Source organism: Glycine max, chromosome 6, assembly GCF_000004515.6.
Source record: "Glycine max cultivar Williams 82 chromosome 6, Glycine_max_v4.0, whole genome shotgun sequence".
Lineage (NCBI taxonomy): Eukaryota > Viridiplantae > Streptophyta > Magnoliopsida > Fabales > Fabaceae > Glycine > Glycine max.
The window spans coordinates 16060887-16162323 of NC_038242.2; the positions used below are offsets into that span (position 1 = coordinate 16060887).

Genomic DNA, 101437 nt, shown 5'->3' on the forward strand with positions numbered 1-101437 from the left:
TGCTCAAAACGATAAAGGAAGTGGAAGAAAATTCACGTGACAGGTTCTACAGGAGGGTCTCTGATTGAAAACAATAGCAAGCATTTGGAGTATGTCTCAAGAGTCTCATAACTTGATCAAGACTAAGGCTTGTCATGCATAATACCCACATTAGAGAGAGTGATCAGAGGAGAACAAAACCAATTAATAACAGAAAAAAATGCCCTCATTGGATTTAGGTAAGTGAAGTTACCGTGTACAAAGCAAAAAAGATTTTTATATTATTGATTTTGAGTCTATTAAAGGGATTGTCCAAGCAAGCATTCACCTTACTGTCTTAGCCAGAAGGAAACCCGAAGACCCTTGGCAAATGTGCAGTACAGTTGGACAACAAAGCCCGAGCGAGCCAACAAGTCCAGAGCACACTGTAGGGCTAGGCATTGATTGGGTTGTGGTAGAGCTAGGTAATTGATGTTTGAAAATTGGACTCTCCTTGGCACCATTCTTGACTTTTTGTTATCAAAGAAATCAACCATTCCATAGATATCAATAACTTACACATTTTGCCATTTCAAACAACTAAATTAGACTTCCTTTTGTCATTCTTCACTTCAAAAGTTTAGAATTAGGTTCTTCCATATAATGTGGTCTTATACAACAACTTTGATTATTATTTAATGAAACGCAAAGGAACCAGCTCATAGATAGAAACTCACTTGCCAGAGACAAGAATCCTAATTGCTAGGTATAAACTCAAGATAAAATGAAATTGGTCAAATTCTTTTTCACACACATTTCTCAGGAGCTTACTGAGAAGGCAGGAGAAGAAAATTGCATCAGGAAAAGTGATGCTATTTTTTTTTATAAAAAATGTAAATTATATTAAACCCAAAATGATACAATAATAAACGAGACATACCTCGCAGTTAAAGAAAATTAAAAGTTTTCCTAATACAAAAAGACCTATATCAAGATACTAAAACAAATGCAACAGACATGCTTGTCTATACAAAAGAAACTTAATCTTGCTAATAACATCTATTACAAAAAATTGATAATCTTCAAAAATCAATTTGTTTCTAGACAGTCAGATGCAGTAATTGTTATAACCAGGCAACGAAATTTTCCTTGAACACCTGACGTGGATTTATCCCTAATTAAAAAGTGATACTACTTTTGCATGTATATATTGTAGCATTTGAATTTCCAAATGAGAAGTTAAGATCATACTAATGAGTGAGTGACATGTGCATAATATTGGCCCCTCGTATAGTTTATATACGAGGTGACATCCACCTTTACATATAAAAAAACCAATCCACAATTCACTCTGCAGATCTCTGTCTTCTGTGCACCAAAATAGTAAACACTACACAGTAAGTATAAATTATGTACACATTACCATACAATCGAAAATTCACCTAAACCCTGATTACATACAGACTACAATATAACACCCATCAACAAAAGCAAAAATTTTAAAAAATAAAAAAATAAAAAAACAGGTTGAGAATCATTTACACCAGCAAAACACCATGTAATCTAGTTTATTTTCCTATTCATTCTTTTTTCCTACTGGACACATTTCATCATCAACAAATTTAACCCTTCTCCTAATATTTTAAACTGTCGAAAAATTAGAGAAACAGAGACCTAAAACGTGGTCGTGTTGACGAGGTTGTCGCTATTCCTGGCAGCACCAGCTCGGTACCGATTCCGAGTCAACCCGGCCGAGTCGTAAAACTCGTCAATCTCATCACCATCTCCATCTCCCACAGTTCTCAACATGTGCAACACCTTTCTCGCCTTCTCCCTCGCCCTCTCCGTACCCGTTTCCTCAATCTCCTTCAAAACCTCCGCCACTCTCGCTTCCTTAGCCAAACCCTTGAACCTCAAGCTTCTATGACTCAGCGCGTAAAGCGCCGCCACGCAATTCTCCCGAGTCGCCTCCGAGTCCAACTCGTTCCCTCTCAACAGTGATACTAAAATCTCCACCGCGTTGGCGTCCAGCATCGCCGTGCGCCCCTCCGTGCACACGGCGAGGTTGCAGAGAATCAGCAGCACCCGGCTCGCCAGATTCCCCGCCACCACCATCGAGAGAAGTGTGGGGACCACGCCGAGCTTCACCAGTTTCATTCTATTGCTCTGTACAAGTGACAAATGATACAGTGCGAGCGCCGAGTCGTGCCGGGTCCGCTCGGACTCGGCACGAAGCGCGTGCATCAACGGATGCAACGCGCCGAGAACGCCGATCGCCATTTTGTTGTCATCGTCCAAAGCCAAGCTAAAAAGCGCGCCCGCAGCGTGCTCCTGCGACTCACCCAGTCCCCCCTTCAAAACATCGATCAAGAACGGAACAAACCCTGACCTAACAATCTTCACCTTGTTCTGCTTCTCTAGCGAAAGGTTGACCAGAGACGCCACCGCGTTGACCTGGACAACGCCGTATCGCGAGGCGATCAAACCACGCAGCGCTAGTAACACCCGCGGCGTGCAGAGCGAAACCCTAGCATCCTCTTTGTTCCTCGTGATCTTTCTCAGCGCGATTACGCCTTCTTCTTGCTCAAACACCTCGTTACTCTTCAATTTCTTTAATAGTCCTTCTTCTTCCTCCGACGCCGGGGTGTTAGAGTTTTCGATTTCGATCTCGCAGGAGGAGGAGGAGGAAGAGGAGAAGCACGTCGGGCGAATAGTTAACGGTAACGGAGTTCCCGGACTCGAGGGGATGATGACGGATTCCTGCTCGGAGGAGGATCCCGAGTTGAAGTGGTTGACTCGGGGGCCTAACTCGGTGGCGGCGTGGGAGAAGATGACGGGAGGGAGGTCGGCGACGGCGTTGAGAAGCTCCATTTCGGAAACCCTAACGCGGTCATTTTCTTTTTGTTCTAAGACGAGGCGCTGGAGGGAGGCGTAATCGGGAGGGCGCGGGTGTTGGGTGCGGGCGTTGTCGCACCAGTGGAGGATTGTCGTTTTGATGGCGAGGTTGGGGATTAGGGTTGAGAAGTCGGGTCGGGTGCCGTCGTCTAGCTTGGGGGAGAAGTTGAGGTCTTTGCAGAGTTGAACGGCGAGTCGTTCGAAGGTTTGGCCCGAAGCTACGACGACAGGGTCGGACATTAGTGAGCCGGAAATGGGGCAGGTGAATTCCTTGGGAGGATGGGTGGAGGAACGGTGGAAGCTGAATTTCCACCTGTGTTTGCCGTTGCCACCCATGATTTTGTAGCGGTTTCGGAATGAACAAGGGATTCTGTCAAGGATCTCTTATGACTTATCTCTCCAACCGATTCATTCAGAGTCTCTGACTCAGTCTTCCAAATCGCTTCGTTCCTGAAGCCGTTGCGGTCTCCAAAGATAGTTTCACGGATTCACGGTAGTAGATAAGTTTTTTTTCGGAACATAAATACATGAATTGAGAAAAATCTATAAATTTTATTTATGATTTATGATTTATGATTTATGATTTTTTGTTACTTTTTTTAAAGTTAGTAATTATTTTGTCTACCAGAACTCTGAAAAGTCACTGCCTAATCAAGTGTTTAACCAGAGCAATTAATTACTGAGTTCTTAACTGTGGCGTGAGTGTCATTTTCCCCTCTTTTTTAATTGAAATATATATATATATATATATATATATATATATATATATATATATTTTTTTTTTTTTTTTTTTTCTTTTTGTGGGGCGAGGAAATTGTCCCCTCTGTCTTTGACATCTAACTCAAGACTTTGATTAGTCAACTCATGCGAATGACGAATGCTGCGCCGTATTGTAAATTATTATTTTCTCGATAAGATTTGGAATATTATTTATTTATTACTCTCAGGTCTCACCTTCAAAAATCAAACTATATGTTATGATGTTATGTACGTGCATGATGCATTTCAAGTTTTTGTTTCCGGCTTGATGCGAAATCAGTGAGGAAAATAAACCGCACGTACGTTATTGCATTTCTTTTTAAAATTCAAGATATCCTCTGGTTGAGATAAAAAAAGAAAAATCTTTCAAGATACTAAAAATCACTTGAAGATTAATTTCTCTAATACACAGATAGGAACTTATAAATTGAAACCTTAACTAAATAATAAGAGGTGTGATTATCTGTGAATGATAACGCATGTACTTACTGCACAATCCACAACCCACTTGAAGAGCAAAATGTCTGTCTATAAAGGTGAACTTTCTTCGCTTGTGCCAGAAAAAGAACAGTAAACAAGTTTATTTAAAAATACTAAACAATAGGATGAAGATATGACAAAGAGACTATTTAATTTTTGGTTAAGGCATAGTTCTCGGCACAAATAATAATCCCTTGTGCTCCATGTTTGATGAACGATGAGTGACTGTTTTATGTATTATGTTTTACCCCTTCAAAATAAACTCACAACCAAAATATTTCATTATTACTTTTTCTTCTTCATGGTACTCCATTATTACTTATACCATAGATTAATAATATTCATGACACTTTATAATTAGAAAAATAAAAAGTCTTCGCTCATGCGTGTGATAATATCTCACATAAATTGTTAACAAAATTATTGGTCCAAGCACTGGCTGTCTCTCTAGAATCTTGATTTTTAAGGCTTCAAGAGATCAAGTGAAAAAGTTGGTCAGTATAGAAGAAAAGGAAGATTCAAAGAGAGAAATGGATTTTCTTTTCAAATATATTATTAATTTAGAATCAAGGTATTCTCATTTTTTTGGTACAAAAGATATTCTCATGTTAGCAAAAGATATGATAATATATGATGAGAAAAAATGAGCAAATAAAATTAATGGGTCTTATATAAGTAATTATTATTATTATGAAAGAATATAATTTTGTATTTTCATGTCTCCCTTTTTTTATGGTAAAATATCATAGCTCTTTTTTTTTTCAAGAAAAAAACTTTGATTTACTTAAGGGTGCATTTGGGGTAAAAGCTCTATAATTAAAATACTTATTTAATAAGGTTTTAGATAAAGGTTTCATTCATTGTTTTAAAAAAATAAAATATAGATTTCATTATGAGTTTTTGTTTTTGGATGGGACAATGCGTTCCACCGAAGATCAATTAAAACCCACTAGGAAAAATAGTAGCATCTACATCGACCATAACAGTGGCATGATTAGTTTATCTGCGACTTGGTTCGTTTCTCTCATAACATTAGCCCACTCCAATCATCCTCCCGCTTGAATGAAGGAGAGAATACTCTGCACCAGGCTAAACAAGTGTGATAAGATGCACATCCGTGTCTCAGCAAGTTAATTGCAAGCTGAGAATCAGACTCTACTAAAAGAATTCTTGTGGCCTCGGTTCCAAGCAATGCCAATCCCAATATATATTGCCCATAACTCTCCATGTAGCACAGAACCGAACCCAATGCAGCAAAGGCAAAAATAACAGCTCCAAAGTGGTTTCCAATGACACCACTGGCTGCAGTTTTCCTCTCATCCAAGCTAACTGAGTGCATGTTTGGATTAAAGTTTGCAAACTTAAGTTTGATTTAATTAAGTTTGCAAACTGAGTTTACAAAATATTCTCAAGTATTCCTTCTCCAAAACTTAGTTTCTAGACAAAATTTTACCATCAAACATACTTTTAAAGGGTAGCCAAACATAACCCAAACTGATTTTACTCTAAAATATACTTTTGAAACCATTCCAACAGAAATCCAAACATGCCCTGAGGCATCACAATTCAGCTTAAATTGGCATGCACGAGGGGCTACCCAACAAATCACGACCTGAGCCCTCCCATTACTCCCAGTATAATTTAAATTAGCAAACAAACTGCTGCAAGCTATCATCAATTACCTCCACCTTAGACAAAATGTGCTTGACAATGTCAGCAGGTTGAGATGTGAGACCTTGAAATATGAAGTTGCTTCTGTTTTGCCAAATGATATCTAAAGCAACAACGAAAATGAGGAGCCAACTTCTACCATTAACCATTGCGGTATCCCTAAAATTCAGAAGCATCCACGTCTTAGTATCTTGATTGAAAAAATCCTGGTGCTTAGACGCAGGCAAGAGAAGGTACCACACAACTCTTGTAATTGGGCATAACCGAAATATATGATCAATATTTTCAGTCAACCCCCACACACCGCAAACAAGAACGGTCATTAGCCAAGTGCCTGACATGCCTAACTTCATTAGTTAAAAGAGTATTGGTAGCCAATTTCCCAAGGAATGTGCGAATCCTCTCAGGGCCTTTCCATCTCCAAATTTCTACAAACAAAGGATCATTTCGAAAATCAGAAACTTTTTCAAAGAGATTTCATGAGGAACAGCACCTTCGGCTACATCAATCAGCTTCCCATCACCCAAGCATTCATTCCCCCAAAATCTGACCGTCTCACCATCTCCAATATTCCATGAGAGCAATTGCTAAACTTGATCCCAACTCTTACATATTGTCCGGATTTCCTATTCTGCAATGGCTACGACCGAGACCTTCATTTGAACAAAGAGAATAGACGTACATTCTGTGTAACGAATTTAATATGCGTATTCACAACAACAAAGTATTATCCCACTAAATGAGATAAGTTACAGATCACATCTTGCCATTCGGAACAGTACATATCCATGTCAAATTATCAATAATCATCAAAACCCGGAGACATAAAACCTATCAATCCAATGCTGTTTTACATTTATATGCATTTTTCCAAATCCAATGAATTTATTTTACAGTATACATAAAGATGTTGGCAGCTAAAACCAGGTCAGTGGTCAGGACTCAGTAAAGAAGAATACATGAGCTTCACGATATCGTTCCAAGACAACATTAAAGAGGGGATGGATTGGTTCTAAGAGATTAGAGTAGGGGCCCAATACTAGGTTAGGCAGCGGTGGAGAATCTGGGTGCTTTGACCAGCTATACTGGCACAATGAGAGTCCACTTAAACAGTAACATGTGTGATAGTGATCTCTACGTTTACCCGGTTTGTCTCTCAGTCCACCCGCTTGCTCCTGCATCAAGCCAAACAATAATGCAATTTTCAACAAATTGAAGCTAGCAATGTAAGTACAAAGATAGAATTGGTTAAAAGAAATTAATTACTAAAAGGTTAAACTTTGTTTTTAATTTGTCTGAAAATGAAGTCAACAACTGATTCAACGCCTTTTTGTTTTGGCAAGGAGTCAAATGATTCAACTAACATTTTGATTATGTCAAAGTTCATACAGAAATTTAAAATTTCTAACTTATCATCCATCTGTATGTTTACAAAACATAATGTCAGATGGATCAAAATTTCGAATGTTCAAATTATTGGACAAGATGCAATCATATTAATAAAGCTAAACTTTCAATTCAAAATTTCCAAAAAATCAACAAGGCACCTAAAGAGAGAAATTAGAAATATGAGGATCATGAAATGGAACTAGTAGATAAAATGCAGACCTGTGCACATAAGAGAATATATTGCTGTAAAGCAATGCTGTGAAAAAGTGGTTCTTGTGCTCTCCACTCATTAATAAAGTTATAACCGATACTTTTATAATCAGCTGAACAGGACTGACTAGTGCCTGCAAGAATTAAAATTTTACAAAGTATTAATAGCATGAAAAATAAAATTAGATAGAAATATAGATCATTAAGGGGAAAACTTATCATATAAAGTTTTCAAGCATGTACTTCAAAGTCAACCTACCTTCATGCTTACCATGGCATGTTGCATGACTAGAGGTCCCATCCAAACTTTCTTTTGCTTCAGATACATCAGATATCGTAAAAGTCTGTGATGCCTCTTCCATTTGTTTATTGATAATGGAAGATAATCTTTGCAATAGAGCAACGGCACCTCCCTGATTACATTCAAGTTTCAATCGAACTATATCACAAAGAAGATTGATGAAGAAAAAGTAAAATTTCAATCACCTGCCAAAAGGAATAGCATCCATCCACCAATTTATTTGTTCTCCCCTGGAATCCACATTCCTTACCTTGCCGGAATACCGCCCATTCCTAATGCAATGCCTCAGATAATTAAATCGTTCATATAACTTAAGTGTCAGAAACTTAAAAGTTCTTATGAACTGTAAGCCAGTAGAAAAGGAACAATTCTCTTACAACTAGTCGAGGCAGATCCAAGCGATTAACCTCACCAATCAGAATCATTGTAGCTAATCCACAAAAGGTGTACCTGATAAACAAATAGTCAAGAATAAGAATGTGCCTTGTACCTCCTTTTGTTTTTAATCACACCTTTCTTGGTGAAGTGGTATAATAAGAGGGAGGGAGAGTGTATGATGACACATACCCACCATGAGCCTCAGAACCAGGTTCACCTGCAATGCCACCCTCATATGTTTGACAGCTGCAAAGAAGCACAGACACCAAATAATAAAACATGTATTGCATAACTACACAAGAAGAATTAATTATGTAAAATGTAAGCAAATGCCCTTAAGATTGAAGTTAAAGAATCAAAAGTAAAAATTTTGTGTATAGGTGTTATCATTGTACTCCTACTGTGATTTCAAATGCAACCCAACATGATTTTGAATAAATATATATATATATATATATATATATATATATATATATATATATATATATATATATATTATTTTTTTTTTTAATTTTTTAACAGTACCCTCAAGGCACTCATTAGCAGAACCTATTAATTATTTCATTTATAGTTGACTATTGGACTGACATTAAAACCAAGAAATCCTAAGTTCTGCAGTGCAAAGCCATCAAATAGCTGGAACAATAATTAGCCATCTAAACCATGTCTAATTCTAACATAAAAACTGCCAAAGGCACTTTGCAGCACCAAAAACTGGAGAGAATTCACTTTCAAATTTCAAATAATACAAGTCCCAATCCCATTTAAGGTAAATTAACGAAAGGATCATAAAATAGTTTTCCTTAATGCCAAAAACCATTTAGAGCACCAAGAAAATGAACATAAAAAAAAATGGAGAAAAATCTGTATTAACATTGTGCAGCTTCCAATTATTACCAGTGGCTGTACTTAAAGGTCACTTGTGAGGCCACACATGGTTACTGAAGAAATAATAAAAGAGTTTGCTTGATGCAGGCATATTTTGATGCTTGCCAATTGAGCTTATTAAGGAAAATCAATCAACAATCTAAGCAACAGAAACAAAAAATAATGAGTTTAAGTTGTATGAAGTTTCTCTTCTACATTGCCTCCAAGCTGGAAACAAACAGTAAGATTTAGTGCCAAAATTAAAGTTATTGCTTCTTGAAACTAACCTTAAAATGTAGTCTCCAACATTCTTGATCAGCTCATCATCCAAAATGTTCAAAACACTTGCAACCTGGTTCCAATAAGAATCTCTATGTTAAGCAATAGACACTGTTTTATACCATTAAAAAAAACCCTCTGATATGAAAGATAATAGAAGTCATGATGACAGCAAAACTGTCTCATTTAGCCAAGAGTTTTTTTTTTAAACACCCTGTAATTCTTAATTAGTAATATGCTATCTTAGCCATTAGCCATGTTAACTAAAATGAAATAACCATGTAAATAAGAATTATGCATGGAGCTGATACATAAAGTAAAAATGTCTGATCATTCGCATACACACATAAGCATGTGCGAAATAAAGACAGATACCAACTTACAGAAATGGCAGTGTAGCAAGCTCGAACATCAATTTCTCCTTCATCATGCATCCTGAATAAAGTATTTGATGATGGAAAAGGAAAGAATGGGTTAAGAAAAATGGTTTCTCAAATCAATTCTGCATGTGTCAACAACAATGAGAATACTTTGCTTTTAGAAATGATTTTAACACAGCACTTGAAGTCACACCCTTCAGATTTGTGTATGATGGTGGATTAATGTCTGCCCAACTGGCTCCACAAAACACAAGCAAATCAAAATCTGTCACAGGGTGTGAATGATGCAAGTGCAAGCAGTGTGTAAATATATGGACTTGTAAGCAATATCACAACATGGTTATCTTTTATTTATACAAATTTAGTGCATATTTATCAAATACAAGTATAAATGGATACAGGATATAAGTATAACTTAATGTTAATTGAAGTCGCAGAGATGTATAGGATATCAAACCTGAATCCCCCATTTGATTGCTTCATCCGCCGCAGAAACCCATACAGTTTATCTCTGAGAATAATATGTTCAAAGTACTAAACCAATCAATTCCACACAAATGAAGACTAACTCTACCAAATAAATAATGCAACATAATATCTTATAAACTTGCTTTGGGTGCATAAACTGACCACCTATTAATTGATGCCAGGGATTTCTGACCACCCAAAGTAATAAGTGTATTAACTGCAGCATATGTTGTGGCAATGTGAGGCATCTGTAGAGAAAATTTCAATGACATTAATCATTAATTCAGGCTTCTCAAACACTGAAAGACATGCAACTTATATTTTGAGAAGTTTTATACTCTTCCAAGACTACAGTTACTGAAATAAGAAAGTAACCCTAAAAAATATAAAGCATATAAGTCTCACAAGCATGCACATGCCACACACATAAAAGATTAAAACTATTAGACAAAAAAACAATCAACAACATAAATAAAATAAAAACTGAATAAAAATACAGCCTAAACTTATTCAACTGAATTTGTTCCAACTAAAACAGTACGACATAACCTCCCTTTGACATATTTTCTTTAGTGTTTGTAAAAGCAGCAGTTATATAATATACATAATTATAGAAGCATGTTTTACTTCATAACTAACCACAATATTAGTCAGTTTTTTTATCCATATACATTAGAGTTGGTAGCAAGAGATAAAAAATGAAGTTTTAGATTTGGAGAAGGAGAAGGTAGGAATCAAATTGAATAAAACCATAGCTCAGTAATCAAGTAGAAATTGGCAAAAGATTAGAATAGTTGCTTGCCTGGCCTGGTCCCCCAGCATATCCACCATTCGGATCCTGTTGTATACAAAGAAGAAGAAATTTAAGAAGGGATAGAAATGGGACGAGAAAAATGTGGCTAGCCAAGAAATCTAGTCTTAAATCAAAAGATTATAAAACATGAAAACTAAAGGATCAGCTAGGCAATGTTTGGCAGACACAATCAGAAAAACTCAATACATAGTGCATACATAATTGTGCCTTTTAATCTATCCTTTTTTATCTCTAGATTGAATTGCCATATTTTTTTTAAAGAAATTGTCAATAATTAAAAATATTCTTATATCAGAATTTAAAATGTTAAATTCAGATTTTTAACTTACGCGTAAGCTATTAGAGCTAATTTTAGTTTATGGAGAGGCTTATTTTATTTCCTTCTCATATAAGTGCTTTTCAGAAATTATCCAAACAGGCCTGTTTTAAAGCTAAATTATTAGTTTGCAATCAATGGAAGCGAGAAAAAAAAGCAAGCAATGCAAGGGGAATTAGAATTAGAATTAGAATTAGAAACCTGGCAACGGTTAAGAAAATCGATAGTGTTATCTTCGAGTTCGTCGTCGACGGATTCTCCCAGCAAAGCAATGGAATGGAAGATCCAGTAACAGAGCCAGGGTCGACTGTGTTTAACCACAAAGTTTAAATTCAATCCAAAAACAATAACCGAAATTGCGACAGATTCAAACCACACAAACACAGTGTGTGTGTGAGAGAGAGAGACTCACTTAGCGTCCAAGACAGAAAACGCGGAACTGAGATGGCGTAGGCCTTTGGAGAGATACTGCATGTGATTATCGCGTTGCAGCTCTAACCTTCGAGGAGGAAAAAAAAAACGTTAAGAAAACGAAATAATACAAAACGGAGAATGAAGAGAAGTGATGTTTGTTGCAGTTACTGTGATAGATACATGAGGTTTTGGGCGCTGCCAGGAATGGTGGCAAAGAGTTGGTAAATCTGAAACACCTGCGACTCTACCATCCACTGGTCCCGTTGACTCACCGTCGGACACGGTGGCGCCGCCGCCGGATTCGTATCTCTCTCGCTCTCTTCACTCATGGTTTCGCCAGAAACTGCGAGAGTTTAAGAGTCAAGCTTGTTTTGTTAGCACTTACTACACTATCTTCACTAATCTTTTAACTTAGTTTAGTTTTTTTTTTTTACTAAAACACTAGCTTTTATATAATATTTTAGTTTAGTTAGTTTTGTTAGCACTTACTACACTATCTTCACTAATTTTTTTTATTTTTTTTTATCTTTTATATTTAAGATAAAAATTTATTATTTTTTATCTTTAATGTAATTTTGTATTTTTAATTATCTCAATAGAGAATATTACCACACACTTATAATGCAATGAAATAATTTTTTATTTATCAGCTTTTAACTCAACTAGTTTTATGGAACACATCCCTCTAGGAGGAAAAAGGAATTTCATCCTTACTCCAAAATTAAGAACATAGAAAAAACAAAAGTCCCAAAGAGAAAATATAGGATAATTAGGAATGGACTTGAACATTTAAACGGGCCCACTAAGCTGACCCAAGAAGGTTGGGCTTGGATGGACTTTGCGTGACATCCATTCCACCCCACTGAGCTTCGATTCCTATCAGTTTTACTCATCTCCGTTCTTTACCTTCCTGAACGACACCGAGACCAGACACGGTTTGGGGCACAGTTAAGGTATTTCAAGCAATGTCCTTTTTCTTTTATTTATTTAGAAAATCCATGTTATATGTTACGAAATTGTTGCCTGTTATCGTATTTTCCTACTTAGATTCGAATAAATATGCCTTCTATTATCCGAATTGATAGTCTAGGACATGGTAATAAGTATAGCTACTATAGCGATTCTCGTATCAATTCGCGAGAGTCGCTGGAATCGTGATTTCTGTTTGAATCGCAGGATTCTGGAACATGTTGGGTCAAATAGCGATCTTCGCCGTCACTGGACAAGGCCTTGCGACCTTCGCCGTCGCCGGTGACAGCTTCTGCGGCCTCCATCTTGCCGTCGCTGACCTTTCACTCATCCATAGGGATAGGGACGGTGCAAGCTAACAGTATTGTTTATGGGTCGGGTCTTAGGGTTTCATATTTGAGTCCAATACCTTTCTTTTTCTTATGTAAAACATTATTGAGTGTAATCAACTAAAGAATACTAAGACATTCCGTAAATACATTATTTTAGCTAATATTTAGTTACAAAAACCTGAGTTGAGTCTCCAATTAAAAATTTGTCAGCTATAAATTTCTTAATGCTTTAGTTTTTTTTTTCTTAATTCCTGCTAAGAGTTAATTGTTCCCCCGGACCCCCTTGTTTTGAAAAACTGTCGAATTTTTTGCTGCAAGTATTCTATTCTATTTTTTCAGCCAAGTTAATTTACTCATGATTTGATTCATATTTAAGAATAATAGAATATTCATATCAACTAGGCATAGATTGTAATGTTCTTGGAAGGTGTAGTTCTTCTTTCATGCTTTTAGCATTCTTGCAAACAAGTTGCCGAAGTTGGAGGTTTAAAACTTCTCTAGGTCCTAGTGTTGAGTGCTACTTGCATATCGGAAGAAGACTGAATATGGGTTGGGCTAAAATGAAAAATAATTTTTGAAAACTCGGTGAACACATTTTCAGACACCATCTGCTTGAATTTCTTGACTGTTTAGAATGCTATTGCTTTTGGAACTTTACTGTTTTCAGTTTTAATCTACATAATCTTGGCATCTACACCTTTACGCCTATGTGCAATTGAAAACAGTGCAAAAATGTCTCCAAAAACAAGGAAATATCTTTTTGGGCCTTTTTATCCATTGTAACTATTTGTAGTTTAGACATGCAATACTTTTGTATTTAGTGCACTTTTGATATTTGTGAACATTTTTCAAAGCTATTGTGGAATAGGATTTGAACACATGCTTTTCCTTTTATACTATTTCAGGTGGTAGCAGTAGCATTGTTAGGCCATATCTCCTTTTTTTCTCTGCCTTGTATTGAGGTAAAACTCACAAATATTATAACTTTGATCTGGGGAAGCAATGGCATGGAGAGGACATCTTTCGAAAAACATAAAAGAACTTCGGTTTTTGATGTGCCAGTCATCTCCTCCAAGCTCACCTGCAAGGTTATAAACGGATATTTTACCTTTCTTTGGGCTGAAATTTCTCAGCATTATTTATTATTTGTGTATATTGCTTGGTTGACTAGTTATACTTGCGTGTCATATGTATTTGAATATAAAATGAGTTCTTATTCTTTTTTGATATCTCAGGGCTTTTGTGGAGAGGAATTATAAGGAACTAAAGACATTGAACCCAAAATTGCCAATATTAATTCGTGAGTGCAGTGGAGTTGAACCTCAATTATGGGCAAGATATGGTACAACCATCTTAAATTTAATTCTTTATCTTTTTCATTTGAATTTGTCACCTTCAGTCTTGCATTCATATTATGTATCACCGTTACCAACCCTTTCCTGCCCTAGTTTTATCATAGGAACTAAGGATTTATGCATTGACATTAATGCACTTAGACAGAAAATTGGTTAATCTGCATTGTCCCCTTAATTTCATATCTGGGGCTGCAAAGTTCTGAAAAAATAATAGTATTAGTAGTTGGTAGAAAGTAAAATTTAATATTATCCCAATTTTGACTGTTATCTAAAAGCAAAATTATGCTTCTTTCTTGCACACAGTGAAATCATATAATGTGGCTGAAAATTCAGCCGTACAGGTGTTGAATTGGTATGGCTGAAATCTCAGCCTGCTGAATTCATCCATGTATTAAATATTACATTAATATATCTAGATTGCAAGAGAATAATTTCATAGGGATGAGGTTCGTGCCTTCTGCAATCTGTGCTTTATTTTTTGGGCATAATTGATACTCAAACACAATAACTTTACATGCTTTTATTTAGTTGTAAGAAATACCCTCCTATTGGGCACTTCTAGATTACCGCTGAAAGAAATTATGTTATCATTTTTTAAAATATTTGGTCAACATGCTTTCTTATGTAATGTAAACAAAATAGGTATGCATGACAAATTTCTTAGGAAGGGAGAATCTAAAATAAGGAAAATGAATATTGCACTTGCTTTAGGAAAGGCATGAAGTTACATATAATGATCTATTTTCGATTAGCTTCTAGCTTATGGGAGCTTTTCAATTGTAAAACTCAACTGTTAAAAACATTTCCAAGGCTAGAATTCTAGTAAAGGGATGCTTATGGAAAAGTTAGACGAGACAGCTTCTAAAATACTTGATATTCACGAGTTAATCTTAACTTATGCGAACAGTTTGATTCATTTTGTTTCCTTCTTTTGTTGAGAAATTCATCCAAACTGACTTAATATTGTCCATCTTTGACGTGCCTTTCTGATTATATCTTGTTAAGGTATCTTTTTTTTTTTTTTTTTAATTTGCATCATTTTCAATAAATCTATTTGTGATGGACCCTGATTTCCAGTAATTTGTTCCTTAATACTAGATTTGGGTGTTGAGAAAGGCATCAAATTGGAAGGCTTGTCCGAAGCACAGATCTTTAAGGCACTTGAAGATTTGTCAAAAGCAGGACAGTCTTTGAAAGCTTGATATTGCTGCTTATGCACTGTCTTAAGTGGAATAAATGCTCTCTTGCTGCCCTTGTTATTGCAAATTGCTTTTTGATTTAAAATAAGCCAGGCCTTTTTTTTTCTATGTTCTATGGCCTCTGGTTTCAGCCTGTCTCTGCATCTTACATCATTTCAAGTATGACACTGTTCATTGTAAGTTCAAAACCCTGGTTTTTCATGTTGAGCACACTTGTCGAGGGAGATTTATTCAGACCAAAGATTATATGACTACTGGTCTATGTCAAAGGTTGACTTGCCAGAGAACATGATTCTGTATTGGCTGTGTAACTAAAACCAAAGCATAAACCCATCTATGATGTTTTCTCCTAAAGTAGTAGACCATTTTATGTTGCTGGAATGGTTTCTTTCCCTGTTCCTGTATTATGTGTCCATGATCTAATATATATATATATAAAGGCTTAGTTGCATTTTTGGCACCCATCTCTTACAGTTTTGCAAATTTTGGGACCAAATTAAAATTTGAACATTTTTCCATTCAACTTTCAAAATGTTTATTTAACTACAATTTAGATCATGGATACATGTATTATGTAACCATGATCTGAAATATATATAAAAAACAGCAAACATGATGTAGAAAGCATGTTTGAGATACAGCTGGATTTTAATTTTATATGGTTAAAGAAAACATTTTTTAACTTGTTGAAACAAACGGCAAACATGCTGTAATGTCTAGTATTTGGTTTCCCATTTGTTCAACCAAACTTGTTGAAACAAACGGCAAACATGATGTAGAAAGCATGTTTGGATTATCCCCCTACTCCAAGTTTGGCTGATAAATTCATTGGAGTAGAAGCACCTTATACTTATTTGATTAAATTAACCTGTATAGGTCTCTATATTGTTTTTTAGTTTTTAAATCTGTCTTTAGAGTTAACAAATACTTTAAGGAAGTCTTGATAATTTAAGAATATTATTATTAAACTTACACCTAGCAAACACCGTTACAACTCTGTTAGTTTATGTTGATTGAACTTTTTTTTTTTTGACATTGCTGATTGGATAATATAACCTGGCGATTAACTATTTTTATTATGCAGACATGGTATCCTAATATGGTAATTACTCTTTTATTTCATATTTTTTAAGGGTTTCTAAATCCCTAATTTTAACTGCTGCTAGAGCCACGAAGAGAAAAAAATTCTGCGTAGGGAGGAATCCCTAATTTTAATACGTGTGTCCTTTGTGCGAAAGCATTCGAATATTTGTTGCCGCTCAATGCACAAGAGAAGTGATATAGTGAAACACTGATTCTGTTGGCATAATCCATTTTTCATTTGTGCAATAGTAAATTAAAATGTAGTTGTTTCAATTCCCATGTTCAGAATGTCCTTATTATTTCTTTTCTAATTAAATTGTATTGTACATATACTTGAGCATTGATTATAATTGAAATCCTAAGTCTCCAAATTTTGATGGATTTGTTTCTTTTACGTTCAGAAGGTTAATTAAGTTTGCATTTCGTCCATAGTTATTATATAAAATTAATAATACCACTGACGAGATTATTCATCTTAACCATTCTTCTAATTATAGCTAACTATTCCATTTGTTTGGCTCCGAAAAATATCCGATGAAAGCTGCAGTTTTTTATCCCACTTTCGTTCCCCTTTTTTATTATCCAAACATTAGATAATATAATGAAAACTTGAAGCTAAACTTTGTCTTCTTTCTTTAGTTGTTAGCTTCTGTTTTCCCTCCTCTTTCACTCTGCAAAAAGTGTCAAATATGAGAAAAAGGTTTTGTTCTTGTCTCCGCCAGCAGTTAAAGTTAAGGATGTATAAACCCTTAAAAATAAAAAAGACTAATATATTTTAATTTCTTAACAAATGAGCAAATGTTGTTTTGGTTCTCTAATATTTTTTTTGTTGAAATTTTTGTTTTAGATATCTGACACGTCAGAGTTAAAAAAATTAAAATGCGATTTTTAGCAATTTAAAAGCTGTTAACATTCATTTAAAAATTTAAATTACAAATTCTGACGAATTTAAAATCGTTAGAATCAAGTCGTGTTGCTTGTGTGTGAGGATGTTGGCAGATGCGTGGATGGTGTTTGGTGAAATGCCTAAACGAGATTTATAGTCTCTTTTCTAAATGGGTCAATGCTCCAGGTTCGTGCTTATTAAATCTGGATGGCTGATTCTGGTTCCAATGATGGTTGAGGGTCTGTCATAAAGTGGGTACACAGGGGAGTGGTAGCTGGTGGTTCGTATTGCTATTGTTTGCATTGTTAACTGATTTTGGTTTGGTTAAATATGTATGGTTTTGTGTGAGGAAAGGTGTGTACGCTGTGGTTGGTAGTGAAGATCTATTGTGTGTAAAAGTGGTATATACCAGTGGATGGTATATACCACAAAAAATTGTAATTTAAATTTAAATTTTTTACAAGAGAAGAAACTAAAAGCCTCTAGCGAAAAAAACCCGAGCTATATCAACTCTTAAAGCATATAAAATAAAATTAGGAGCAAACAGAAACACATGATATCTAGTATATATGCACCTCCATTGCTTGCTTTGCTATTTCATCAGCCACTTGATTGACCTCTCTGAAAATGGGGTTTCAGGTAATAGTTCTCCCTTGATTATACACAAATATACCTGCTGAGATTGCAGTAAGGATTTAGCATACAGTAACCTCTAGAAAGAAGCCTCATAAGAATTAACAGATTTAATTACAAGATTTTTAAATCATAATATCTAATTAGCATAAACTAACAGAGGTGTAATAATGTTGCATCAGTGAAGGATTTGATTACAAGATTTTTAAATCATAACAACTATTTAGAGTGTTTTAACCAATGTTGTCAGAACCAGTCATCAAACTAATAAAGGGACTAATTTAAAAGTTAATGGTTTAATCGGGATCGATTGAACATTGTTAATAATTTTTTTTAATATTTTAATATAATATCCTAATAATATTAAAAAAAATAACATAACATATATAAATTGATAATAATAAAAAGTAAACTTCACTTAAAATGTTACAAGTTATCATATTCTTTTTTTAAAATTAAAACAATATCGTTTTGAAAGTTTTTTTTTTAAAAAAAATAGTTTTAAACGAGACCAATTAAACTGATTAGCCAATTTATTTACTGATTTTCGATTGATTCAGTGATTTTGAACAGGTTTAAGGATGTATTGGTTTTTAGGATTTTATGGATTTTTTTTATATATGTTTGGGGAATCAAAAATTTATGGTCGAGTTTCACAAGTGTTTTTATGTCTGTGGAGCAGTAGAGAGATATTAAATTTTGGTTGAATTTTTAGGTTGTTTGGGATTATTTTTGGGAGGGGCTATGCAAATTAGCCATCACGACATTTTATTGATATTTTCAATTAGGGGCTCAGTTTTGGTAGTATGGTCGGAATCTTTCATAATATAGCCCAAGGTCAATCCCAGGAAACATTGAAGCTTTTGCCTAAAAAAACTAAAAGAAAAGCGTATCTTTAGGCCTTTGAAAAGTTATATATCCCTTTGATTTAAAATTAATGTTGTTTTAATTTTTTTTTGTAAAATCAAGTCAATTTAGAATTGAATTTGAATTGAATTTAAATTAAATTAAAAGTGATATATTTAATTAAAAATTTGGACAATTTATTGTTAATTTACAAATTGATTTGTATAAACCAATGTTATAAAAATCGGTTCAGCCCCACTAGTCGGATTGGTCCAACCGATATCTAATGAGTTAACCGGATCAGTTTTACTATTGGACCGTTCATGCATGTGGCCTGGGATGATCCGGCCAAACCTGATAGGTTTTGAGGGAGCCCGATGACTCAGCTCGATTTTACAAACTCGGACTGAGCTATGCACGCAAAAAAAAAAATGGATCACCTCTACGATGTCGCCTTGATGTCTCATTATTATCAGTTGTTATTTTAGATTTTGGAATATGGATGAACTTTTCTTAATCAAATAATATTAGTTATATACTTATATATAATAGATACACAATTATTGGTCCACCAGATGGACCACTGATTCACTATTTCGACTGGATCAATGACTATCAATTTTCATAACATTGGTATAAATTTTATAATTTAAAGAGGTTGTCCAATCAAATTATGCGATCTAATCAATTTTTGACATTTTTTTAATTCCTAGGGGCATAAAGATCACCATTCAAATCACATAGTGGTTGATTTTTTTGTTTAAAGAGACTATCAAACCATTGATCTATTTCTCTATTGAAGTAGTCAATTAAATCATTCAAGCTTATTTTCTTAAAAATAACAAGATCGCACAAAAAAAACGTGAAGACTTTTTTTAAGGTAAAAAAGACATGCTAATGCATCACTATGAGGATTGCAATCCTAACCAAGTTGGCATTGTTGCCCCTCACCCATTATTTGTAGCACACCAGCATAGACTAATTAATGGATTTTTTTTATTGATACAATACAAATTCCATCAAACTTGTTGTCATTACAAAACAATATATAGTTCATGGTTATAACATAACAAACTAATGAGATACAAGACGAAAGCCTTCAAAAACAACCATTTGCACCTTTTTTTTTCATTTTGGTCCCATTTATCCTAGGCAAGAAAGCATACGAGTTATAACTATGCAACAATTAATAATGGTTTTCCATTGAAGAATACAAGATCCATGTTCTACCAACTCTTTGCTTGTTTCATCCATGAAGGATAAAACATGTATAAAAATATATTGAAATTCTTATTAATTTCTCCTCGGTGCTTGCTTCCATTCTAAGTTATCTTGAAAGGAGGGGCTTTGAGAGAAGGATTAGCAAAAGGGCACTCAACTATTCCCTTTGCTATTAGCCTATAGGCAGCTTCATTAAAATGGGGTCCATCTCAATTTATATGTTTTGAAGGATCAGGGCAAACTGTTGCAGCAGGACTTCCACAATATATTTGTAAACTGAGATTGTAAGGTTCACCCTTTCCACAACATGCTCTGAAAGTCTCGATTTTATCGGAAGAAAAGCCTACATAACATAATATAATGAACATGATAAGAAAAAATTGCTGCAAAATTAACAATAATGTTTTATTATATATTGTTCATCTAAAAAAATAACATAATAAAAAACTCAACCTACCATAGTGCTTGAAATAAACATTCGGTAGCACCATAATAATCGAAATATGTTATCTTAGCATTTGTGTTTTCTTGTCTTAATATCTTTATAGCCTTTTTGAGTTGCTCATTATAATACTTGATGAAAGCATTGTAAGCCATCAAGCACCCAATTGGGAAGTTTCCTGGTATGACTAGATTTACTGCTCCTTCTTCTATTAATTCCTAGCAAATATAAGAAAAAAAAATCAATTTCTAATCAATCATATTTCAAATCCAAATTTAATTAGTCTATTAAAATTGAAGTTGACATAAATTTGATATAACATATGGAGGCGGTATCGATAATTGTTTCAACAATTGGTGAAACCAATTCACCAAGTGCTGTGATATTTTTATATGGGATTATTGCATTAATATCATTCCCACCAATCTCACCCACTGGAAACAATGAGTTTTTGATGTAGTTATTGCACTCTATCATAAAATGGAATAAACGTTGTTAGTCACATTGGAAAAAATTTCAAATATTTGGTAGAAACATTATTAAAAGAGTTTTGGTGAAACCTTTTATGCTATTACAAAGGGAGGGCATGAGTTTCTTAAACCAATCAAGTTGAGTACTCAATGAATAAGCAGCTTCATCTAATTTGATTCTTTTTTCTTCAAAAGAATTCTTATTGAGTGCTCTTGATTAGGAAAATGCAAAATATACTCATTTCTTAATGTCTTGTCCTTCGGTGAGACTCAAATAGGCTGATAACATTGGCATCCCATATGCCTCAACTACAATTAAAAAGATCATAGGTTAGTGTAATCTACAATGTGTGATTTCTAAGATATATTATGGCATATTCTCTCTTGCACACACAAATATTTTATTTAAGCTATCTCAAAAAAAAAGGAAGAGCCATGTACCTATGAAATCTATGATTAGTCGCCCATTTGACATTCGCCCAGAAGGATGTTTAAAGTATGTTGAACCATAAGGATTATTACTAGGCATAACTGGGTGGTATATAACAACATTTCGAGTGTCACTTATAGAATCACACTAAACTTAAAAATGACTTCATATGGAAGAATATTGGCATTTGAAACAACATTTCCAAGTAAACCACAAGCTAATGTTATGCTAAAGATAAAGAGAATGAAGATCTTCATAATACGGGTTTATAACATGCTTATAACTATTACGATTCTTAAAAAAGTGAGTCACGAGTTGTAATATAAGATATGTATTTAACCAAATTAATTATGTCCTTGAATACGGGTTTATTACTCCTCCATGATATTGTGTTATTGTTTTCTGTAGTTGTCATGCACTCAATTAAATCTCTATTATAAGATCTATACGTTGTAAACACAGATTGCAAAAAGTTTCTATATATGCAATGATAAAACATGCCTTCTTCCCTCACTAAATTATTTTTATTGGTGTAATTCTATTTTGAAGTTACTATATATATAGTAATTGAGTATGTATAAAATTAAGATTAAGGATTCAGTTTTTCAACTTATATATTATCACCCAATAACTTGTATTTTAATTATTGTTTTAAGGGTATACAAAATGAAACAACAAAAAAGATAGAATTATATATTGAAAATTTCAAAGGGCACCGAGTTTAAAAGATATTAAAAAAGAAAATAAATTAAATTATTGTTTAATGCATGACACAATAAAATATAAATAATTAAGTAGTAATGTAGCATTTAAAAATTAATGAAATTAATTTTTTTAGTTAACGCTTGTTACCTAAATGGACAATAATAGTAAATAAATTCTTTACGAAAGTAAGTAAATTAATTAGAGATTTGATACACACAACAATTCTTACAAGTTTATTTTGTGTCTATCTCTCTATCATTATAACATGTAATAAATGATGTATAGGAGAGAAAGGGATAGACACAACAAATATTCTTGTGCAAACTGTTATATGAATTGTTAATTGTATTATTGTTAACCGATCTTGGTTTGGTTAAATATGTATTGTTGTGTGTGAGAAAAGGTGTGTAAGCTGCGGTTGGTTAATTTCTGTCTTAATTATTTGAGAAATTTATTATTCTTTTTAAATAATACAGAAAAAAAATAGTTTACATTCACATTGCATTCAACCAAAAAATGGGTATTGAGTTTTTTTCATCAATAAGAATGCATTGAAATGAATATATAGCAATTAAATTTCATAAAACTAGTATGATCCATAAAAAAATAATTTGATGAAAATGATAATGATGAGATCACACATTCAATTAACAACTACTTCTTTGGATCTTGTAAATAAATAATTCATTTTATTTAAATTAGTTTACATTTACTTTAAATCCCAAATAGTTGAGAATTTTAAAAGACAATGAATTGATAGAAATATTGTATTAAATATCTTAAATAATTAAATTTAAGTTTTAGTGAGGATTAATTTGATATTAATGGTCTTGAGGTTTTTTTTTGAATTGAAGGTATTAAAAGAAATACTAGCAAAAAAAATTAATGTCATATTTGATGTATTAAACTATATTAAGAAAATATTTTTTTTCATGCATGTATATAATGTTTATATAATATTATTAATAATACTTAAAATTATTAAAATTATTGTCATTGTGATTTTTTTCAAATATATATTTTTGGGATTCAATTTTAGATCAACTATATTGTAAGATAGCGATTAAATGAATTACCATTGAGTAACATGTAAAAATTGCTTGATTATTAAACTTTATTTAACAATTTTGCAATTCAAAAATTTAGAAGAATATAAAATGAAAACCAATAAATTATATTAAAGTAAGAGTCAAATATAAAATTTATCCAAGACCTCAAAATTACTAGTCAATTTTCCTAGATTCTCTAGAAATTAAACAACTTTATGATCTCAAGTTCACTCCATTGTTAGCCCCCATTGCATTCAAGGCATTGCCCGTCGTCCGTCAAGGGCAAATGATGTTTATAAACTGTTCAAAATAATAGTCATTTCATTAGGAGTTTCGACTTCAAGTCTATTTCCTAATGAAGAAGAAGAATGACAAACAATGATGAACGGTCAGAGATCCAAAACAAGTCGAATAAGAAGAAGGTGAGGCTTAGATAGGAGAAGCAATGACAGCAACCAATGGTGGTTGTACCTGTCGTCAACAACAAGGACCAAGCTAGGTTCACAGAGGTTGTAGGTTAGAAGGGTTCACATTTGGGAAGACAAGACACGCAATGGGACATCAGAGGGAAGACAAGGTTTATAACAAATGTAAAAAAAGGTGATTTTACATCTATTAGTAACTGATGTAGAAAACTTTAAGCAAATTACAAAATTATTACCGTATTTTTATTATATTGTCATTGTCGGTTATTAAATAATCGATCTAAAATCACTTAGAATGTTCCTTTTTCACTAGTGTTAAGGTAGAATGAATTAACAGAATTGTTAAGCCGAGATGGACTTTGTCTTATTATCAGGGATGGAATTAAATAGCGAGCAGTTTGATCCCTTAATTAACTACAAATGGGTATGTAATCAATATGTGATAACGACAATGCTAGCATGTTCCAGGTCCGGTAAAAAAATAATAATAATAATTTGCCCGTGACCGTGCTTTTATACGGTGCCTAGATTCTAAAACTGTGACATGAACCATGAAGGAAAAATGATAAGCTCCACAACATAGTACTAATTAGGAGATTGTGTCTAATCGGCTACATATGTATGTTTAGCACACAATTACTGACTCTTTGGTCTAGAATTGACTTCCTTGTGAAGCATGCGGAGTCATTGGCAAATTATATATTCTGATTACTTTTAGCTGTGTCATTTGTGATAAGCACTTTAGTTAGCCTCGTCTTTCATATGAGAAGTTAGTCGTCGAACCAAACATGCACCAAATCTTGTAAACTAGGAATAATTCAAGGTTAGATAAAGTATAAATTAAGATATATACATAAATTAAAACATGTACATAGAATTAACACTCAAGACTAGGATTAAAATAAGATATACATGATATATAAATTAAGATTTCAATGTAAAATTGTGTCAGGCTAATTAATATAAATTCAGTTCTTTTAAGGACGTTTTGCTTTCTATCATTATTTTAGTTAGGCAATTGAACATGTCTCTATAGATAGCTAATCTTAAGTGGAGTTTTTTGACTCCTGAGCATATATATTATTTTTGGTCAGCAACTTCTGAGCATATTCTTTTCATATATGTATGGGAGTAAAGATTAGTACTATACGTGCTAAGGATTGAAAGGAAATAATAAGATACTTATAGCCAAAACTGGCAAACCCTAGTTAGACCCAGCAAAGCAATTAGTAGGATAACTATCATGACTCATGAGTACTTCTAGATTGAGAGCATGTTGACAAAGTGGTTGAACGAGCTTGTATTACTGAGGCGTAGCGTATATTAGAGGATTGATAAAAATTACCGACCAGGTTTTTACAGAAGGATCACTAACAGTCGGTAAGCCATCAGTTTAAGTTTTTTTTTTTTTTAAAAAAAAATCGTATGTAGCATGTATTATCAAGAATTCTTGTAGTGGAGACTCTTAATTACAACAACGTATATCTTCCTTTTAAAAAAACAACAACATATACCTGAGGTTGCTTTTTCATTGTTTGAAATAAATAAATAAATCATGAAATGCCAATAACAAATTAAATTTTTCTCTCTGAACGTAGTTTCTGCATAAACAACATCTTTAGCAGAAAAAAAAGGTTGAAATAAACATTGCACTTTCACCCAATTTTTTCTTTGCAGAGATCTATTAATCAGAGAAACACATACACACCCAGAAAGTGGGAAATGAGGAGAGGGATAAAGAACAACATAATTGAAAAAGAAACCGGTGTTTAATTAATTGTCATGCGAATCAAATTAAAGCTGAATATTGCTACATGATTATTCTAAAAGGAGAAAAAAGGGTTACTTAGTAACACGGAATATACTCATAGTCATAGCCAAAACTGAAACGGATCGGACCAAGATGCTTGATTCCCCAGGAGGAGTTGTTGGATCTTGCAGCAAAACCAACAAAGACCCTTTTCACTCCAACCAAAAAAGCAACTAGGGTTCACTCATAAGCATAAGCAAACATTACCTTTTCACTTTGTCATCAACTTCCCCTTGTGCTTGCTTGTGACCTTGTTTAGTGTGTGAAGGTAGCTCCTTGTTGTGTTGGTGAAGGTGATTATGATCATCAAGTGCAATAAGGGGATGGTGGATGATGATGATGATGTTTATGATAAAGGAATTAGAGTTGGTAGCAATGAGGGGGTAATAATAATGATGGTGATGAAGGGTCAGAGAGAGTGGCATGGAGGAGTAGGGCATGATGATTAATGTTGCTGTTGTGTGATGTAGTTGAAAGGTTGGAGAAAAATCCAAGGTAGTTTGTGTCATCCTTCTCTTTCTCTGTGATGAGTAAGAGAGAAAAAAAGAGAATAATTGATATATGTGTGTCTCGAGGGGAGAAAAAAATTGTCGTGAATATCGTGGTGCCAACTTTTTCATGCCCCTCTCCAACTTTTGTTGGCAAGGAAAAGGAAATATGCATCCCGTCTCATTTTCCTTGCAGGAATTATTAGCTGCCACTGTTCCCTCGGCTACAATATACAATCCAATCAAATTTTACTGCTTCTGGGATGATTTTGTTCACACTTATTAATTACAAGAAATGGGTCTATTTTCAAACTGAGTGTTTGAAAAACAGTGTAAAATCTTTGTTTTGATTTGAAGTCACGTATATTTTCATTTTTATATACTCTTTCCTCTCTCCTACGTATTTCTTTAATCCTCTTTCTCATGCTTTTCTTTTATAGGAAAATATTATTGTTTACTATGTTATGTTAGTAAGGATTATTTCAACCTATGAACTCTTTATCACTCTAACTCTTATTTTTTTTCCTTTCTAACTATCAAATCACCCTATGACTCTCTCTTTTTCTTATGCATTCTTTTAATTAAAATAGCATGTATTTATAAATATTTTCTTTTCTTTAAATCTAACACACACCCTGGTGTTCATTAAATTTTTTTTGTTAAGATGTCATTCTTATACTAAAAATTTTAAGATAATATATCCTGATCTAAAATAAGAAAAATCGTTTAGACTCATAGAAAGCACTTAAAAAAATTACATATACCTTTCTAAAGCTAACACAACAACAAAAAAGAAACCACTCTACAAAGTAAGTGGAGGTTTAAACCTATAAGATATCTATATGTAAGTGATGAGACTCTATCTTATTTTACTCTATTAGCCCTTCGAAGTTAGATTTTTTTTTTTTTGTAATTAGAGGGACAATGAGGAATACACACAAATGCTGATTTTTCATTGGTTGACAAAATAAATAAATTTTAAACTAACAATACATGAAAATTAAATTTTATTTTAATACACTTTTTTCTTTGAACAAAGAGAAAATATAAAACAACGTACGTAAAATGTCAATATTCCTATACATATCGTAAACATTTAACATACTGAATTATATATATTTTTAATCAGGTTGAAAATGCTTTTTATATTATATAAGCAATTTTTATGTTCAAAACAGAAAAAGGCTATTTGTGGCAGTATACGGAGGGGATAAAATCCTGATGATCATTGTAGGTTTTAGTTAAAGGATAAAGATGGAATTTGGCAGCAGGGCGATGAGAGACAAAGACACACCATTGAGAATAAAGAATATTATATGATATGTCATGGGAAAGAAACTAAGGATGATAGGGTTTTGAAGGAATACACTACAAAAAAGAAAAATATAACAAGAGGAAGACAAAGGTTAAAGGAAGAGATAGAATATGCGACGTTCTGAATGTAGTGACTGTCCTTCTGCAAAAGTGAATAGAAATTAATGGGGACAAAACTGTTAGTTACTGTTCACAGATAATGCAATAATATTCACAGCATTCTGAGGCTTTGAGAGCAATAACTCATTGTTTACGGAGACAGAGGAAAAGATTCCAAGATAATAAGCATATTTTGAATGTTTGTCCAGTACCCTTATACTGGCTAGCTCTTGTGATACTTCTTGATTCTCGCACTACTCAGTACTCGCCAGGCTAATATATATTTGTGTACTAACATTTTACATCATTCTTTTTGTTTTATATTTCCCTCTTTATTGCTGGCTTTGGATCCACATTTTTGCTGCACACCCCATAGCTGCTTTGTTGGCTCACTTTATTTAAACATATCAGAATTCATATGTCCTTTATTATTTATAAGTATTAGCTAGTGAGTACGACACAGAATTGTTTCTGCAGCTTAAATATGGTTTTAAAATTGAATTTTATGTAAGTAATTATGTTAAATACTTTTAAAAGAAAATTTTATCATTCGTAATCTTTTTCTATAGCTAGCTACTTTTGCTGGCTCACTTTATTTAAACATCAACTCGAAATTCATTCATAAGTCTTTATCATTAACTATTGAGCGTGTAAATATTAGTTTCTTTCACAAAATTGGCCTAACGATAAAATTCAAGTTTACCTATATCCGTTGGTCCAATTCTAGAATCCATTTCAATTTTACTCTTCTGATTTCCATGTTCATCCTCGAGTAATTTCAGAACTAGAGGCTTTGGAAATTACAATCTCTCTCTTTAGCATTTGCTAATACATGACTTTATGTTTGACCCTGAAAAAGTCACTCATGAGCCATCCTTTTTTCTTTTACTTTCTCGCATTATGAGTGGGCAAGATGTGTCAAACCAAAGTAGTCTGAGAAAAAGTGGAGTACTAGAATATATAATTATGAAGTTCTTTTTGCGAGGTTCAAATCATTTCGGCATAAAAACAAAGCCTGAACCCATAGACATGGTAGAGTTTAACATGGAGCTAGAAAATCAGGGACCACACAGTTGAAGAACTTTATATATATTTGCAGTCATCGATTTTGAAGAAAATTATTTTGATGGTTGATATGGATTACTTAATTGAAACTTGTTAAATGAATCATATTATAAAATAAAAAATTAAAAGTAGTCCCCCCCCCCCCCCCCAAAAAAAAAATAGAAATAGAAATTGCGACTTTTGTATAATGAAGCTGCATTTGAAGGCGAATTGGTTGGACTGCTTCTTGTCTTGTGAATGGAATTGTTACAAGTGGGATCAATGTTGCGAAGGAATTGATGAATTGACAACCGTTGTTCAAGTTCCTGATAGGGAGGTGTAGAAAAGCTGGGGCAATGGGGAAAAAGACAAAAGCTAGAGTAAAGGAAACAAAATTATAATGGTACATCCCATTTTTGATGAACTTTTTAATATAGACCATGTGTATTTTTCACCCTGTCAATCATGTTCGAGTCAAATATGATTAATATGAACAACATATATCCTTCACAATAACAAAACACAAATGTGTTTTTGTTGTATAAGAATGCATGTATAAAAATATAGTGAAAATATATTTTTATTATATATTTTATACAATGAAAATATATTTTTATTATGTAATTTTTTGTATCCTCTTACGTAACATAGACGCATTTTTGTTATATATGTTGTCAATGAAATCATGTCTCCATGAAAAAAATATTTTTGAAAATACAATTTAAAGCACATATGCGGTATGAATAGCAAATATGAAGGAAAGAATAGCAATTCCCCCTACATCAAAACTTACAAAAGGCCTCTCTTCAATAGGTTGGGCCGTAATTGCGACTTTCAAATAGCAATTCGAACCAAGTTTTCTGTAAGCAGAGATTCACATCATTCATCTTATGTATTCAATGTAACAAAGTATCAATCCTCTAATACACGGTAGCCTAATGGTTGGCTTTAGTATTAATTGTTATGTGGTGGCTGAAAAATCCTATCGAGTAAAACACAAGCGAAAACAGGAAATATAAGATTGATTTGGTGGTAAAGGGAGGGAGAAGAGATCATGAGTTTAAATCTCCCACTAACAAAAACTAACGACTAAAATTTATTGATATAAAAAAAACGAAAACATAACAAACATAAGTAAGTTGTTTTTAAATATGCTATAAGTAATTTTATATTTTCATCACTAAAACCTTATGTAGCTGTTGTATTGTGGTGGTTTACTGATTTGCATGGAAAATAGCTTGCTTGTTAAGGAAAGAACAATGGCATGTATCCTCTGCCTTATAGAGCATGGACTGCCTGACTATAACAAAACTTGTATTTTTATATTCTAAAAAGAATGAATTTGAATGAAAAATTATTTTAAACCTTTTTTTTTTCAAACCTTATAGAGCATGGACTGCCTAATGTAGTTGCTTTCCAGGGCAGCACACTGACTCTTATTCTCTGGAGCCTAATGTAATAACGTTTGAAAATTCACGGTGAATTGATGAGATATCATTAGATACTCTGAGATTATTGCGTGTCCATGATAAGAATTGATAGAATTCAATTATGTGTCCATGATCCTCCCAAACTATGTAATAATTTCTAGCACATGACAGTTAAAATGAAAGAAGGGCTTGGCCCCTTGGGCATCTTGAAAATATGAGGGGGAAAAATATAAGGTTGAAATTAGTTTAGTATTCTACTCCTTTCAGGCGTATCTACGCATGGTTGTTATGTTACAGAAATTGAGGTCATTTAGAAAATCATGAGAACTTTGAATATGACCCTTATACTTAAAAGGAGTAGAGAATTGACGACAGGTTTGAAAGCGGAAAAATGCAGCTGCTGAGTGGAGATTATTTGGAGTAAATTTGAAGTTTTTAGCAGGGATTTTTGTTTGTCTGTTTATGCTTTAGCAATATGTTTTTATGAGTCATGTGGTCACACACTCCACTTTTAGAATTGCACTCTCATGAACTTGACATTAGGTGGCAAAACTCAAGAATCACTTGTCCAGACAGTGGCTAATTTATCATCATGCAGTTGCTCCCCATTACTGATCAAAATTCGTGAGTCATAATTTGTGTATCCTTTCATTATTGTGTGCTTGACTCATTTTTAGATTCTGAGATAACAATCTGCATGTATGTATAACACTACCTCAAACTGAACCACATAAGACCATTGCATTTTGTCGATCATGCAGAATACAAAAATAACAGAACAGAAATTTGGAGCATGATTTTAGTTTCAGAGACAATGCATATCACTGATAAATATGAATGCTGAGTAATACTGAGGACTTCTTGATTTAGTCTTCAATGCTGTTACAGCTTTTAATTTGGTGTTTTCATGGGCACGTTCAGAATGTTTATGTTTCTTAAAGAAAATAACTCACATGATAGGAAATCCTAAATTCCTAATATAACAAGTCATGGTTATTAAAAACTATTAATAATTAATCCCCAACTAAAACAAAACTTAATAGTTAATAGTCTTACTCTTGTTTATGATAAAGACTACAACTATATTTTGTTAGAGACAAATCTTACTAGAGCTGGATAAGACTATTATGTTGGCTAAAACTTAATAGTGATACTCTACAAATACACAAACTTTACCTCAAATACCTATAAGACTATAAGACTTTACTTCATCTAGAGCATCAACTTTTGCTTCCTCCCTCTCTTGCTAAATCTATAAGACTCCCCATGATACAAGTACACTATCCAAGGCTTACATTATTGGATTTGTTCTGTTATTTTTTTCTATCCATTCCTGTCACTTTTCTTGAATCAAAGACAGTATGACATTGTGTTTAGTTGAAGGGATACGGAGAAGAAGGAATTTCTATACAGTTTTTATGTTTAGCTCAACATTTTGGAAGGGAATAAGAAACAAAAAATTTCCTCCCTTAATTATAATTCCCCCAAAATTAGAAAAATTAAAGAGAAAGATAATTTTTTTCACTAATTAAACTATATTGTCTTTAAATTAATAGTTTTATATTATCATTTAAAGTGTATAATAATAAATTTATAAACCAAAGATGTCATTTTCACCATTAAATTCATTCCCTCTTCTTTTAGATCAAAAGTGAGTGACATTTTTCTCTGGCCCCTCTAGAGTGACGACTTGCTGTTTTACACCAGCATAATGGTCAACGGTAACCAGATTTTTCTTCTATGGATAAGGTGTTATAATTAGTGTAGGTACATACTTAAAACTTTACTAGATTTTTTCGGTCCTGCAATGTATACAAAGCTGTACAACGTTTAATCTCTCCCTCTGTGTGGATAATGATACGGAAGTTTTGAGCTGTACTCTACTGGATTTGACGACCCTTAACCATCAAGCCAAGCCTATAAAAAAGGCCCCCTTGTGCATTCCAAAGATCTTTTATTTTTTAAGAACTTTATTTACTACTATAGAAATTAAATTCTCTTTCGTTCCTATCCTACGCATCTAAAAGTTTTTATGTGTATGTCAAAAATTGACGTGAACATGTTGATTGCACATTCGTATTATAAAATATAATTGAATTAAGGAGGAAAAATATTGTGCAAATCGATTTTCAAATCTTTTTTAATAACACTTATTTTAATGAATTAATGTCTAGATGCAAAATAAATTGCTTCATGCCAGTGATTACAAATCATAATAAGAAAAATTATAAATATTTTTAACTTTTTTCATTGATCCATGTCGATCATAGTTAAGTGTTGAGATCCCTCCTTAATTGGAGATGTTCTAGAAAATTCTAGAGCTTTCTAGAAAAGTGTAAAATTTTCTAGAATGTCCTAGAGAACTCTAGAGTAGTCTAGAACTTTCTAGAAGCTTGTGGAAGAATGTGGAAACCTCTAGAATATTCTATAGATGTGTGAAATCTTCTGAAACCTTATGGAAGAGTATAGAAGAATACGGAATAGAGTAGAAGAGTGTAGAGATTCCTAGAATGTGTGGAGCATTCTAGAGAATTAATCTCCACCCTAGAATACAAGTAATTTCCATCATTCATTGTGGAGGTGGAGTAGTATAAATAAGAGTAGGAGTCTTCATTCCTAACCATCCAAGACAAGAGTGAATCCACTTCTTAAAGTGAGAAAACTAGAAAGTTAGAAAGCCTCTTTGAGAGAGAAGATAAATAGCTTGAGAAGTCTCTATCCTTAAGCTTGAGTGAGCCACCATAGAATGAATCAATTTTGTAAACACATCCTTGTAATCCTACTATCATTTTGTATAATGAAAGAATCTCCATATTGAAGAATTATAATCGTGTACTCCCAGTACTACTTTTAATTATTAAGTGTCTATCTTAAACTTCACGAAATGGGAAAGTCTGAATTTTCCCAACATTAAGCGAATGCCTTTATTATTGACTTATAAGGTGACTTGGACACTTCTTGTAGTGTTGACGCGTATAAATGTGTACGTATGCAATGTAACCATTTTTAGATACCGAAATGTCAAATGTTGTTAGTTTACTTTATGGCTTCAGTGAGACACCACGCGTAGATAAGTTCATTTACAAAGTGGCACGAAGGGTGGTGAGTTTAGTTTAATGAGGTGAGTTCGTGATGTCATACTTTGAAATATTTTGAAACCTAGGTTAGTATTATGTGTGACTTACATGCATCTATTTAGTACTTCCCAAGTCAATATGATGTTATCACAGAACAGGGTAGGAGTATTTTAGAAAAGAAGTTATGTTAGGTTAAATGACTACTACCTAACACCTATTCTTCTTATTCCTAGTAAAATTCAGAGATCCCGTAAACAGGCAATTAGGAAAATTCTTAATGGATAACCTGCCATTGCCACGTTGTAATGTACAGGTAATTAAACACTTAGAAAATGTTATGAATTGGATAAAATCTTGTCCACATTTTAGGGTGGTCCATATATATGATGTTCAGTCAATCACTTTGGCCACTTCTGCAAATATATATAAATGCCCTTAATTGTATTTTGAATCCGTCACACAGTAACTGTAGCATTTGGTAGTGAGGAAACAATTGCAAATTTAGTGAATAATAGGATAGAAAAAAATGAAGACAGAAATAGATAAAAAAAAATAGGGTGAGATTTTGTATTCGTTCAGTTTAAAAGAAATAATATTATAAGGTTGTTTATATTGGATAGAAACAGTAGAGAAATTAGATTAGACATAAAAAATGTTTTTTTACTATTTTATTCTTTCTCGCAATGTATAAAACACAAGCCATCGCTTAATCAATTATAGTGTGGATATAATTGGTCATATGTGCATCATGCACATCAATAATCGATATAGTATTCATATAAAATTATGAGAGTTCAGAAAGATGAAATAGCAATATCAAAAGAAGTGTAAAATAGAAAAGGTTGGAAAAGGAGAATAAACACTCTAACTGGATTTCTAGCCTATTTCTCCTCCTGATGAGGAAATAATATAAGACCCACCCGCCCACTTTAAACACCTTTCCTCACCATTTTTCTTGTACCAAACAACACCAATTTCATCATCTTCTTCATTTCCACCTCCTCCTCTATTCAATTTATAGTCTATTTCTATTCTATCAAATACATTGTTATGTTTCAATTTAATTGACTGGAGTTTCTCAAATTTTCTCATTATATATAATTTATAATTAGGTCTTTTCATTATGTGATTTGATATAATATTTAAAGAATTAACTGATGTGGTACAAATTGGACATAACATGGTAGTAAATAAAACTAATTAAAAATTATAAAATATTTGTACTATAATGACATAAAACTATACTCTAACTATATTGACTTAATTATTGTGTTGATGATGGGTAAATTTTCATTTTTATGACAACAATAAATCAATAAATAAACATTTTCATTTCAAGTAAATTAATTTAAATATTGATAAAATCAGGATAAAAAACTTGATTCTAAATAGGACATCGAAAACCCAAGTGACTAAAAATATATATACTTTTCCTGCATCCAAAAATTGCGGGGCTTACTTAATTTAGTGCATATCATGTTGTTTTTAAATTTTGAACATATATTTAACTCATTAAAAATGGATATGCATGAACCTTCTCAAGTATCTTAGCTATTCTTTGAATTTTGACATATGTCTTAGAAAGTTCTTAAGATAACACTTAATCTATTTTTTTTATAAAAAAAAGGAGTATAAGGATCTTGGATTACATTATAATTATGTCAGAGAAGAAAATAGCTTTCTTTTTCACATTTGTGAAAGCCTCCACTACTTGTATATATATTTGGATGTCTCAAATCCTTGCTTATTGGAGTGTGACTGTACTACAGGTATCTTTGGTTAGTTTGGCGAATCATGATTTACGAACTTTTTGAAATAAATGGTAGAACATTTTATGTTGGACACTTGGACATATTTTGATGTAGTGATGATATCATCATATATTCATATGCTTTGAAGGTGGGAACAGGAATTAAGTGTACGTAAGGATGCAACTTGTACTGTAAATGATATACTTTTAGGGGCCGAGATTTGATATCACGATATCCTATTAGTCTGATATGTAAGGTATTATGATTCAATTCAAGTTGAATTTTAATTAATTATTATTTCTATTAATAGAACACTTCATAAACAAAGTAACCTTTCACTTTTTTATTTTTATATAAAGTTATTTTTAATATTGATTTAACTGAACTTTACTGTACTGCATTCATATACTTATATGATATTTCTGATTAAGAGAGACTTTTATATTGAAGACTAATAAAAATATGAAGTATTATATTTAATTTTTAAATCTGAATGAGTGTTGATATTTAGAATATTAAAATAAAAATAAGATGTGCCATGTATGCGGGCTAGCTAGATTCACATTGGGTTGGCTATCTTGCTTAGCTAAATTTATATTTTTATTACTGTAAAATAATCTTCGGGACCTTTATTCACATATATACTTGGACCTTTATTCATTTATAATGGGATCGAGTAACAAATTTTCAGTTAACACAACTAAATTAGCCTAACCCATTTCAATAATCCATAATTTTGCCGGCCTGGGACAGTTTAAATGGCCTTAGAGAGTCTGTTTGGTTTTACATTTTCCTATTTTCCAAAACTGTGTTCAACACATGTCTGAAAAAAAAATCTATGAATAGGCTTTCAACGGAGGTCCAATCGAAAAACAAATACACCCTTAATTAATTTTAACTAATTTAATGTGTTTGGTTGAGTGGTAACTGGTAAAGGGAAAGTGTTAAAGTGAGTAAACTAGATCAGTCAACTTGACTCATTATGGGTTCGAAATAATCTGGATCTAAAAAAATAAAATTTCACAGTATTTGTAGATAATAAATCCGACTCACTTATCTCATGGATTAGACAAGTTTAAGTCGGATTAGTCCACTAACCTATTAATATTTAAATAAATAATATATATAATTATGTAAGTTATCTTAATAATTTGATATTTTTAATTTAAAGACTATAATGTTATTCAACTATGACTAATGTTTTGATTTAAAATCTTATATTTTAAGATTTTTAAATGATATTTTATGTATTCTAAGAATTGAAATATCTGAATGATTATTTTCATTATTATATTTATTGTTTGAATGGTTAAATGGTTATTTAAGACATTTGGTTGAAAAATATCACTCTTTCATTAGAAAATAAAGAAAAGTGTTTTTAATTTTTTAAAACTTTATTATTTTAAATTTTTTTATTATACAAAATTTGGTGAGTCAACTCACCAACTTGTGGTGCACTGGATCAGATTGATTTTTGTACCTCATTTAAAAGTAAATTGAACTATGTCAACCCATTTAAGTTTCAATCTATATGATCCGTTTTGACACTCCTAAATCGATGATATATAATACATAATCATATTAGTAACTCACACTAATTAGTGATGTGGTAGAGTAATTTACATATCACAACATTACTTAACAGTAAAAGATCATCATTTTTAAGAGTTTTAAAAATATGAGGATAACATTAAAGAATTTTTTAATGACTCAAATAATTAGAAATCATAAAAACATATTTTATCTAATTTACAGTAACATTATAATTTTTTAAATAATTTATTATTTAATTTCAAAAATAACAACAGTAATTTAATCATGAAAATAAAATAAGTTACTTTCTTTATACTTGTATTTTACATATTGAGGATGGTACGTGAATGTTCTAAACCTCTTACTACTATGTTTAATTTTACTGATAAAAAAATTACCATATGTCATTATATTGTATTCGTATTTTGTTGTGTCTCGTGTGTCATTTTCCATACTTATTAGCCTAGTCTGCATTAAGAAAAATAGGACGGTTGAAACTTGAAAGATTTGATGCGTGTGAAATGAAATGGGCAACGAAGTGCTTAATCAGAGAAATCTATCTATAACTTCTTTGTGATAACAATTTCTCGGATAGGAATAGGATATGTTGGCTTGTCTAACTAAGTGCACTTATTTCAGCTAAAAAATAACTATGCAATAAAGGATTGACGAAGGTGACATCATGGCCATTTGACACTCTCATCTCATGTACCTGTTTATACTTTTAAATATTTAGTTTTTATAGTGTTTTTTTAATTTATATTTATTTAAAAAATTATATTAAAATTCGATTTTACAATAATTATTTTATCATTTACTCTTATTCTTTTAAAATATTTTCTTAAAAATGTTGTATCATATCGCATATTATAAAAGTCATTCATCTTTTTGTTTTTTTGTTTTATCATAAGTTGTTTCTGTTCAATCTATTTTGATGGTGATACAATTTTTTAAAAATAAAAATGAAGACATCCTATTGTATTATGATGTACAAAATAAATAAATATATCTGTATAAGGAGATAATAATTCATATTAGTGTAAGTTATACTCACTCTTACAAAATATAAGAGTATCATTTTATTAGATAAATTTATTCCTAAATCATCTTTTAATAAAAAGTTCCCATATAAATTATAGTGGCAATTTTTTTATATTAATCCTGAATAAATAAATATTTTATTCACATACATAACGTAATATAAAGTTTTTCGAAATTTCATTAAAGTAATATAAAAACAAATATTTTAATATGTAATAATTAAAAATGTTGATAATGAACATAAATGTATTTTAACCCATAAAGTGTTTATTAATTTTACTTATAGGAATATTTTTAAATTTATTTTAGTAAAAAATAGCAAAATATTTATATTAATTTTAACAATACATAATTACATATTATTAATATTTTTTTCGTGATTAATAGTATGGAATATAAATTAAATTTTTTATATGAAAAATAACCATATTAACCTTTTAAAAAATTTAGATAAAGAAAAAGTGAAAAACACTATAAAAATAGAAAGTTAAGGAATGTGACCCAAAAAATGATACTATTTATTCCGTTAACATATAAACATCTTACATCACTTTACAATCATACATTGAGTTTACTAATGTGCTTCTTAATTAACAAGGTCAAAACTCTACCATACTCATCCTGATGAAATTAATCACGGTCGGCCACATGAACAAAGAATCGTCAAATCAATAAAATATTTGGCTTTATTTAATTTTATTTTCACACACAAACAGATAGTCAAACGTAAAGATTACCGGTGGAGGAGATCGATCGTACATAGTTCTACTTCTAATCAATCCGAGAAGTCGAAAAGAAGACACAAATTTATGAAGGAAAAAAAATAGACAAGAAGAAGAAAGAACCGGGTCCTATAATTTTGATAGCTGGAACTAAAAAACCTTAATGTGGCCGTCCTAACCTAACCTTCATTATATATCCTGCTGGAGTTATAGTCCAAACCGCCATTAATTATATAGTATTATAGATTGTGTTGGGAATTTAGTAATTATATATGTGTTTGTTGAATGAAATGATTGAATATAAGTAATTAATGTATTAAAAGTTAAGATTAAATGGTTTAGGTAATATTCAAATTGAATTTTAAAGGAAATAATTTTTTGTTAAATTTTGTTTATTTTTTAACTGAATTTTGAATTAGTCAAAATCTTTTTTCTCTGAGATAAACTGAAGAATTAAGAAAAAAGATATATGTTTGTTGATTATTAATGGAGAGGTGAGTTTAAGAGGTGTGATAAGATGTTAGATTGTGTAACCAAAATTTATAAAATGAATATTGGTTGACTTATGTGTATTTGTTTGAAGTGACTAAAATTCGATAGGTATGATTTTATTTAAAACATTGAATTGCATGCTAGTAATTATATACGTTTTTTTTTTCTATTTGTTACGGGAGAATGTAAAAAAACTCAATAAGATTGTCCGTTAATAGATTATTATTTTGTTATATATCTAGTATTAGTTAATTTTATTTTTTATACAGTAAAAAAATGGGAAAAAAATGTCCAAACTACAAGCGTTATTTTGCTGATTATTTTTCCCAAAATTGGGTGGTACTCTTGTTATATAGATGTCTACGGTTATAGTTTGTCCTATTTTATATATGTAGTAAAAAAATTGGAAAATATCTAAAATATAGGAGTTACATACCAATTTTTTTTTTCAATAGTAATTTTGATTTTTCATTTACAAAACGAATCTTAATTGGATGTACGACAGAGTCAATATAGTTAGGAGAAGGTTGAAATGTGACTTTGTTAACGAAGTTATATATGGAGTTTGTTATGAAGACAGACAATCAAAAAGTGGAGGGATTAGGTGTTCATGTGCAAAGTATTATTTGTGCAATGTATCATATTTGCTAGTTATTGAACTAAAAAACATCACTCATAAATAAAGATATTTGTGCAAAAAGTAATTAACATTAATTTTTATAGAGACAAAACTCAATACCCAGCAATAACTCTAATTTAGTTTTTTTAAAAGGACGTCTATAGTAAAAGATAAAAAATGTGTGTAAACATGTTTTAGAAGAAATTACGAAGTGTGAAGATTAGCGAGAATCATAAAAATTCTTCAAATTACGTACATAATAATTAATTTTTTATCCGTAAAATAGATCATAAATATAAAATATTATAACAATTCACGCCTGTTTCTGAACTTATATATTGGTATTGCTCGTGTTTAAGCGACTGTAATCTACCCAAGATGATACTTATTTCGTTATTAACATATTAAATAGCGCACATCACTTCATAATTATACAGGGAGTTTACTAATGTGCCGCTTAACGAAGTCAAAACTCTAACATACTTAATAGTGTACATCACATCACTTTTCTGCTGTTTCTGTTCATTCAAAATAATATTTTATAACAGTTATATTAATATTTAATTATGACTCATTTCATAAAAATTATAAAAATTATGTAATTTTGAAAAAACAGCATCAAAATAATTTGAGAAAAGAAAGTAGAGAAACCAAGTTCCATACTCATTATATACGGAGCCAATTATTGTCGGCCGTGAATGAAGAATAATCGCCTCCTCAATAAAATATTTGGCTTTATTTATTTATTTCCACACACAACAAACATCTTTTTAGTCAAACGTAAAATAAAGATCATTACCAGAGCCATTCATCCATCGTAGTTCTAATCAATCCGAGGAGTGGAAAAAAAAAGACCAAAATTTCACCGGCGGAAAGGCCAAACTGCGCTTGACATGTTCCCTTTAAATCGCTAAAAAGTAGGGGTGTGAAAAAAAAAATTGGTTTATAATTGAATCTAAATGGAATTGGCTTTTTTGAATTAGTTAAACAAAAATGAGTATACTATTTTATAAAACTAATTCAATTAATAAAATTATTTTTATAAAATCAATTTGATTAACTGAATTAGTTTTTATTTAAATGTTTTTATTTAAAAAAATAATTCAAAAATCAGTTTAAAAATCAATTTTTAACTGATTCAACTTTTAGAATTAGTATAAAACTGATTAAAAATTAGTTGAGTTTCAAATCAATTTTTTAAACTTAATTTAATTTTAAACCAGTTGGATTTGATTCACACTCTCCTACTAAAAAGCAAGAAAGAGAGAAGGAAGGAATTTAATTTAAATAACCTATTATTATTATTATGATGGGTCCTATAATTTAGCTAGCCGGAAGTAAAATCTGCCACACCTTAATGTCGCAGTCCAAACCGCCACTATAGACTAGAAAAGATAATAATGCTTCGGACTGCGATGTGTTGTTGTTGTTGTTGTTGCAGTCAACCACTGCGCTTATGCACTTAATCGAAGCCCTGTGCCCTTCCAAAACCGCTAAACAAGAGTATTCATGCGAATCAACACAACCTCTCCAAATCCTAATCGTTGTATCCGCAGAGCCACTACACACCAAATCCGCCACAACAGATAAACACAAAATGGACTTGGTGTGTCCCCTTAAAGCACCCACCACCCCCATTTTCCCATCATCACCCTCTTTCTTCTCCCAAACCAAAATAGCCCTATCGCATGCACCAGAATATACAACATTCTCGTCGCTGCTTAGAGCCAAAGCATTAACCCCAGAGTTGTGCTTCTCCAAGGTTTCTATTAAAGTGTGTTTCTTTTCTCCTGCGAATTTCTTCCACACCTTGATTTTCTTGTCCGCTGATCCGGTGTAGACGCGCCCATCGTAGGAGACTGCGACAGCGTTGATGGCGTCGTCGTGCGCGTTGGCGAGGGACTCCAGGCACGTGAAGTCTTTCGTTTTCCAGATTTTGAGCGTTCTGTCCCAAGAGACAGAGTACAGCAAGGTTCCGTCTCTGGACAGGGCCAAAGCCGAGACGGTGTCCACGTGGTGAACCCAGGTGCATTTCTTGTGCCTTCGGATTTGTACCTGGTTCTTGGGGATCAAGATTTTCGAGGCGCGGTCGCCGAGGGTGGGGAGTGTGGCCACGTGTGTATATTTCTGGTCATGATCGTTATCGTTGTTGTTGTTAGTGCTTATTTTCCAGACACGGATTTTGTGGTCTTGATGCGCGCTGAAAAGTTTGTTTGACTGAATTACTAACGACTTAACAGCACCGTTTCCCGTGAGTACGGTGTTGCTATTGTTATTGTTGTTTGATGAGTTTTCTGGGATGCGGTTCCAGGAGCGGATTTCGCGGTCGGAGGAGCCGGTGTAGAGGAATTTGCCGGAGAGGGTTAAGGAGGAGATGTAGGAGGAGGTGTGACCCTTGAGGGTTGTGAGGCAGTGGTGGTAGACGGTGGAATTCGGGGTGTGGAGGTGGTGGTGGTGGTTGAGGGAGGGGACTGAGACGAGGCTGCGTTGTGAAGAGAGGGATTTCGGTGTTGTTGACCCTTGTTGATGGTGGTTGGAGTGAGAAGAGGAAGAGACGCCATAAGATGATGGGTGGTATTGGTATTCCATGGTTCATTATTTGGTGAGGTGTAGTGAGTGTGAAAATGGTGTGGCGGAAAGCGAAATGAGGCTAATATTATATATAGTGTTGATCAAACGTACAACTTGAAGTGGAAGGAGAGAAACACAGACACAATAAGTGAGGAAAAATGTTAGTAACTAGCAAGCACCATCACACTTTTCCAAAGAGATTCTTGGATGTTTTTATATTAGTTACAATTTATTAGAAATTACAAAAAAATTAAATTTATTTATTTGATAATTATTTTATTTTTTTTTATTAATTTTAACCAATAATATAAAATATTTTAAGAGTGTGTTAGAGTGCATAACTAACATTTTTATTGCGACAAATAATGTGATGAAAAAAAAAAAGAGAGAAGAAAAAAAATGATGTGGAGAAAAAAGTGGTGGATGTTCATATATAACTCTTTTATTATATGTATATGTTTGGGAGTAAATATTTATAAAATTGATTTTTTTAAAAAATAATTATAGATTTTGAAGCCAATCAATTTGTTCAGTGAAAAATAGAGTCAATGAATTTGCGTTAAAATATTTTTGTTTGAACAATGATATATGAACTTGTCATGTAAACATTTGTTTACCACTTCTTATATTTCTCTCATTCTATTGTGTTTGAGGGAAAGGAGGTGAAATAAAAGAGATGAAAATATGTATGTTTGTTATGGTAGAAATACAAAAGAGAAAATTAATTAAAATGTTATTGGTGTCACATTTACTTTTCCACCTCATTTTTTGTATATTTTTACTTATATTTTTATCTTTTCCTAATTTTTTTCTATTTATTTTCAATCAAACCCTTCCTTTTTATTTTACTTTTCATATATTTTTTACAATTTTATTTCATCTCGATTCATCCTATTTTGTTTTGTATCTGTCAAACAAAGTATTTATCTCTTTCTTTCTCTCAAGGTGTGGACTAACATTCAACATCCATGAAACATTATTTCTTTTGTTCTAAAAATAAATTAATAATTGATGAAATGTAGTATATGTTTTATTTAATACAAAAAATAATTAAAACTATTTCAAGTCAATTTATTATTTAATGTGAGACCAAACGTATAAAACGACCAAACATATATCATATTTCAGCATCATTATTGACATCTCAATGTGATACTAAACATAGAGTATATGTTTGTGGAGACCGGAGAAGAAGTAGATATAGCAGTAGCAAGTTATATTGCTCCAGAGCCAGGTGTGTGGGGTCTGCAGGGGACTGGGTGAGAAGCAAGAATGGATGTGTTAATTAATTAATTAAGGTCATTCTAAAACGTGAGATGAGAGGAGCTTTGAACTCATTAGGCAGACTGATTAAAAGGGTAATGATAGCAATTAAGTCTTAATCAAATATAGCTTTGGATTTATCTCCTAATTGCCTTTCCTATTCACCTTTTGTAAAGTTGAGTTGACGGAAATCCGTACCAAGCATTTGAGCGCAACTTTTATGCCCTCGTCTACTTCGAAAATCTCAAATAGACAAATTTGGTTCAGGCCACACATACAAGAAAATGGACCTTCTAAAGTAAACAAAAGAATTACTGAACCAGTTAAAATTAATGATTCTTTTTAGTATAAATTAGATTTAAGAAGCACGTATGCACATATAAAAGATGACCAAATTAGCTAGTTTCCCAACTAAAGGGTAAGTGCATGATTCAATTCCAAGGTTATAATAATCTTTGATCACATGTGTTTAGTTTAGATGATAAAAAATAAAAAAATGAAAATAAAAGATAACTTTTTGAATTAAAATAAAATATAAAATATGTGAATTTCAAAAGAAGTACAAAAATTTATTCTACTATTGTTTTCCTTGTCTTTACCAAACACTCTGGTGATATGGATAGTTGCCAGAAGCATGAGATGGCTGCTAGTGACTTAATTACTGACTGCCATCTTTTAAAGGAGCAGCTGGTGCAGGTGAGAGCAATCACGTAATAAATATATAATTACTAGGATCAGTCACTTTGAATAAAAGAAACATAAGGTTATGTATTCAAATAATTAAATAAAAATGTAGATTTAGGTCATTGATTGAGACTTATCATCAAATGTTTTCGGATGCAAGCAAGTTACCATAGGCGCATAAAATAATATAAAAATAAATATCTCATATTTAAAAGTAGTGTAAAGTTAATCATATATATCTGCAACTTGTTATGGCTTTTTACATGATGACGAGTTCAAACCTTTGATTTTATTGGAACCCTTAATCCTAATTTTACGGGTATACAGAAATATCTTAGTTGGCTTTCCAGAGATGGAAGAGTGACATTCATACATATTACAAAGCATTATCTGGAAGACTTAACTTAGTGATATAGGTTATTAGGGAATGAAGTATACTTGTCGCAAAAAGTGCAAAAAAACAACATAGGCATTAGGGTCTAGTGGCTGCACCAGTAGTGGTGGACAATTCCAGTCCCTCTTTATGCCTTAGGTTAGATTTTTTAAACTCATGTTCAATTGGGTAAGATTCATTTCGGTAAGATGGCTTTTCAAATCATATCTTCATACATAATTTTTTTACTCCAAAGATGAATTCTTTTTATTTTTTAATTAGCTCCACCTTTGTTCTTAATTATTTTATGATTGACTTTCCAGTCGAATGTATTTGCCTCGGTAACTTGCTCTACTTTTATAGTATGTAACAAACACGCCACAAAGATATGACACCAATGATAAGAATAATATCACACACACCCATATTTTAAGGGGGGAAATAAGATGAATTAAGGAAATAATTTTACACACTACAACTTTTTCATAAACTTTCGTATATTTAACAGCTTGTTCGTAAATTGAAGTATACAAACTTATTTTAACTTATGAAAAAATTTATATATATCCATATAAAAAGACTTTATGTTGTGAACTAATAACAAATTAGTATGCATGATAATTAAATTAGTTAATTTTATAATAAGTATTTTAAAAGTTATATCTAGCTATTATGATTTTTTATATATTAATTGACAGTAAAACGTTTTACACAAATCATACATATTAATTAAACTAAAATATTTTTCTATCTTATCATGTCAAATCATCGTAATTATTTTGTTTTCTTAATTATGAACAATAGTTGAAAAAACTTAACCTACGTGGAGTCGAAGAAACTGGCAGTTGCATTGGTATAAGCACCATGCAAGTTGGACTAAGCATTGGTTCATAAGCATTTGTTTGGCTTTGCCTACACCAGGATCCAAAGTAAAAGAAGGATCCACAGTTCCACACTGTGTTCATCTAAAGCATTCCACGCTTTACGAATGCGATACACTAATGTACTACTCAGGTGTCCTAATAACTAACAGGTACCTCTCAGTGATAGGAAGCTCATGTGGACCCCAATGAGGTGTTCCAATTTTTGTTTATAAGCTTTTTTTCTTGAGTTTTCTTGCCCCATATCTTTCCCACTTGCTGTAACCCATTCGAAACTCAATTTGGACCCCCCCAAAGAGTTTTCAATTTCCATCTTCCATGCCCCTACGGTTCCTATTGGAGTAGTTCCAAATTTTCGAAATCTCAATATTGATTTGACTTGTCCAAATAATTTTTATACACTCCAATCTGTTCCTCCCTGTCATTTATACCTCATGGTCGATTTGGCGTCTCACATGTTACATCTTCCTTCTAACTCCTGAGGAACTTCCAAGGTTGATTTAGCATATACAATTCATTACAGTATTGATTATTTATTTATTTATATAAGCACAATACAATATTAAATACCTCATTTCATAGTTTTAAAAATTAGATCGATGACTGGATTAATAGATCATTAGTCAAATCAATAATCAGTGAATTAATAATTAACCTGTACATATCTATATAAGTAACATAAAATATAAATACATGTCATTAAAGAAATTTTACATCATTGATTCAATTTTTTTAGTATATCATTTTTTTTATTTTCATTAAATTTTACATTTAAATAAATAATCTGACCCTATCATGCCTTTGATTTGCGGTTTTACAGTTACGCTTGAATTACTAATGTAGGGTCGACCAACAGATTTGTTGTGCCAGCGTGCTTGAGACAAACGACAATGCGGATGGGAGATGGACCATAAAAAAATGAATTTATATGATGCTTTAGTTGAACCTAACTCTAATGAACTCATCGTTACCAAACATTTAGATCATTCACTATATAATGCTAGTCATACCAATAGATTCTAAAGTCAATGTTGGCTGTGAACCATGATGTGATTTTCTTTTCTCCGACCAAGGTTGGCCCATTTGTGGTACCAAAATTTCACCCCCTTGTGTTTAAGAAGATAAGGCATGTCCTGTCACCCCAGACTCCAGAGAGAATTAGAGTGGCATGGTTTTAACTTTTAATGAAATACTAGCAAACTGAAGAGGGGAAAAGTTAAAACCAAAAATAATCTTTAGGTTTCTTTTTCGAAAAAAAAAGGTAAAATATTCAGTTCAAACCTAGGTAAATTCCCTGAACTTATAATTTTAATTAATTTACATGCCGTTTATAATTTTAAATCTTCAATATTCTCGTTCAGTGGGTATGATTATTTTAAGTTTTACAAAATTACTTTTAAACGAAAAGTCATTGCCACAAATGATTTAAAATTTAGATCACTTACTCGAAATCTGAGTTTAATTTTCGACTTGAGTTAAAAAATTAACTGGATTTTAAATAAGAAACTTCATATAACTTCTGATTACACACAATAAGAAATTATTTCCACGAATTTGAATGTGGGATATAGCATTTTCGTGTTTGCTATAAATTGTTTTAAAAAATTGTAGGCATATATAGTTGATTTTTATGAATGGGTCATCTTCATACATTTTGCCTACCTTTCATTTTCATGTTGACGAACGAGTGGGAATATATAACAACATATATAATTCAACTAATAATTTTCATTCTCGCTTTTATTTTTTCTTTCATAATTTGAATTTAAAAAAAGTCAAAAATATTAAATCATAATCAAATATGATTTTTGGTTTAGCAAGGATGTGTTCCTAGCCTGAGTAATAATATTCCTAAGATTGTAATTGAAATAAAACTATTATCACCGAGTAGATGAATTAACTAATGCGGAAATATTCTACATTAATCATTAGTCTTGAGTTTAAATTTTATACATATAATTGTGTTAAATAACGGTGGAAGATATATACTTATAGTTTGTAACTAAATAAATAAACATCAGCAATTTCTATTTATGTTTTCATTATATCACCTGTGATTTTTTTTTGTTTTGTTTAATTGAACTAATTCCTTCCTTGCTCATTCTTTGTCAAAATATCCAGCTTGTGAATTTTGTTGATGTTAAGATAATTAAATCTTATAGCTTTAGATTAAATAAAGTTCCAAAATTTGGAGGTCACACGTACATGATTACATTGACATATGCACTACGTTAGTCAAAGGAAATTGAAAGATTCAAAGGTAGAAGTTAAATAGAAAATATTTCATGCATTATATGCGGGATATTTGTAAATGCACGGTTGCTATCTCGCATATTTGCAAAGATTTCAGGCTAACAAGTAACAACTAACAAGGTTACCTCTATTTTTTTCAGAATTTTTTAAAGAATATTCCAATTATTATTTTAACGTCTTGCGGATAGAATTTCCCTCTACCCCTTTTATTGAAATATATGATTTTGCTTATTTTACCATAACAGCACTGGGATTTCCTCCTCAAATATGATAATTCAATCTCACTCATCTCCCCTTTCTCTTTCTTAATTGTGCTCAAACCCATTCAACTAGTAATTAGAAACTCCTGGATTTCTAAGGGTACCATAGCGACTCCCATTTAATAATAGGTACTTGAATGTGCATGTAACCATAAAAAAAATTAATGTTTGAATAATTCTTATTAACATAGATATTAAATTAATACTTGAAATATTAGACATGAAATGTCTAATATCGTGAAAAGGTCCTATTCAATTAGTTGAGTAAATTACATGAGTTATTATAAACTCTAATGTTGACTTCAATTCCTACCCTAACAAATCAATATTACTAATAATATATTTTTAAATATATTATCTTTAACACTTTTTTGTTTTACTTATTTATTAAAATTTATTGAAAACTATTCAGCTATAACCCTTTCCCATTATTAAAATTTATCTATAAAAAATGCATGGAAAAAAGTGTATTAATAACCCTTTCCCTTATGGTTAAATACTTCCAATCAATGGTTCAATTATTGTAAATTTGGCTGACAGTATGTCAAAAACCTGAAATATCATAACATTTTGTCCTTGGTCTAGATTCTAGACAGCCCATTTTTTCGGTAACAATGGACAAAACCTACCTTACCTTCCGCAATATGATGAGACCCCAAACAAAACCTTTATATATATATATATATATAAAAGTAGCGCTCATAGTGGTACTTTGGGACCGGTTTCCATTCAAGGAATGAAAACTATTATATGCATATATAAACGAATAGAGATATTGTAGATTTCATATTCTAAAAAGCTATTCCCTGCCCTTCCATACAATCAAACAACATTGAGAGCAATGGGGGTATTGCAACCATTTGGGATATTGTAGAAACACATCTGGCAAAGTAGGTTACAATTTATGCCACTAACAAAAAAAAAGTAGGTTGCAATTTAATGCCACTTGGAAGAACCCATACTTCTATTAATTGTCCGTGGTTGGTCCCACAAATGAAAAAAGGCAGATAGTATCAGCATAGACCCGTAATAATTTTGAGATTGATATTTCATGATATTCTTGGAATTTAACTTGGAATGCCAATTGATGTGCCGGATTGACCATGTTTATCTTTCTTTATGGTTTTGTCTTGGTGAACAAACAGAGAAATGTTTAGTACTTTGTCATGTGATCTTGTGAATGGCACTATGGCAGCACTTCGTGACTGTTTTGTGTGTCTTTAGGAAATGCTCAACCATAATGTTGGTCACGAGAAAGATGGTGCTTGTTTTGTGGTATATAGTTAGTAAGTATTGGCTATGTGGTTCCACTTGGCAGTTGTATCGCTATGATTTTACTTGTTCACTACCACATGGTGTGTCCTAACTTCTCAGGGGATAGAATCATTAAGAGCATATACATATATTTCTGTTCTTACTTTCTCTCTCAACCATCAACATTTTCAATTTGAAGAAAAGAATAAAATATAGATTTTACAAAAATAAAAAACTAAATATTGTTTTTTTAAAAGACTAAAATTATAGAATTTAAAAAATAAGAAGATTAAATATCTCTATTTAAAATAGATACATCAAAATTACATATTTTTTTTAAAATAAAAGAATAAAAAATACATTTAAACCTAAAAGTAAATATGATGGTCGATTCTAAAAGCATATCACGACGGAAATAATCTCAATCAAGGTGGGCTACTTCAAGTAGCCAAATGGTGTTTCAACTAGTCTTGAAACCAACACCTAAGAAAACTAACCACGTTCCTAGATCACCTTGAGTATATTTCAGTCAAGATTAAAAATAAAGAGGAAAGGGAGTGAGTATGAATTTCATTGAATATTCAAATGATATGTCATTACGTTACTCAAAAAATGGGGAGATTGATTGTTTTATAATTGAGAAACTAAATACCCCACAAATAACAATATATGTCATATATAAGGGATATATAATAGAGGTAAGCCTAAAAGTCAATTCCAATATGAAAACTCTAATACTCACCTCTTAACTTAGGTGTTAAGGTATCTTTGTAAGTACCACCCTTCCCTTACACCTACTAGAAAGGAAAAAGAGTGTTGTTGTCAAACCTAACCATTGACCCTACAAATTTTTCTAAGTATAGTTGATACCCACCTTTGGGTCTAATCAAACTATCCTTTGGCCGCAATGCAATGGTAGAAACACAAAGCATAATGAGAGTAGATGGAAAACAAAGAATGCCACAAGGTCTTAACCCAAGGAGCATCAAAGGATTATTCCTAAAAACCACCCATTCATCTTGTGATGCACCAAAACATTGAGGTCCTATGGAAACAAGATGTCGACAAGGTGGAAGCGTTACGCTTGGAGAATGATAAAATATGAACAATGTCGTTGCATGAAAGACAAACACAGTGAAAACCTACTCAATCCCGCTAAAAAAGAAAAAGGAGATTGAAGCCCATACTCAATGCTCGCGCTTGGAGACAAGTAGGCATGAAACCTATACTCAAATTGACACTGAGCATTGACCCCCTCCTGTAAGAACAATGACACAACAACACCTTTTTCTGGACGGCGTAATGGAAACTTTGCTCCCTCCTGATTGGAAGAACTTGAGCATAGACCGATATGACAATGCCACCAATCTAGATGAGACCACAAACGACTATACTACTTAGGAAAATCTGTTTACCAATGATTATGTCATCTTGTGTTTGTATTTTCCTACGTCTTTAAAGGGGGCAACCTTGAATTGGTATGCTCATGTTCCTACCAAATTAAATTGATTCTTTTGAAACTTTGGTTGCAAGATTTAGGGCACAATTTGCCATTATCCAACCTCGCCACTTGGTGTTAGTGACCTTAGTGAACTTAAGGCAAAAGGATGACGAGTTCCTCAAGTTCTATTACATTCCTCAACCCTTTAACAACACCAAAAATCCCCTAATGATGCATAGTTTGTCGAAACTCATACAAGCCTAAACCTAAAGCATAAAAAGGATATGAGATACGAACAAACAAACGGTTAAGGGAAAGACAAAGGGTAAAACACTCACCTCGAAGAGTGTAGAAATTTAAACTTTGGGGTGCTATGTCTTTGATCTTTCATCTTATTTTCTCTTTCCTTTTCCTCTTTCTCTCTTCCTCTTCCACTTTCTTTCTTTTCTTTTCTTTTTCTCTTTCTCTCTTGTCCCACTCTTAATTAATTATGTGTTCAGCCTAGTGGGTCTAGCCTATCTCAGGCCTTAGAGTCTCATCTAGGTCCTACTATCCCATTCCTCTTAAGCCCTAACAAAAGGGTGACTATAATTAATAACACATAAGGGTATAATTAACCATTTATTATTAATTTATTTCTATATTTCCAAAAATGGGGTATGTTAGAATGTCTAGTCATTGAACCTTGACTCCAACTTTAACATTATCATATACAATTATATTAAGTAAAACCCAACTAAGATCAATTTGGAAACATAGTCATGCTCTCACTATGAAATAGTCATTTTCAATGTCAAGTTAATGATTAAGGAATGAGAAAAATTCCTCCGTTGTTTCTCCAAGCCCTCCATCATTTATATTACAAAGTTGATTTTACTATTTTATTTAACATTTTTACTTTATGAAATTAAAGTATTGTTGAAACATCATTTAAAAATTAAAAATAAAATAGACCTTAACAAAAAAAATGGTATTGTTAAGTATGTGATTAAGTGGTTTTTATTTATACTCATGTTAAAAATGTATTCATTCAGGTACTAGGATCTACCCAAATTCAAAAGTACCAATTAAATAACTCTTTTTCATTTTGCTTCATAATTTTTTTATATATTATATCAAATAAAAAATAATTGAGAAATATATTAAGAATAATAGCATTATAAAAAACTGTAGATTGTAAATTTATCATGTCAGTCTTGCACAAGATATTTCACTAGTTAAGATTTAATTTTTAATTTTAATTAAATTAAAAGTAATAAATATTAATTTCAAAATATGGATGGTTCATTTACAAAATTTTATGTTTAATTTATTAATTTATTTGTGTGATTTTGTAATTTAAAAAGGTTGTTTGGTCAAACTATATAGTTTGAAAAATTAGACAATTTTCTATTCCTAGTGGAATAAAGTTGTTCAATCAAACTACATAGAGATTTCTTCTTTGTTAAAGAGAACAACAAATCACTAAACTAATTCACAATTGAAGTTGTTAGTAATATCGATCTAATTTTCTCAACAATGATTACAACACACATAAAAAATATTTGTCTTGTATCAATAATGAGTTTAGCACACAAATATAGATAAATGGATGATATATCTTTTATTGATATAATAAAAAAATTCAATCAAATTTGTTCTCTTTACCGAACCACTATATATAGTTCATGTTTGTAACATTATAAAATAGTGAGATTCAAGATGAAAGTATTTAAAAAATAACTATTTAGTAACCCTTATTTTTTCTCATTGTGATCCCATTTCTCTTATGCAAGCACGTATGTCCTCCACATTATACCAAAACATACAAATTATAATTATGCATTAATTAATAACAAATTCTCAATGAGGAATACAATATCCATGTTCTTGGAAATTTGTGTTTGTTTTATTCTAATTACAAAATGTATAAAACATATGAGGAGATTTGAGAGCAGGATTCGCAATAGGTCCCTCAACTAGTCCTTTTGCTCTTAGCCTATATGTTGCTTCAGTAAAATGCAGTTCATTCCAATTTATATATTTTGAAGGATCTAAGTAAACTTGCTAGACTTCCACAAGTTATTTGTAAATTAAGATGGTAAGGTTCATCCTTTCCACAACAAGCTCTAAAAGTATTGATTTTACTAGTAGAAAAGTCTGCATTACATAAATTAATGAACATGATAAGAATAAATCATTGCAAAATTAGCAATAGCATGTAATTATATACTACTCATCTAATAAAAGAAAATAAAAACACAACTCACCATATTGTTGTGGTGCTTGAAATAAATGTTTGGTAGAACCATAATAATTTAAATATGTTATCTTAACATGTGAGTTCTTTTGTCTTAATGTCTTTATAGGCTTTTTTAGTTGCTCATTATAGTACTCGATGAAAGCATTGTAAGTTGTCAAGCACCCAAATTGGTCATAGTCATTTTTCTTATTGCTATTCAATGTTGCCAAAACAACAGAATTTCACCCAATTGGAAAGTTCTCTGGTACCACTAACTCTATCGCTCCTTATTCAATAAGTTCCTAGCAAATACAAACAAAAATAAAATTCAATTTCTAGTCAATTATATTTCAAATCCAAGTTTAATTAAACTATTAAAATTGAAGCTAACATAAATTTATTATAACATATAGAGGTGATATTTTTAATTGCTACAACAATTGGTGGAACCATTTGACGAAGTTCTGTAATATTTTTATATGGGATAATTGCATTCAATTCATTTCCACCCATATCTTCCACAAGAAACAATGAGTTTTTGAGGTAACTATGGCACTCTATCATAAAAAGGAATGAATATTGTTAGTCATATTGGAAAAAATTTCAAATATTTGACCAAAACATTATTAAAGGTGTTTTGGTAAAACCTTCTTTGTTTTTACAAAGGGAGGGTTTGATCTTCTTAAATCAATCAAGTTGAGTACTTAATGAATACACATTCTATTATATTGATTCTTTTTTGTTACAAAAAATTCTCATCAAGTGCAATTGAACCAACGAATGTAAAATTTACTCATTTATTAATATTTTGTCCTTCGGTGAAATTTAGATAGGTTGGCAACATCAGCATCCCATATGTCTCAGCTAAAATTAAATGATCACAGGTTATGTTATATTCTCGCTTTCACACAAGGAAATTTCATTTAACCTATATGAAAAGCAAGAGAATAAAGTACCTATGAAATCTATAATTAGTCGCTCAGTTGACATACGTCTAGAAGAATGTTTAAAGTATGTTGAACCATAAGGAATATTATAGAGTAGCGGCATTTCCAATGTCACTTATAAAATCGCAAAAGTTGAAAACGACTTTAGATGGAAAAGTATTTCCATTTGAAACAATATTTCCAAGGAAAACACAAGGAAAGGTTATGCTAAAGAGCATGAAGATCTTCATAATGTTTCTCTAAACAAGGGGAGAAAACTTAGTTGTGATTATTGGTGCTTATAAATTGGAATTGAATGCTTTATATATTGTCTCATCAATCATCCTTTGTTTTGTCATGTATTTGTCATTTTAAGTTTGACATGGTGATAACTATTATGATTCCTAAAATAGGGAATTATGAGTTGTAAGATAAGATATTTATTTAACGAAAAATGTTTGTCAATATGTTTTTGTTATTATTATATGTTACGTTTGTGTTATTGTTTTGACTTTTTCTATAATTATCATGCATATAGTTAAATTTCTATAATTAGATCTATATATTGCAAACGCAAATTGTTAAAGTTTCTATCAATGAAAAGATTAAAAAAAACTTTTCATTATTGTAATTTTATTTCAAAATAACATTATTACAATTTGTAACTTAGTTTATGTAAAATTAAATTAAGGGTTAAGTATTTTCACATATGTAATATCATCCAATAAGTTTAATCATAATTATTGTTTAAATGGTTAACAAAAATAACACCATAAAAGATAGATTTAAATATTCAAAATTTCAAGAAGCATAATTATATGCAAAAAAATAAGTTGCTTGTTATAAGAAATATTTGTTAGTATGAGAATATGTAATAATTGTTAGAAAATCATGCTCAAGAACCATTTGGTCTACATACACTACTACAAAAGGAGGCTTTATTAACTTATTCATTAACAATTTTATAATAAAATACAATTGTATTGAATAAGGAAAGATATATTAGCAATTTACACAATTATTACTAAGAATATAAAAGTATGAAAAGGTAAAAAAAGTAATGTCTTGTAAAATATAAAAATATTAGAAACAATAAATTCATAAACTAATGATCTTTACAAAATAGTCTTTCTTGGAAAGTACTCTTCTCAGTATGGGTTTCCAAGTAAATTAAACAAATAATGATCTTTACAAAATAACTTTTCTTGGAAAGTACTCTCCTCAATATGGGTTTCTTAGGTAAAATTGATTTAGCTCATTATGTGTTATGTATTTATAATTTCTTTTTTTTGTGTTAGTAATAGGAAACCCATCTCAATCTTTTAGGCCATAGAGGGGACTCCGGCAAGGAAATATCTTATCTCCATATCTATTTATCCTATGGGCTAAATCCGTGTCAGTTGCACTCTTTTTGTCTGTCGAGAGGAAATCTTTGCATGCTATCAAAATCTGCCCAAAAGCACCTATTATTTCACATTTATTTTTTGTAGATGACAACATTATATTTGCTAGAGCCACAATGGAGGAAGTTGTGCATCTTACTTCTCTATTGCATTCTTACGAAATTGTTTTAGGCTAACAAATCAACTTTAGCAAATCAGAACTCTCCTATAGTTGAAATGTTCCTACCTCTAGAATTGATGAGCTTGTTAGGCTTCTTAGGGTAAAGGCAATGAAGAGTCAAGGAAAATACTAGGGTTTTCCAGCAATCTTTGGGGGAAATTCAAAGTCTCGAGTTTTTTTATTTGTTAGAGAACGAGTCTGGAAAAAACTTAAAGGGCGGAATGAGAAGGTTTATCAAAGACTGGAAGAGGAATTCTTGTTAAAGCTAGGATTAATGTGATAAAGATTCTTCTTTTAGCCAATGGATAAACAATTGTTTGGAGGACAATGAACCTAAAGTTTTAGAGTGGATAAATGTCCTAGCTTGGACTTTCTAGAAGTGCAGAAATTTACTATTTTTTTAGCAACCCAAGACCCCTGTGGAGTAAATTTTAAGCATGGCACAATGTCTAAAAATCCATGTTCAACAAAGTGATAAAAATAGTGTAGCAAGGAGGACAATGTGTGGAAGCCACCTAAGGATGGGTAAATAAAGGCGAACTTTGATGCGACTGTTAGGCAAGGTGTTGGCATTGAATTGGGAATCATTTTTTGGGACCTCGAAGGTCAGGTATTGGCAGCTGCTACAAAACTCCTTTCCTTTGAATATGTTTTTTGAGAAGCTGAGGCTATAGCCTTTAGATGGAGTATTGAAGTTTGTGGTGATTGTTTGTTCCATAATGTTTAGTACAAATCAAATTGTTAGGAGCTAGTCAATTGCTGGAAAAAGGTCCCTTACATGGGAATTCTTACTTCCATAGTATCTTACAAGATTGTTCCTTTAGTTGAGGAATGTATCACCATCAGTTCTTAGTAGGGTTAGAAGAAATTGTAATAAAGTTGTTGATTGCTTAGCTTCATTAGCTTTTTCTTAGCATGAAATTTTCTGGCTAGAAAAGGTCCCACCCCATGTGGTTAATTAGGTGAACCTTGATGTATTAGATTTTTCACATTGTATTGAATAAATGAGCCAACAATTTTCCCTCAAAAGGAAAAGAAAAGCCTGGAGCAATGGAAGCAAAAATCCTTTAAGACAAAACAAACATACAAAGACATTAGTTAGTTCTCAAAAGTGAGGTTCAAGAACATTAGTTCTCACAACTGAGGTTCAAGAACAAATTAAGTTGCAAAGGTTGAGTACTAATCAATATGGAAACCCTCCCAATAAGGCAATACCCCATCCAATATGGCTAAAATATGAAAGTGGGCTCACGTGTGTAGTCTGGCAACGATAGCGGTATCACTAGCAATTTCCTAAGATTCCTCAAGCTTTTTTTCTAGTTGCTCTGCTAGGGTTTCTAAGCGTTAGAGAGAAGGAGAAGAGATTTGAGCCTTAATTTCATTGTCTTAGTGCGAGATTCATTTCTCTTTCTACATATAATATATCGCAAATCCCAACGATTGAAATGTGTGAAAATGAGTTTCAAAGGTGGTGTCCAAATTTTATTATGATCAAATGGTTAGCGAGTTTGATATCATAGTTTTACTGAGATAAATTTGAGTATATCTAGAAAAAAAGAATTTTGGGAGAGGAAAAAGGGAGAACGAATTTGAGGATAATAAAAAGTGTAGAAATGTATCGTAACTGTGGAAATTGATCTAATATGTATCTATTATTTACTTTACTTACTCTGAGCCTATTATTTACTTTATTTTGTCTTTATTTTATTTTTTATAAAAAAGAATTATATTTTACTTCTTCATTAAATAAATAACCAATTAAAACATACATTTATTTTTTAAAATATCATTTTACTCTATTTATTTTCTAATATTATGAAACCGTTATTTTAATTAACAAAAACTCTTTCCTCTCATTTATTTAATTTCTGAAAACTCTATTAATTTTTAAATAATTTTTTTTATTTATTTTACGATAAGTAGAGTGTTACATCAAGTGTAACATACTACTCCCCCTCACTAATGCATTGTCATTGTGCTAAAATTCATTGGAACTCCACATCAAGTCTAAATTCCATAAGGGGGATTGTTGTCGTTGCCGATCTTCACAACATAGTCGTCGATCAACACATTGTGGAGGTAGATTTTTAGGGTGAGAAGGATTGGGAGATTCTCGTGGTCAAAATTAATGGTTTTCATTGCTAGAAAACCTTTCAGATTTTTGTTGTAGGAACCATAAGATTTGAAAGACTTCCAGATAGATTGCATCAGTGTGTTGACGCATGTAGTGTGGATCAGATTGACACATAAGATTCACATGCTTCTCTTACGATGATGATGGTGATATTGATAAGAAGACAAATAATGTTTTTAAATTGACCGCAAAGAGTTTAGGTTAGTATTTGTGTTGGTGTGTTTTGCTGCTAATGGAACGTTGTTATTGAGATGCGGTGAACAATCGGTGTGGCTGTGTGGGAAATGTGGGGAATGTATTCATGAGGGTAATTTGGGGGAAAATGGAAAGGAGGAGTGTATAAGTAGGAAGGGAAAGTGGAAATAGCAACTGCCTAATTCATTTGTTATGTTTAACTTACAAAATTAGATACCCAATTGATTGGACTTCGGGACCTATTCTCAACCCAACATAAAAAGAATAATAGAAGAAACATAATACACAATACACTGTTGATAAAAAAAATAATATACACTTGAATTTTTGTTTTTTTATCATTCAGAAAAAAATAAATACACGCCTAAATTAATTAAAATAAGCACCTTCTATTTTAGCGGATTAATTAATCACTCTCATATTTGTTTATCTTTTATTGTTATTAACGCACCATATCCGTAGTGGGAATGCATGTTCGTATGCCACATAAAATTTTATTTTCATGCTTAAAGTGCCTAATCAAATTAGTGATGAAATATATAGATCTTGTTTTAATTTAGTCATAATAATTGTGGTAATAATAATGAAACAGGAAAGAAAAAGGTATTGATAAAATACGTAGATCCTACTATTATTGTTTATACTTTTTTTTAGCAAATGAAAAGGTAAAAATGTAATGTCTTGAAAAATATGAAAATATTGGGAGAAATAAAAGTTCAAAAAGTGGTGATATTTAAGAAAACTTTTAGATGTTTAAAAGTAATATGTTTAAGAGTATTGCAAAAGTTGAAAGAAATAAAGGTTTAAAAAATATGAAAAAGTAGGAGAGTAATGTTTTGAAAAATATGAAAAAGTTGGAAGCAATAAAAAAGGGTGATGTTTAAAAAAAGATTTAGATGTGTAATGTTTAGAAGAATAAAAGTTTAAAAATATTAAATAGCAATAAAGTAATGTCTTAAAAAAATAGACTTTCGACTGCTTCAACTATTTTAATTATTTCATTGTCATATTCTCGATCTAACAAGAATAGAATCATGTTTTGTAGGATTTGAACCTACTAGGGTTTTGGAGACCCGCATTCTATATATAGCCCAAATTAAAGCCATGATACTAGTAGCTGCTAAATTAAAATTGGAATTAGCACATTTCATAGAAATAGAAGCTCTTGTCTAATTCGCTTCTGATCTCCAACTCAGTTCCTTAGGAGTTATGGGGAAGGAAACAAAATATTGAAAAGGTGGAAAAAACTAATAGTTTAAATATGTGGAAGATTAAAATTAAAGAGTAATGTCTTTAAATTTTTTTGAAAATGTTAAATAAAAGTTCAAAAAATGATAATGTAAATAAAAAATTTAAATGTGTAAAAGCAATATTTAAGAATATTATAATAGTTGAAAGGAATAAAATTTTTAAAACTATGTAAAAGTAAAAACGTACCGACTTTAAAATTATGAAAACGTGGAAACATAATATTCATAAAATAATGATGTTTGAAAAGTTTATATGTATTAAAGTAATGTTTAAGAATATTGCAAAAGTTGAAAGAAATAAAATTTTAAAAAATTAAAAAGTAATGTCTTCGAAATTTTGAAAAAGTTGGAAGCAATAAAAGTTCAAATATGAGTTTAAAAAAAATTAATCGTGTAAAATTAATGTTTAAATTATTGAGAAAGTTGAGAACAATAAATATCAAAAAAATTAATGTCTTAAAAAATAAAATAAAAATAGAGAAAAATTAAAGAAAAATTTATGTGTAAAATATATTACATAAAATTTTGAAAAATTAAAAAAGAGAATTAAAAATATGATATCATAATTTTAAAATATAAAGAATTTAAGTAAACAAAATATGAAAGAAAAATTGTAATTGGGAAATGCAGTTCTCTTCATTGTTTGATATCTATCATGCCAAAGTCGTGAATTGTTTGATATCTATCATGCCAAAGTCATGAATTGTGTGCAAACCCTGAAGCGCATGATTCATAGAGAAGCCATGGGATATAATGAGTCGTGTGAAGCATTATTGAAGTTATTAATCTTGTGATAACTTAAAAAGAAGGTACATGAAAAAAAGAAGAAAAGATACTTGAAAAGCCTTAAAATCTGTATTGGTCAACGACAAAAAGATTACAAGTGTCTGATAATTATCAGCTACATATATATAAAAGGAGAAAGACAAACTAAAGAAAGAAATAGAATAATTACCTAACAAAATAACAACATAACAAACTTACATATATATGGAAAGTATTTAAAAATAAAAGAATGATAAATGTTTTGTTAGAAGTCTTGATCCAATACCCCTCGTCAAGATGGGAGGAAAATGTTGTCAATGCCCATCTTGGAAATGATGCTAAGAAAAGTATTTCGAGGTAAGGCTTTGGTGAAAATATCTGCAAGTTGGTGGTATTTTCTGACACGTATGAGCTTTAGAATCCCTTGAGAAACCTTTTCCCTGACAAAATGTAGATCAATCTCTAAGTGCTTGGTCCTCTCATGAAAAATGGGATTTGAAGCAATATGAATTACTGCTTTGGTTATCACAATAGATAGCAACAAAAGGAGTTCTAATATTGAAATCAATAAGCAAATTTCGAATCCATGTAATTTCACCAGAGACCGAAGCTAAGGACCTGTATTCTGCTTCTGCCGAGGACCTGCTTACTGTCTTTTGTCTTTTGGCTTTCCAAGAAACCAAGGAATTTCCTAAGAAGATACAAAAGCCAGTGGTTGATCTTCTACTTTTAGGACATGATCCCCAGTCTGCATCCACATATGCATGTAATTTTGCGTCTGAGTTGGCTCTAAAAAGAATACCTTGACCAGCAATGTGCTTAAGGTACTGAAGAAATATGTTTGCAGCATGCATGTGGTTTGTATAGGGATTGGAGACAAACTGACTTAATTTGTGCACACAGTAACATATATCTGGTTTAGATATAGTTAAGTACAAAAGCCTGTCAATGAGTCGTCTGTAAGATCCTGGATGAACAAGCTTAGTTCCTGAGTTAGCTGTCAATTTGTTATTTGTTTCCATGGGAATTGAAGATGGTTTGCAAGCAAGCATGAAAATGCCTTCTTTTGATCTAGATAGCTCCAGGTCTAGGAAATTTTTTAGATCTCCCAGGTCTTACAGTTTGAAGTGCTCTTTCAGAATTGTCTTAGCTATGGAGATGATTTCTTGACCCACGCTAGCTAGGATAATGTCATCAACATAAAATAAAATTGCTATGAAGTTATCTCCTTCTCCTGTAGTAAACAATGAGTAATCATACTTGGATTGTTTGAATCCATTTCTAAGTAAGGTATTGCTGAAAGCATTGAACCAAGTTCTTGAAGCCTGCTTCAGTCCATACTTAGTAGGATCTAATTGAACAGGTTGTGGATTATGTTGCGGTGTTTCTGTGATTGATGTGATATTTGTGTCATCTGAGTTATTGGAGGTGATGAGATTAGGAGTGACATAGGGGTCGAACAACTCTCTATCACTGTTGTTGGATTGCTAGTTTTTGAAAGGGAATATATTCTCAAAGAATTTCACATCTTTGGATATAAAGATTTGTTTAGTGGACAGATTGAGAAGCTTGTAACCTTTATATCCTTGAGAGTAGCCAAGGAACACAACTGCAACAACTCTAGGTGAGAATTTGTGTCTACTGGATATCAGAGTGGAGGCATAGCATAATGTTCCAAATGTCCTGAAGTTAGCATAGTTAGGAAGTTTTGCATATAAAATCTCAAATTGTGACTTGGCTTTCAGAATAGGACTAGGGGTCCTGTTCATCAAGAAAATTGCAGTTTTGACACATTAACCCCAAAATTTTAATGGTACATTGGATTGAAACATCAAGGCATGAGCAATATTTAAAATATGAAGGTGTTTCCTTTCTACAACACTATTTTGCTGTGGACGTTCTACACAGGAAAATTGGTGTAGGACACCTTTCTTTGAAAAGAAATCTGAAAAGGCAAGTTCTTTTGCATGGTCAGATCGGAACCTTTTGATATTGGTTTTAAATTGGTTTTCCACATATAAGAAAAATTGTGGTATAATAAAGAGACAATCAGATTTATTTTTGAGAAGGTATATCCAGGTGAACCTACTTTTATCATCTACTAATGTTAAAAAAATATTTGAATCCATTAAAGGTAACTTCCCTAAAGGGTCCCCAAATGTCAACATGTATTAAATCAAACAATTCAGCACTAAAATTGTTTTGGTTAGTGAAAGCTAATCTATTTTGTTTAGTAATAAGGCACACTTCACAGTGTGTTGGACAAGTGACCTCAGAAATTTTAAGAAGGAGGGGTTGAATTAAAATTTCGTTGACTATTCCTAATTGAAAATTTCCCTTTCTTAGATATTCCCTAGATTCAATTATTTCTTTAATTATAAGTTACTCGAATAATAAATAAGGAGAAGTAACTTTAAAGAAATATAAACACAACAGAAAGTAAAAGGGATTATGGGAAGAGATAATGCAAAACCGAATTTATACTGGTTCGACCACAACCCATGCCTACGTCCAGTCCTCACGCAAATTCCGCTTGAGCGTTTTCAATAACCTTGTAAAAACTCTTTACAAGCAATGAACCACAAAGGACTTCCCTCCTTTGTGTTCAATGTTTACATCAAGAAGCAAATTCCACTTCTTGCAATGAACCCCAAAAGACCTTCCTCCTTTGTGTTTAGTGATTATACCAAGAGGCAATCGCACCTCTTGCAATGAACCCCAAAGGATGTTAATCCTTTGTGTCAAGTGATTCAACCAAGTAGACCGTCTCTTGAAAAATTTTACAACTAAGAGTCGATCTCTTGAAAAACTTTTTGTAAGAATGGAGGAGAGGAAGAAAATAGAATAGCACAAGTTTTTGCCCAATGAAATTTTTTTGACAAAGCAAATGTTGAACAAAAACTCTTAGAAAGATGTTGAGAAATTGGTTGTTTGAAATTCGTGCCATGATCACATATTTATAGCCATTTGATGGCTCTTGAAGAAGCCATGTTAAAAGTTTAAAAGTTGTGACTCTTTTAAAAACCAGTCACTTTAAAAAGTTGTGACTCTTGACAATTTCTTCAAAATCAGTCACTTTAAAAGTTGTGACTCTTGACAATTTCTTCAAAACCAGTCACTTTAAAAGTTGTGACTATTGACAACTTCTTTAAAATCAGTCACTAGTAATCGATTACCATAATGGTGTAATCGATTACACAATTTATTTTATCAAAAGTTGTGACTCTTCGTGTTGAGGTTTGAAATCCAACGTTCAAAAACCACTGGTAATCGATTACAAATATTGTGTAATCGATTACACTATTTTGAAAATATTTTTGAACGTTACAAGACAATGGTAATCGATTACATGCCCATGATAATCGATTACTACTTTGTAAATCAATTATAAAATGTTTTGGGCTTCTGGTAATCGATTACTACCTTATGGTAATCGATTACCAGAGAGTAACAAACTCTGGTAAAAGATGTTTCTTGGACAATTTTGTGCTATTCAATCTTTTCTTTGAAAAAATCTTTTTAACTTACCTTAATGTTTTTCTCGAGGCTCTCGCATATCTTGAGTCTTCTCTTGAATCTTCACTTGAATCTTCTTGATTCTTTAATCTTGTTTGAATGGATCTTTAATAATCTTTGGCATCATCAAAATAATCTTGGAAGTTTTACTTCTACACAATGAAATTTGGAATCAATAGAGGATAGAGGAACTTTATTGCAAATCAATTTGTACGCAGGTATAGGTATGTGGCCCAATCTATGGTGCCAAGTTTCATATTTAACAACATTACATGATTTTATACTAGTATTATGAAAAGAAGACTTAGGGAAATCGAAAAGAAGTAGTCCTTGATGTTGTCAAGTGGTGCCAATCCTCCTCAATATCTTGAGGTCCTAAAGAATAAAACTGTTAGGTTGCATAGTAAACTAGAAAGAATTGTCATTTATCAAAGACAGAAGGGACAACAAGTTAAATCTAAATGTTGGAATAAACAACACATTGTGCAGGAAGATGTCATTATTTAGTTGTATGCTTCCTACCCCTTCAACTTTTACCTTGGTGGAATTAGGTAATAATACATGAGAATCATGTAAACATTTATAAGAATTAAATTGTTCTTTCGAACAACATATATGCGAGGTTGCTCCCGAGTTGATAATCCAATAATGATAAGATTCATTGAAATCAAAATTAGTATTCATGCATATACATGAAACATTTGTCGCAAGAGTATCAACATTGCTTTCAATTTTCAATTGATTTGTTAAGAAGCTAATCAATTGTTGACATTGAGCAGTAGACAGATTATTGTTGGCACCTTGATTTGAGGACTCCGCATAATCAGTTACCTGATTTACAGTATGTTGAGGCTTGTTCTTGAAGTAATTTGGAGGATAGCAAACAAGCTTGTAACACTTGTCTTTTGTATGACCCAACATGTTGCAATGAGAACTTTGAGGTCTCTCTTTCTTGGGATTTCTACTCTTACCATTACTAGTGTTCTTGGTTGTAGAATTGACAACAAAGGTCATATTGTTAGAGTTTAGAGAAGGTATATGATTGACAACAATTTCTCTTTGTGCTTCTTCTTGAATAACAAGAGAAAAGACATTACCAATGGGGGGGAGAGGATCAGAGAGGAGAATCTGACCCCAGATTTGAGCAAAACTATCATTTAAACCTATTAAAAAAGACATGACATATTCAGATTCATTGTAATCTTGTAGAGTTTGTAACCCTCCACATTTGCATTGAAAGGTTAGTTTATAGCCTGAGAGTTCTTCCCAAACAGATTTTAATTTGGTGTAATAGGTACTAACATCATCATTTCATTGTTGTAATGACATTGGCTGCCTTCTCAATTGGAAAATTCTTGGGCCATTCTTTCTAGAAAATCTTGTTTTCAAATCGTCCCAAATTTCCTTAGTCGTATTTGCAAACAGGATGCTAGTAATGATATCTTTAGAAACAGAATTGTAAAGCCAAGAAATGACAGCATTGTTACCATGAGTTCATGCAACATATGTAGGATCTGTTATGGTTGGCATCGGGAGAGAGCCATTTATGAGGGCCACCTTGTTCTTCACCGAAAGAGCTACCATCATTGCGCGACTCCATGTGGTGTAGTTCTTGTGATCAAGAGGCTGGGAGGTGAGGATGGGTCCTGATCTATCCGAATGGTGTAGAAATAGTGGATGAGAGGGATCTTGACTAGAATATTTAACTTGTTCCGCCATGAATCCAACCCCAAAAAGCTGATGTGATAATGATCAAGAGAAGAGAGACACAAAGGGATGATCACATGCCCAATAAGCACTACTATAAAAAAGCGTTTCCACGACATCAATATAACATCGGTGCTTTGGCGAACGTAGTTGAATCTGTAGCGGTGACATTTTTGTAAATACCACGACATTAATGACGACATTTTTTTTTCAAACCCGAGGTCGTATTTGAGCTGTTCACGAAACGCGACGTTTCAGTGAAAGAAACGTCTTCGTATTTGACTATAGGCAAGGAATACAACGACATTTTTTAAGAAATCACCGTTGTTGCAATTTTGCAAATTAAATTTTAGAAAAATAGTGTGCCATTACCTTTTAATTTGTTGTCCCCTTCTTGTCTGTCGTGCGCACGCCGACCCTAGCAACCTCCTTCGTAGCCTCGTAACATTTTCCCTTCATCTCCGGCGTCGTGTCTTCCCTTCATCTCTGAGTTGTAGTGCTCTGAACATACTCCATTGTCGACTCTGTCTGTCAAACTATACCGTTTTGCAAATCATTGAACGATAGCGTGTTCATTTCCTTTTCTTTCACTGTAAGTTCTCTCTCATTTGTCTACCAATTTAGTTCATGGTTTGTATCGCTTTAATCAGCTTCATACCGTACTCATGTCACATTTCTTCATTTTTTCGAACGATTATTACTGATGTTACTGTTCTAGAGTGCTATTTAGCTTTCACTATTGATTTTGAATGTAATTTCTTGAGAAAATTAGAGGTTGCATGCCGAGTTGTTAAGTGAATGGCAAGGTTTTAAATTGCGATTGCGGTTTCATGGTTCTCCTTGATATTGCGGGCTAGAGTTTTAAAAATGGTCCACAAGGGTGACTTGGGTTGCAGGATCAAAGGTTTTTTAGGTCACCGTGACCACAACTGCATTTGTCTGCAATTTCCTACGGTATCAAGAATCATGACGAAACCAAAGACACAATTGTGAATGCAATTTAATAGCTTGATTGGGGGAAATTGTGGATAAATGCAGTCACGATTATGGTTGCCTTGTAGTCCCGGACACCCCAATGTCACAAATCTAAAAGTGAAGTTACATGAATCTAAAATCAATAGAGGTATCACTTTTTTGGATGAGTACAGAGATGTTTAACAAATTGCACTACTCCCTTTTTGTTTTATTTTTGGTTTAAGATGGATAGACCAAAAATAAAGGAAATTATTAGACAATCTGAGTTATTAAAAATTATATATTTGACCCCTAATTTATTTCTACCTATACAGTGATTTTAAAGCTTTGGCAAAATTGTCCAGCTTATATTCTCTTCTTTGAGATTCTTCCACTCTCCTTCTATTCTCTTCAAGCATCTTGTCCAGCTCTTCTCACCAACAATGTGTTTGGTTGTTACTCTTAAAATTATCCTTGTTGGTTTTGGATTTGCTGAGTATATGAGCTTATATTTCCTTATCTTGATTTATCTCCCTGCAGCTTATATTTCCTTATTAGCACTTTAACTATTTATACTTCATTGTTGTTGTTGCTGAGACTAGATGTTATGACAGAGATAGGTCTCTTAAAAAGGTAGGCACAAACACAAATTACAAAGAGATAGGCCTTGTGCTTTACTGTTATCTCATACTTGTGTGCCATGGCTCCTTAAGCTTATGATAAGCTTATATATCCTCTCGGGTGAAGATAATAGGCCTTGTGCTCTGCTGTTAAATGTATGTTTATGCATTAGTTTTTAACTAATTTTTTTCTTATGTTGGTGTAGACCCATGAATTTTATCAGTTGGCATCAGTGGCATTCTGCCTACTTGTTGCTTGGGTGTGTCTTCTACTTGTGTGTAAAATCTTTGAATTCTAGGACTTGAACAACTTTGATAGTGAGCTTGAAGAGTTTGCCAGAATATTCTACAAGGTATACCTTGTTTCCTTGTTTTCTCATTGTCACAGTTTGACACTGGCTTCTCATGGACGAGAAAATATCAAGTTGAGGAGTTCCATCATTCAAGTTCCTTGTTTCCTTGTTAGCTATACCAGAAAATGTTGTTATTATTATTATTATTATTATTATTATTATTATTATTATTATTATTATACCGCAAATGTATGATTATATAATTTTTTGATATTTTAAACTATTTATATTTTTCTTTAAATTTAATTTATATTTCAGAATTTTCTTAACATTTTAATTTGTGGTCTAATTTTTGAATTCTCAATTATAACAATATATTCATCAAATACATTTTAATGTAATTTGATGTTATTGAATTCTGTTTAAATAAATGACTTTTTATCCTATAAAATATTTAAAAATAATATATTCTTTTTTAATATTTTATCTTTAGTAACTAATACTTACTTTATATAGAATAAAATATCATGTTTGAAATTTATTTGATTAAATTAATTTTACATAATATTTTTATTTTTAGAAATAAATTCTTTCATTTTTTAAGGGAAATAAATTCTTTCATTAAGCAAGACAATTGGATGCAAATCAATTTAATTTATCATTTTTTACCACAACTTTTAGCTTAACTTTTTTAAAACTAAGATATCAAAATTACCAAATAACCAAGTTTATTCTTAAAGTTCTTATTTTGAGCTTTGACATGTTATTATACTTGTATTGTAATTGTTTGAAAAAATATGGTGCTTATATATTGTATTTAATACCGTAAATTCATATCCTTAAAACATAGAATGATATAACTACTTTGCTTAATTTGATTGATTGACTAATATATAGGGTCAAGAGCATCTCTTGGATTCAAATTTGAATCTGGTCTTTCCAAACATACACTGCCATTTAATTAGAAAATAAATATGATTTGATTTCATTCTACAAGTCACCTATCAGTCATTACAAAGAACAAATCAAATGTCTTTCCCAAAATTTTTATTTAGGTTTCTCATGGTTTCTTTGCATACCTGAATGCTTTCAACATGGTGGGTTGATTCACTAGATTGGCATTGAATGCTTTCAACAAAGGATCCTTTTATTCAGCATTAGGCAGCTGTATGAGTAGTGAAGTTTTGTGTACTCCTTTAAGTTGATCATGGGTGAAAGAGTTATAGTATTGATACTACTCTTTTTCACTCATTTGTTGATTGTATTCACAAAGACATCACCTCAGGATTGTAAGTTCAGTTTTAATAAAAAAAATTTCTCATCATCCAAATGGTATTTTTGGTGTACATATTTATAGTCAAATTAGAAATATTCAACTTGTTTTTTCAGTTGGGAAAAAATTGAATACATTCACTCTTAGCTTCTATAACAATTTTTAGCTATCTTCTATATGTTAGTTAAGTTTGACACCATCTCCTAATATCTAAAATGAAGTTTTCTTTGCAGACCTCTTATTGGCTTTGTTTATGGGCATCATCTTTTTTTGGTTGCATGATTTGAACTGTACTTTGGCAATACCATGGATGGCGTTGGGAGGAGGCAATATCTTTTTTTAGTTAACAAAGCTTTCTACATCGGTCGTAAAAGGGCCGTTGTAGAACACATCACAAACTACATCGGTCGTAAAAGGACCGTCGTAGAACACGTGATAAACAAAATCAACACCAATGTAGAAAGCAGACTTTGTTTATCATGTGTTTCTAAGACGGTCCTTTTACGACCGTCGTAGAAATATCCATCCTCTACAACGACATTAGCTTCAAAGACGTGCGTCCACCGTCTTTAAAGGGCATTTTCCACCGATGTAAAATGTTATTTTTCTAGTAGTGAAGGAATAGGATCGTAGATATTCTTTTTCACCAGATTCCATATTGAAGTTATTAATTATTGGAAAAGCCTTAGAATCTGTATTGATCAACAACAAGAAGATTACAAGTGTATAATTATAAGCTACATATATATAAAAGGAGAAAGACAAACTAAAGAAGGAAATAAACAGAAAAGAAAACAGAATAACTACCTAACAAACTTACATATATATGAAAAATATTTAAAAATAAAAGAATGATACATGTTTTGTTAGAAGTTTTGATTCAATAAGCATATGTGCATATGTAGCATGTTCTGTCGTCCCTTCTAATATTTATTAAACATGTTTCGTGTGTTCTGCCCTGCCCCCACCCTATAATATTTATTAAACAATGATGCAGAACATAAAAGGATGTGAATTGCTAATTTGCCTTAGGGTCTTGAAGAAGGAAACCGTGTGAATCATGATGGTTCACAAACAACCGAAATTCAAATGTGAAAAATCTTTGTTGACATGAGGAATTAAGAATTAGAGCTTAATATCATGGATGATGTTAGTCATAGCTTGTTATCAAGATCGTGGGTTTGATTTTCTGCTAACAAAAAATTAAAAATTAAAAATTAATATTTGTTGATAAAAAAAAACTTATTATCATGGTTTTTAAGTGGTTCGCAATGGATCATGATTTTTAAGTGTAGGATGAATCTTATTATCATAGGTCATTCCACACTAGTTCTCCTTGTAGTTTTTTCTGCTGAACCTTCGATCACCATTTGTCACCTTCAGAGGTGATTTCTAGCGGTGGCGTTTCAAGTTTTATTTTTATTTTTTTTTTCCTCGCTACCATCATTCTCTTCTTCCTCTTCTTTGGCGCTGACCATCCTGTGGAGTTGGTTCAACCTGATAAAGTTATTGAAACTCAAATCTAGCAACCCCAAACTCAAAAGACTCAATGATACAGGGAGCGGACCAACAAATTCAAGGCCCTCTATGCAACCACCACGATGACATCACGCACTAGATCTACACTTTATACTGTTCATTTTCAAGCGTAACATATGACCAAGACCTATGAGTCATTGCTATCAACGTCTCGTTTGTTCAACTCTTTGAGCAAGTTCCGTCAGAGATTGAAGAATTGGACAAATTGAAAAAATTCACCATCACTGTAAATCTTGGTTTCAAGAGCTCGTAGCTCATAATGGCCATTGGAGAGACATGCCGCTAAACAGGAAAAGCCGCTCTTGTGGCGGTCACGTAGGCTACACACTTCGGCTCTTTGACAATACCAACGACTCACACAAGATGGAGAACAAAAGTGATAGAAAGAGCAGCCCATTGATGCCTTTCGACAACATAAATGGGACAATGTGCATGAGAGATCTATGTCAAACATGGGTTAGTTTGTGGAAGTTCACGATTATGGGTGGCCAAAACTAGTGGAGGGTTGATGAAGGGTGGCCACAGGCGATGGAGTGCCACAAGGAGGAACAATAAAGGGGCAAAGATCTGATGGAAAAGGTGTATAATACATCGTGTCCTTGATTAATTTGATGGTTGTTAATAGTAGTATATGATGGACCACCGTGAAGGTGGTAGAAGTCTCCTATTACCAAAACATTCTTTAGAGTGTAGACAACTTACATTGTGGACCACTACTCCCTATCACTCTCTCTCACTCTTTCACTATAAACTCACTCATAAAAAACTTTAATACAAGCTTTCCATCTTCTAAATGATGAGCTTCATCCTTAAGTACATTACCAACAAGAACAATAAATAGTTAAATTAGAAATATATATCCAACTTGGGTAATTAATAAATGCATCAAATAAGTTGTTTGATATATTTTTTTTTTACTTTATTGATAGTTAAGAGTATTTTTTTTTATTTGAAAGAGGGAAAAAGCCTTAACATCTTATTTATTTAATTATGAGACTTGGATTTATAATCCTATTTAAAAGGAGTTAAATATATTTTTCATATTTATAAAGTTGTCCTATTTTATGTTACTACCTAAGTTATCGATTTTTTTTTTTATTTTAGTACTTCATTTTTTTAGGTTTGATTTTAGTACTCATCGTTAGTCCATATTTATCAAGTGATGACGTGATAGATAGAGTGTCATATCGTGTTGGGATAGACCAAGTTATAGATCATTGCATTTTTATGTCATTTATCTTTTCTTAAAAAAATTAATAAAGATTGTTTAATAAATTTTTTTAAAAAAACATATGAAAAGAGAGGCATTGAGGTCTTTGTAGAAACCTAAATCTCCTTCTTTTCCGTTCAACACTTAACCATTACGATTAGAGAGAAACAAGCGGATTCATTCGCATTATCATCTTCCTTTTCTCTAGTTCTCATTTTCCCCTCAACCTCTGATGTGGACTCCCTTTACACCCTCAAAATCATCTTCCACATCCTCAACTCCAATTCCATCCAATATGCTGCCCAATGTTGTCTGAAATTCACAAATACATGCCATCTTTGTCAAAGCATGAGCCTCCTTCTATCATTTTGGTTAATTGGGGCAAGCACATAGACCTTCGCAAAACTCTCAACCTCTGCCCCCAACATGTGCGCTTTCATCATCATCGACAACCACTGCCCCATCCACCCTCATAACTTAGTGACCAAAACAATGCCATCGTGCTACTCTTCACTAAAGAGGATGAGCACCAATCTGATCATGCTTACGATTTCAATTTAATATGTTTTTTTTTTAATTTAACAATAATTTTTTATATTAAAAAAGGTAAATGACATGAAAATACATGGGAGAACAATTCAGCCAACTCCAACATGATTTGTCACTCATGATATGGCATTCTAAAATAAAGATGACCATAAAAATGTTTTATCCAATGTAATTTTGAACCAACAATAAATATTAAAATTGACCATAAAAAATGTGAGATACTAAAATAAAAAAAAATGGATCATTTATAAAGTAAAATAAAAATGAACTATTTTATATGTATGACAAATATATTTAAACCTACAAAAATTATGTTTTTGCCATTGTTGATAATGATTAAAGGTGTAGGTATCAGGAAAGAATGGTACTCCACGTCAAAGACTAAACTGAATTATCATAATTTTATAGCACCGGTATTTTTTTTCAGTCTTTATTGCAATAAGCTTGTTAATGAGATAAAATTATGATTAGGACCAATCAACCACTCTCATACATCGCCAACTCGAAACTCGATAATCTATTTGTATTGCTATTTTATAATAGAGCTCCCAAATAAGAGAGAAAGAAAGACATAAACAAGTCTCTTTTGAAAAAAAAACAGAGAAAGAAAAGAGAAACTGACAAAAATAATTAGCTTTGGAGTTGGTACAGAATTCTTCCAAGTTAACTAGAAATTTTGAATTCAAAACCAGTACATACAATTAATATGCCGTTGGTACAAGCAGATGATTGAATTTTTTAAGTAAGCTTTTATGTTTGAATTTTATAAATAAAAAAAATATGTTTAAAATGAAAAATTCTATTAAAAAAGTATTTTTTAATGGAAATTAATTATTAACAAAGTTAATGAAAAAAATTATTTGCATACATCTGCATTAAATTTAAACTAGCATCCATTCTATTTAAAAACAACAGTTGGATTATAAACTCCAAACAAAACTTTAATAATGATCATTCTCTAAACAAAATTGCCACCTTAATACTTGTCGTTTCATTGCAAAGCATTAGCTTCCACTGTCTAGGCCGGCTTAATTTTTTAAAACCTAAAACTTGTCTCTTACGGATGAAACTCCTTCCACCAGAAATCTCTTCTTTTTCTTGTTCTTCTTTCTCTGCTACCACTTTCCACTCTCAGAACCCATCAGCATGAAGCTTCCATTTCCCGCCATTTTTCTCATCTTCATCTTCTTCCTCCCTTCCTCCACCACCGGCGCGGGCATCGACACCATTTTCCGCCTTATTCGGATCCAAGACCGCGAGAGGGCTCCCCCTTCGGTCCAAGAAGCCGCCGCGCGCGGCGTTCTTCTCCGCCTGCTGCCATCTCACTCCTCCAGCTTCGAATTCCGGATACTCTCCAAGGTATCTCTATTCTTTTATTGTTATTGTTGTTGCTTAGTTGATTCTTGATTAGGTAACAGAAGTAGTTATTGAGTTTCTTTTTTTTCTTTTCAATGTTTTGTTTATGACAGAAGCAATGCGGTGGTGAATATTGCTTCAAGATAAAAAACCATCCTTCTTTCACAAAAGCAGGGGATCCTCAAATCCTGTATGTTACTTGTGAATTTCTTAGTTAACAAAGTGAGAGAGGGAGTGTTTCTCATTTGAATTTGAGAGCAAACATAGTCAACGATAACCCTCTCCCTAAGCAAACTAATTACTAGGTATTATATTAATTATTGACTTAAATCTCAATTAATTTGTAGGTACCTAAATTATTTTAGATATTTTTTAAAATGTCTCTGTATTTTGAAAGTTTGTTATTAAATTTTTTAATTTATAAATCATTTTTAAGTGGATTCTTAGCTAGGATTATGTTAGTAATTCATACACTAGTTAATTACTAGTTGAATATATCTGTAAAAAAAATTACTAGTTGAATATATTAGTATAATATAGAATACATGATTTGGGGAGGGAGACTTTTATTTTATTTTTTTCAATCTCTCATTTAGTTTATTATTTATATTTTTTCTCTCATTTTAGAATGACTTCCACTCATAATTATTAAGAATAAAAAAGTTTTTTACTCCTTTTATCTGCACTTGAATTTTTATTTTTATTTAATTTTAAATTATACAATTATAATATATAATTGATTAATAAGTCTTTTGTATATTTAATAAAATTACAGTGAGGGCGAAGGAATTTTGTTCGGTTGATTGAATAGTGCGTCTAACTTGTTATAAATTTTCTGGATTCAATATGCTAGTAAAAAAATCGTAATAAGGGACCACATTAAAATAAAAAATTTAAATTTCAAACTGGAGAAATATGCTTAATAGTCTAACTTCTTTTATACCTTTCTTTTACAGGGAATAAAGTGAGACCATTTCAATTGAGTTTTTATTTTTTTTATGGAAGTTGTATAAAATCTCAAGAGGATTTTTTTTTTACTAACCAAAAATTGTTGATACAATTGATTGATACAATTGATTCAATACTTGAATCTTGTAATTAAAATTGGAGTTTGATCTTTGATTTAGACATGAAATTATATAAAAATATGATTTTATCTTAAAATATATTAACTCGGCGGAATGAAATTAGTTGAGTGTCAATGAAATAAAAATAAGAAGCACAATCTTGGTTAGACCAAAAAATTAATTCTTTTACTAGAGGGGCAACATGAATTTTACCTGAGAGAAGAGCGTTTACTGCTTTGCTGTTAACATTTTATTACGGCTTACTGTAGTTGTTGAATTTGGTGCATGTCCTTTTATTATTAGTTTCTAAATTTTAAAATTGTTTTTTCTTGTCACAACATTTTGTTAAATTACTTTTTTTTTTCATGATGTAATAAATTAATATTTTGTGATAATGTTTATTTTGTAGTCCCTTTTGAATTTATATTTTAAAATTATTATAAAATTGTAAAAAAAATACTAAAAAATATTATAAAATATTAATTTATTGTGTGTGAAACTAAAAAAATAATTTATCAAAAAAAATATTTAAAAATTTGAGAGACTACTGACACTAAAACAGTAAGCCCCTATGACCATTTTGAATCCCCAAGCAGGATTGAAGGCACAACTGGAGTGGACATTGTGGCCGGTCTGCACTGGTACCTCAAGCACTGGTGCGGTTCCCACATTTCATGGGACAAAACCGGTGGCTCCCAGCTATTTTCCGTACCCAATGTGGGACTTCTTCTCCCGCGCGTTCACCACGCAGGGGTCTCTGTTCAGAGGCCTGTTCCGTGGAGCTATTACCAAAACGCCGTTACATCTAGCTGTAAGCTACTACTTCTTTTTCGAGTCTTCGTCATGTCATGTGGAATTTGATGTCACAAGATTTCATTTCGTTTTCATCATGTGGTTTCATAATCTCATTTTACTTTATCTGGTGTTGGAAGATTCTTTCGCTTGGTGGGACTGGGAAAGATGGGAAAGAGAAATTGACTGGATGGTCCTGCATGGTGTCAACTTGCCGCTTGCGTTTACTGGACAAGAGGCTATCTGGCAGAAAGTGTTCCAGGTCTTTTTTCTTGCCAATTTGCATTAAAAATTAATTATTGGTTTGGGTTTGGCATTGTAACATTTTGTGTGTTAGAGTGAGTTGTTGCAAAAGTGATTTTACAAAGGGTGTTTATATTCTAGAAGGAAGCTAGTAGCAAAACTTTGTATAAAATGTTTTATCCAATGCAAATGCTACCTAAAGTTGCTTAACTCAAAATCAATTTGGGGCTCTGAATCAATTCTTTAACATGAGATTAAACTGTGAACATTTACTTAAAATCACGTTGGCTGGTCCTTTAACGTGATTTTGCACAACTCAACCTGCAAAAAGCACACTTTATCACTCAGAAACTTTCTGAAGAAGGTTTTTGTAGTAATAAATAAATAAATGAAATACTATTTTGGTCTGTAAAGGATTTGGGGTCGGTTTAGTTAGTTTTTACAAAATGGAAATCATGGTTTTTAAAAATGTCGATCAATTTTGTCATTTCCAGGGACTAAAATGATGTCCTAAGAAAGGACTAAATTAATCAGTTTTTTCATCTAAATTGATGTCAGTTTTGTTGATCATTTGATGTTAATAATGATATAAAGATGAACAGCTTGATTCAGCACCTTAACTATATGATTGGCTTGTTTGTTCAAATTATCACGGGTATTGTACATCTTAACTCTGCTCCATGAAGTATTACTTAGATAGCTGACTTTATGTTCAACTTCCAGGAGAAATTTAACATGACCACTTCTGATTTGGATGATTTCTTTGGAGGTCCCGCATTCCTTGCTTGGTCCCGCATGGGGAATTTACATGGGTGAGTGGTAGAATTCACAGGCTTCTTGTTTCACTTTAATAATTCACTTGTTTTTAGCTTAATGTTGATAAGTGAAATTTAAATAACTTAGGTGGACACTAGAATAATGCATATGTAATTGCTCAAACCTTTCAGTGTCATTGTGAAATTGTCATGTTTGATTCTTTTAGCAAAACCTCTTTCTCTGTTCCTTGAGTTTCATTGTCATCTTTCCTAGATCAGGATGTCATAGTTTTAGAGAATATGTTATCTATTTTGAATGATAATGCAATTCCAGATGGGGTGGACCACTGCCACAGAGCTGGTTTGATCAACAATTAATCTTACAGAAGAAAATTCTAGCCAGAATGTTTGAGCTTGGAATGACACCAGGTACCCCATTACAGCATTGTCATTAATATTGACTCATCCAACTTACAACAATAAATTATTGTTGATCTTTATGCAAACTACAAAATACCCTGTGACAAATAATAGCAATACTCTTTTGATTGAAGTCCATTTCTGGAAGTAAAACTTCTAAATACTGAATAATTGTTTTTCAGTCCTGCCAGCCTTTTCTGGTAATGTCCCTGCTGCACTGAAACATATATTTCCATCAGCAAAAATAACACGGTTGGGAAATTGGTGAGTAGATCTATGTACATGTTGAATTTAACCTGAATGTTATTAATCTATTTCTAAAACAACCACACTGGTTTAAGAATTTAACTGACACTGTTTTGAAGATTCAGCCATAGGATATTACTTTAAGAATATTGGGAAGTTGATAAGTATCAATGACAATGCCCTTGAAAGGTCCTTTTGTGAAGAAAAATGAAAATCAGTTAACTTGTATGTTTAGCACCTGTGCACTCTTAACCAACCTACGAAATGTAATAATGTCATCTTACACCCTAAAAAATAGACAACTTTCCTAGGCTGGTAATGCTTAATAATAAAGATGTTTATGGCTTTAACACCCACTACCAATCCCTGAGATCAATCATGATGACTGTATTGAATCCTTGCAGCCTTTGATTTTGCTTTATTCAATATTGTTAACAAACTTATTTTGATTCTAGTGAGAGAATGAGTAGTGAGAGAAACAATGAGAGAGAGAGAAACAATGAGTGGGTAAGTGTTAGGAACAAAGGGAGGGGTAGAGAGAGAGGTGGAGAGTGGGAGAGAAAGGATCCCAACGCAACTACGTCGGACATAAGGATGGACAACATCCTCGCTTTACTCGGGCAAATTGGAGGGAGAGATCCGGCATCTCATCCTTCTATTTTACAAGATTCCCAGAAGATGCAACAAAAGAGGATCTTTGGGTCCAGTTCAAAAAGTGGGGGGATGTGAGGGAGGTTTTTATCTCTAAATAGAGAAACAAAGGTGGTAGGAGGTACGGTTTTGTGCGGTTCAGAGGGGTGACTGATGAGCGCAGCCTGGAAAGGCATTTGGATAACATTATGGTTGGAGGATTGAAGTTGTACGCGAATATTCCAAAGTACGGGAGAGAGATGACGAGAAAGGCAGAATACAGAAAAGAAATCAAAATGCAGGCAGATGATGACAAACATGAAACGGAAGCAGCTGGACAAAGGCAACCACAGCATAGGATACCTTCGATATAGTGCGCGACGGTGGTGGCTACCAACACCAGGAACTCAGGGCAAAGGTGGACTTATGAGAACGTGTTCTACAGACACGATGGATCACAATCAATGGTCCAGATCGAAATCTTGACGGGGGAGAAGAAGTGGTTCAACGATGCCTGGGTGGGCCGGTTGAAGAACTTGGCAACATTCGACAGACTTGAGGATGAAATCTTGTGGGACGTAGGAGCAGATGTTATGCCAAAATACCTAGGGGATGACATGGTGCTGTTATTTGGCCTCACTGATATCAGAGCAGAACAGTTGACCAAGGAAGAGGATATAAACGGGTCCTCCTTGTTTCATTCGCTGGAGAAATGGAACCTGAGGATGTGAACAGGACACAAACTGGTCTGGGTTCAATGTTGGGGCATTCCGTTAATAGCTTGGGACATGGCGCAAATCCAGAAGATTGTGGCAACGATAGGGGACATGGTGGAGGTGGACGATGACGTTGAAGAGTTTTGGAGGTTGGATAGGGCAAGGGTACTTATCAGAACCTCGTGGAGGCCCATAATCCAACACACAATGAACGTGCACATTGGCGGGGAGGTATACAAAGTCCATATAGTGGAAGAAAATGGGAACGGTGCTGCAAAGTGCAATTGCAGATTCAGGAGTGGCCTTGGGTCTTCGGAGTAAATCGACTTCGACGACAGCGACATCGGAACTCCAGTATCGAAGGTGGCAGGCGCGGCGGGAGATGAAGTTGCGCCGAGGAGGCTTACCGGCAATTCGAACGACAGGTTCTCAACCCAGGGGAACACATCATTACCCATCGGTCCAAACGAAGTGGAGAAACCACTGGGTAATGACCATGGTCAGTGGGCACATTGCCACAATCAGAAAGCATGCGGGTCAGAGAACTTGCACAGAAACGAGGCAAAACACGCCGCGCGGTCCACGGTGGTGGCAGAGATCAGCTCCTGAGATGACGAACCATGCAGAGCACAAAACAAGTATGGCGACAGCCGTGGAGACACGACAGCAACGACACAATGCTTTCACCAAAAAGGAAATGTTGAATTTGAAGGGTGTCATGACATGGCAGAGTCAAACATAGTAAAAGTTAATGAAGCACGTGACCCAGAGGTGGATGGAGGTGGGCTCACAAATTTAGTGGGCCTTACTAATAGCACCAGTGCTGAAACACCACAACAGATTTGGTCCAGCCCACTAAATAATAAAAAGGAGAATACAGGTGCTTGGCTGGTGTATTCGAGAAACAGGGGGTGCAAAAAGCAGTTGGCCCAGGGTGGTGCAAATGACAAGAGGCTTGGCATAACTACTAAAACAAATTTCAAACAGCCAACAGTAGCATAATGTGGACCTGGAGAAAGAAAAAACAGGCAACAATGGCAATAAAATATTCACAGAAGCAGCACCAGTGCAAAATGAAATGCAAAATGAAAATGGGGAAGCAACATCAATCAATAATGGAGTCAGCATAGACCAGCTGGAAGAGGCAACATATCAATGGAATATGGCAAAAGAATTGGGGTGACAATTGGGACAGAGCATGACAAAATCATTGAAAGATTAAGGGCCATGGAGAAAAGAGACAGGACAGAGCCAGAGAGACTGGGAAATAGGAATATTATCCCATGAATATCATGTCTTACAATGTGAGAGGGTTAAGGAGGGGGTGAAATAGGCAGCAATTAGGAGAATGGTTAAGAAACAACAAATAGACCTGCTCTGCATTCAGGAGACTAAGAAGGAACAAATTGAGAAGACAGTGTGCCAAGCACTATGGGGGGACCTAGAAGTCAGTTGGGAAATGCAACCTACATCAAATACAGCAGGGGGACTCCTATGTTTATGGAGTGAGAAAGTTTTCAAAATGGAAAGGAAGGTTAGTGGTAGGGGGTTTATATTGCTGCAAGGGGTGTGGAAACAAGGGGCTCAGAAAGTTCACATAGTCAACATCTATTCACCATGTGATATCCATAACAAGAGAGTTCTATGGGATTCTATCAGGCAGCTGAAAAACTTAAGTCCTGGAGGCCTATGGTGCATATTGGGAGATTTCAACAATATTAGAAGCCCATCAGAAAGACTGGGCGTTTGTTAGAGGGGGGTGGTTGATAAGAATGTCAGCGAGTTCAATGACTGGATTGCGGATTTGGAAGAAAAAGTGTGGGGAGAAAATTTACTTGGATCAGACCAAATGGGTTAGCTAAGAGTAAATTGGACAGAATTCTTGTGTTTGCTGATTGGCTTACTAAATGGCCTGGAAGTACACAATTCACTTTGGCTAGGAACTTCTCAGACCACTGCCCCATTCTACTCAGCTCTAAACATGTCAACTGGGGACCCAAACCTTTCAGGATCCTTGATTGCTGGATTAAAGACAAGTCATTCAGGAAAACTGTTCAGGAATGTTGGTCAAGCACTCAGCAAAGGGGATGGGGGGGTTTTGTGCTCAAAGAGAAGATAAAAAGACTCAAGGAGAGGCTGAAGATATGGAACAAGGAGTAATTTGGTGACACACTCAAGAAGTTTCAAAATATTGAGGTTGATTTAAACAAGTTGGAAGAAGTTACAAGTGATAAACAGCTATCTTCCCAAGAACTGATGACTCGGAAAAAGTTACAGGAAGATTTATGGCTAGCTGCCCAATCACATGAGTCGTTACTGAGACAGAAGACAAGATCAAGATGGATTAGAGAAGGGGACTGCAATTCACCTTATTTCCATTTGTTGATGAATTCGAACGGCAGAAATAATGCAGTGAAAGGAATGTTGATTGATGGATCCTGGGTAGAGGAACCGACAAGAGTGAAAGAGGCAGTTCGGGTGTTTTTCTTGCAAAGATTTCAAGAATCTAAGCAATGCAGACTAGACCTGGATGGAGTCAGATTTCACAGTATTGGACAACAACAAAATGACATGCTGGTGGGGCGATTCCATGAGGATGAAACAAAGAGGGCTGTATGGGATTGTGGAAGCGAGAAAAGCCCAGGCCCAGATGGACTAAATTTTAAGTTCATCAAGGAGTTTTGGCAGCTTTTAAAACCTGATGTTATTTGATTTTTGGATGAATTTTATGTCAATGGAATTTTCCTAAAGGGCTGCAATGCATCTTTTATCGCCCTAATCCCTAAGGTGGCTGATCCACAAAATCTTAATGAGTTCAGACCGATTTCACTTATAGGCTGTATGTACAAGATTGTGGCCAAGTTGCTAGCAAAAAGGTTGAAGAAGGTAATGCCAACCATTATAGATGAAAGACAGTCCGCGTTTATAGGTGGCAGACACTTGCTGCACAACGTAATTATAGCCAATGAAGCGATGGAGGAAGCAAAGAGGTGCCAAAAGCCATGCATGGTGTTCAAAGTAGATTACGAAAAGGCATATGATTCTGTCTCTTGGAATTTTTTGTTATACATGTTACTGAGACTGGGCTTTTGCCTTAAGTGGATACAATGGATTGAGGGATGCCTTAAATTTGCCTTTGTTTCAGTATTGATGAATGGAAGCCCCTCTGCTGAATTCATCCCACAAAGAGGACTCAGGCAGGGAGATCCATTAGCGTCCCTATTGTTTAATATTGTTGCTGAAGCTCTAACCGGATTGATGAGAAAAGCTATTACAAGAATCTATTCCGTGGATTCTCAGTGGGGAAAAACAATGTGGAAGTCGGCATCTTACAATATGCTGATGATATTATATTTTTTGGTGAGACATCAATGGAAAATGTCAAGCAACCAAAGCCATTCTGAGGAGCTTTGAACTTGTATCAGGCCTCAATTAATTTTGCAAAGAGTTGTTTTGGGACAATTGGGAAACCGGACCATTGGAAGAAGGATGCTGCAAAATACATGAATTGCAACCTGTTGTCCATACCATTCATCTATTTGGGTATACCAATTGGGGCAAACCCTAGGCGTTGTGAGTTGTGGGATCCTATCATTAACAAGTGTGAGAGAAAGCTAGCAAAATGGAAACAAAGACACATTTCTTTCGGGGGGAGAGTGACCCTTATACAATTAGTCCTAACATCCATTCTCATCTTTTTCTTTTCATTTTTCAGGATACCCAATTTAGTAGTGGATAAGTTGGTCAGTATTCAACGCAAATTTTTATGGGGAGGTGAAATTGAGCAAAAGAATATTGCGTGGATTAAATGAGATACAATGTGTCTTCCAAAAGAAAAGGGGAGTCTAGGCATAAAGGACATCAAGACATTTAACATAGCACTGCTTGGAAAATGGAGGTGGGATTTATTTCAGCATCATGGGGAATTATGGGCCAGGATACTGGATTCTAAATATGGTGGCTGGAGGTGCATGGCTGAAGGAACAAGAGACAGCAATGAATCTATTTGGTGGCAGGACCTAATGGCAATGTTTAACCAACCGCAACAGGGCTCTGCCTTTCAAAATGGAATAGCTTGGAGGGTAGGATGTGGAGATAAGGCCAGATTCTAGGAGGATTGCTGGACTGGTGATGATGTATCTGTAATGATAAAATATCTTAGGGTGTATCGCATTTCTTGTTAGCAAAAGCACCTCCTTCAGCAGCTAGGCAGTCACACAGATGCAGGCTGGGAATGGAATTTCACATGGAGGAAACCCTTATTTGATAATGAAGTCGACATGGCTGACGGCTTCTTGGTGGATGTAGCACATGTTTTAATCCAGCCACATAGAGGAGATAATTGGGTGTGGAAAGCTGACCCAAATGGCCAATACTCAACACAAAGTGCATATAATATGCTGATGGGGGAATCAACGGATGAGAACTTAGATGGAGTTTTTGACGATTTATGGAAATTAAAGATCCCAACCAAATCATCTTTTTTTGCATGGAGGTTAATTAGAGACCGATTGCTAACGAAATTAAACCTGCAAAGGAGACATGTACAAATCAATGACCTGCTATGCCCATTCTGCAGGAACAAGGAGGAGGATGCAGCTCACCTTTTTTTCAGCTGCAATAAAATTGTACCTCTATGGTGGGAGCCTCTGTCTTGGGTAAATATCTCAGGCGCCTTCCCGCAAAATCCGAGACAACATTTTCTGCAGCATGGCCATGGGTTGGATGCAGGGATAAGGTTTAATAGATGGAAGTGTTGGTGGGTAGCATTAACATGAACTATTTGGCAGCAGAGGAACAAGATAGTTTTCTCAAATGAGACCTTCAATGGAAGTAAGTTGATGGATGATGCAGTATTTTTACTCTGGACATGGCTCAGATTTATGGAGAAAGATTTTGTAATACATTTCAATCAATGGTCGAGCAACCTAAGAGACGGTTTTTGTGAACAGGAGAGGGTAGCAGATATAGGATCTAGGTAGTATATTTTACTGTAACTATGTAGCTTTGGTGGCAAATTTACTGTAGGGGGTTAGTTTTAAAAACTATTTACCAATGTGGGTCTGTTTGCAAAGTTTTAACGTTGGGGGTTTGTTTTTTCAATGGATCCCGCAAGTGGCAATGGCGGGATGGCTATTCCGCCATCTGCAATGGCGAGTGTGGAGCGTGCCGCTAGTGGCACGGGCAAGACACCTGCTGATGTGGTGATCTCACCAGCTCCTTCAGCGAGACAAGCATGCCGCCTGTGCTAGTGGCGGGACATGCCACTAGCTGATAAAATATTTCACATAACAATAGCTTTTTGGCTTTTGGACCTTCGCCAAAAAGCAAAGCAGAAGAATTATAAAAGCTTCTTAATTGGTACGGTTTATTCTATGCAGCATGATTAATAATTTTACACAATTGTGAGGTAACCTGCTCGATCTTCTTCTTCCTTAAGGGTGAAGACTTAACCTCCCTAAAGGAAATAAAATGAAAAAGAAAAGAAAATTTTCAAATTTGAATTGAAAAAAAAGAAAAGTTTAAATTTTTGTCTCTACAAAATATTTTCTCTTCTATTTCTTTTTTTTTCTTCAATCAAATAAAATAAAATATATTGCTACTCTATTTTTTTTCTTTATTTTCTTTCCTTCCATCCAAACTTACCATAAATCTAATAATTTCTCATTAAATTATTAAAGAAGACAGCAAATTGGCAAACGACAAGCATGCACGTGAAATGTGGAGCACTAGTATTTAGCACGGGCGTTAGTTTTAAACTGATATAATTTTTTAAAAGATTAAATTTTTTATTAAAAATTAAAAATAAATAATATAATATTAAAAGAGGAATTTTATTGAAACAAAGTGCTTCAGCTTAGAATTAAGACAACTCTATTAGGTTGTAACAGACAACAATTTCTTGTTAGTTGTCGTTTTCAATTTTAATAAGAAGGTTTGGAAATAATCCATATATACAAAGGAGAAATGTGATATGAATCTGCTTCGCATCACCTTTTCTCAAAATATGATCGTGGCAATCTATAGGATTATCTCTTTGCTGTCTCATTTCACATGATTTCTGGTTTGATAGAGGATAGAAAATGCACTGTAGCCGTGGGAAACAGTTAGAATTTTCAGCAGGAGTCATATATATCTTTGTAACAAAATAAGCAAAATGGTAAAATATATATGCATGTCCTGCCATTCCTAGTGGCGGCATGGGCTTGGTCAGCATGTCTCGCCATTCCAACTGGCGAGATCACCACGTCACGCTCCAGGTAAGCAAGCTTATCGCCATCTTCAATGGCGGCACCCATCCTCTCGCCATTGCAGATGGCGGAACAACCATCCCGCCAATGCCACTTGCGGGATCCATAAAAAACAGACCCCCTACGTTAAAACTTTGCAAACAGACCCTGAATGGTAAATAGTTTTTAAAACTAACCCCTTACAGTAAATTTGCCTAGCTTTGGTCCCTTTCCAGACTGATTCAGGTCTGCTCATAGGAACCAAATGTCTACCTAACCCCATCATGTATCTCTAGTACCTCTGGTACTCTTATATATATACTTATTTTTGCTGAGCCAAAAAAAATATTGTTAACAGGCCAGGCTTGTACAGCAAACCTAGTTGATTCAAAATGCAGCACTAATGTGTTCTTGAACTCCAACAATCTCTGAAAACAAAACTGAAGAAAAACAGGGAACCTAGCTGTGTCGAATAGAGTACACAAATCACATATGTATGTGCAACTTAATCTAGAACATTAAAATCAGAAGAACTCTCATGATGCCTGAACCCTGAATGATGGCATGGCTCTGGAGCTAACGAAAACATTAAAAGATGACATCATAGCCTGTAATTGTATCAATTTCATGTCATATCCGCATCCATAAGCACCCACTGTACAGACTTTATTGACCCCTTTTTTCATCTTGCTATAGGTTTTCTGTCAAGAATGACCTCAAATGGTGCTGCACCTATCTTCTTGATGCAACTGATTCTTTGTTCGTTGAGATCGGGAAAGCATTCATTGAGAAGCAACTGCAAGGTGATATAAATGCTTCTTTTTTACTTCATGGCTTAGTTGCTTGGCGCAGTAATATAAGCAGCATTATTTTGTAATAAATATCCAGATACCAATTTAATTGTTTGTGATATTTGATTATCTTTTCACCCAGAGTATGGAAGAACCAGCCACATATACAACTGGTAAGTTTTTCTTTACTCATCTATTTTAAAATATATATTTTAACTTTTCATTGCTTACATATTTGCACAAATTGCTGTATTTTGGTAGAAGGAAAATTTATGGAACACTTATTCTTTTAACTCAACATGTGTCCCTCCTGGCAAGCAATGACTTTAGTTAAGTGACCTAACTTAGGTCTATGTAGTGTCCTTAGATAATATTGCATATTCTTAAATTTTTTTTCTTTCTTAATTCTTTTAAATTTTTTCTTTCTTTCTCATCAATATTATTAGAAAAAAAGGTTTGTGATAAATGGAAAAAAAATGAAGTTCTCATTAAGAATAGTTAGTCAAGTTTTAAGTTGCATTTTTACTTTATTACTTACATTTTCCTTATGAAGTTAGAATATGCAATATTAATTGTAAATATGCTATTAAATTATGTTCTGAATACAGTTATGTATTTTAAATGATATGTTGAAATATGTAAACTCTTACCATTCAATGGTTTGAGTTTTTCTAGGAGACCATGAGATTACTTTAACTCTCAAGTTTAACAATTTGTATTTGGTTGGCTTGGTGATTAGGAACAAAGGTTTAAGGGTTGAAGTGAGGAGGGGAGGGGAGAGGTCGTGGGTTGAAATCCCCCCACTAACATTCTAACAATAGCTAAAAGCTAACATTGGCTAATAAAAACAAAACAACTTTTGGTGATAAATTACACCTTTTACTAGATAAAAAAACTAACAGACCCCAGTGCTACTCCTTTTACTAGATAACGTTTATTTTTTATTTTATTGAAGACAATTGCCATCAATGTGCTGAAGTGTAAAGACATTAGTACTTTTATCATTAAAATATCTATTCAGAATTATGGTTTATATGCATATGCATCATCTTACTATAAGTTTCTATTCATAAAGGAAACTCTCATTCATTAACATAGAATATGTTGGACTGATTACAGTGATACTTTTGATGAGAACACCCCACCAGTTGATGATCCAGAGTACATTTCATCATTAGGTGCAGCAACTTTTAAAGGAATGCAGAGTGGTGATGATGATGCTGTTTGGTTGATGCAGGTGATAGAAAAGTTTATTTATTATTGTTTTGTTTAACCTTGATTTAATGCTGCTAAGTGCTAGCTTTTGTATATAAGCATAGATTTCCATGCAAGTAGACTTATGCATCCACGCATGCACCAAACTCCTAATGGATCCTATTTCATTTATGCAGGGATGGCTATTTTCATATGATCCATTCTGGAGACCTCCTCAAATGAAGGTTATATTCATAATATTTGACTTCCCAACTGTATTGATTGTTTTCACAGCAAACCTTAAAATAAGCAAAGCTTGTCTTAGATCTGGCTATGCAAACCATTTTTTCTGACAGTTTATTTTTTGTAGTTGTGTGCAAGGATTTAAATTATATTAAGCTCCATCAATGTTTATGGTTTTTTCAACTAAAATATAATTGTTGCTTTGAATCTCCATTATGCATGGAGACTGTAACTAGCAATCCACTCAAAACTTTCCTTTTCCTTTTTTCTTCCATCAGTGCTTGTGTAAGCCTGAATCATCCTTATACTTATGTGGACAGATCTATTTTTTAGTCGGTATCAATGCTTTCTAGTTATGTGTTCACCCTGGTTATTTTTTCTAACTTAATTACCATTCATATATGATGATTCTTATTTACTCTTGTTTTCAGGCCCTTTTACATTCTGTTCCTGTTGGAAAGCTGGTGGTACTTGACCTATTTGCTGAAGTAAAACCCATTTGGGTAACCTCAGAACAGTTTTATGGAGTTCCCTACATCTGGAAAGTCATTTTCCATTTTATGAAATAAAAATAATAGATGTTACATCTGTTGATGATTGTAAGCTAGTTGGATAAAATAATATATTTTTCCAGTGTTCTCATATTGTGTGATTACCTTCAGCATGCATCAAAAGTTGGAACTTAGCTCAGTCTAGCATTCAGTAGTTTAAACCAGTAATCCATAGAAAAACCTACTTTTTAATTTTATAATTGGCAACACTGTTAGTATATGAAAAGAATATAGTAACTAGAATTGGTGGACTTCCCTACAAATTGTTTGATAATAATTGCTGTGGCTTGTTATAACTTTTGTCTATAATTGTATATCAGGATATTAGAACTTTGAAATTTGTTAAGTTGATTTATGTATTTATTAGATTATCAATATATAAATAAATAATAAATTTATTTAATGTTCTTTTCACTGATTTGGTGTGTTATGCGTGTCAGGTGTATGCTGCACAATTTTGCAGGAAACATTGAGATGTATGGGATATTAGACGCAATAGCATCTGGCCCAATTGATGCACGCACAAGTAATAACTCAACAATGGCAAGTAATTTTTATTGGCGACCAATTTTATATTTAGTTTCTCACTATTGGATTATATGAATTAATTGAGGATAGATTGGTAAAAAAATAGCAAAGATGAATACAGCTCACACTAATAAAATGTTAAATTGATTTGGTGTACTATATATGATTATGATTTTATATAAAAGATAAAACACCAATATCTATCTTTCAAGTTAGGCTAAGCAATAGGCACTAAAGTCTTAATCCTGATCTAAGATTCCATACAAAATAAAGCTTATTACATCATAATATCTTAAAATAAAATACCATCTTTCTCTCTAGTTAACATATTTACTCAATCTAGGTTACTGTACAAATATTTTAATAGTCTCCCTCAGAGCTAATAATTTATTGAGCTGTTAACACAGCATAAATATTAGGCTAGCTACATAAAACTTTGGTCGAGAAAAGTCAAGAACAGCTCGAGCTAATAGTGGAGATTCTAAAGACAGAGCAATCTGAGAAAGGAAAAAGGCTAGGTTTGCAAAATCAAGGTCCTGGGACTAGGGGTATGCATGATTTGGTTTAACCAAACTAAATCTAGTTTAAAAACCAAATATATGGATTGAATTTTAAAATCAAACCACTGTTCATTTTCAAATATTTGTTTGGTTTTGAGCCGGTTTTCAAGCTGGTTTTATGGATATAACTGGATTTTGTTCGAAACTGGTTTATATTTTAAAACCAGTTTTAAAACTGGTTTTTAATTTAAAATTGGTTTTTAAAACCAAAACGTATTTTAGAAATGGTTCAAAAGTGGTTTAAAACTAATTTGAAAAGTGAATATTGAAAAAAGAAAATGTATTTAAAACCGGTTTTTATATAAAATTGGTTTAAAATCAAAACTAGTTTTTAAAACTAGATAATCAAGCCATATGTTAAGAAGGAAATTGGTTTGCTTTAAGAAACCAATTTACATTATTTGGATTTTTTAAGTGTAATTTAGTTTAGCTTGTGGTTTGGTTTAATTTGTCTGGTTTTTTTGCACAACCCTACAAACCAGGCTTCTTTGCCATGTTGTTTTTGCTAACGAGCGTTGTTCTAGTTTTCCTTTCTAAGATCGCATGTGCTTCATTGAATATAATGTGAGGCATTCTCTCAGCAAATAATCAAAGGTTGCCAGCCCGGTCCAACTTGTCATTTCCATTTTAATGCCCTGCATATGGATCATTCCAGCAATTCTATTATGCATCATTCTCTCCCTATAAGATAAGATAAAATCCCTAAGAATGATATAAGATTCTTAACAGGAATATAACACTTACCCTAAAATAATATAAATTGAGCTAATTTGTTATGTACCACCCTTCCTATAAGATATTTTAATCTAATTCTAATACTCATTAATTTGCCTCATTGGCTAAGGGGATAAAAGAAATCAATTTTCCCTTACAAGTTACAAATTAAAATCAACTTGTGAACTTGTAAGAGAATTACAAGTTACAAGTGAAAATCAACTTGTGAAGAAGTGAAATGAGAGAGCTTCTAAAAAAAGTTGAGATGTATTAGTTGATTTAACTTATGGGAGAAATTTAATCATGTTACCTTGATTCATTTTCTTCAATAAGTGTTTATCAAGATGTTTATCCAAACTTTGCCTAAATAGGTTCTCAATTGATTACCCGCTGTTCTTGTTATACTGTAACCAGAAGCATGAGAGAGGTTGTCCAACATCTTCAAAAATATGTTTATGCATTTTTCAGTTAGTTACCCTGGACAATTACGTTTTATAAATTTGAAGTCGGTGCATATATTAACATAAATAGATGTATAATCACTTTGAGTTCTACTATCTACAGATGTAATTTACTGTTCAGACTTGTTTTGAGTTGAAAAGTGTCATTTCTCAGTCTGCCCAACATGAGCAATATCTTTTCAATCTGTTATCTTCTTCACTCCCCATCAGAATATGAATCATGCACTAGATGATGTCAAAATCGTGTCATTTAGTGTGTATTTTAAGAAAGTTTATATTTTATCCCTGATTGTATTTTTATTCTTTATCACAGCTGTATATTGCTATTAATACTAGGATTATGTATTTAGAATAAATCCCATAATTATAGGGATTTGTCTCCCTAAAATTAGTTGTCCATATTTCCTAAAATAGCCAGCAGACTCATGTACATATAGGTCCAATGACCTCATAATTCTATATGAGAAAATAAAATATTATTCCTTCTAAATTTTAGATGGTATCAGAGCTCCTGATCCTTAGGAGCCTCTAACCGTGCCTGAAACCCTAAGTCGCAGCCCTCATTGCTGTGCAACCTTGAAACCTATCGCAGCCTTCATTGCTGCCTTCATTACTCATCGCAGCCTTGATCTCACCCATGACTGAAATTGTGAATCCTGTTCCTGAAATAGGGGACAAATTCCAGATTGCTGGAGAATTATAGAATATTCATTCTGCTTATCGATTAACTGGAAAAAATTATCTTAAATGGTCTCAACTCATTAGGACCATATTGAAGGGAAAAGAAAAAGGCAGTCACTTGACTGATAATGCCCCTGATGAAAAGGATGCCAAGTTCAAATCATGGGATGAAGAAGACTCCATGATCATGGCATGGCTGTGGAATTCAATGGTCCCAGAAATCAGTAAAAGGTGAAAACCTTGGGTGCCAAACAGGGAAACAAATCAGTCACAGAATATGTCAATCAACTCAAATCCCTATGGATGGAATTGGATCACTATCAAGTCATAAAAGCAAGGTGTTCAGAAGACTCAGCAATCCTTAAGGAGTACATTGAACAAGATAGAGTTTATGATTTTTTGGTAGGCCTGAATTTTGAATATGACCAGGTCCGAATCCAAATTCTAGGAAAAGAGAAAGTCCCAGGACTTAATGAAGTGATAGCCATCATCCAGAGTGAAGAAAGCAGGCGAGAACTGATGCTGGAAACCCCAAACCCCAACTGCTGAAAGCTCAACAATGATAGCTGAAGGAGGAATAGCCATGGTTGTTAACCATAAGAAAAATGGATTTCCCAATATGGAGAAAAAACATGAGGAAGTCTGGTGTACCTACTACAACAAGCCACGCCACACAAGGGAGAAGTGCTGGAAATTACATGGAAAACTCCCAAGTCGAGAATGGGGACAAAAAGGAGGTCCTAAAAAAGGGGGAGGACAAGAGCAAGCACACATTGCCAATGTTGGACATAGCGAAGAGGTTGTTCACCCAAATTATGAAGAGATAGAAAGGGTAAGATCCTTCCTTAGTAAACTGGAGAAGCCCACAGCTACGTGCTCCTTAACATATTCTGGTAAGTTTCCATTTTCTTTTGGACTTAATGTTTCAGATACACCATTTACCCACTACCGGATATTAGATTCTGGAGCCACAGACCACATGACCCCTCTACCCAAATACTTCTCCACATATTCTCCATGTCCTAGCAATCAGAAAATTTCCACAGCAAATGGAACCCTTATAACTGCAGCAGGACAAGGAGAGGCCCAAATAAGCCCATCCATAACATTAAAAAATGTCCTTCATGTTCCTAAGCTGTCAACCAATCTGATTTCTATACAAAAACTCACAAAAGATCTCTCATGTAATGTTTTTTATAGCAATTATTGTATATTACAGGACAAGAACTCGGGGAGGATGATTGGACATGCTAGAGAATGGAATGGCCTATACTACATAAAAGATCCTAATATGCCTACCAGAAGCCACTCTCTCATCTTTGAATCCACCATGACCAGCAAAGAGAAAATTCAACTATACCATTGTCGGATGGGACATCCTTCATTTCAAGTTGTAAAAGTGATATCTCCTTCCTTGTTTAAGAATTTAAATGTGGGGAGTCTGCATTGTGAGGTGTGTGAGCTTGCTAAACACAAGCGTGTATCTTTTCCTATTAGTAATAAGATGAGTTCTTTCCCTTTTTCTCTTGTTCATATTGATGTATGGGGTCCTGCTAATGTCCCTAATATCTTGGGTGCTAAATGGTTTTTAACCTTCATAGATGATTGTACTCGGATGACTTGGGTTTTCTTATTAAAACAGAAATCTGAAGTTAGCTCTATTTTTTTTTAGTTTGTCTCAATGATTAAAAATCAATTTGGAGTCAACATTAAGAGAATTAGGTCTGACAATGCTAGGGACTACTTTAATCTTGTGCTTAACTCCTTTTGTCAAAAGGAAGGGATAATCCATGAGTCTTCATGTGTTAACACACCCCAACAAAATGGGATTGTAGAAAGGAAAAAAGGGCACTTATTAAACCAAACCAGAGCCTTGCTTTTTCAAAATCATGTCCCTAAAAATTTTTGGGGGAAAGCCCTCCTTACTACCTCCTACCTAATCAATAGGTTACCCTAAAAAATCTTAGAATCAAAAAGTTCCATGCAAGTCCTATCCTCATTCTACCCACACTTGGACCCTACAAATAAACTCCAACCTAGAATATTTGGGTGTGTATACTTTGTACATGTTCATAGTAATGAAAGGGGAAAACTGGATCCTAGGGTTGTCAAGTGTGTATTCTTAGGGTACTCAACCACACAAAAGGGATACAAATGCTTTCATCCTCCATCAAGAAGATTCTATGTGTCTAGGGATGTCACCTTCAACGAACAAGAAAGCTACTTCAAGCAACCTCTTCTTCAGGGGGAGAATGTAATAGAGGGAGATGAACCTCTAATGCTTCCAAATAATGACATTTGAACCTGAAATTGGGACAACTAGCGCTGTTGTACCTGAAACTGAAAGAAGTCTAGATTCTGTAGGACCTGCACCTCAACCTAAGACTAATGGTGGGAAATTTGGAAAAAATCTGGTATATTCAAGGAGAGAAAAGGTCATTCCAGATTCTATCCATGTCCAAGAATCTGGTCCACCATCATTACATGAGGTAACATCTTCTAATCCTATAAATAATTCTAATGAGTTTGTTGCTGAAATTTTAGAAGTATAGGTGAACCAAAACCTTGACCTTCCCATTGTCCTTAGAAAAGGAACTAGAACATGCACCCAACAACCACTTTACTCTCTATCAAGTTTCCTATCCTTTAAAAAATTCTCTCCTACCCATAAAACCTTTCTCACAAACCTAAACACTACACCCACACCTTCCTCTGTATCTGAAGCATTATCTGACAGAAAATGGAAACAAGCCATGGATGTGGAAATGGAGGCGTTAAACAAGAACAAGACCTGGAAGCTTGCCACTTTGCCAACTGGATAAAAACCAGTCGGGTGTAAATGGGTATACACCATAAAGTATCGAGTTGATGGGACTATTGAACGCTACAAGGCAAGGTTATTGGCCAAAGGATCCACTCAGACATATGGAGTGGATTACTTGGAAACATTTGCCCCAGTTGCTAAGATGAACACGGTCAGAGTAATATTGTCATTAGCAACAAACCTTGATTGGGACTTGCAGCAGTTTGATGTGAAGAATGCATTCCCCCTGGTTATGATGAACAGGTTGCTATGATGGACAGGTTGCTATTGAAGAAGAAATATACATGGAGTTACCCCCTGGTTATGATGGACAGGTTGCTATTGGAACTGTTTGCAAGCTAAAAAAGGCTCTATATGGGCTGAAACAATCCCGGAGAGCATGGTTTGGAAGATTCACCAAAGTTATGACAAGTTTGGGCTATAAACAGAGCTAAGGTGATCACAATTTATTCATCAAACATTCAGTTTTAAGGGAAGTAACAGTATTACTGGTGTATTTAGATATTATAGTAACTGGGGATGACAAAAGGGAGCAACAAGAGTTAAGTCAATGCCTTGTCACAAAATTTGAGATTAAGACATTAGGAAGACTTAAATATTTTTTGGGAATTGAAGTGACCCATTCTAAGAAAGGAATCTTCATATCTCAACAAAAATACATCACTGACTTGCTTAAAGAAACAGGTAAAACAGCTTGCAGACCAGCAAGTACTCCAGTTGATCCAAACATAAAGTTAGGAAGTGCAGAGGAGGATATTGCCGTGGACAAGGAAATGTATCAGAGACTTGTGGGCAAACTTATTTACTTATCCCATACTAGGCTAGACATTGCTTTTGCTGTAAGCTTAGTCAGCCAATTTGTGCACCAATCAAAGGAAGCACATTTACAAGCTGCCCTTAGAATTGTTCAATATTTACAAGGGACTCCAGGAAAAGGGATTTTGTTCAAACGAAACAAGAGTGTAAGTCTTGAAGCATATACGGATGCTGATTATGCTGGGTCAGTTGTGGATAGGAGATCAACTACTGGATACTGCACTTTCCTTGGTGGAAACTTGGTGACTTGGAAGAGCAAAAAACAAAGTGTAGTAGCTGGATCAAGTGCTGAAGCAGAATTTTGAGCAATGGCCCAAGGAATATGTGAACTTCTATGGCTGAAGATTATATTGGAAAACTTAAAGATAAGGTGGGATGAACCTATGAGGTTATATTGTGACAAATCTGCAATTAGTATAGCCCACAATCTAGTGCAACATGATAGAACCAAACATATTGAGGTGGATAGACATTTTATCAAAGAAAAGCTAGACAATGGCTTGATTTGCACTCCATATGTGTCCACTCAAAATCAACTTGCAGATATACTCACCAAGGGGCTGAATTGTATCAACTTTGAAAGAATTATATCCAAGCTGGGAATGGAGAACATTTATTCATCAGTTTGAGGGGAAGTGTCAAAATCGTGTCACTTAGTGTGTATTTTAAGAAAGTTTATATTTTATCCCTGATTGTATTTTTATTTTTTATCACAACTGTGTATTGCTATTAATACTAAGATTATGTATTTAGAATAAATCCCATAATTATAGGGATTTGTCTCCCTAGAATTAGTTGTCCATATTTCCTAAAATAGCAAGCAGACTCATGTACATATAGGTTCAATGACCTCATAATTCTATATGAGAAAATAAAATATTATTCCTTCTAAATATAAGAGATGATATTACTTTCACAAGTCATTCTGCTAATAATTTTTTATACTTTAATACTTATTGTTACCTATTTGATTTTGTGAAGGTTGGAGTTGGAATGTCTATGGAAGGTATAGAACAGAATCCCATTGTCTATGATTTGATGTCAGAAATGGCATTTCAGCACAAGAAAGTTGATGTTAAGGTAAAAGTGAGAGAATCTTTGGTGCCAAGAGATTGTATTTATTTCACTCATGGTTTTCCTATGTTCTCCTGCTAGGAGGACCTTGTGTAACCTGTGGAACCCCCCATACTGTGGGTGGCCAGTTCTGTTGAATGTAGATTGTACTTTTATTGTTTGCCAAGTTTCATTTAGGAGAAACTTTCTACCACACCAATTTAATTATCCACCTCTACTAGTTAATTTTTGGCTTCAGATGTAATTCCAACTTTCTGTCTTTTTTCTCTCCTCCCATGCATGCAATTACATATTCACAGAACAATAGAATATTTATGAACCCCATTTTGCAGATAATTTTTATCAGAAGCTATATATTTGCCTTAACATTGAGAAAATCATCGTAACCAAGGGAACAATATAGTAAATATACTATATTCTTTTGACAAATGTTTTTACCCAATTCCTCTTGGTAGTTTTATTTGATATATCTGATAGGTTATTTGGGTTTAACAATATATTATGCAGGAAAGTATGCTTGTATGTATTGTTCATTATAGCTCTGATACAACCGCAGTAGGAGCCCAATTTAGCTTACTATAGCTCTGTCATTTGTCCTTTACAAGTGTGTTTGGTTTCTGCTGTTAATATCTGAAGTTGTAAGCAGTGCATACCTTCCGCTGAATCCATGCTTTCTTTTGTGTTTTTTCACCTGTTAAGAGCACAATAAATATATCCTTTAAATGCTTTCAAATACGTAAAAATGTTTTATTTTCCATTAATAACTAACCATTTTGTTCCCTTTAGTACTACTTATACATCAGGCTCAAAGGATAGAAAACCCTTCTTTTATTTCATATATCCGTCTTCAGTCTTAACTAACATGATAATGTTTTTAGATTGAAATGCATGATGATCATTCCTTTTTCAGGCATGGGTTGATATGTATTCAACTAGACGATATGGACAGACACTTCCTTTAATACAAGAGGGATGGAACGTCTTATATCACACCATTTACAATTGCACTGATGGAGCATATGTAAGTACTTGGTTGATACTTATAACCTGCTTCAGATTAGTAATTTCTTTCAGTTATTCCTGCAATAGAAGACCTATGTAATTACGTGTTCAATGCTTCTCATTTACTGTCTTCCCTTTATTACTGTATCTTTCCCTTTATGATGCATTTATACAACAACAAAGCCTTATCTCACAAAGTTGTGATGCATTTATGTTAACAAAACAAAAATGGTGTTGTATTTCATTATGCCCTTGATACATATAAAGCAAGAAACAGAAAGGATACATCACATTGCTTTGACTACTTATTTTCTCTCCTTTAATCGGACCAACCAACCGACAACTTGTTCACAAATGACAATCTGAACTGCACATTTTATGCTCAGTTCTAGTCCTAACTAATCATGAATAGATTAGTATATCATATTTTAGTTTTAACCAGATATTCTTGGTGTATGGGAACAGGACAAAAACAGAGATGTCATCGTAGCATTCCCAGATGTTGACCCTTCCTTAATTTCAGTACAGCATGAGCAGTCTCACCACAATGACAAGCCCTACTCAGGAACAATTATCAAGGAAATAACTGATTCATTTGATCGACCGCATTTATGGTATCCAACTTCTGAAGTAATTTATGCATTGGAACTATTTATAACTAGTGGAGATGAACTTTCTAGATGCAATACTTATAGGTAAGACTGAAAAGTTGGCTATACAAGAATTCTTGCTCTTGTTTCAGAACTCAGCTGAATGTAACTCAATAGTCTTACCATATGTTGAGATTTAATATCCAGATCCATGATATTTATTCTTTACTCAGGTATGACCTAGTTGATCTGACTAGACAAGTCTTGGCAAAATATGCTAATGAATTGTTCTTTAAGGTCATAGAGGCATATCAATCACATGATATCCATGGAATGACCCTCCTCAGCCAGAGATTTCTGGACCTAGTGGAAGATTTGGACACACTATTGGCTTGCCATGATGGTTTTCTTCTGGGACCTTGGTTAGAAAGCGCAAAGCAACTAGCTCTAAATGAAGAACAGGAGAGACAGGTTTGATATACTTTAATATCATTGGTGCATATTTTTCAATCCATCTGTCTTATACTTCTATTGATGTAACATTTACAGTTTGAGTGGAATGCTAGAACACAAATCACCATGTGGTTTGACAACTCAGATGAGGAAGCCAGTCTGCTTCGTGACTATGGTATGAAAAACAGTTGATACCGTGCTACTCGGCTACTCCCTCCAATCTTGATTATGAGCAAAAAAAGACACATGTCACATTTATTAAAAAAATTAGTGAACTTTATTAAATTGTGTCATTTCTAATTAAAAAATAAACATTTTCCCTTAACTATCATTCATTGGAACTTTGATATCAAGCATAAAAAATGTTTTTGACCTTATTAAATGAAGGATAATTTAGAGACAATCTCATTAAATAAGACAGATAATTGAGATTTGCTTATATTTGAGACAAAAAAAAAAAAGAAACTTTTGTACTTGTATTCAAGACCGGTGGGAGTATATTATTTAACTTGTTATTCACTATAGGGGATGTGCTGGCCTTTGCTGCAACAATACTAAAGTAAAGGCTAAAGTAAAGGCTTTTTGGTCTTTTGTTTTTGTAAATAGTAATCACTCCCCTCTTTATGAATAGCTTTTCTGGAAGGAAAGGAAAATAAAAGCTCTGCGATGTTTAGTTATGTTGTTTAACTTCTTTCCACAGGAAACAAGTACTGGAACGGGCTTCTACATGATTACTATGGTCCCAGAGCTGCTATTTATTTCAAATATTTAAGAGAAAGCTTAGAGAGTGGTGAAGATTTCAAGCTAAGGGGATGGAGGAGGGAGTGGATTAAGCTTACTAATGAATGGCAAAAGCGTAGGAATATTTTCCCAGTGGAAAGTAGTGGAGATGCACTAAACACTTCAAGGTGGCTCTTTAACAAATACCTGAACCTGAGCAATCCTGAAACAAAGCTTGTACTGGAGTTGAACTGAACGCAAATCAACGAAATTTCTATAAACTATGCTTACATGTTTATATGAAGCCAAGACCATCTCGTTAATCCAGTTCACTTATCTCTAGATTTTCATTTTCCATACACTGATACACCGATGCCAATTTTCTTTTTGAAAATATTTGCCAATGTGGAAAGGAAACTATAGCTTTCCAGTTCGTGCAAATTGCAAAATACTATAAAGTAGGCAAATGTGCGGTGCCAGCTATTTCCTGTTATATGTTACGCGGAGAATTACCAATAGCCTTATCTTATAATTTATTGATGGGAAATTGATGCATTTGTTTAAACTTAATTAAAGCACAATCAGTGAAGCAAACTCTGTCGACCTGACAACCTTAATTGGTTGATATAATTTTTTATTATTATTGAATCAAATTTTCTAAATTAGCTTTTGAAATGTTGTTTTCAAACGCTATTATTTTTTAAAAATCAAATTTTCAGCATTAAAAAAATCAACTTTTCAAAAGTCTAGAATATACACATCACGTACCCAGCTTTCTTTGGTCCGTTTGCAATGAAGGAACGAAAAACAGAAAGAAAATAAAAGTTTAAAATTTGAATTAGAAAAAAAAATTGTTTCTGAAATTTAACAGTTCTTTCTCTTTTTTTGTATCTTTCTCTATAACCAAATACAAGTATTTTCTTTCCAAATTTGTTTTCTTGCTTTCCACTCAAAAAAGAGAGAAAAGTAAAGAGTTTCTTTCCCATTTATTTTCTTTTTTTTCCCATCCAAAAACACCTTAAAAAAAGAGAGAAAAGTAAAGAGGAACATATCCGAATCTGGCCAACTATCAACCCCGGACAAGGTAGCTAGTCCTTTTGGTGGGAATCCCACTATGCCATACGCGCAAGCAATCTGAAGTCTGGAACGCTTAAATTTCTTTGCTAGGTAGGATTATTATTTAGCTTAAATATGTTTTTCCATAAATATAAAATAACTCATTTTTTTATTTTACTATTTAAATTAATTTTTTGTTTTATTATTTAATGTTTTTTATGTTAAATTTTAATATATGCCGTCAATAGAAATATGTTAAATAAAAATGTGATACTCTGATACGACGTCACCTGAGGAATCCTTACGGACAGACGCAGTAAAATAAATAAAAAAATAATTTAAGTAATAAAATTAAAATAGATTATTTTATATATATAAAAATCATATTTAAGTCTGTTACTACTGTTATTAATCTAGAATATGGCTGGTCGAATTTGAATTTTTTAATATTTTTCTTTTTCACTATTCTGCGAACTGTTGTTGACGCAGAAATCACTCGGATGGGTCCCAGAGCCTTCTAAGAATATGGCAGCGTAGCCGCCAAGGCATGAACCCTCATGAGTCATGACTCGGATTGGTACGTAGGCGCACGCGTCAAACGCCCTTTTGAACCAAATATTTTTTCCTAAAGAAAGTATGTTCCTTAATACTCTATTTTATTATCGTGCAAGAAAAAAAATATTTGAAAATAATTAATATTTTAATTTTTAATATGATATTAGTTATGTTTTATTTATATTTTTTATATATTAATAGTAAACAAAATTTAAAAATAAATTAATAATAATATAAGATTAATTTTATAAAATTATTATTTTTTTATTTATATATTATTAATAGTGTGTAAAAAAAGTTATTGTAATAAGATAATTATTTAGAGACGAATGAAGTAATTATTTTAGGCAAAGTCCACATGATAACAAGCTATAATCGGTTGATTGATTCCTTTTTTCCAACCAGTCCTATAAAAGCGCAGTGAACGGTTCCCAAACTCTCCATCTACAACACACAAACATCATAAACATAAATAGTACTAAATCCTTGTGTTGTGTTCTAAGTCCTCAATCCAACTTTTCAGCTATCTATCTTGAAAGAAGAAGAAATGGGATCCAACGGAACATCTTGGGCTGACCAGTGGGATAACGGGCCTGACCCAGTGACTGTCTCCAATGAATCAAAGAAAAAGAACAAGAAGGCCTTCGGCAAGACCAAGGCAGTTGCTTCCACCGGCGTGAAGAAGTTGAAGGAGGGTACCTCTGTTGGCCTCCATTGGATCAAGACCAAGTATCACAACACCACCCAGAAGCATTAAACTACTTCTTACTTATCTTAATTTGATTCCTTCTTGTACATATTTATAATAATCTTTGTCTTCATATGTTTTTCTTTTTTTCTTTCTGTTGATTATCTATGTTTGTAGTATGTTTTTTCTATTCATTTATTGTTGAGGTGTTAGGTTTACTTTGTACTATTGATGGATATAGTCTTTCTTATGTTTTATGTTTTGATGGATTAGGATTGTTGTATAGTTTTTTTATATAGAGAATAATATGGATCTTTTATTCTTTTAATCTTAATTCTTAAAGCTTCCATTTGGCTTCAATATTACCATCCATGACGATTGAGAATCATAGAGATGCATGTGTGGAAAAACTAAACTAAACTCTGATTGTTTAAAACCTTGGATTCCTATTTTTCTTTGGTCAGTTGGTCATACATGTACAGTAATATACCTAAAGGATGCATTATAATAAATCAGGAACTTTCCTCTTGTATAATTTTCAGTGCAAAACGAAATTTCCTGTGCTATTATTTTCTAGCTAGGCCGTGTCGAATGATACGGTGTGCCTTTAAAAATTCAGATAACGACTCAGCCTGATTTATAATTTATTAACTACATTTTGATGAAAATTATACTACCTTTCTATCTCGAAGTTATCACATCATGTTTGCCCATAACACAAGAAAATTCAAATCAAGATGTAAAGCACAGGGTCCGCAACTTTTTTATTAAGTTGATAAGTTGATAGTTGAGGGGATGTTCCTCCGTCTAACGGCTAACAGTACGTTTGGTTGAGGTAAAAGTCCCAGGGATGAAAGTAAATAGAGTCCAAAGAAGCTGAAAGTAAAAGAAGAAATGGATCATCTCTTTTTTTTTTCTTTACATTTTTCATTATCAAATTTTTGAGAAAATAAATGTCACTCTTCATAAAGTGTGTATTATTTTTATTTTGTTTATTTTGTCAAATTAAAGCTTATGAAAAGGAGGTTAAGGTCAATTGGTGATTAAGAAAAAAGAAAAGGAGAAAAAAATGCTAAATTTAATTTCTTCAACTAATAAAAAATTAACAATTAACATTTGACCATAAAAAATGAAATGGAGAAAAAAGAAAAGGATGAGAATCTATTCTCATAAAAAAATGAGTGTGTTTAGTTGAAAACTAAAGTGACAGTAATTTTTTTAAAAAATGTGTGTCTTCGACGATTATATATATAATCAATTATGATAAGACATAATTGATTATATATGAATATATAACTAATTATTTTATGTGTTTGCAACTGAATTTTACAATTTACGTAACATGCCTCAAGTGCTTATTGAAGGTTGGTTATCCGGTAGGCAACACCTTAGCAGAGTTGGCTTTGGGTCCTGCTTTGTGGGCAGTTGTTGGAGGTTACATATCTGGCGTCGAAAAATTAGTAGCAGTTGTAAGTAAGATCTAATAGGAAGGTCCACCATAATTTACAAATTTTTCATATAAACTAAAATCAACTTTTTTAACGGAATAAGGATAAGGTCAAATTAGTTGTTTACAATATCATATATATCATGTATAAGAAGTTCACACTACACTTTAACTCAAAATTTTAATCAGTATATGTAATTTAGTTTTTCATATTGTACCCGTGTTGCATATTAGTCCCTAACTTAATGAAAAATTTAAAATAGTCTTTATCTTTTTCATAAGTATTGCAAAATAGTCCTTCCGTTAAATTTTAAAGTAACGTTGTTAGTGAGGTTAATTTTAGTGTCACGTCATTTGATAATGATAGAATGAGTGGCTTTTTCAAATTTGATAGTTCTGAACCAATTGAGACATATATACGAAAAAGAACCCACACACACTTGCACAAATAAAAAGAACCAAAAATTCACAGCAACAACCTTATCTATGTAACCGTCAACACCAATGGGCGAGGTCTGCATAATCATTCTCTTTTCCTCTTTTTTTTTTCTTCAATTACCATCAATGTATCATTCCGGGTTCTGATTTTTTTGTGTGTGTTCTGAATAGGAAGAGAAAAAACCAGAGAAAAACAAAGTGGAGGATAATAAAGCAGAGGAAGAAGAAAAGAAAGAAGAAGAGAAAAAATCAAAGGAATCAAAAGATGACAAGAAATCCAAGGAGGAATCTACACCGTCAAAAATCGTGCAAGGCACAACCTTCGCAATGCATGGACATTTTAAGCACGATTTCTGACATCTTTTTAAGTTAGGGACTATTTTGCAACACTTATGCAAAAGATATGGACTATTGTGAATTTTTCATTAAGTTATGGACTAATATGCAACAGGAGTACAAAGTCAGGGACTAAATTGCCTATTTACTCGTTTTGCTATCATCAAATGATGTGACATCTTTTAAGAGGCACGTCCATGTGTCATGCCACGTCATCCTTTAGTGCCACGTTGGATAGTTCACGTGGCACTAAAATTGACCTCACTAACGGCGTTACTTTAAAATTTAACGGAATGACTATTTTGCAACACTTATGCAAAGATAGAAACTATTTTGAATTTAATATTAAGTTAGAGACTAATATGCAAAATGAGTACAATCTCAGGGACTAAATTGACTATTCACTCAAATTTTAATGTTCAGATTTATGGTCTTATCTTTACTTATATGGTGTTTAACCTTTTCATTTATATCAAATGTGAAACTTTACCTCATACTTATATTTCAACAATTTCTTCCTC

General features: G+C 33.0%; 6 protein-coding genes, 1 long non-coding RNA gene and 2 pseudogenes across 11 annotated transcripts; 4 read left to right on the forward strand and 5 right to left on the reverse strand.

Moving 5' to 3' along the window:
- Nucleotides 1-1356: 1356 nt before the first annotated feature.
- Nucleotides 1357-3539, reverse strand: LOC100815075 (U-box domain-containing protein 38). Its single transcript, XM_003526985.5, has one exon. The coding sequence runs from the start codon at nt 3187-3189 to the stop codon at nt 1633-1635; it is 1557 nt and encodes a 518-aa protein (XP_003527033.1). The 5' UTR covers nt 3190-3539; the 3' UTR covers nt 1357-1632.
- Nucleotides 3540-6476: 2937 nt separating this feature from the next.
- ERA1A (farnesyltransferase) lies at nt 6477-11973 on the reverse strand. 4 transcript variants are annotated; one of them, NM_001360092.1, is made up of 14 exons: nt 11760-11958; nt 11578-11664; nt 11367-11472; nt 10838-10873; nt 10201-10283; nt 10025-10078; nt 9571-9622; nt 9196-9260; nt 8231-8287; nt 8041-8113; nt 7849-7935; nt 7622-7775; nt 7372-7496; nt 6477-6938 (listed from the first exon to the last, which is right to left on the reverse strand). In NM_001360092.1, the coding sequence occupies exons 1-14, from the start codon at nt 11906-11908 to the stop codon at nt 6699-6701; spliced, it is 1368 nt and encodes a 455-aa protein (NP_001347021.1). In that variant the 5' UTR covers nt 11909-11958; the 3' UTR covers nt 6477-6698. The 4 variants fall into 4 exon arrangements, with proteins under 4 accessions (NP_001347021.1, XP_040871962.1, XP_014632032.1 ...); XM_041016028.1 differs by having other exon boundaries at nt 6600-6938; nt 7634-7775; nt 11760-11973; XM_014776546.3 differs by having other exon boundaries at nt 6600-6938; nt 7634-7775; nt 11748-11973.
- Nucleotides 11974-12421: 448 nt separating this feature from the next.
- On the forward strand, nt 12422-15894 carry LOC100306515 (putative NADH-ubiquinone oxidoreductase B8 subunit). Of its 2 annotated transcripts, NM_001249231.2 has the most exons (4): nt 12422-12532; nt 13786-13968; nt 14116-14222; nt 15334-15894. In NM_001249231.2, exons 2-4 carry the CDS (start codon nt 13883-13885, stop codon nt 15435-15437), a joined length of 297 nt encoding a protein of 98 aa, NP_001236160.1. In that variant the 5' UTR covers nt 12422-12532; nt 13786-13882; the 3' UTR covers nt 15438-15894. The 2 variants fall into 2 exon arrangements, 1 of the variants encoding a protein (NP_001236160.1); NR_154986.1 differs by lacking the exon at nt 13786-13968 and having other exon boundaries at nt 15334-15885.
- A 4310-nt stretch (nt 15895-20204) lies between these two features.
- Nucleotides 20205-21702, reverse strand: LOC100790107 (GDSL esterase/lipase At5g45910-like; annotated as a pseudogene).
- An 18619-nt stretch (nt 21703-40321) lies between these two features.
- LOC100815608 (protein JINGUBANG) lies at nt 40322-41929 on the reverse strand. The gene has a single exon (XM_003526986.5). The coding sequence runs from the start codon at nt 41631-41633 to the stop codon at nt 40368-40370; it is 1266 nt and encodes a 421-aa protein (XP_003527034.1). The 5' UTR covers nt 41634-41929; the 3' UTR covers nt 40322-40367.
- A 10221-nt stretch (nt 41930-52150) lies between these two features.
- LOC100790633 (GDSL esterase/lipase At5g45910-like) lies at nt 52151-60100 on the reverse strand (annotated as a pseudogene).
- A 4561-nt stretch (nt 60101-64661) lies between these two features.
- On the forward strand, nt 64662-69693 carry LOC121175066 (uncharacterized). The gene is made up of 2 exons (XR_005892043.1): nt 64662-64893; nt 67675-69693. It is a non-coding gene; the product is annotated as an uncharacterized lncRNA (long non-coding RNA).
- A 2003-nt stretch (nt 69694-71696) lies between these two features.
- Nucleotides 71697-96705, forward strand: LOC100791160 (alpha-N-acetylglucosaminidase). Its single transcript, XM_006581874.4, has 19 exons — nt 71697-72098; nt 72209-72285; nt 73759-73973; nt 74095-74216; nt 74921-75009; nt 75287-75381; nt 75555-75636; nt 83891-83997; nt 84128-84158; nt 85105-85222; nt 85377-85424; nt 85854-85963; nt 86414-86516; nt 93539-93637; nt 94542-94652; nt 95099-95328; nt 95457-95694; nt 95773-95851; nt 96377-96705. The coding sequence occupies exons 1-19, from the start codon at nt 71886-71888 to the stop codon at nt 96649-96651; spliced, it is 2442 nt and encodes an 813-aa protein (XP_006581937.1). The 5' UTR covers nt 71697-71885; the 3' UTR covers nt 96652-96705.
- Nucleotides 96706-98449: 1744 nt separating this feature from the next.
- On the forward strand, nt 98450-99026 carry LOC100500306 (uncharacterized). Its single transcript, NM_001364515.1, has one exon. The coding sequence runs from the start codon at nt 98555-98557 to the stop codon at nt 98762-98764; it is 210 nt and encodes a 69-aa protein (NP_001351444.1). The 5' UTR covers nt 98450-98554; the 3' UTR covers nt 98765-99026.
- Nucleotides 99027-101437: the final 2411 nt, after the last annotated feature.

What these genes read in the sequence shown, in the direction of transcription:
- LOC100815075 (XM_003526985.5), bottom strand. Translation starts at nt 3,189, where the DNA reads ATGGGTGGCAACGGCAAACACAGGTGGAAATTCAGCTTCCACCGTTCC.
- ERA1A (XM_014776545.3), bottom strand. Translation starts at nt 11,908, where the DNA reads ATGAGTGAAGAGAGCGAGAGAGATACGAATCCGGCGGCGGCGCCACCG. An exon ending in ATTTTCTTAACCGTTGCCAG is followed by an intron (nt 10,874 to 11,366) that starts GTTTCTAATTCT and finishes TGTATACAACAG; the next exon opens with GATCCGAATGGTGGATATGC. An exon ending in ATATTCTCTTATGTGCACAG is followed by an intron (nt 6,939 to 7,371) that starts GTCTGCATTTTA and finishes GGCTTGATGCAG; the next exon opens with GAGCAAGCGGGTGGACTGAG.
- LOC100306515 (NM_001249231.2), top strand. Translation starts at nt 13,883, where the DNA reads ATGGCATGGAGAGGACATCTTTCGAAAAACATAAAAGAACTTCGGTTT. An exon ending in CCTCCAAGCTCACCTGCAAG is followed by an intron (nt 13,969 to 14,115) that starts GTTATAAACGGA and finishes TTGATATCTCAG; the next exon opens with GGCTTTTGTGGAGAGGAATT. An exon ending in TCAATTATGGGCAAGATATG is followed by an intron (nt 14,223 to 15,333) that starts GTACAACCATCT and finishes CCTTAATACTAG; the next exon opens with ATTTGGGTGTTGAGAAAGGC.
- LOC100815608 (XM_003526986.5), bottom strand. Translation starts at nt 41,633, where the DNA reads ATGGAATACCAATACCACCCATCATCTTATGGCGTCTCTTCCTCTTCT.
- LOC100791160 (XM_006581874.4), top strand. Translation starts at nt 71,886, where the DNA reads ATGAAGCTTCCATTTCCCGCCATTTTTCTCATCTTCATCTTCTTCCTC. An exon ending in TCTGGCAGAAAGTGTTCCAG is followed by an intron (nt 74,217 to 74,920) that starts GTCTTTTTTCTT and finishes TTCAACTTCCAG; the next exon opens with GAGAAATTTAACATGACCAC. An exon ending in TATGGAGTTCCCTACATCTG is followed by an intron (nt 85,964 to 86,413) that starts GAAAGTCATTTT and finishes TATGCGTGTCAG; the next exon opens with GTGTATGCTGCACAATTTTG.
- LOC100500306 (NM_001364515.1), top strand. Translation starts at nt 98,555, where the DNA reads ATGGGATCCAACGGAACATCTTGGGCTGACCAGTGGGATAACGGGCCT.